The sequence below is a fragment of the Talpa europaea genome (assembly GCF_964194135.1).
Source record: "Talpa europaea genome assembly, chromosome: 4".
Classification (NCBI taxonomy): domain Eukaryota; kingdom Metazoa; phylum Chordata; class Mammalia; order Eulipotyphla; family Talpidae; genus Talpa; species Talpa europaea.
Genome location: NC_140070.1, coordinates 17164916 through 17309094, shown reverse-complemented (window position 1 = coordinate 17309094; position 144179 = coordinate 17164916). Strand labels below are relative to the sequence as shown.

Genomic DNA, 144179 nt, shown 5'->3' with positions numbered 1-144179 from the left:
TGGTCTGTGACACCTGGGCATTTTTTCAACCCAGCTATCAGTCAAACCAAGGCATTAACCTCCTCCGGGGAGCAGCCTTGGCATCTGTTACATTTAATCATTTTCTAGATCTTACTGAGCCGCGTTTTCTCACCCATAAAATGAGGATAACAGCCGGTCCCCTGATAGACAAGGGAGCGACCGCCGGGCTTCCAGGGGCCGCAGTGCCAAATGCACCTTCTCTGGGGAGGGGGCCTCGAGGGAGGCGGTCGGGGTGCGCGGACCCCAGGTCGGGACCCTAAACAGCGGACCCCTAAACAGCCTGACTTAGTGGTCAGCACGTCCACTCAGCCCAGAGTCATCCCTCCTATTTGCCGAGTGCACGTGGCCTTTGGAGTTTAAAGCGTGCGTAGTTTGCAGCCAGGCGGGGGCTCCTAGCGCTGGCGGCCGCCCCCGTGCTCCGCGGGTGCTGGCGTGGAATAAACACCCGCCGCTGCCTCCCGAAAGGACCAGACCGAGCCCCGCAAACCCGGGACGAGGCCCCGACCTCCTGCTCGCCGGAGGGGACCCCTGGACCAGTGAGTGTTGCACGCACCCGGGTTTCTTAAAGGATGCTCGGGCGGTGCGGATCGGGGCGCGGAACGTGGACGTCTTGGGGCGAGGAGGGCGGGGCGGTGAGCCCCGCAGATGGGGTGATTCCTTGCCGCTCTTCAGTCCTGGGTCTGGAGGCCCCGGGGGCGGGGGACGGGGTCCCTCTCGCAAGGCGCGGGCGGCGGCCGCCGAGCCCGCGCGGTACCGCCGTTGCCATGGCGACCCCCGCGGCGGCGCGCTGGACCCACCTCCCCCTCGTGCGGGACCCGCCCCGACGCTTCCCCGCGCCGCGGCGCCCGCCATTGGCCGGCCATCTCGGTCTCACGATCCTCACTTCATCCGCGCAGCCAATGGCTGGGGCGCTTGGGATTCTTGCGCGCGAGTCACATAAGGCGGGCCACAGCGCGGACCAATCACAGAGTCCGGGGGGAGGGGCGGGCGCCCTCGCCGGCCAATCACAAGCAAGAGGAACTCGCAGGCCCTTCCTCCCCAGGTCCGTCCCCACGCCCGGAGGGGCCCATTCAAAGGCTCCGCACCTGGCCGGGCTGGGTGCGGCCATTCCCGCGCGTCCGTCCAGGTGAGCACCCGGAAGCGAGGCTCCCGGGCGAGCGGGGGCGCAGGTGGGCTCCAGCCCGACGGCCCCGGGCTGGAGGGGAGCAGGACGCGGGTGCGCCGTCGGGGCGGGACACCGACCCCGACCCCGGGGCTGGGGCTGCGGGGCTGGGCGGGCGCAGAAACGGGAGAAAATGAGGGAAATTCTTGAATGACGGGGCTGGACGGGGGCGCGTTTCTGGTCCCTTAAGACTTCACGGTCGTCGGGAAACGGACGTATTAGAGACAGTTACGCCGCCGGGGGATGGTGGTGAAAGTTTTACAAAACCCAGCCTGGACGGGTTGGGGGGCGCTTTGTGGGGTCGGGACGGGCCTGGCGGGGGGGGGGGGTTACCGCGGGCTGCTTGGGAGTCGACCCCGAGAACACGACCTGGAGCGAACGCTTTCTTGCTTGGACTGAGAGGAGCGAAGCGCCGCAGCAGGAGGGGAGGGTAGCGACTTGGAGAAGACAAAGTGTAGCAAAGTCAGAGCGAGGTGGGGAGCGTAGACAGGTGTGCCCAGGCGTGTCTTGATCGCTGGGGGTTTTAATTTTTATCCACAGGGGTGAGGCACTGCCTTGGACTTTAAAGGTTTGAAGAACGGGGTTAGCCGAGTTAGGTTCCATCTTGGCATGATGTGGTGGGGGTACTTAGAAGGACAAGCTGGGAGGCAGGACACCTCCAGTCAAGGAGGGAACTGTTTTCCTCAGGGTTATCATCCAAGGCGCAGGGCCAAAGGATTGACTCTGGCTGATGTCAGAGACAGCTAATCTCCAGGGTTTCTCAGAATCCACAGATAATGAAATTTCTTAATTCTAAGAGATAGGCTTCTAGACAGCTTGCCCAAGAATGAGCAAAGAAAGAGAAAATTCAGTTTCTCTCCCCTCTTCTGTGTTTTCCTTTTGTTGGGTTGACAACCATGTATCCATCTCCCCCCTCCTTGTGTTTGGAGAGCATATTTCCAGATTTTCATTAAGCCAAGTGGTTCTAAATTGGGGGAAAGTTTAAACACTCAACCCAGGAGGCAAAATTAAGAAAGACTTAGAACTTTCTACCTGAGATGACTAACCTGGTGATGTAGCTCGTCAGGTTGGGATTTGCAGGAATGGGAGGCATTTGGGCAGAGATTTCCAACTAGAGTTCAGAACTTCAGTTCCTGAAGTTTTGGACATGTTGACTTTGTTGTATCTCTGTACTATCTAATGGGGGGGGGTGTGCCTGTGCACTTTTGAATAATCAGAATTTAGATTTCAGGGGGGTGGGTTGCGGATATCAGCAGACAAACGGGAAATCGGAAGATTGCCTAAGGTAATCTGCACTCCTTAGGAATAAAGAAAGCATCACCAGGAAATCTCAGCCACGGTTTTTGTGTTTCTCAAAAGTGTCCCCCAGGGCCCAAAAAACCAGAAGGTGCTGTGTCCTTTCTCAATTCCTAGTTGAAGCTGTATATCTGATGTTCTTCCGACTCAACACATCCCCTTGTTCACTGCCCCCCACAACCCTCTTCACTCTCTTTTAATATGGTCACACACACCCCACCCCATCCCTCTTTTGCAGGTCTCACTTCAAGTGGCAGCTTCCTCTGGAACTCTTTCCTGGTCCTCTTTGTTGTCTTAGCTCTGGTTCCAACCCTTCCTTTACTGTTCTTGTCAGATAATTTTACGATAGCCTCGTTACTTCTCTCTGTTCCTCACTAGGTGTTATGTTATGGAGTCAGGTGTGTGGGCAGCAGCTAGCACAGCACAAGTGCAAACTAAACTAGTGATTCACCTGTGAATCCTAAGCACCAAGGAAAGAACGAAGTATCAGATTTTCCAGATTGGTCACATGTTTGTTGGATTTGTCAGAGGAGAGATCCAGCGTGATCTCAGTAAGAGAGCGGGTTCAGTGCTGTGATGAGAATTGGAGGCAAGTGGTAACGGCTGAGAGTAAGTGGGAAATGTGAACAGGACACCTGCATAGAGACTCTTTCAGGAGACTTGGGTATATTTGCCTCATAATATTTATCATGTGCTTTATTATGTATGATCATAGTATAACAGTGTGGGAGAGTCAGGCTCCCCCATTTAGCATTTTGGTAAAAGTTGCTTAATCTTTTAAACTTCAGTTTTTCATTTATAAGATGATGGGTAGTAAAAGTACCTGCTTTATGGAAGTATGTTAAGGGAACACAGTTCTTGGCGTATAAGAAGGGCTCAGTAATTGTTAGCTTCTTGTAGCTGCCGTGTGCTGGGTCCCCTAAATATTTCACATGCCTCTGTTCTTGACTCATTAGAACTATTGTTATTCATTGCCCCCAAAATTATTGAGGTATAATTGACAAAAATGTTAAGTCTAGGTGATTTGGTATACTTCTACACCATCTAGTTACTTTTGTTATTCTTTACCTTTTGCAGATGATAAAACTGAAGGTCAGAGTGGTTGCAAGACTTGCTAAAAGGCACACTGCTTATCACATCATTGGCAATGATCTCATGAAAGATAAGGACAGTTTTGTTTGGATTTTGTAATATAGAAGCTCAGTGGCTGTCCGGAGCCGTCCGGAGTATGTGCCATGTTGCATATGCGTGCCATGAGTTCGCTTTACCGTTTCGCCTTTGGCCTTTGGAGAACCACAGGTTTTTCCTGTAAAGCACATGAGACTGGGAGGTGGGGGGGGGGGGAGGAGCTACGAGGGATAAGAAAGGAACTGCAAGAGAGGGGAAAGGGACTGCGAGGAGACTGTAAGGAGATATGGCAAGGGTTACTGCGAGAGGAGCAGAGAGAAGGCCAGGGAAGTAAGAAAGACAGGGAAAAGTAAAAGAGAAGGAAAAGGAAAAATAAAGACGCAAACGCTAGCGTCAAGTCGTCAAGCCCCTCATTTCAATCCTCAGCCCTTCTCTTTCCGTGCCTCCGAATCCCGCGGGTCAGGACAGGTGGCGCCCAGCGCGGGGCAGGAAAAGAACGAAGGAACCGCTGAAGGACCAGCTGTGGTGAGCCGGCAAGTAAAGTAAAGTAAGGTAGCTGGGATTCATGGGCAATTCAATGTCCAAGGGGCAGTTAGTTATTTCCCTGGAAGCTCTCCTAAAAGAGTTTGGGGTTCCTCTCAGTAGAAAAATTCTTAAAGGATTTGTAGAGACCCTTAGTATTACTAGTAAATGGTTTCTGAAGCAGGATCAGGTCGATAGTGACAATTGGAATAAGGTAAAAGGAGATATTGTCTTGCATCAGCAATTATATGGCCTTGAGTCTCTTCCTGGCACTACTTTGACGGTCTGGAGAGTGGTGGGAGATGCTTTTAATGCCGGTGGCACTGCTGCCACTCAGTTAGCCACTGAGGCCGTCAGGACAGCGAGACAAACGGAGGAAGAAGATAGAAGTTCCATTATGAGTTCTACATCGGATGCAGAAACACCCCGATGGGTTCCTGCTCGATTGGTTCGGTTTGTCAATATACCTGACCCTGCTAACATTGATGACACAAGCGTCCCAGATGTTAGTACGATGGGCGATTGTGCATCAGCTGCCGTTTTTGCTCCTCACTGATCGTCATGATTCCACTTTTCCACAAGTATTGGTCTGGTTTTTAAGCCATTGGATAGTGCCCCGTTGGGCCAGGGTGAGGTGAAATTATTTAATGACATTTATTCTGTAAATATTAGTTCTACCATTGAATAATTTGTTAGTATTCAGAATAATAGATTATAGAGTTTGTCTGTTGCTGTCTGTCTGTCCCCTCCTTTCTTTTTTGTCCTCCCCAATAATGCAGGAGATGCCACTGTGTTGAGTTGTTCAACAGAGACCTGCGTCCTCTTTGCCTCCTGGGCCCGGAGTGCGGAGAGAGCAGTGATCGTTCGTCTACCTCCTATTTTAGTCATGTCCGTGGATGTTTCTGCACACTTTCCCCTGTTCTACCTAGGAGGAGACGTGATTTTAGCATCACTGCAGCTATTGTCGCCGTTTCAATAGCAGTGGCCGCGGCTGCGGCTGCTGCCGCCATTGCTGTCACTCAAGCTGCTGTAAATACGGACACTATGGACAATTTAGCTGCCGGTGTTGCTTCTGCGTTGTCAACACAGTAATATATGAATGGACATTTGCAGAATGGACTTTTTATGTGTGGTCAGCAGTTAGCTAATGTAAAAAGGGATAGACACAATTTTGTTAATTGCTCACATACCTTGTAACCCTCTGTACAGTTTTATTTGTGTTACCCCTCTTACGGGTGAGGGTCTCATTGCCTGGTTTAGAGGACTCCTCTCTGAGTTGTAAGCTTGGGGCAGGGTGGTAGCCTTAGCTCTTGGCTTTTTGTGCATTCGGCTTGTGGTTTCTCCGTCGGCTACGGAAGTAAAACAAAGAACTATTGTGCTATTGCGATCAGGCAAGTACTTGGCACCATGATACTTGACCAGGACTCCCCAGTGGCATCTGGATGGGTCACCTTAGTCTTAGAGAACCTGTGAGCCAAAGACGGGTAAGGGTGTAGCCCGTCCAGACCAACCTAAGACAGCGGTCCGGACCAAGTGCGCCGGGTTAGCGATGACGGGTAAGGCTGGTTATGGGACGTGCCAACCTAAGACAGGCCAGGTGTCTCATTTAAAAGAAAAAATGGGGAGATGTCCGGAGCCGCCCGGAGTATGTGCCATGTTGCATATGCGTGCCATGAGTTCGCTTTACCGTTTCGCCTTTGGCCTTTGGAGAACCACAGGTTTTTCCTGTAAAGCACATGAGACTGGGAGGTACGGGGGGGAGGAGCTACGAGGGATAAGAAAGGAACTGCAAGAGAGGGGAAAGGGACTGCGAGGAGACTGTAAGGAGATATGGCAAGGGTTACTGCGAGAGGAGCAGAGAGAAGGCCAGGGAAGTAAGAAAGACAGGGAAAAGTAAAAGAGAAGGAAAAGGAAAAATAAAGAAGCAAACGCTAGCGTCAAGTCGTCAAGCCCTTCATTTCAATCCTCAGCCCTTCTCTTTCCGTGCCTCCGAATCCCGCGGGTCGGGACAAGTGGCAACCAGCTAGCATGAGTGGAAAGCTGGATGGCAAGGGGCTGAGCTGTGGGAGGAGAGCTTAACTGCCAGAGATGTCCTGTTGAGTTTTTCTTTGAGAAGGAATTAGGTTAGTTCAAAGGAAGAAACAGCACAGTTGCTTGAGGAAGAGATGACAGGTGTTTGGAAAACTTTTCTCAAGAAAGGAAGACATATTTAAACTTGAGAGGATGGACTCTAAGGAGGGAAAGATGAGAGAAAATGACAGATAAAGTCTTGATGAGTCAGATGAGAATACAATACCTCTCTTAGAGGAGAAGGTGAGTGAGCCAAGAGAGATTTTAAACTTGGGGTGGCACAGAATGTAACACTATGGTTGTCATGGTCTTAGTCATTTGAGAATGAGTAGAACAAAGAAAGTATGCACAGTGAATTTGGAGGCCCAAGGAGGTTGGCTACATTGCCAGTATCTTCTGTAAGAATGAAGTGTATTCATTTTGAGTTGTGGTAGCTACTGGAATAGTCTTCAAAGATAATACTCATGTCCCCATCAACAGTGTGTAATGATACCTGTCTCCCCAAATTGTCACCCTTAGCAATACCAAGGACTGGGCACTAGGAAACTTTAGAAGATTTTTTTGTTTGTGGGTACATTTCTTGAGTGAAACTGAACTGCTTATTTGTTCATGAGCATTTGCATTTATTTTTCTGTAAGTCACCTATGGGTGGCCTTTGTCATCTTTTCTGCTAGATTTTCAGTCATTTACTAGTGCACACTTTGCAGCCCTTTGTCATGTGTTGAAATATTTTTTCCAGTTTCTCATTTGTTCTTTGGCTTTATCATTTTCTTACTCCCCGTTGAGAAGTAATTAATTTTTATGTAACCTTGTTTGTCAGGCTTTTTCTCCATAGGCTCATTTGGTTTTAAGTTACAGTTTTAAATCCCACCATCACTCATTGAATTGAGAAGTTTTTACATGGAAACCACATTAAAAATAGCTCACAACTCTTTTTTTTTTTTTTTAAGATTTATTTATTTATGCATGCAAGAACTGGGTTATAGGCCAGAGATGAGAGGGGTGAGAGAATTCACCAGAGACAAAGCAGGGAACAGAACAGGCAGAAAGACTGAAATACACTGGTGAGGGGAGCAGTGGGTGAGACAGGAGAGGTCTGCTGTGCCATTTGGGTATCTCCCTGGCCAGCTGGAGATCGAACTTGCTGCTGCAAAGGCTGTGGATAGCTTCATAGTGCTGTGTTTAACTCCTTGCGCCACCAGGGGGGCCCTAAAAGTAGTTGACAACTCTTGATCCATTGTTGGTCTTTTAGATCCTGCTCTAGAAAGTTCACTTGTGGCTTTTCAATCCATAGTTTCAAGTGGCGGTGGGGATGACATCCAATAGACTGGACTTGTTAATCACACTGTTAGGGCCTGAGACATCGTGTTCCCTTAGTAATTGTTATTTGTAAAGACTGTTTTCTTAGAATTTTGTTTAACTTTGCTTGTTTATATCTTTATATTCACAGAATTGTAGGACGATCTGCAGAGATTTGGAAAATGGCAACAAATGAAAGTGTCAGCATCTTTAGTTCAGCATTCTTGGCTGTGGAATATGCAGATTCTCTTCTCCCTGAGAATCCTCTGCAAGAACCATTTAAAAATGCTTGGAACTACATGTTGAATAATTATACAAAGTTCCAGATTGCAACATGGGGGTCCCTGATCGTTCATGAGGCCCTTTATTTCTTATTCTGTTTACCTGGATTTTTGTTTCAGTTTATACCATACATGAAAAAGTACAAAATTCAAAAGGTGAGTGTGATGTCCTTGCAGTGCAATGTTGCCAGTAGTGTCACTGAATATTTTAAAAGCAAATATAACTTTTGAGAGACTCTAGACCAGGGCTGACCAATAGAATTATAATGAAGGTACATGTGTGATTTAAAACGTTCTAGTAAAACACATAAAAAGACATCAGGAAATTAATTTGTATAATCTATTTGACATAGTAAATCTGTTATTTCATATTCTCATTCTCATAACAACTCTTCAAAATCTGGAGTATATTTTGCACTAAGTTTAGTTCCCCTCCATTTAGACCAGAAATATTTAAATGCTCACTAGCCACTGTTGCTAGTTGCTACCATATTGGGCTGAGCAACCCTAGATCATTATTGATAATGTTTCCAGAATAATTTGTTAAATTGTGCTTCAAGTAGATATGATGACAATCTTCTTTGAGTTTTTAAATTTTACTTGGTAAACTAGCTCACAGGAAAGTTAGGGGGATTTGTGTGTATTATTTTACAGTTCACTCTAACCCCTGATATCTCAGTCTCTCAGTGTATGTTAATATTCTAAGACTTTGATCAGTATTACTAAAAGTGTTGTGTTTTCCCTAAATATATGGTGGTAGTTCTCTAACATTTGTGTCATCCTTAATAAGGAGGTGATGATGTTCTTTGTCCCTAGGTATTTGCTCTAAAGCACTAAACTCTTCTTGAGAGCCCACTATGCGTGCCAATGTGTTGAGATGTGCATGTGACTTTTCTCAGTGTTATGCAAAGCAGTGAACACTATTGACAAGTACATTAATGAGCTTGGCATGTTTCAGAAGGGAATCTGGACTAGCTTATTAGAGAAAGCAATGATTTATCAGCACTTGATAAGCCCATGATAGTTTCTACTGCTTTCTGTTCACTTGCCTAAAAAGTCATGCCAACTAGACCGTGAGGACACCCAGTCCTGTGGAAAGTACTGGTCTTTGGAGACTAATCTGCAGTCAAGGTCTGGTTGTGAGGCAGTTTCTCTGTTTTGCTCAGTCTGGAAGCTTCCTGGCTTCTCCCAGTGTCACTTTAAGCAAGTACCAATGTTGATGCTCCCTGGGGGGAGAGTGCAGAGGTCAGGTCACCAGACACCTAGCAAAAGGGGTAAGAACAGAGGGCTAAGGGGGAAGGAATTAAAGAGAATTGGCCCAAAGGAGAGCATCCTGTCACCTAAGGGACACATTGATTCCAAAGTGCTTCTTAGGGCCTCCCTGGTGGCGCAGTGGTTGAGCTCTGGGCTGCGAAGCTGCCCGCAGCCTCTGCAGCGCCGGTTTGATCCCCAGCCGCCAATAAGGGTCCCACATGGCGCAGCAGACCTCACATGTCTCACCCCTTGCTCCCCTCAGCAGTGTATTTCATCAGTCTGCCTGTTGTGTTCCCTGCTCTGGCTCTGGTGAATTCTCTCACCCTCCAGCTCTTCTGACTGTACCCGGTGCTTGTATGAATAAATAAATCTTTAAAAAAAAAAAAGTGCTTTTTAGATCAGGGCCTGCTTTTGAAAGGCAGAATCATTCTGGGAGTGAGTGCTGCCAGATGACTCGAAGCATCAATTTACCTGTGTAATAAAGGCATCCAGTACCGCATGAATGGCCGCTTCAACAATTGTGGGAGGTGGGGGGTTAGGGTTAGGGTCCCCAACCCTAATCTTAGCACATTTCTTCTCAGAAATTCCTCGTAAACGAATTGAATGACCTGTGGGCAGCAAAGACTGGCTGAGTTATTCCTTCTATATGTTTCTTGGTTTGTTTGAAATCATTATGAGTGTTAAACCTGGGTTTGTCTACAATTCCTTTACCTATTTTACGTAATGATAATAGTTGTCAGGAGTTTAGAAGGGGAGGATGTTGTGATTCACAGGCCTTAGTTACTTTAACACAGAAATTAATATAGAATTCATGTAACAGAACAAATGAATAGAATTAAGGTCTCATGGAAACATTAGAGGGAAAAATATCTTCACTTCTCGTCAGGCTGCCCTGATTGCAGAGGCTTGTGCTAAACACTGATTTTTTTTCCTCATAGGATAAACCGGAAACATGGGAAGGCCAATGGAAATGTTTAAAAGTTATTCTCTTCAATCATTTTTGTATCCAGCTCCCTTTGATTTGTGGAACCTATTATTTTACAGAATATTTCAGTATTCCTTATGAATGGGAAAGAATGCCAAGATGGTATGTAATAAATATGGGATGTTTATACTCAGTCATGAGTCTGTTACCTAGTTTAGATCTATTTAGTGTTTCTCTTTTTTCATTTGGTTAATATTTGTATAAATAAAATGCGGAATGTGAACCATTATAGAAAGTTAAAATGCTCCCATTTTTACAAGTATAATTTGATGTACTATTTGACTGCAGCTTCTTGCACCAAACGTTTCTGTAGCATGCTTTTTATGAAGGTGTACAGAAACGTGCTTATGCTAAGAAAAAGCACATTACATTTTAACTCTAAAATGAATTTTAAAAATGAGAGAAAAGTTCGTGAGATTTATATAAATTGTATCTATACAAACATGGTCTGAGCACAAGTCTTCAACTATCTGTTTCTGATATAACCTGAATATAGATATACCAGTATAGATAAACATTTTTTATATAATGTATATTCAACATGTAAGTGTCCATTTGTGTATAAAACACTTTTTGCCCATTTCACTTATGTCCTCATCTTTGGTGGGAATAAAAATGATGATTTGAGGGCCACCCCTGGTGGCACAGCGGTTGAGCGCTGGCCTGCGAGGCTGCCCGCAGCCTCTGCAGTGCCGGTTCGTTGCCTAGCTGCCGGCGAGGGTCCCACCAAAAAAAAAAAGAAAAGAAAAAAAATGATTTGACTATTATTAATCTTGCTGTAAGTCCTTCAGTAATAGTACTTTTATCTTGGAAACTTTGAAGTTGTTTCTTCACTCTGACTTTATCCATATATTACCTAGCATTGGTATAGTATCTGTCTCTTTAACCCTCAGGTGATATTGTAGTGCTACCTTCTAGCTCATAGTTTGAGAGAATTTGTTGCTCAAGCTCTCCAAGTAGGTCAGCCTGGTAAGTGGGTGTTTGGTTTCATGCAATGTCTCAAGCAGCAATCCCAAATACAAACCTAGATTGTTTCAGTAAAAGTTGTTTCATGACCATTTCATTTTTTTTCTCTTAAAGGTACATGCTTTTGGGACAGTGCTTTCTCTGTGCCGTGATCGAGGATACCTGGCATTATTTCCTGCATAGACTCTTACACCACAAAAAACTGTATAAGCATATTCATAAAATGCATCATGAATATCAGGTATGTTAGAATTAAATTTAATACACTTCTTTTTCTATTGGAGACACAAAGTCATAATTTTTACCTCCTGGGGCTTTAGAAAACTTGTCAGTGATATTTTTATTTACGTTGGCATAATTGTAAGGAATATCACATGCATACAAACACAAAGCCAGTTCTACAAGTGCTTTTTAGTATGTTAATTTCATGGTACATTGGGACATGATAGGAAAATGGTACACAGTCAGTCATCTAGATTCCCATCTTTGTGACCAGAGTTCTTTCCTGCCACAGTTGGATATCTGGCTACAGTCACATGAGGGTCATTTAAATGGGACAACAAAACTTCTAAAACAATTGCTGGCTTAGTTTTTGCCCATTCTCACTGCATGACTCACAAAAGGAGTGATTTTTTTTTTTTTTTCCACAACTGCTTTGATGTTGTGCTGTCAGCCTGGCTATGTCCTTATGTTCTGCATAATAGAATACCATTATATGATATTCTAAATCAGACTCCCCTTTCTTGGTAGAATAAATTTAGGTGTTTAAACCACAATCAGAGTTCAAGTCATTTGTTTAATGCCTCTACCTTAAACCATGCAAGACAGTTGTTAAGGTTGTTTTAAGAATATTCCTAGACTTTTTGATGTTTCGTAGGATCAGGAAGTTATTTTTATTGAAAAATTTCTGTTATTTTTATATTTAGACTGGATATATAATCATACATATAGAAACAGTATAACTTTATAAAACTACTTGCATAAATAAATTAGAATATATGTAGCAGTCAGGATTTTCCAGAGAAACAGAATTGATAGGACATACACACAAAAAAGAGATTTATTTTAAGGAATTGGCTCATGCAATTGTGGGTCCTGGCAGGAATTACAAGAGTCAGCGTTATGCACAATGTTATACTACTCAGCAATCAAAAAGATAAACTCATGCCATTTGCAGCAGCATGGATGGAGCTGGAGGGGATTATGCTCAGTGAAATAAGCCAGAAGGAAAAAGAAAAAATATCAGATGGTTTCACTTATAGGAGGAATATAGGGGAACCAAATAAAAGATCTGAAAAAAAAAATAATACTAATAGAAGAACAAAGTAACAGGCAACTATAAATCAGACAATCTACAGTGGTGAGGGAGGGAGAGGGATCAAAACAGGGGTGAGAAGAGCATAAGGAACTATGGGATGGTGCATGGGTAAATTGGTGGTAGGAATTTTACAGGGACTACACCTGAGAGGAGAAAGCATATACTGTACAAAAAGGAACAATGATGTAAAATAAATATAAACAAATTAATTAAAAAAAGAAAAAAATCAGTATTGTGGTCTTGCGCCTGAATTCCACAGGCAGCAGGCTGGATATATAGGAAACCTCAGTCTTTGCTTTCAAGATCTTTTTTTCTTTTTTTAAAGATTTATTTATTTATGCATACAAGAGCTAGGGTACAGGCCAGAGGTGTGGGGGGTGAGAGGATTCACCAGAGACACAGCGGGGAACAGAACAGAAGATCTACTGAAATACACTGCTTTGGGGAGCAGCGGGTAGAGGTCTGCTATGCCATGTGGGTAGCTCCCTGGCTGGCCGGGAGTTGATCTTGTGCTGCAGTGGCTGTGGATTGCTTCATAGGCTGCATCTTAACCCTTGCACCACCAGGTTTAAGATCTTAGCAAAATTGAATGAAGCCCACCTGCACTATGGAGGGTGATTCTCGTTTACTGAGTCTACTGAGGTAAATGTCAGTCACATCTAAAAAATACCTTCACAGCAACATCTAGACTAAGGATTTTGACCAAACAGTCAGGATTTTGACCAAACTAAGGATTTTGACCAAACAGCCTAGCCAAACTGATGCATATTAACCATCACAATGATTCAAGGTAGTCTGTTTATTTTAGGCTCCATTTGGGTTAGAAGCAGAATATGCACATCCCCTGGAAACCTTAATTCTTGGAACTGGATTTTTCATTGGAATCATGCTTTTATGTGATCATGTGATTTTACTCTGGGCCTGGGTGTCCGTTCGCCTCTTGGAAACCATTGATGTCCATAGGTAAGCTGTGGTTCTTACTCTAGTGTAAGGGGTCATGAAATTCTTATTACCATATTTCTAAGATTATCTTTAGTTCTAAGTAGGCCAAGAGGGGTAGTTAATCTTGTTAATACCGTTTTTAAAGAAATGAGCACAACCATTGCTTCGAGAAAATCATAAACGTTAAAATAATAGAGGTTTTTTTTTTTTTAAAGATTATTTATGCATACAAGAACTGGGGTACAGGCCAGAGGTGTGGAGGGTGAGAGGATTCACCAGAGACAGTGGGGAGCAGAACGGGCATACCGACTGAAATACACTGCTGCTGAGGGGAGCAGTGGGCAAGACAGAAGAGGTCTGATGCGCCATGTGGGTAGCTCCCTGGTCGGGGATCAAACTCGTGCTGCAGTGGCCACGGACAGCTTCCTAGGTTGTGTCTTGACCCCTTGCGCCACCAGGGAAGCCCGGTTCGGTTTTTTTTTTTAACATCGTGGGCTATGGCTACTATCATTTTTACAGTGAGGATATATATTCATGTATTATTTTGTCAAATGAAATAAAATTTTGATAGTTACTACAAAATGGTCCTCCCAAAGGATCCCTATTTAGTTAACAGTCATTTTCTTTATGGCTTAGGGCTTTCTGGAAATACTGTTCAGATGAAAATTTTTTGATGATCTTAACATTTTGGTTAATGAAATATCAATTCAGGACCAGCAATTTTATCCTGTGATGAACCTAAATGCAACTTTTAGGTGGAAAAAAGAGACTGAAATATTCTGCCTTCATTGGCTGACAACATTTCTACTGTGATGAAAGCACTGTTTGTAATATGTACATACTTCACTTGCTTTCTTTTGATTGGAATACATTTTGTGGTAAATTATTGCTATTGACTGCCTTTCATAATGCCTAATTGACCTGATTTTTCGTTATTTTAAATCCATTATATATTTGTTGCGTTTTGACTTGGGACTTACTACTGTATCAATGAAAGTAGAATAACAAATTCTAGGAATTAATTTGAAACCACTGAAGTAGCAAAATTAATGCTTCCAATCCTAGACAGAGATTGTCTAGATAAATTGTAAGTTAGGACCTTGTCATTGTTTCCTTTCATTTTTCTTTTCTCCCTTCTTCCTTCTAAGCCTCCTAAAGGGAGGGAGGAAGGAGGGTGATTTAGGCCAGTATTATTGTGGCAATCAGGTCTGAGATTTCTAGCTATAAATAAAGCAGAATACCTGGGACTCTTTGAAATCATGCCCCCGCCCCCACTATAGAAAGCATGCTGGTATTTAATTAATCACGAGACATTTAATTCCAACTTGTCATTGCCAAGAAAGTGCTAGAAGTTGCTACACAGTGATTCTCTTATGTAACCTCCTTCATGCTTGATACTAATTTCATATAACTTTTCCTGAAAGACATGTAGTATGAACATTATAGACTATGGTGAGAAAGCACTAAAATAGAAAAGTAATTCTTAAAAATCTGTGTCTTAAAGAGTCTTCACTCTAACCCCCAGTCCCTGAAGACTGATTGGTAGGTAGATATAAAATACGTAATATCCATAGACATTTCAAGATTAAAAAATTCTTAAAGTGGTTTCTTGAATATGTACCATTTTCCCTAAGTTTTTGTCTTGTAAACATGTCAGAAATGAAGTGACTTAGGTAAAGTGGAAAGTTACTTGAATTCATTAGGGAACATGCAACTATCAATGAAAACATCAGTTATTTGAAGTGTTTTTCTTTCTTTCCCTTAATGATCATGTGTATCATTTTCATTTCAGTGGTTACCATATTCCCATAAACCCTTTAAACCTCATCCCCTTCTACGCTGGTTCTCGGCATCATGATTTCCACCACATGAACTTCGTGGGGAACTATGCCTCGACATTTACGTGGTGGGATAGACTTCTTGGAACGGAATCTCAATATGCTGCCTACCAGGAAAAGATGAAGAAGCTCGAGAAAAAGACTGAGTAAATATTTCATATAAACCCTTCTGAAGATACACATTTTCCTGATTCAAAGCTAGTAGCTAACATTGCTTCTGGGGAACAGAAATAAGCGTGTGTTTTGGCTGCTAAGTGATTAGAAGAACATTAATTATCTTTAATTATCTTCCTAATGGGAACTTTTTCTACTTTACATACAAGTTCTGTATGTGTAGAAATAAGCAAATAAATATTTAAGTATAATTTTCATGAACCTTTTTTAAAGACTGTCGCTGATCTTACAAAAGGTTTTAAGTAATGGAAGAAGTATTAATCTGTGTCCTTCCCACCAGTAATACAATAGGCTTAGGTTGAAATTGGCCTTTAAATCTTAAATATATAGTGGTCAAAACATTGACCAATGTGTTAACCTCATATTGAACTTCAAATATTTTTTTGAATTTGCCTAAGAGCAAAATATCATGATTGAAGGACATCAGTTGTTACAGTATGAGTGAGGCTGCTGATTCAGGAAGAGCTGGCAACAAGAATTACCACTCTTGTCCGGCGCTGACCAAATTGGAACAATTCTCTTTCTTTGAGGAGTCCTTTTTTGATCACAGTGTGCTACTAGCATCTGTAAATTAAGGCATTCTGTGCCAGTGTGAGTGAAGTATTTTAAAAGTGTAATGGTTTTGGGGTTACTTGAATTTTTCAAAATATTGAGCTTTATTTACCCTTTCATTTATGTATATCAAATTTTCATTAATACTTAAAGCTGTGTCCTGAGCTTTTGTGAACTGACTTGGTATCTTTGCACTTTGAGCTGTTGAAATAAATGAGTTTTGTCTGATTATTTGGTTTCCAGTTTTGAACATCAGCTGTCACCTTTTAGTGTTATAAGGAAAATTATGGAAATCCTTGTAGTGATTAAGTTTTATTTAAAAAAAAAGGGGGGGTAATTCTATTTTTAAGTCTTTGTAGAAAATGTTTTTTGCAGCTTCATTTATTTTATTTTTCAATATTATGTTTTGGTATTGTGAGAAATTCCATTGACCTAATAAGGTGGAGGATATCGAAGTAGCTCTTTCCTCTGCTTAGAAAATAACTATTTTCTGTTCCAGATAGTAGAATAGAGCTAAAATATATAGGGCTGATTTGATCTCCAGTTTCTAGATTCTAACTTAAGAGTTTATAATTCTTAGTATATGGTGATAACAAATTGTTATTTTTTAAAATATGGAGCTAATTTCTGATAATTTTTTTTGAAAATTTAATTCAGTAAAGAAGTTCTGATTAGTATTCAAGAAGATAGAACTGACACTGTTTTGCCGACATGTGTTCTAATTTGTTCCTGATTCATATGGCCCTTTTTGCACTCCCTTTCACATGTGTGTCATATTAGTGCATGACTGAGGGGTGCCCAAACGTAAAGGGTGCACCCTTTGAAAGGGATCTGGCCACTCGCATGCACACAGGCAAAGGAAACAGACTTTTGTATGAGATTTTTATTAGAATTGGTGCGCATAGAAGAAAGGATTTCAAACAACAGCAGACTCCGAAGATGACATATCCTCTCCTGGGTAAGTACCCAACTAAAGAGGCTTACCCCAAAGCCAGACCTTGAAGCCTGAAAGTTTGCCACAAGTCTAAGGTACCTTTGACAAGGCACCACAAGAAAAGCGTAAGGCAGGTCCAGAGACCTGGGACAGAAGGAGAAAGAAAATGCAGACTCAGTCTCATAATCCACAATGTGATCAAGGTAATGGCTGTCTCTGTCAAGGACCAAGAATGGTCTCTTTGTGTGTCTCCCTCTCCTCCAAGTATCCACATATCTCTCTTCCATGTGTGTGTTTAGTAAACATGTTAGCTCTTCTCAAATAGCAGTTTCGGTGCTGTACTTAAAGTTGTCTGTTTAATTAAAAAATACCTGTAGGAATTCTTTTATTGTCTCCTTTTCTCTCTACCTGGTACTGATGGAATGCATAGAATCTTAATTAGTATTGAAAGGTGACTCCCTTTCAGCACATGGGGAGAGTGACATCTACTGGTAGAAATGGTGCTAAGCAACTTGGTACCTTCTAATTCACTATTTTCATGCTAGTTCATTTCACTGAACACTTGCTGTACAACCTGAGTTGTGCTGCGGGCTTTTTTTTTTTTTTTAAAAGATTTATTTATTTATGCATACAAGAGCTGGGGTGCAGGCCTGAGATGTGGGGGGTAAGAGGATTCACCACAGACAGTGAGGAGCATAACAGGCAGATCTACTGAAATTCACTGCTGAGGTGAGCAGTGAGCTAGACAGGAGAGGTCTGCTGTGCCATGTGGTTCACCTCCCTGGCTGGGAATTGAACTCAGTGACTGCAGATAGCTTCATAGTGCTGTGTCTCAACACCTTGCGTCACCAGCGAGGCCTCTTGCTATGGGCTTTTAATGCATGATCTTTTAAGCCTGAAGTAAATGTTTTCTTCAGTTATGGATGAAGGAATTGTCCAAAAGAGATTATGTTACCCAAGATCACAGGGCCAATCTTTCAACTTAGGAAGCCATTCTTATTGCTACTAGGATCACTGCAATGGAGACTTGTGTCTTCTCCATAAAAGCAGGCAATGTTTCACCTTCATGTATAATCTTTTAAGAGAAGAGATACTTGAGGGCCTCCCCTTGGGGCGCAGGCGGTTGAGCTCCGCGCTGTGAAACTGTCTGCAGCCTCTGCAGCGCCGGTTGGATCCCGGCTGGCCAGTGAGGGTCCCACATGGCACGGCAGACCTCTCCTGTCACACCCACTGCTCCCCTCAGCAGTGTATTTCGTCAGTCTGCCTGTTCTGTTCCCCACTCTAGCTCTGGTGAATCCTCTCACCTTCCCGCGCATCTGGCCTATACCCCGGTTCTTGTATAAATGAATAAATAAAATCTTTAAAAAAAAAAAGAGAGAGAGTAGAGATACTTGAAAGTGTTAGCCACCCAGAAAGTGGTAAAATTCATAAGCATTTTAAAGCAAATAGTTTTTTACAGAATTTACTGGCCAGACTTTTTAAATTACCTGAATTAAGGTTCTTTTAGCACTTGACTGTGAGATGAAGATTAATGAAAAGTACAAAAATACATAGAATTGAATATACTCTGGGGGAATAACAGAAGCGATTCCTTTGTTTTCTTCAATTATCTGGGATTTTACTAAAGTAGGAATTTGGATCCTTGACTTGAAAATGTAATGAGTAGTAACCTGTGCTGAAGAATTATCTGTAACGTCATGTTTACCTTTTTATTCTTTTGTACGTATTCTGGTTAAAGGCATTTGTTCCTTTAGAAAGGGATCAGTCTTATTAAATACCACAGAGCCAGCCAACACCTAAGTTGTGACTCTTACAAAATGCAGAGCTATGAATTCCACGTCTGAGTTCACATCCCTGTGGCTGACGGAAGGCGGTATCTAAGTTCTCCAGGAGTGAGCTGTCGGGTTGTATGTTCCACCTCTGAGGATTTGGTTCCTAATGAATATTTAGAAGTGTGGCAATGAAGGCTCTGGGAGGTGACGAGTGCACAAAATCACCAGGGGACTGTGACGAAATGTCTTTACGATATATACTTAAGAGTACCATTGGCTTCTGAATGCTGAAAAGAAGCCTGGTCTCCAGCATATGTAATCTTTAAACTATTAAGAAAATATAGGCAGGAGCCTCCCTGGAGGCACAAGGGGTTAAGTCTTAGCAATATGAAGCTGTCCGCAGCCACAGTAGCATGAGTTTCATCCCGGCCAGGGAGCTACCCACATGGCGCAGCAGACCTCTCCTGTCTTGCCCACTGCTCCCCTCAGCAGTGCATTTCAGTCCATCTGCCTGTTCTGTTCCCCACTCTGTCTCTGGTGAATCCTCTCATCCCCCGCACCTCTGGCCTACACCCCAGCTCTTCTATGCATAAATGAATGTCTTTTTTTAAAAAAAGAAAATATAAGCAGCACCTGGGGCAGATGCAGGCTCAGCGCGTCTACAGGAAAGGGCCTGTGGCAGAGAATGAGCCTGGATGACACGCAAGAGCTGCTCACAGGAGACAAAACCAACACTAGGGGTGGGGAGGGGATACGAAGGCACAGACCCAGGCTACAGGTTGCCCTCCTTTCCATTGCCAGACTCTTTTGCTTCAGACAACGGGAAAACCTCTTCCTCAACATTTCTTCTAGACAATGAGGATATGGATAGCTTCCATTTTTTGAAAGTTCTGCCTATATCACTCCACTTTTATGAAAGACGTGGGTACCTATTTTCACCAATAGGAGGAAAGCCAAAAAACAGATTTTCACTTTTACAACATATGGAAATGGAAATTGGCATCAACGTTGGTTTTCAGCACATGTTCCAGAGGCAGTGCACACCCTGCCCAGCAAGAGTGGCCGCCAAGTGCCTGCCCCGGAATGACTTTTTTTTTTTTAAAGATTTATTTATTCATACATACAAGAACCGGGGTACAGGCCAGACGCACGGGAGGGTGAGGATTCACCGGAGACAAAGCAGGGAACCGAACAGGCAGACTGACGAAATACACTGCTGAGGGGAGCAGCGGGCGTGACAGGAGAGGTCTGCCATGCTATGTGGGATTCTCACCAGCCGGCTGGGATCAAACCTGCACTGCAGAGGCCGTGGACAGCTTCACAGCGATGTGCTCAACTGACTGCGCCACCGGGGAGGCCCCCCCCTCCAATGGCTTTATACAGGTGCGTGTTTATCACATCACTACTGCTTTTACTATGTGTGAGTGCTATTTTAGGTTTTATGTATTATTTGGTATGATTTGGTAGGTTATTTGGGGGGTGTGGAAGGGCTCCAAATATTTCCATATAAATAAACGATAATTGTTTGCTTCTCACTTTAAGCCAGTTCTACTCAGGAAAGGTTTAGAGGAAAGTTCTAGTTTCCCATCGTGGGGGAAACCTGTAATACATTTCATAGAGTTTTATGAAGATAAAGTAAGGTGCTTCATGTGAAGTATGTTGTGCTACATGCAATACATGTTAGCTATAATTTCTATTAAAAGTTTCCTACTTTATGGACCTGGCTCAAGTCTGACTCTATCACCCAACCTTCTTACTGAGGCCTGGTTCCTACTGCAGGTGACAGTAACCTCTCACCCCTCCACCTTGCTCCAGGTTCTGTAACACTCAGCTCCGTCGGCCTCAGTGCACCCTACCTGATGGTTCCACCTCTTTTTAAGCCAAAGATTTCTACTTTGCCCCATGTTCTCTCATTCTTCTGTACCTTTGCCCATGCTAATCTCTCAGCCTGAAACAGGCTCAGTGGGGGTTATTCACATGGCCAAAGGCAGGCAGGTCGTGAGTGCCTCTGTGGTGGAGGCCTGGGACTCTACTACACTCTGTAACTCCCCTGTATTCTTTATATACCTGGCATGAAGTCTTGTGTGCCTTTGGACTTCAGGAAATGTCTATTTAAAAGTGGGGAGAGTGGCCTCCCAGGTGGTGCAGGGGTTAAAGTGTCAGCGCTATCAAGCTGTCGCCAGCCACTGTAAGTTCCGTAAGTTCCATCCCACATGGCACAGCAGACCTCTCCTGTCTCAGCCACTGCTCCCCTCAGCAGTGTCTTTCGGTCCTTCTGCCTGGTCTGCTCCCCACTCTGGTGAGTCCTCTCACCACCAGCACATCTGGCCCACACCCCAGTTTTTCTGTGCATAAAATAAATCTTTACAAAAATAAAAGTGGGAAGAATGTAGGATTTGGCCATTATGTAGGATTAATGTAGGATTTGGCCATTATACTACCATTTTAACAATCCAAAAAATTAATAGTAGTAAATAGCCTGGGGAGACTGTGCAAAGTGAGGTGACGTTTATGCCAAACCCAGAACCAGGGCAGGGATGGGGCTGCTGGGCTAAGCTGAAGGCTGTCTTATAATGCTTTGACTCCTTAAAGTGTCATTCATTAGTGCAGATTTTTCTGAAACATATGACCTGATCTTCTCTTGTAAGGAATAAATCACAGATTAGAGGGCCTGTGTGTCCATTTAACTTGAGAACAGACTGTGCCCATCTAATAAAAACAGTTGAAACTCTGCTTAGTCTTGTGGTAATTTGGAATCCGACTTCCTATATCCCACAAAGATTTTCTGAGGTTGCTTTTGTTATCAAATAATTGATCTGCTAGTAATACAAGGTAGGGAAGAAGTAATAGGGAATGGTCACTGCCCAGGCATGAATGATGACTGTTAGCATGTAAGAGAAGCATTCTGAACCCCTTAGCTCTTGCAAGTCTTTATCAAGAGGAAAGGAAGTGACAGCTTTATGAAAAGGGGACCGACTCCTGTAGAGGAAGAGCTATTTAATAAGTGCCTAGTGAGGAAGAGCTATTTAATAACTGCCTAGTGAACTTCGAAGTTACCCATGAATTACATTCCTGAGGAGGGAAAGAATTTGCAAATGTGAGTGTGAAACCAATTTAGAAGCTCGGGCACCAAGTCAGTCTTCTCAGAATTTTCTCTTTGTGTATGTTGGGTCCAGATTCTCTAGAGAAGATGCTTCCAGTCTCTGTTGAAGAAGAATATGTACAGACACCCTTAGTCTGGGGATGGAACCTGGTCCTTTACACTCACATGGTTTCTCACTGCATTTCTATCTCCGTGTCCACATTTCCCCACTTTTAATATAGACACCAGTCAAATTGGATTAGGACCCATCATCATGACCTTGTCTTAACTACATCTTTTTTTTTCCCCAAAGATTTACTTATTTATGCATACAAGAGCTGGGGCGCAGGCCAGAGGTGGGGGGTCAGGGGGTTGAGAAGATTCACCAGAGACAGAGTGGGGAGCAGAGCAGGCGGATCTACTGAAATACACTGCTGAGGGGAGCAGTGGGTGGTTGAAACAGGAGAGGTCTGCTGCGCCATGTGGGTCACCTCCCTGGCCGGGGATCGAACTCTTGCTGCAGTGGCTGCCAATAGCTTCATGGTGCTGACACTTAACCCCTTGTGCCACCAGGGAGGCCCTTAACTAGATCTACTGCAAAGAATTTATTACCAAATAAGTTCACAGTCACAGGTCCTAGTAGAGCTAGGACTTCAGTATATGGGGGGGGGGGGGGGGGCAGAGGCGGCACACAATTCAACATGTAAGAAACTGTGGCTATTGTTTCCCTTAATACTAAATAGAAGAGCAGACACACTATAATCTTGCTTATTTCTAAAGAACTCACCACATACTCTTCAAAACTATAATAATTTTATATATAAAATAACTATTATAACTGTAATACAGAGAAGGTTTTTTTTCTACTTCCTGTTAGGTTGAATACTTACCCGGGAGGAGTGGAGAATTCCTACAGTTGCTGAAGAAATGTCAGAAAGCTGTGTTCTTCGGTGACTTTAAAAGTCATTTAATCATCTATCTAGATTTGAATTTTTTTTTTAATAGACATGGAAAAGACTGGAGCTCCCAGGACAGCAAAACCTGTTCGGTAGCAGCTCCCTTGTCCTGTTTTTTTGTTTTTGTTTTTTGCTTGAAGCTCTGCAGCCCCAGGAAAAGGACAGGGACAGCTTTGACCTGGCTGGGTTTGGAGTCAGACTCTGCCATTTGTGGTTTGGGCTGTGCGTGGGGCTTGGACTTGTTGCTGAACAGAATCTTGATTTCCTTGTCTATAAAATGGGAATAATGTTTGCCTTGCAGGATTTTAAGAACTAAACAGGTATTTTAAAACTCAAAGGAAGTGTCCAACACATAATAGCAACAACAGTAACAAAATGTCGCAAATTCAAGAAGGTAACCAAGTTTGATTTTCTGAATTAAATGACTGTTTTCACAAGAACTGTCAACCAATTAGGGTCAAGGAACCAATATTTGAGAACAATTATTCATTTCACTGGAAACTATTGCTTTCCCATGTGCACACCAGTGGGCACAGCTTCTATTAACAAAAACAATTTTTTTTAAATCAAACTATTTTATTTTATTTTTTGCTTACTGAAGCTATTTATTTTATATATATATATATATATTTTACATCATTGTTCATTTTTAAGCAATATTTATTTCCCCCCACCCCCTCAGGTGTAGTCCCCATAGAGTTTCCTTCACCAATGCACCCGTGCACCATCACCTCAGTCCCCTGTGCGCCTCCCTCCCTTCCTCTGACCCCTCTCCCTCCTCCTCCCCTGCAGGATGTCTCTGATTTATAATTGTTTGTTTTTTTGCTTTGCAAAAACAAAATATTAATTGCAGTAACATTGGCTTACAACACTGTATATGATTTAGAAGTATATGATCATACCCATCAGGTGTATATTGCCACACCTCACCCACAAAGGCTCCCACAGTCCACCATAGACCATGGAACCCCTTTGCTCTCCCCTTAATGTACATAGATTTAACAAATGCTTTTCTATAAAATACAGTGGGTATGTATACTCAATAAATTAACATAAATTGCGCTACATCCAAATGCACTTTTAAACTTAAAACATCAATAACTATTATATACTATAACCTAGAAGATTTACTAAGAATAAAAACTTTAAAATTTTGCTTTCTATTTGATTGCAAATTTTATATTGAAATGGTGTTAATCTTTCATTTTATTCTTTGTTACATTGGTGCAAACAAATCATGTTTTATTTAGTAGCATCTTATATAATACCTCAAAAATGAAAATCATTTTCCTGCTGTGAGGGGCACCATGTTAGATTGAAACATGAAATAACTTTGTAACTAGTTGGTCCAGAGATAATTTAACCCCCTGCCAATTTAGCTTACCAAAGTGAATGGTATTCTTAAGTTTTGTTCACTCTATTCCTGTTTATTTTACTGTTTGGTCCAAGGATCTTCTCCAGCCATCCTTGGTTGCTGCCTAAAGCTTGCATATTAGCAAGGATTTCTTAGACAAGACTGTGAGGATTGACCAACAACTGCTCTCTAAAACACTAACTCGGTATAGTGAGGGCTAGTAAAAGGATGGCAACAGTATTCTGAGATTTTGTTACAGGACAGGGAGAAGGGCAGCCCAAACCCGGCAAACCTGCCTATTCTAAATGGGTTCTGCCATCCGCCACATCAACACAAAACACATGAGACTTTAATGGGTAGGAACTTTAATAAAATAGGAAACAATACAGGAAAGGCAAAGAGTCTAGTTTCTAAGTGAAGCACCCAGAGTTACCCGTCCCCTTATGGGTAAAAGTCCATCCATATGGGATCGGCCCAGAGCAAGGCCCCAAAGCCTGCCACAAGTCTAAAGCATCTTCCAGTGGGGACCCACAGAAAAGGATCAGAAACAACCAGACAAGCCCGGAAGGAAAAGAGCAAAATCAACATCAAGATAAAAGCTGCCATTGTCACCTCCCCACGGGTCTCACCCACATCTGTGTCACCCAGAGCACGAACCAAAAGACAAGCACAGTTTCTTCACGTGTCTCTAGGCTCCATGCGCTTCTTCCAGGTCTCCTTCTGGCTCCATCCTGCTTCCTTCTTTCCTCAGTCTCCTCTGCAGCCTCTTTTCTCCCTGCTCAGCTCCACCCTCCCTTTGGTGGGGCAGGGAACCTGGAACTTCCCCCTTTCCTGCGGACCACCCTGTTACAATTTCACAATTAAGAATTATTCCCTTTTAATATGGCAACACACCTGCTCTCCAGCTTTTATTAGTTACAGCCCAAAGAGTCCCACATTAGAATCTGGCAGTGATTAACATCTAATTTTGGCCAAGGAATGACTGGGGAAAGGGTTTTCTTCCAGAAACAATGACCAAGAGAGAATTAAGGCAAAAAATCGGAAAAACAAAAAACAAACCCATAGCTTTTACTTAAATAATGAGCATTGCTTAAAAGCACAGCTCTAAGAAATTGTACTAAATCTATACAGTCTGGAAACATAATAATAATTTATTTTTCTTCTAGATTGAATGACAGATTATGAACCTGATGACGTATCTTTACTTTTCTTTTTAGTCTTGATAGATACCCTATTTTATGTGTTCTTATCCTTTAAAATCTCAAATTTTAGGTTTAGTTTAACACAATACTCCATTTTCTTACCTCCAGTGATTAGCCTGAGAATAGGCACTTTGACCTGAGTCTGCTGGGCCCATCCCAGAATATTTCTTTGGGTTTTTTTTTTTTTTCTTTAAAGATTTATTTATTTATTTGTTTATTTATACAAGCACTGGGTACAGTCAGAAGTGCAGGAGGGTGAGAGAATTCACCAGAGCAAGAGCGGGGAACAGAATAGGCAGACTGACGAAGAAGCACACTGCTGAGGGGAGCAGCAGGCCTGGCAGGAGAGGTCTGCGTGCCATGTCAGGCCCTAACCGGCAGCAGGGGGATCAAACTGGCGCTACAGAGGCTGCAGGCAGCTTCACAGCCCAGCGCTCAACTGCTGTGCCACCAGGGAAGGCCCGCTTTGGGGTTTTTTGCATGCACATTGAGAGAGAGCTCAAAGTGTCTACAGAAATCCCTGCAGAAGTTTCATGGACTGGGATGAAGTTAACACAAAGGTTAAGGTAATAAAAGGAACCTCTTAGGTGGATGGATAGATAAATAGATTCCTGATGCTGGCTGAGTCCTTGAAGAAGCTGGGAAGGAATCAGCTCTGTTTATGTAAATTAGTAAGTTCCCTCCCTTCCTTTCTTTCCTCACATCTTCTTTCCCTCCCTCCCTCTTTTCTTTTTTGCCTTCTTTCCTTCCCTTCTTTCTATTTATGCCATTTTGAATTCAATTTATTTTAGTTGCAACAAAGCAAGTCCTAACTAGTTCACCTATTCAGGATGCCAAACTCAGTGGAGCTACATTCCAGATTCCCTGTGATTGCAACATGTATCTGCATCAGAATAATAATTCCCTCCATCTGCACACATCGAGGGCTTTCAGCTACTTCCTGTAGTTAGAGAAGTGGGTGCAGCTTAATGAATGTAAATTCTGAGCAGACTATTTTGCATTGTTGAGGCCCAACCTAGTGGCTAAGTATCTGATGTCCACAGAAGAACACAGTTTGATCTCTTTTAAAATATAGGCCTTGAGCCTTGGGCCTTCCTGGTGGTGCAAGTGGTTAAGAGCCTCACTATGAGGCAGTCCGCAGCCCCTGCAGCCCCAAGTTCCATCCCCGGCCTGCCAGGGAGCAGCCCACATGGGGCAGGCTCCTCAGCAGTGTATTTCAGTCAGTCTGCCTGTTCTGCTCCCCACTCTGTCTCTGGTGAGTCCTCTCACCACCCCTCATCTCTGACCTGTACCCCAGCTATTGTATGCATAAAAAATTATTAAATCTTTAAAAATAACTAAATAAATAAAAATGTAGGCCTTATTCAGTCAATAAAGATTTACTAAGTTTCAATTATGTATCAAACTCTGCTAGGCACTAGGATACTCTAGAGGGCATGATTCCGGTCCTCACACAATTTATAGGGACATGACTGTCAAATAAATAAGGAATTATTTATAAGCCCTGAGTAGAGAGAGAGGCAAAAGGAATCACCTAGCTGTGGGCTATTTTTCGCTTGATGGAGGTTATTAGGGAAGGTTCTCTCACAGGAAGTTCTGTTAAATCTAGACCTGAGTGAGAACAAAGGTTACACAGAAATGGAATAGGGGTGAGGGGGTGGGACAGAAGGGGAAGAATCATCCAAGTAAAAGGAACACCACGTGTTAAGATGTGGAGTTTTGAAGGTATGGATATGACTGAGAGAAGGATGGGCGCATGGGGGCAAAGGGGAAAGAAGTTGGAGAAATAAAGCTAGGTCCTCGTGTGCTTTGGAGTTTGGTTCTGCAGTTGTCATTTTTTTTTAAAGATTTATTTATGCATACAAGAACTGGGGTACAGGCCAGAGGTGCAGGGGGTGAGAAGATTCACCAGAGACAGAGTGGGGAACAGAACAGGCAGACTGACCGAAGTACACTGCTGAGGGGAGCAGCGGGCGAGTCAGGAGAGGTCTGCTGTGCCATGTGGGTTGCTCCCTGGTGGGCTGGGGATTGAACTTGTGCTGCAGAGGCTGCGGATAGCTTCATAGCTTAACCCCTGGCGCCACCAGGGAGGCCCTAAAGTTGTCATTTTTTTCCATCCATCCATCCATCCATCCATCCATCCATCCATCCATCCATCCATCATCTATCTGGCAGTTTCTTGACTTTATTGGCCTGGAATGCTTCCTATCAGTCCCCAGGGCTGGTCCCCAAGCACAGTGAATAGGATTAAAGTAGACAGGTTTGCCCCGGCCCCTGGACATCTGTGACAAAGGGTCAGCAGGTACAAAAGTAGAAATGCTGACACTCGAGTGTGACATATACACAGCCAGGCCAGGGTGAAGCAGGGCCTTCCACAGCAGGTGGGCACTGTGGTCCTGTTTGAGCAGAGGAACAGGGGAGACCCTGTTCAGGCAGTGCTTTCCTTCTAGACAGCAGCGTGGGAGCACCTTGTGAGTCTAGTCAGGAACGGCCGTGCCCATTACCCGCCCAGGTCAAAGCGCAGAAAGTTAGAAATATTTTAGATAAGGGAGCTTGCCCTGTGCTGAAGCCAACACAAGGGGCAAACTGAGGCATAAAGATGGCCATGGGGACTTATTACTCATTTTCTGCCAGAGCACCTGTGACTAACTCTCACTGTATTTCTGTCCCAGCTAATTCCATCAGTGCAAGGTAGCATTTGAGGCCCTGTGCTCTGTGGTGCTGTTGCCCTGTCTCCCTGTTGGCTGTCCAGTCAAGTATGGCTAGTCATAGGCATCCAGAGGTAGTGAGCAAAATAGCAGAGACGTTAAGCCTGTAAGGAGCATGGGATATTCAGGCTCTTTTTTTGCCTCCCGCCACCAGTCTCTATAGCTGACATCAGCGGCTTTGCTTTTCTCCCAGGGTTCATGGTGTAATTGCAAAAGGTGCTTGGGAGCATGAGCACAGGGCCACACACACCTGTAATTGTGGATACCTGGCCTGAGAACCAGAGAGCATGGGGTATGCACATATGTAAATATGGACACCTGGGCCAAGAAGCGAGGGATAAAGGGGGAAATTCGCCTAGGCTGGGGGCTCAGTTGCTGCCTGTCTGCTACTTCTCTGCCTACCGGTCTGCCTGAGTCCAGTCCCCTGATTCAGCATTAAAGGCTTATTAGAGGGCCTCCCGGGTGGCGCAGCAGTTGAGTGCTGGGTTGCGATGCTGCCCGCAGCCTCTGTAGCACCGGTTCGATCCCTGGCCCCTGGGCGAGGGTCCCACATGGCGCGCAGACCTCTCCTGCCACCCGCTGCTCCCCTCAGCAGTGTACTTCGGTCCTTGTGCCTGCTCTGCTCCCCGCTTTGGCTCTGGTGAATTCTCTCACCCTCCCGCGCTTTTGACTGTACCCAGTGCTTGTATAAATAAATAAATAAATCTTAAAAAAAAAAGGCTTATTAGAGATACCAAAGGTTCCAAAATTCTCTTCTTGTCTGCCCGAATCAGCAAAGAACCTTCCCAGCCTGGGATGGTTGCACAGCACAGCCTGAACCAGATAAGAAGATAAAATGTGAAACCAGAATAAAAAAGACACAGTCGCTGGGATGTTAGGGTTTCTGGAAGCGTTCAATAAAATAGAAGCAAAATCAAGGAGTCCAAATAATAATTTCCTGAGGCAGAGAGTGAGGCTTAGAAGAATGCTTCGTGAGATCATTTTGAACAATATGGCAGTTGAACATAATTTCTCTACCCCATCAGGAAGAATTAATGACTCAGTATGTTGGGTAACATTCCTGCCACAAGAGGATTCCCAGGTGCTAGAGGATGCTATGTGCTGAATCTGTGAGTTTAACCAACCTAGTGACTAGTTATTTATTGTATATTGTTTACAAAATGCTTAAAATGCTCAACAAATCACTTATTAAATAGCACCTGTTTTTCCTAGACTTCAATTCTGCTAAATCCCAATTGCAATAAATTCCCCTATGCATGGTGATTGGTTCTCGCAAGACAACACACATTGCTGGACCAGGCAATCTTGTGGGTCTAGACTGGAGGATGAGCTAGTAGCTCTCAGGCAAGAACCACAGGTTGGTCAATTGCATATTCCTCACCAGCACATCCCACCAAGTAACTACCAAGGCCATGGCATTCAGCAGGTGCTAAGTAAAAGTTTGAAGGAATGACTGTATTGAAAGCATTATGTCCAAAAAATACTGTGGTGCTTTCATTGTAAAATGTGGTAACAAGGTAGATTAAAGCCAATAATTAGTACACGTGTACTTCAAAGATTTTAGATATTAAGGCTTTTGGGAATGATATTCTTTTAAATGTAGGTGGGATGTTTCAAAGCTATTTCTTGAAATCGTTAAAGGCATAAAGACCCGTGTTTCCAACAGGTATATATTGAGACTCTTTTCTGGGTTAGACTTGTGGTGGGAAGCTAGCCTCCCGGCATTCACCTTCTAGAGGGAAAAGAAAGCAACAAGTAAAGAAACATTGTTTTGTGATGAGTATGGTAAAGGAAAAGAGTGGGAAGGTAAGACAGGCAGTGCCTGGGAGTGCCTATGACACAAGGAGCACCTCAGAGAACTCTGGAGAACATGAGAGAGGCAGGCTGGAGACAGATTCCACAAGACTGTGCATTGTGAGAAGTTGGGAATTTATTCCAAGTATATTGGAAAGCTGCGAGAAATTTTTCAGTAAGGGAGTGATATAATCTGATATAAATTTTGAAAATGGGTTGCTATGTAAATAATAAATTCTAGGTGGACAGGTGTAGGAGTATTTGAAGGAGATTGCAATGACCCTTGTATGAAAAGTTGCTGACTTAAATTAGGGTACTGACAGTGGCTATGGCCAGAAGAGGCAGATTCTATATAAATGCATATATGTTGAAAATAGGACTGATAGAAATTGCTAATGTGGGGCATGGGGTAAAGGGGAAAATTTAATGGATAAATTGGAATTGTATTGAATGAATAGATAATGAAGCCATTTCTGTGATGAAGTATATTGGGTGAAAAACAGGGGGTTTTTTTGGGGGGGGAGAGAGAAGCCAGAATCAAGACTTTTACAAGTGTGTTAAAGTTCCAAGTAAATATGAATATTGATTATAATAGAAAAGTTAGAATTTGAAGACAGTATAAAACATATTTCATTATATATTAGAAGGAGGGATAAAAGTTTTGGTATATTTGAAGAGCTTGTACCTGGATTTTTTTTTAAAAAAAGACTTATTTATGCATACAAGAACTGGGGTGTAGGCCAAGGGTACATTGGTGAGAAGATTCACCAGAGACAGAGTGGGGAGCAGAACATATATATATATATATATATATATATATATATATATTTTTTTTTTTTTTTTTTTGTGGGACCCTCTCCGGTGGCCGGGGATCGAACTGGTGCTGCAGAGGCTGCTGGCAGCCTCACAACCCAGCGCTCAACTGCTGAGCCACACAGAACAGGTATATTTACTGAAATACACTGCTAAGGGGAGCAGCAGGCAAGACAGGAGAGGTCTTCTGTGCCATGTGGGTCATCTTCCTGGCTGAGGATTGAGCTCCTGCCTCAGTGGCTGGCTATAATTTGATAGCACTGAGACGTTAACCCCTGCTACCAGGGAGGCACCTCATACCTGGATTTGAAAACAGTAGAGGCAAAGCTGAAAGTGGAAGTTGGAGAGCATAAATATGTCCATACAGGAGTTCAGATGTGACAGGATAAAAAGACCACTCTCTTCTATCTCTCTTTTTTGCTTGCAGGTGCATCCACATGCACAGTTTAAAATGTGGGTTATGTGGGCCTCCCCTGGTGGCGCAGAGGTTGAGCACTGGGTTGCGAGGCTGCCTGTAGCCTCTGCAGCACCAGTTCGATCCCCGGTCCCACAAATAATAAATACATAAATACATAAATAAAGGAAAATAAAATGTGGGTTATGTACTAGATGTAACTATGATTACACACAGCTAAACACATTAACATCTTGGCATGCAAGATTGTCTGTTTATCAATGAAGATGGCATAACTTTTTCCATGGTTACCTATAAAGTCACAAACAAGTAATTTATGCTCCAGTCCAGCTGACTTATATCTCAAATAGGCCAGAAATTCAAGGCCAAGTTTCACTTCCTTTGAACTGATTCCTTGACGGGTGTGGTTTGTCCAATAACAGAGGAGGAGCTCTACCATCCAAGATTTTTTTAATGAAGAAAATTTCCAGAACTATAACATTTTAGATCTGAAGGAGATCCAGGAAAACATGGGACAGTAGTTCTCAAAGGATGTTTGTCCATAAATGTCAAAATCTGAAATACCCCGAATTCTTGTTAAGACCTGGAATCTTGTTAAAACCTGGGACCCATCTCAGACAAATCTGGTGGGATTTGGGGATTGGCACATTCTACAAACTTCCAGATGATTCTGCTATATTTGAATGAGTAGTCTTACCCAAACCCTTTCTTTTGTTTTATAGATGAGGAAGACAGACATTGAGGGTGCAAAGAGGCCCCCCACCCCAAGTGAGACCACATAGGTGGGAGAATTTCACCCATTAGAAAAGATAGTAAAAACAACCAGTAAAACTGAGATTTGCGAGAAAATAGAAGACATCCTTTGTTTAAAGAGACAGATAAAAGTCAGCACAGGATTGCAATGAATAACATGTTGTCCATGTGTGTAGTTCCTAGTATATATGCCCCACCTAACCACAAATTAGTGTGGTTATCTGAAATTGCTAACATGAAGACCTTAGCCTTCCACTTCTGAAGTTATTGGTTTTAGCTACTCTGTTTTCTTTTTCTAGGCTTCCAAGGTTGCTCTTTTGGGGATGATTTTAGAAATGTAATTATAACTCTGGTTTCAAACTACTGGGCCATGTAATCAAACACAGATTGGACGTAGTGAAAAATAGACAGTTCTTAACTTTGCTTACTCTGACAAGGACTATGGCTGAATCCAAACTCAATTGCGTGGCATGTCTTTATAGTGGCAGTTTTCCCTAAAAACCCCAAAGAGAAGATTCATGCAGCTGTAGGAAGTGTAGACAGTTGGAAAATTTTGGAGCCAGCCTCTCTAGAAGCATTTTTTAAAGTCCAACACATCATTTAAATATCTGGATCTGTTTCCAGAAGAGTTTTTATTCAGTGCCATGTATTGTTAAGTGAAGAAAGAGCAAGTTTAGGAAAAAAAAAATGCCTAACATGAAAAATTACCCAGATGGTGTCCAGTTTTTCTGTTTGGTTGGAATACTCAGTGGGTTATGTATTTAGATTTATTATTTACTCAGATTTATTTAGTGTGATTCTTGAATCCAAAAGGCAACCTCTACAGAATAGCATCTGCTCCAGAGTTTCTCCAGAAATATAAATTCCATCTAAATCATCTGCGTATTTAAAGCTGTACCTGATTTAAATTTTTACCTAACTTTGTGTGGGGACAAAGTAGATGTTCTTTGTCATGATCAGAGTTTTTGTTCAATAGCAGGATTTAATCTTCTTTCTTTTTTTCTCTTGGAAGCAGTCTCCAGCCTCAGCCAAGTTTTCAGATGTCTATAGTGGTGGCCAATACCTCAGTTGCAATCTCATAAGAGACTCTGAGCCAAAATCACCCGCGTAAATTCCTGCAAGAGTTCATCTTAGTGCCAAACTAGATCCTTTGTCTAATGCATCCCTAAAATTGTACTTGGTTTTCCCTACAGGCCTTCCAAAAGGGGGTTGAAATAATACTACCATATGGCATCGCCTTACCTTTTCTTTTTCCCTCCCTGGAATACAGGCATGTGCATAAGTACAATGAAAGAGAGTGTCTGTGAAATGATTACATTTTTATTCTCGCAAACCTACATCACAGTGCACCAGCCAGCCTCGTCAATAGATGGAAATGTCACCTTTTGCTTTGTGTTCGGACTAGCAGTACAGTTAGGCAAGTGGTCGCTAAATTTCCTTTCTTTCCTGGACTCTTCTCCAATTCTTGGCGCATCAAGATGGAAACCGGGGTGAGCTTGGTATAGATGTCACTGTAAAAGGCTCCACTAGCAACCCAAGAATATGTTTTTCCATAGGCAGGGGTCATGGGTCTCTCAATGACAACCGCGTTCCCCAACCCAGACCTGCGCTGTCCTTCCACCTGCGCGCCCCGGGCGTCACCTGGCTTTTGACGAGGTTCTGAGCTCACAAATAACACCCGCCGTGCGGGCGGCTGCCCCGGGGCTGGCGCTCGCCTCCGGCGCCCGCCCCTGCTCGCAGTGGTTTCTCCTGCAGCTCCCCTGGGCTCGGCGGCCAGTAGTGCAGCCCGCGCCGCCGCTGCGCCCCTGTCCTCTGGGCGGCCCCCGCGCGCAGGCTGCCACTCGCTCCTCGGGAAGGTGAGGCGCGCGGGCTGCTGCGGACCTCGCCGCCCCCCAGTCGCGCCCCAGCTCGGCCCCGGAGCCGGGAAGACAAAAGAGGCCGCCGGCGCGATGGCCGGGCGCGGAGGCCGGGCGCTGCTGGCGCTGTGCGGGGCGCTGGCCGCCTGCGGGTGGCTGCTGGGCGCCGGGGCGCAGGAGCCCGGGGCGCCCGCGGCGGGCCTGAGGCGGCGCCGGCGGCTGCAGCAGGAGGACGGCATCTCCTTCGAGTACCACCGCTACCCGGAGCTGCGCGAGGCGCTGGTGTCCGTGTGGCTGCAGTGCACCGCCATCAGCAGGATCTACACGGTGGGGCGCAGCTTCGAGGGCCGGGAGCTCCTGGTCATCGAGCTGTCGGACAACCCCGGCGTCCACGAGCCTGGTAAGGGCGCTGCACCCCGCTCTCCCGGGGGGCGGCCCGCGGGGCCGCGGGGCTTGGACAGGCGCGCCAGGGAGGCCGGAGAGTGGGCCCTGGGGTGCCTTCCGAAAAGGGCGTCTGGGGTGAGAGGTGGAAAGTGGACGGAGGGATGGAGATTGGCTTGAACCAGACCTAGGGCGCCGTGGTGGGCCGGGTCCCCAGATCTACCGCCTCTTCGCCCCCTGCCCCAATCCCTGTCCCAGTCTTACACCACCCGTGGGTGGGCAAAGGCCGGAGAGGCTGGAGGGGGCGCGGGTGGGCGCATCCTGCAAGCCAGCCGCGCGCGCCCGGCCCGCGGTCTCTCGACTTTGCTGTAGCAGAGACCCGAGGGGATGATTGGGAGCCAGGCGGGAGGCCCCTCTTGCTGGCAGACTGGATAGAAACACAAGGTGCAGTTAGGGATTTAGAGGCGACGAGGGAGAGTCATTCATTATTTGCTGCCTAATTTCCGGAGGGCCGGCTTGCGGGGTGCCCAGGCTCTGCGTGCTCGTGTCTCCCCTGTGTGTGCGCGTTGGGTGCTCGCGCCGCTGTGGCTGTTGAGGGACCATGAAGCATGTTGGCTGCACCGGGCGGGGGTGTGTGGGGACACGGCCCGAGGGTGGGACAGTGGCCTTCGGCATTCCCATTTAGGAACAGCCGAGAGGCCTCTCCAAGGAAAAAGGAATATTCCGTTTTCTCTCCTTTAGCCACTTGGGATGATGAGTGGTCTGAAACCAGCTTTTCATTCCAGCTGTTTCCATGTGGTCATTTTGTGCACCTTCCTCCTGAGAATGTCAAGGCACTCTTTATGTTAAATGTGATACCTTTATTACGAATAAAGAGGTATTTTTAAAAAACGTTCCTGGAACTTTTCTTTTTTTTTTCTTTTTGGACATGATGTGAGTCTAAAGCCCTGTTTTCTGATAGCAAGGTTTTGTTAAAGTAATCTCTTCTAATAATATCAGTAAGGGGTGCTTCATTTTTTTTTTTTTTTGACAAAGAAAGCAAAAAAATTGGCTAAAAATTTTCAATGCAGGCAGGGCCAGAATAGGTTTATAATGATCTTTAAGAGTCAAGCATAGAAGGGATTAAAATGGGTGATCAATAGAGACACTTGGATACTCAAAAGTATAGTGTATGGGGTTAATTAATAATAAATCTTCAAACAGGAAATATTTCTTGCTTTCAGGTATAGAAGCAAAGAGATTTATATATATATTTACTGTCAAACTCCTAAAATCAGATCCTAGAAAGCATTTTATACCACGTGGCTTAGCAGGATTCGGAATGTCGAATCTGAAAATTATACAGAGATAAAGAAAAATTCAAGTGTGATGACTCATTTTCAATTGTTTCCAAAAACCAGTCTTGATATCCTAGGAACAGATTAAAGCTGATGTAAATATTTGTGATTTGCTTACTCCCTACTTAATTAGAAACTTTGGTTAGTCTGCTCTATAGATGTTCCTCAGAATTTGTTACTTTTAAGAGTTTATGTGAAAGCTAATGTTAACTTTTTGTTGTCTTGTTTCAAATTAAAAAATTCTAAATAATATTCTTAGAATACAATATGCTCTTGAAAATGAAAACAATAATGGTTTTGCTTGAATGTCTAGAGTGCATAGTCCAGCAGGCTTCATATCCCTCTCAGATTGCAAGCTATGTGAGGGAAGGATGTGTCCCCAGCTCCAGCCAGTATCTGGCACACAGCCTGCTCTCTCTATACACATTATGGAAAAAATGAGTTATCACTAGCTGAATAGCATAGTGTTTTGAAATAAAATCTATTATTCCTCATAAACACAAAATACACAAATTTAATTCATTTTATAAAGGCAAACTCTTGTTAACTGTGTGCTTTATAAACCCTTGTTAAATGACGGAAAGATTAAGTTCATGGTTTTAATAGAATATAAAAAATATCTATTCTTGTATTTTTAAAGGTAGAAATAAATTATGAACCGGCACTAAAAGAACACATAGGTAAGTGCCTCTTCCACCACCTTTTGTAAGGAGATAACTAGGTTAGAAATCTTCAGGGAACTAGTGTTAGAAAACAAAATTCAACAGAGTAAAATCTGAAGATCTCATTGACTTTGTTCAGTGATTTATGAATCGGGTGGCCCCCAATCTACCAGAGAGAAAGGAGTTCTGAGAAACTGGGTAAAAGGAAACTGGGGCATGGAGATTCTGTGAGGCAAAAAGCAGATTGGTTATTGCAAGGTCTTTTTCCTTTAAGGGAAGGCTGGGGTCTACCAAGCAGGTAACCTCACTCGGGCTCATGGGGTGATTCCTGATTGACTGGTTTAATATTTCATTTCTTGGAGAACCGAAACTATAATTCTCGCTTGGTGACATGAGACTAATGGATCCCCCATTCCATTAGTGCCTCTTCTCTTTTTTCACACTAGTTCATGAAGAGGTCTGATCAGTATATATGTTTGATAGCACTTGTGTGAATTACCTTTTTAGGCCGTTTTGGAGAAATAAAGTGTTCACCATTCTTAAGCAACCTTCAAATTCCTTTAGATAAAGTTATTTTGAGAAATGACAAAGGAACATCCATAACTTTATTCTGAGGTAGGAATGGATGCATCTGGTGTATTTTGAGAGCCCAGATAGTCTACTAGGTCAAGTGCTCTGGGTTATGCAGGGATATAGGAGGGTCTTTGACTTTTGGGGAATGGAGAATCAGGAGTTGGAAGGACAGCATCAAAGTGCATAATGGTGCACAGAAGGTGCGGGAGAACTGGAGAAAGGAGTTAGAGACATTAGGTCAGAGGATTTGGTTATTGAAGAATGGATGATAAGAAGGCCGGAGATGCAAAAATTATGAAAATTCACCAACTCAATATAGTTCATATACCTATATATTTTAACAGAACCCCCTACTTTTACCTTTTTGGGGGGACTTGAAATAAATTTTCTTATTAAGCTTTTAGGAAATAATATTTCTTTTAAATTAGTTTAACAATTTCATTTGTTTGTCTACAACTTTGAAGTTACTGATACTCATTTTATTTTGCAGGAAAAGGGAGGTGTCATGTTTGATTGTTTTCTTAATATAAATTTTTTCTGAACTTAAAGAAATATAGCTGATGTTTGATGATAGAGTTATCATCATAGAAAGACTCTACTAAAACAAAACAACATATCCACATAAAGCCTATGCCTATGTAAAACCAGACAGAGGTTTACTTATTTAGATGAGCAGGTGATGGACAGGGATTGTGATCATCCTTGTCTGGTACCACGCCATGGGCTGAACTTGGACTTATTGTCTGAAAATGACTCATTTGCTTAGATGATTAGTATTTGAATTCATCAAAAAAGAAAGAAAATTCCATTTTAAATTGATCAGCAAGGACTGTGTCTGTTCTGTAATGACACCGTAGAAATCAATGTGATTCTTGACTAGTTGTTTGCTGTGTGTCAGTTAATCATTTTATATCACCTTGGCAACCTGCAAAATCTACTGGAGGAGGGTTGTGGGTATCAGTTACCTCAAAAGACATGCAAATGGTCTTGGCACTGATTCTTCTCACACATCATAAATCTGGACCCCAGATGTGGGACAAACAAGACTGGGCTCATGCTGAATCTCTGTGTTGAGGTTGCACCCTTGGAAGATTCTATGTGCTCAGCTATGTTCACATTACACATGATATCTGCCAGGCATGATCATCTCCCCCAGATTTCTTCCTTTTGCTTATATTTTATGTTTTAAAATATTTCTACATATAGAGACTCCTGTGCTCAAACTCAAACATATGGCCTCTTAGGGCACTGTAGGTGCATATCCATCATTGCTGTACTTATAAAAGAAACCTTTATTAATGTGTGTCTAAGTGATGGAATTTGTATTCCCAGACCACTCTTTCCAGAATTAAACATGCGCTAAGATTAGTTTGTTTAAAATGTGAATTCTTTTACGTGTAGCTCAAGATTGTTTTTTGGGACTAAATCTGATTTATAGCTAAAATGCTATCTTGGAAACATTCTTTAGAGCATAGAGTTTTCTTTTTCAAAGGCTGGAATGATTATTTTGGACCTATTCTCCTCCCCCCACCAAATCTGTTAGAATTTAAAGTGTATGAATGCCAGTGTACATTTGCCAAAGATTGTGATGGAACGTTTAATGCTGGCAGAATTTCTACACAACTTAAAAAAAAAGGGGAGTTTGGATTATTTTGTCTCTCTTTTTTCATGACAGATGAGTATGTATTTATTAGTGGGAAACAATTACAATTCCTAGCACTATAATTGGTGAAGATAGGTGAATTACATATTTGTTGTATCACATATGGTCAAGAATTATTTTTAGACCCAAGTGAGTCAATGCAGTTTTTGCCAGAAATAATGTATTTGATTGACTTGAGATTAGCTAATGGCAGAGAGGAAGTTGGGCTGACCTCTAATGTTATATCCTGTACACAGACAAAACAGGTAGCTTTTGATGGATACCGATTTGACAGGTTACAAAGGAATCGTCTTCCAGCATCTCCCTTATTGAGGGAAATAGGAGGGAGATTCCCACTTTTATAGTCATTTCCTTGGGAAGTTATTTTTGACAAATGCAGACATAGTCTCTGTAAGAGGTGACACATAACCCAGGTTTCCCAAAAATGTATTCAATGGAATATTCCTTAGTTCAGCTTGGTTTGACAAGTATTAGGTAATAAACAGGTTTGCATATTGCAAGACTTATCAGAGTTCTTTACTAATTTAGGCTTCAAATCCAATTTAGTTGTACAAGAAACAGGATTTTCCAATCTTTCATGACAGAACCCCCTTTTTCTTGGAGGAGTTGGTCTTGGAACTAATGTTGCCCCCGTTCAAGAAACTACTCATTATCATATTAAGGATAATTTGGTAATTCTCTGGAGGAACTCAAACAGGGAGTTCTTCAGGGATAGAGAGCTTATGTTTCCTTCTCCCTCCCCACCCTCTGTGAATAGCTAGCAGAGTGAGTTATGTAGAGTAAGCTCTTAAAGATGTGTTTATTGAATGGAGGATGTGATTCTGGGAGAATGAGGCATAGAACAGATAAACGGAACTGAAAGATTAAACTTACAAACTTATTTCAATTCTTTTATTGTTCAGTAACTTCATGCTTTTGACTTCTGTTTGCCTCTTTTTCTTGTCTATAAAATAGGAATGCTTAAAAAACTTGAGGCTCAAAGACTTGCTGTGAGGCCAAAGTAGTTTTGTGTACAAGAAAACTGGTGAAGTTCCTTGCATCGAGTTATCAAGAAGATGGCTCATTTGCCAGCATTTTCCTTCACTTTCAGTGGGTCTGGAAAAAGTGCTCCATTGACTGTCCATTTCCTTGGTGAGCCCGCCCCACACTGACCTGTCACATTGGTGTTGCACGAGACAGGTTAAAGGTCCAGAAGGACTATCCCTCTCACCACTTTTCTTGTTCACAAATGTTTATCTTCTATCACTTTTTAAAAGGCAGGGCATTCCTGCTTTTCTGCAGCTTGACATCTTACTTTGCTTCGTGCAGTAGGAACAGTGAGAGTGTTCGCTATTATTTAAAAATGTCTTTAAAGGTTGTTTCTTCAAATAGCTAAATAAATCTAGGACGATCCCAACATTTACCTTGGCTAAGTAACATACTCTCCTAAGGAATTTATAGGGAAACTGCTTGGGGCCTAATTTATTCTTTTACAGACTCAGTGTAAGGAAAAGATCTTTGAAACTTCCTCTCTTACTCCTCTCTGACTTTCTCACCCACCCTGACCTCCTCTCTTCATGTTTCCATCACTCTCTATAGAGCTGTAATATAAAGGTTTATAGTATATACTTTGATATCAGGACCTGAGTTCAAACTCTGTCTCTTCCTATTTTAACTAAATACTCTTGGACAAGTCAGTTAGCTTCTCTCTGAGCCCCCAAGTCATCACCTATGAAATGACAACTATGCTATGATTAAGTGAGATAATACATAGAGTTTTAATTCACTCTATGTCAACAATTATTATGACCTCTATTATGGCATTTTCCATTGTTGACCTGAGTGTTCCCCCCAGAAGCTTCTTGGGGTCAGGGCTTATAGTTTGTTCGTTTGTTTATCCTAAATGTCACTTTGTATAGGACACTCAGTGTTTGTAGACTAAATTAAATTTCTCAAATGGGCAAAGATGTATATCATGAAACAAAGTGGTATTGAAGGTCATTGTTGATGTGATGCACATTAGCATGTTAGCATGTTAGCATGCCGGATGATGATGATGTTACCAGCCAGTGGGGGTGTGTTCTTGAGTTCCTCACTCAAGAAGGAAATGAGGACTCTCACCATGGAAGATGACTTTGAAGCTGAAATTTATTGAGTGATAATGTTACAGGGCAGGGAGAGGGACACCTCAGAGTCCCCAAACCTGCCTGCTCTAAATAGGTTCTGCCATCTGCTGCATCAACACAAAACATGTAAGACTTTAGTGGGAAGGGACTTTAATACAATTAGGAAACAACACAGGAAAAGCAAAAAATATAGTTTTCAAATCAAGCACCCAAAGTTACCCGTGTCCCCGCGTGGGTGAAATTCCACTCAAGCAGGATTGGCCCAGAACAAGGCCTCAAAGCCTGCCACAAGTCTAAAGCATCTTCCAGTGAGGACCCACAGAAAAGGATCAGAAAAAACCAGACAAGTCTGGGAGGAAAAGAGCAAAATCAAAATCAAGATAAAAGCTGCCATTGTGACCTCCCCACGGGTCTCTCACCCATATCTGTTTCAGGGCCAAAAGGCAAATGTAGTTTCTTCACATGTCTCCTGGCTCCATGTGCCTCTTCCAGGTCGCCTTCTTGCTCTCCATCCTGTTTCCTTCCTTCCTCAGTCCCCTCTGCAGCTTCTTCTCTTTAACTCCACCCTCCTTTGGGTGGGACAGGGAACCTGGATCTTCCCCTTTTCCTGGGGACCACCCTGTTGCAATAGTACAACAGCAAGCCCCAGGGAGACCTCTAGGGCGAGAGTCTCCCCAAGGGACAGCAGCCTCTCCCTTATATAGGCCACAAGGAACATAACACAGGGATGAGGTTATTCTACATGGGGCAGAGGGGGAAGGAAGGAGACTTTGGAGCAGCTTTGCACAGCCGTGGTTGGAGAACATTCTCCTTCACACATAGCTGGTCAGAAAATGTAGAACAAATCCTACCCAGGGGTGGAGATCTTAGTATTATAGTGACTACAGAGTAAGGGCCGGGATCTTCTCAAGATGCACGTACACCCAACTGCTTCCTCCTGGTCTGTCCTCAGGTCAGCTTTCTAGTTACTGCACTGATGGCTAAAGCGAAGAAGTTACTAGGGACAGGGAGGTAAGTAATGACTTCTAGGTACTGGTGTTATTGTCCTTGTTTCCAAGGCTACGTGCAAGGGGGAGAGAAGGAAGCACATCTAAGAGACCCCCATCACACTCCCCCTGAGAGGAAGCTCAGTGCTCATTCTGGAGGGGAGAGCTGGTTGGAGCCTCTTCCATGGCTTCTCCGGAGGGTCAGGGCAAAGGTTCTGCTTACCCAGGGAAGAGTGGAAATAATGGAGAACCCCACCAACTAATCGTTTCAAGTTTCATCAATGTGCTTACTGTGTTTGTTGTCTGAACTCATTACTGGGGTAGAAAGAGACTCTTCCTCTGGACCTCTTTCCTCTTGAGGCATTTTAGAAAGTTAAACTGCTGTTCAAGTATTAAATAAAAGTGCTAAAGATGATCAGGAAGAATTTACGTAGTAAAATTTTGGTCTTTTAAAAATCTGGGTGGGCCCTTGGTGTGGGTACTAAGAATTACATGCTGTTTTGAACAGAGAAGTCATAGTCTTGGTTTTCTTTTTCTTTTTTTTTTTTGGTGGGACCCTCGCCGGCGGCCAGGGAACGAACTGGGCCTCACAGTCCAGCGCTCAACCGCTGCGCCACCAGGGGAGGCCCTTCTTTTTCTTTTTTAAAGATTTATTTATTTATTTATGCATACAAGAACTGAGCACAGGCCAGAGGTGTGGGGGTGAGAGGATTCACCAGAGAAGAGGGTGGGGTGGGGAACAGAACAGGCAGATCTACTGTATACACTGCTGAGGGGAGCAGTGGGCGAGACAGGAGATGTCTGCTGCGCCATGTGGGTTAGTTCCCTGGCTGGGCGTCGAACTCGTGCTGCAGAGGCTGCAGATGGCTTCATACAACCCTTGTGCCACCAGGGAGGCCCCATCTCAGGTTTTAATTTCCCTTCCCTCATGAAATGGCTTTCCACTCTTGCACTTGAAGATGCCATAAAGGAGGAGTTTTATCTGAAAACTAGCTGATGGGTCAGATGAGCTCACATTTGAAACATGTTTAAATTTGCTCTTTCCTTCCCTTTTCACTAATTATTGGAATGACTGCCAGTTCTTTACTCTGAGTGTTTTTCTTTCTTTAAAAATTCAGGATATGGTGTTTTGTAAGCGATCCAGCAGCCAGCTCTTTCTAATAAAATGTAGCCTGTGAGAAGAGCCTGTTTGTTACCAGTAACTTTCATTATTTTCAAAAGATTTCCCTACATCTTACCCATCCCCGTTAGTAATCTTTGAAGGATAAGATGTCTCATGTAGAGCATTACAGGGTTTAATCTTTTAAAACATGAATTAATTATGATAATAATCCTTGGACCAAGTTTCTTTCTTATTTTTCTTTGAAGGAGAATTTTTATTTTTATGCAAAGCAGATGCAACAGCATATACTTAGCCCAGATTGGTGTCACCTTCTTTAATCTTCACCTTCTCCAGCTTGGCCATTAGAGCCACAGACTTTTGGACCCAGGACAGTGCCTCCTCAGTGACGACAGATCTCATTGTATCTGTCATTGTCATTGGTCCTGATAGCTCCCACTAGCTTGACTCCCACTGGACTCCTTTGTCTTCTGAATTAACTGGTGTGCAGTTGATAGAGGAATGAGACACCCCAGCCTGATCTTCCTCTTGACAATGCAGTAGGGAACCCCCATATTCCCACACAGGGCTGGCAGGAAAACAGTCAACTCGATGGGATCCAGGTCACATGCCATTACCACCAGCTGAGCCTTCTTGTTCTCCACCAGGGTGGTGACAGTATTAACCTCTGCTTGACGGACAATTGGCCTGTTGATGGGACATCTCCTGTGCCAGCAGCTTCTCAGCCTGGGCCAAGCATCTGCTTCTTCTCTTCCTTGGTCTCTGGTCTGTATTTGTGGGCCAGTATAAGCAGTTGAGTAGCTGTTTGGGGTCCAAGGTCTGGGTGAACTCGCTCACAGCAGGAGGCAATCTCAGTCACTTACAGAGAATCAGCCTTGAGGAGGAAGTGGATGCTATTTATCTTAACTGGCACTTGAAGATGCAGGAAGAGTCTGGCTCTTGATGAAAAGCAGATTAAAAGATTAAAAGAAAAATTAAAAATGTAAATTTTCATTTTTTAATATCATGTCATTATGATCTTAGTTGATTCCCAGTATGTATTAAAAGAATCTTAGTGAATGCATTTAGAAGAGTTACACTATTAAAAGACAGGTAACTTGAATTTCATTTTTAAGGTTGTTATTTTTAGAAGGCTGGATGGAGCTGTGGAAGGAACAATAAGAGCCTTATTAACATAGTGCATTTTGGCTAAATCTCTATTGCCTTTTTTATCAAATAGCGACATCCCACTATGAGTTACTAAAAGACCCTGATTCTGCACTTTCTTGTGACTAAAATCAGAGTTGTCAAAGGAGGCTGCAAAAATATATTTGGAAATTCAGTTGCAAGTTAATAGTTTAAAGCATTGCCTGTACTAGAGTGTTCCTTCTTTCTAGAAGATAATCCTTGCTAATTTTCTTCATTTATTTGCCAAACATATTAAAACTGTTAGAAGGTTTTGGTGGCTTTTAACCACTTCTATATTTAAAAAGTTTATAAAGTTTTTGGCATGTAGACATTATTAAAATGTGACTAAAATTATACATGAAAAAGTTCTAATGTCAAATGAAAATAATAATTTCAATTAAATTTATAATGTCAGTGCTTACTTTTCAGCTGCCAAGTCATAAAATTATGGGTCTTCCCATTTCTTAAAGGGAGATAGCCAAACTTATCTGTCCTCTCCTAATAAGTTGAATATTGATTCTCAAAGACTAAGTTAATATCCAAATATTCTCTAGTCACATAAGCCACCTCCTGGCACGTCAAAAGGTCTACACTTAATATTAGTCTGTGCATGCAGTGCCTCGAGAACAGTCCTTGACATCGGGACCCTTGCCCTCTGAAAGAATTTTTGCTTCCAAATGCATGAACTGCTGGAGACTATGGAGCTGTTGAACATGTGCAAAACACCTGATTAAGAAAATTCCTTCATCTGTGTGTTAATGCAAGGTAGGATTCCATAAGCTTTTCTCAAATTAACTTTCTTTTCCTTAGAACAACCTCTGTTGGGTCCACTGTTCATTATAGCACTGGGATTAATGGAATATCATGTTTTTTTGTTTTTTAAAGATTTATTTATTTATGCATACAAGAGCTGTCATACAGGTCAGAGGCATGGGAGGGTGAGACAGAGTGGGGAACAGAACAGGCAGACTGACTGAAATGCACTGCTGAGGGGAGCAGCAGGCAAGACAGGAAAGGTCTGCTGCTCCATGTGGTAGCTCCCTGGCAGGCCGGGGATCAAAGTCATGCTGCAATGGCTGCGGATAACTTCCTAGTGCTGCGTCCTACCCCTTGCGCCACCAGGGAAGCCCTGGAATGTCATGTTTTTACGTGTGAATTATGCACAATTTTATTGTACCTCTTAAACCCATTTCAGCTCCTAATTTGATCTCCAGTGGTAACTGAAGTGAGCTGAGAATCTTCATTAAGACAGTGTATTCATTTTACTTATGTAAACTTATGTAAGTTACTCACATAACTAAGTTGGCGGGTTGTATGTTGAGGACAACTCTAGGCCTCGCACATGCAGCAAAACCACCCACTGTGTGATACTTATTTTTAATATTTTTGAGACTGTTTCCCCCTTATTTCTAAACTTCTAGATTTCTAGATTTCTGGGCATGCTCCATATAGGAGATTCAGGTGGTTGGTTAGGTAGGAACTGGGGGCACCTCACACTGTTATAGCAAACATGCCCCCTTTTCCTTTGACTCTTTCAGTTCTTGCAACTGTATCCTTGAAAATTAAATGTAACATTCAGAAACAGCAAGTATCTTTCCTGAAAAGTTTTAAAATTCTTGTTGCTATTTTTATTTTAACACTGAACCTGAATCTATTGATTGCTGTAATTCGGAGTCCTGTGTACATGGAGAGGGCGTGAATGAGAATGTGTTTCTTAAATGAATGTTCAGAAGGGTAAGATTGGTCAGTTATTACCCCCAAAATTCCGAGAATCAAGGTATTTATAGACTCTGTAAAGACAGCAGCATAAGCAACATATTCATACCTCTTCCAACATTTCTAAGACGTGAGAAGGCTCTCATTTGCAGACCATACCACACTTTCCATGATTCTCTCAATCCTACACCAAGGTACTATGAATGCTTCATTATCCAAAAAGTCCTACTAAAAGCTTGATATGTAAATGACCCTAACTGGATGAATTACCAAAAAAATTAGAGACATTCATTCATAAGCACTTGTAACTATCAGATATAAATGCCTTTAAACCAGTTCATGGGCCTCCCCGGTGGCGCAGCGGTTGAGCGCTGGGTTGCGAAGCTGTGCGCGGCCTCTGCGGCGCCGGTTCGATCCCCGGCTGCTCCCTGGCCACCAGAGGAGGGTCCCACATGGCGCGCAGACCTCTCCTGCCGCCCGCTGCTCCCCTCAGCAGTGTACTTCGGTCCTTCTGCCTGCTCTGCTCCCCGCTCTGGCTCTGGTGAATTCTCTCACCCTCCCGTGCTTCTGACTGTACCCAGTGCATGTATAAACAAAACAAACAAACAAACCAGCAAACAAATAAATAAAGCATGCCTCTATAAAAAAAAAAAAAAATAAACCAGTTCATGATCAGAAATCAAAAACTCTGAGTAGTAGAGGGCAGCAAATGAGGTATCTTTCATTCTGAATATGTCTTATATTTGCAGTTCTACTTTACTTATTTAATAGTAATAATCAAGTGACTGATATATGAGTGACACCCTGAAATGTGAAGAGACAGTTATGAAAGGGATCACCAAACAACAGTATTTCAACAAGTTCTTAATGTGAAGGTTTTGACCCATATTCTATAGGGGAGAGATGGGTCATCCATTGGAGGGATTTCAGGAGATGGGGATTGAGTACATTTTAAAGAATGAATTTGCATCTGGAAAGTAAAAGAAAGACTTCATTCTATGCCAGTATAAGATCATGCATGCTAATTATGGCCTTTTCTCATTGTCCCCAATAGTGTGACATAGAAATATGCAATAAATATTGTGACAGAGGATAATGTTCCGTTAACATATGAAATTTCCACCCAATTAGCTAGAATATAGTTTTTCGGGTATTGTCTTTTGTGGTTGAACTTATTATGAAGTCTTCAGGTGAGACTTGATGGCTGGTGGCATAAGAGGAACTTTGGGGATAACAGAAATGTTGGATGGCAGTGTCAGATTCTACTGCTCCTGACTGCTTTGTTGAGTAGGTTACTCAATCTTACTTAATCTTACTTGAGGATAAGCACTGGCAAAACCAGGTTGTCCAAGGAAGAACAGGTGCATGTAAGTTACAATACAATTACCAGACCTTATTAACAACCATCAGGTTTGCTCTATACCACAGTACTCCCAGGCAGGTTTTGGGGAATGGAAACCAGCTATCTCGCAGCTCACTGAGTTACTGGATAGTCTTAGATTCCAGAACTGTGATTTCCAAGTTGGAATCCCAGGAGAACATAAATACTGGGAGAAGGTCTTTGGGAGGGTGTTGCGATCTATTAGGCCAGCTTGAGGTGTGTGTAAAGCGTGCAAAAAGAACCAGGTTGTGTTGTTGGAGGTTATGGGGGCCAGAATATAAATAATTGAAATTGGGTGCAATTTCCTCTTAAAAATAGTACTTGTGTTGATGTGTTCATGTGTCTCCATTAAATTTTAATGTGAACATAAATAAAATTATATTTATTTTTTAAAGATTTATTTATTTATGCATATAAGAACTGGGGTATAAGCCAGAGTGGGGGAGGTGAGAGGATTTACCAGAGAGAGTGGGGAGCAGAACAGGCAGATCTACTGAAATACACTGCTTAGGGGAGCAGCGGGTGAGACAGGAGAGGTCTGCTATGCCATGTGGGTAGCTCCCTGGCTGGGTGGGGATGTAACTTGTATTGCAGTGGCTGGCAGTAGCTTGATCGCACTGTCTTTAACCCCTGTGCCACCAGGGAGGCCCCTAAATACAATTTTAATGAAACAATTATTTGTGCTAAAGAGGATGACATACTTGTTGAGAGTTTTTCCAAACCAGCACATAGATTCTTAAAGAACTTGATTTCCATATTAGGAGATGTTTATAAAACATTGTGATGGTATTAGAATTATTGGCATTATATTGTTTATCTAACAAATTGCCTTAAAAACAATAAATATGTATAAGAACTCTACCTGAAAGGAGCCTAGTTAAATTGTGATAGAGAAAATAGTATATATTATTGTAAGAATGTAAGAATATATATGAAATATGTATGGGCGGAAATTTCTGTGAAATGAATTTCCAAGCTAAAATAGGTAGAAATAATATGAAACTGGGCCCTCCTGTCTCTATTCTAACCCATGTGTGTAACAGAATGTGGAAAACAATCCTACAAAATCACTTTTCATTATCTTAGCAAAGAAATGGCCGCTATTAAAACTGCCTATCAAATCACTGCTAGTATTCGTTCTTGACGCTGACACATAAAACTCTCTCCCCAAAAGAATCAGAGGATACATTTTGATGGTAATTTATAATCAGGATATGGGCAAGCCAAAAAAAAAAAAAAGCCCAAATCTCCAGACTACTGTTTTTGTGAGAGGGTGTGTACCAAGAGCAGGAAATGGGATCATAATGTAGTGGAAAGACTTGAGAATTTTACAGTTAACTTGGGATAAGATATCTTTCCTTTTGATTGTCCTATTATTTCAGGTGAAAGTATTTAGTGTGAATTATTCAGACAATTGCTTTAATTCTCCATTTGATCTGTGCATAGCCATAAATAACCTTTGTGCTAGTGTCCATGGAGTCCAGAGCCTCCTCAGGTGTGAGGTTAGGAAGGAGGCCTGGGGGAGAGAGTTTTATGTGTCAGGGTCAAGAATGAATACTAGCAGTGATTTGATAGGCAGTTTTAATAGCGGCCATTTCTTTGCTAAGATAATGAAAAGTGATTTTGTAGGATTGTTTACCACGTTCTCTTACATACATGGGTTAGAATAGAATAGGGCTCAGTTTCATATTATTTCTTGCTTTTTATTACCTATTTTAGCTTGGAAACTCAAGAGACAGCACAGCAAAATACGTGGAATTACAAATGTGGTGAATTCTGTTGAGTTCAAGGGTATTACATGTGCCTTTACAGATAGAAAATTGTGCAGGACTCTTGGGGAAAGTGTGTAAGCCTCAGAGAATGCGAACCCAGCAATGGGAACCCTGCAGGTCCTGATGTATTCCAGAAGTAGAATGACTAAAAAAAAACTTAGAGTGAAAGATTTGTGACAGCTTCATCTTGCCTGTGCGGTCCAGATGACTGGGCTAATTTGATAGGAAGACACCGCCATCGTCTTAAGCGAAAAGAAAGCTAGACAGACTTTTGTGTACCATTTATTCTAGGATCTGAAAAAAAAAAACAAAAGAATATTTTTTCTTCACAAAAGGCAGTACTTCAGTGATGTTAAATTTATTTTACTCTTGTCTCTCTTCCCTTTCAAGGAAAAAAAAAGTGTGTGCACCATGTGTATGTTAACCTTTCAAATAGAGCAGTTTCCATGGAAAACTACTTTTCAGATAGTCAGATGTGTTCCTTGCACAGTGGGGTTTTGGTTCCTGGGCTAAATATTACTTCCCACCCCTGAATTAGTCCCTAGAGTCGCTTTAGCTGGAATGAGGGATGTATTAGGTTTGTGGCCTGTGGTCTCTGTTTCATCACCTACAAACTGGCTTTGAGGTAGCTCTTTGAAAGCAAGCTGTCGAATGTAGGGAATATCAGAGAAGAAGGGAAGAGGATAAAAATGGCTAAAAAAGGTGGACAGGCTGAAACATAACTTTAAAATAAAAGAAGAAAATGAGGCAAACGTAAAAGCAAAAAACATCAAGGACAGTGTTATAAGTAGAAAATAAAGCGTAAAAGATGAAAGAGGCTAAGCAAAAAATTTAATTTTTTTGACAAATTAAATTTGTCAAAAGAATACAAATTTCCTTTTTTCCCTCACACATATAATATTCAGTATATGCCAAGCACTGTTTAAAGGTTTTAGCTCATCTAATCCTCAACTTTTAGTTGGAACTATTATCCATCTTCATCTGCAAATTAGGAAACCGAGGCACAGAAATTAAGGGACTTGTTTACTATCACAGGTTTGTAAGTGGCAAAATCAGGATCAGAATATATATACCTACATTGGGGTATGTGTGCGTGTGTGTGTGTGTGTGTACATAGCTATATAGCTACACTGTTAAATGTCAAATAAATAAACAAAATCACTCTACTGATCAGTATACCTATGGGACACTTATTTGTGTTTAACTTCTTTCTAGACTAGCTTTTCTCTTCTTGTCACTCTTTTCTTTTGTAGGAATTCTCCTTTCTTATGAAATTTGGTGGGAGCTGCTGCTGTGTACTTAAATACTCTCTCCCTGCTTCCCAAGGAAGCATCCTGTCCACAGCTCTATATAAATAAAAGGCTGAAAAGAACATGTACCAGTGGAAATTTTCCAAAACATTAACATTTGTCTTTGTATTCAGAACTACTCGCCTACAAGTGCATTCACATATTCACACCTTTGAGTAGAGTATGTTCATCTAGGAAATCAAGGAAATCAGGAACTGCGTATAAATAAATATTAAAAAATGGAAAGACAAATGACTTTTCATAGATAGATCTGATTTGAGGTGAGTGAAAAGACGCAGGGTGTCTTTAGCCATGGTACCTGAGCAGCACAGTTCAAAGGATACTAGAGTTTTAAGATGGGTGGCTTATTGGACTTGAAAATCCATATTTTTTTTTCCTGAAGTAGGTGTTACCATGGTGACAGAATGGCCTAGCAACTGAATTCTGATTTCATTGGTTGAGTGTCTCCAGACTTGCTTGTTGAATAGCATTAATATGTTGCCTCCTGCTGCTTTTTATTGAGGAGACCATCTGGCATTAGCTGTATTTAAAGGTACAGGTTTGTTAGACAAAGAATCCCGGATGACATAATCAGAGGTGTTAAAAATAGGTTTTGCGGGCCTTCCCGGTGGTGCAGCGGGTAAAGCGCAGTGCTGTGTAGCTCTCCACAGCCTCTGCAGCGCGGGTTCGATTCCCGGCCAGCCAGGGAGATTCCCACATGGCACGGCAGACCTCTCCTGTTTTGCCCGCTGCTCCCCTCAGCAGTGTATTTCAGTCTTTCTGCCTGTTCTGTTCCCTGCTCTGTCTCTGGTGAATTCTCTCACCCTCCTGCACCTCTGGCCTGTAACCTAGTGCTTGTATCAATAAATAAATCTTTAAAAAAATAGTTTTTTCAAGCATTTGTAGTTTAATAAGTGATAAACCAGTTCCATGTCATATCACTGCCTGTTATAACCAAATACTTCATGATTCTAGGCTCTGACACTTGGAATTAAGGGGGTTTCCTTTTTGAACTTCCTTATGTTATGTACATGGAGTGATCTAAATATACATCTTTGTATCTTCACGTGCCTAAAGATGAACCCAGGTGATAACATCTTCTCTCACATTATGTGTCCATAAGCTATAGAGTTAGAAATATATTTTAAAAATATTAATTATTGAGGATATTTAATATATTAGCACATGAATAATTTTTTCTTTTGCATTTTGGGCCAGTAAACATAAAGGGTTTTTCAAGTAAAGTGAAAAAAGTACAAAGTGTACTTATTACATATAAATGATAACTATCCTTTCTAAAGAATATCTATTGTGTATCTGCTAAGAGACTTACCCTGTTTCTAAAGCACTTCCAATAGAATAGGGAGGGAAGGGTGCATGTGTATTTATCATCATCAGGACAGTCTATGCTATATATCTTAACAGAAATACAAAGTAAAGTTTGAGGTTAAAGAAATGGAAGAGGATACATTTAATGAGGATACCATTAAATTTCCTGCTAGGAACACTTGTTCCAAAAGATAGTTATTAGGATTCCATTAAATAAAAACTAATTTTTGCATACTGATGGGGAAGCAACGTGAAATGATATGGAAAGTATTTGAGAAGTCTATTTTTGTAAATCTGGGAGTTGGAAGAGGCAATCTCTAGGGTTCCAGCTCCAAATCCTGCCACTACTATTAATGTGGCAGTGGTTTATTATTGAACAAAATTTTAAATTACAACATATGCCACAGGGAATGTGTTGTCTGGCTCCCTAGTAACATAAAAGAGGACGTCCAAAGTCTCTTGTAATTAATTCATATTTCTAATCTCATTTTTATCTTTTTATTTCTTTTGATACATTATAATCAAGGAGAATATAATTGAACTGACTTCACAGTTTTTGTCTTGAGACTTCAGAGTGATGCTATTCTCAAGCTTGATCCTGAAACTTGCCTCTTTTAAGACTTGAAAATCTTGCTGTTATTATTTACTGATACAGTTTTATTGAGATAGCATACCTGCACCATACAGTTCACACTTTAAGGGATCAAATTCACTGTTTTTAGGTATATTCATGGGGTTACACAACCATCACCACAATTAATTTTTGAATATCTTCATGACCCTGGAAAAGAAGCTTTGTGCCCACTAGCACCTGCTCCTGTGCTCTGTTTCCTCCTAGTCTCCCCCAGCAGCTCTAGGCAGTGGCTAATATGCTTCTGTCTCTTCAATTTTGCTTGTTCTAGACATTTTATGTAAATAGAATCTTACAACATGTGGGCTTTTGTGAAGACTTCATTCAGTGAGCTCATGGCCTTTGCAAGTTTCATCCAAGTTGTAGCATGTATCAGTACTTTGTTCATTCTATTGCCAAATAATATTCCATTATATGGATATTCTGTATTTTGTTTATCTATTCACCAATTGATGGACATTTAGGTCATTTATACTTTTTGGTTATGTGACTAATGTTGCTATAAACATTTGTGCAAAAGTTTTTATGTGGGTATTTATTTTTATTTCTTTTGGATATAGAGATCTAGTAGGGAAGTTACTAGGTCATACCATAACTCTCTGTTAACACTTCTAGAAACTGCCAGACTGTTTTCCAAAGTGGTTTCACCATTTAAAATTCCTGCCATCAGTGTATGAAGTTTCCAATTTTTCCACATCCTCCCAAACTTGTTATTTTCTGTCATTTTGATGATGGCCATACTACTTGGTGTGAAGTGGTATCTCATTTTGATTTGATTTGCATTTCTCTAATGCTTATGATACTGAGCATTTTTACATATGCCTACTGACTGACCATATGTATATCTTCTTTGGAGAAATGTTTTTTTTTCCCCAAATCTCTTTGATTTGGGGTTTTTGATTGGGCTATTGCCTGTTTATTGTTGAGTTTTAAGAGTTTGGTTTGTTTTTCAGTATGTCCTAAAATTAAGTCCCTTATCATATATGTGACTTGGAAACTTTTTCTCCTTTTCTGCAGGATGTCACTGGTATTTTGCATTTTTAGCATGTTTCTGAGGATGTTAATGCTTTTGGTCCAGGAACCACACTTTTGAGAGCCTTTGTAATATACTGTGATCATTCCCTGTGTATACTTATCAATACTCAAAGAGCTTTCAGTTAGGGTAGAGGAAGATTCAAGAGAAAATAATATAAAATCAGTAATAGTTACACAGGGCTAAGAGTGCATAGAGAAGGAAAACATTGATTCTGGTTAGAGGGTTGGGAAATATTTCTGTAAGACAAATGGGGATGGGATTGTTTATGGACAGTCTAAGTTTGTTTATGGATAGATAAAGTCTACTGCTTTATCTCTGAACAGTGAAATCACAGAGCTGCAACTATTCCTTACATTTATTTCATTACAACATGCCTGGAAGAGCTAAGCTTTTGAGCACTTGAGCAAGGTCATTGTGGAGGGCATGGTGTTTCTGGAGTGCCTGATTGTCTGAGCAGACAGAACAGTCAGATGATGAAATGGAATGCAGGAAAGTCATATAAATGAGGCTGTCTAGAGTCTTCCGGCAGTTCTGTGTCCTGTAGTTAGGTTCTGTGAATTGATAACCTTTTGTATAAGAGATTAAAATAAATAATGGACTTAATTTGATGATAATTTTTGACTCTAATACTTTCAATGTATAAATGCAACCTTGATAAAGAAAATAAAAAACATCAGTATATCAAAGTTTTTAAATAGTTTTCTTCTTCTAGAAACTGTAAAATAACATGGTGGTCTAATTCTGGTGTAAACGTGGATGGACCAGTGTTAATAAATTTGTGTTATACTATAGTTAATTTAGGTTTTATGCTCACCCAATAACCTTTGGTATTGCTGAATTCTGTAAATTTCATTGTAGACTCATTTTAATGGTATTTATAGTATCTCAGGGTTGTGTACCAGTTGCCACTCTTTTCAAAGTGGTTTTGTCTTAATTGATTGATAATTTAAAATGAATTCGTTAATTAATTGACTAAATTAAAACTCAGATATCTTAGTGAGTTAATCTTGAACTATATAAACAATTCACTCAGAAGAAAATTTCATTTTGTAACAGGTCAAAAAAAAAAGTCCTTGAAGCCCAGGGCTAGGGACTGATCCCTTTTTGGTGTAGCCTAGTTTGTAACGGTCCTTTTCACAGCTGTGCCCAAAGTAGATCTCACACCCACACTGGTGAGAAGAGAGAGACTCTGACTCTCTCAGCTGCCAAAGACCCAGATATTAATGGAGGTTTATTTTTATTATACATTGGAATCCTGTCATTGCAGAAGGTTCTGGAAGAAAATCTCAGCAATACTGGAATTAAGAGAGAAAGTTTATAAGGTTGTAGCTATGAGAAATGAAAAGATAACAATGAGGAGGGGGTTCTGTGTTTTGTATTTGTTCCTTTCTCAAAATAGAAGATGACACTACTTACTAAAAGATATTTCAAAGACCAAACTGAAAACCCGGGATTAGTTTAGAAAATGAGAAAATCTTGTTTAAAATTAGTTTTCATTTGTGAAAAGAAGTGCCTCTAGGTATGTGTGTGTGTTTGTGTGTGTGTGTTGTGTTCCCTTTCTGTGCATGCTGCGGAATCTGCCGCTAAAGGACTCGGATGAGATGTCAGAGGAAATAGGGAGGTGGTTATTTCAATATTACCTTTGGGGATCTTGACCACAGTATCACTTAAGGTAAAGATCTAGCTCATTATTTCTGAGAGTTGGCCTCTTCTCTCTGGAGGAAATAAATATTTCCCCCTATTTATCACCTCTGTGGGAAGATGTTATTAAAACAAAAAGGTGTCATGAGATGCTACCAGACCTTGTTTAAAAATAGGCATTTTTGTTAGCATTTCCCTTCATTCTTCCCTCCTTTCTTTACTTCCCTCTCTCCCCTGCTTTTCCCATCATCCCTCGCCCTCCCTTCCCCTTCCCCTTGATTAATTGTTTTATTTACTTTATGGACCAGACAGTCAACCACCAGGTGTAGTATAGTGACTCACTGAACAGTTGGCTTGGAACAGCCTCGATCAGTGCATGCCCTGCGTTCTCCATTGAGTAAAGAAGGAAACTAGCTTTCTCCTCTCTCTTCTGGCTGTGGCCACTTGAATTCTACTGCTTCTATACACAAGAGGAACCTTGTGATGTGCTGATGTGGGTTTATCATGGTGTAGGAAAGATGGCAACTACATTCTGTCCGTGTGATCGAAAGATCAGAGCAATAATTTTATTCAAAGTAAGGAGTATGTTCTTATCACAGTTCTTGGTAAGTTTTCCTGTGGATTCTGCTGGATGAAATGCTACACCTGCCACTGAAAATTTGAGAAAGAAACTTTTTTTTAGTGGAAGGAGAGGGGAGAAGAGCAATGTGGAAAAGAGCGTTGAGGCTGTCTCTAAATTCCTCCACGAGATGAAAGCATTCCTTTCTGTTCTCAAGGGAACCATCTTTTCATAATCAGTCCTGTTTCGGTGCAGCAATGACTGAATGTGAGGAGACAGGATCTGCGCAGCCTCCACTGGCTGAGCTCCTCTGTCTATCAAAGGTGTTGAGCCTACACCTAACGGACCACTTTTCTAACATAGCAGGTTTAGGTGATTTTTTTTTTTAATAGAGGCATGTTTTTATTTATTTATTTGTTTGCTTGTCTTTGCTTATACAGTCAGAAGCGCGGGAGAGTGAGAGAACTCGCCAGAGCGGGGAGCAGAGCAGGCAGAAGGACCGAAGTACACTGCTGAGGGGAGCAGCGGGCGGCAGGAAAGGTCTGCGCGCCATGTGGGACCCTCCTCCGGTGGCCGGGGAGCAGCCGGGGATCGAACCGGTGCCGCAGAGGCCGCGGGCAGCCTCGCAACCCAGCGCTCAACCGCTGCGCCACCGGGGAGGCCCAGGTTTAGGTGATTTTAGGGAGCTTTTGGGCCCCAGTCAGTGTGAAAGTGAGGGCTTATAAATACATTCAGCTGATGCGGATTTGTTTAAAAGAGTGAGGCACATTATGGAAAAGTTGAGGAGGAAACAAAACAGAAGGATGTAAACTTTCCATGATGTGTGGTCATTGTCTGTTCCCACTTCCTTCCCTGAACTGGGAATCTGGTGAGGCAGAGCTGGAGGGATAAAGGATGGGGTTTTGGTCCATACACATCTGTCCGGCCCCCCAACATGGCATCTCAGAATGTGATGTATTAATCCATTTACTAAATTAATGGACATCTCTTTATTTAATTAATTTATTTATTTAATGAATTTTTTTGTGGGACTCTCGCCGGTGGCCGGGGATTGAACTGGCGCTGCAGAGGCTGCAGGCAGCCTCACAACCCAGCACTCAACCGCTGCGCCACCAGGGGAGGCCCGACATCTCTTTTTTTAAAAGAGATGCATACAAGAACTGGGGTGTAGGCCAGAGGTGCAGGGCGTGAGAGAAATCACCAGAGACAGAGTGGGGAACAGAACAGGCAGACTGACTGAAATACACTGCTGAGGGGAGCAGCGGGCGAGTCAGGAGAGGTCTGCTGCGCCATGTGGGTCACTCCCTGGCTGGCCAGGGATGGATCTCCTGCTGCAGAGGCTGCGGATAGCTTCACAGTGTTGTGCTTAACCCCTTGCACCATCAGGGAGGCCCATGGACATCTTTTGAACACCGCCTTTGGCAGGTGTGTTGCTAGTTTCAGCAGCTTTGAAATCAGATAGGTCTTATTTGATTTCTAGTTTTATCACTTAGCACTTTTGAGACTTTAAGCCAGTTACTCGATCTTAATGAGCTTGTCTCGCAAATGAAAAGAGAAGATCACTAAAATGGCTTGGAATTTCTTTTGTGGAAAACTGACTTGTGTATAGATAAGTATGGCATGTACTGCATGTTGTGATGTGAACTCGCTGAGCTCCGTGGCAGCACAGAGGTAGGGCAACCAGTGCCGCCCAATGCGTCAGGGAAGAAGCGGCTGGAACCTTTTCTTCTCTTCCTCACACCTTCTGGCATAAAAGGTACCTGGGGCTACCTGAACACTAAGCACCTGTTCATCTTTCTGGAAAAGTGTAGTCCAAGGTCTTTCTGAGCGTGGGGATCGATCTAGCCAAGTGATCTTGCACTCATGCATATTTATGATACTGTTCTACATTAAATTATTAATAGCTTTTGGAGGAATAGTCTATTTTTAATATGGACAAGGAGAATGTTCAGTTTGAAACATTTCCTGAGCTTGCTGTTGCATTCAGGAAAAAAAAAAGCCTTCACTTTTTTATTTTCACAGAAGATTTATGTCTTTTTCCTGCAGTAAAGTAACAAAATATAATCCATACGGGATTTAGAACTTTGAAAGTTATATAATTCACATTTTATACTTTTATTTTTGTCATTAATTTTCCTAAAATAACTTGAGGATCTACTGGACCAGGGCATTCATTTATCAAATCAATCAGATGACTATATTTTGAAAATAGTTCTGCATCTTTGGGTGAAATCCATTTTATTCCAAAGAAAGATTTTGGTGGTAAATAAAAGCAAAACTACATATTATAAGCATTTTATAATGAATGGGATGAATTGCTTTAAAAAAAGGAATGAGCTCAAATAATCTGAATATATTTATATGCAATTAAAAGCAAGGTATTTTTATTTGAAAAACGAAATTTGTTATGCTACTAAGAATAGTTTTTATTTAAGAAAATAGTGATGTAATCAGGAAGTTAAGATCATTTTCTTGGATAAACTGTGTGTGCGTGTGTGTTAACAGCTTGAACAGTATTCCATTGTAGGCTACCTGGCTCCATCATTACTGTTCTGTGATGAAAAGCAGCTGGGTTGCACAATTAGTCCAAAAATATTGAACAAAAATAGCCTAGATCTATCAAGTAAGGTAATTCAGAAGAATACATCCAGAAATAAAATGGAGCTTGAAAAGTACCACCTAACATAATTGCAGGGGCAACGTGTTATTTGCTCAGGGTAATCTTTGCATTTTGAAGTGACTTTGCAAAGTATCAGATGCAAAGAGCAGGAAGCCAGTTATTATAAACAAAGTATAATCAACATGGGGATAATGGATTTACCTATAATTGCCTCGTTATTATAAACTGATTCCAAATGAATATGTTTGAATAAGATATTGATCTAGGGTCTTTGTTTCATTCTGGGCTGCTCACAAGTCACATGTTGGTAAAATGAATGAATGAATGAATGAGATTCTAGAAAAAGAGTCAGAATTATGACATTCAGCTTTCTTGACCATATGTATATTTCCTTCACTATAATCTTGTAGCACTGGGGTTGGGTTTTATTTAGAAAGGTGGTGGGTTTTCTCACAAAGGTGCACATCAGCCACTGAATTTAAGAGGCGGAGAAGGGCCATGTTCTTAGACTAGGAAATAATGAGGAATAGAATAGGTAGTGACAAGTGTGGTGTTGGTGGTTATAGAAATTGGAAAGCTGTCCAATTTTTCATAGTTGGGACTTGTAAAGAATGAGTGAATTTCGTAAGCGTCAGATGTAGCTATATAAAAAAATTGGGGCTAGTTAATGTGATTCCCTTGAGACAGAGCTACCCATTATTGGGCAATATCTATGGGTCAGATCTTTCTTTATACAACAGTCTAATAAAGTAGGAATGGGCCTTCCATTTCCAAATATGGAAACAAGCACAAAGGGATTAATTAACGCTAAGCTTGTAAAACTAATGAACAGTAGAACTGGGAGCTCTTTGTACATTCATTCATCAACAAATATTTATTGGCAGTAAATATTTTTCATTATTGGTTTTGTCTTTTTCAATGGTAACAATTATGCTTCATTTACAAGGATGATTTTAATCCAGAGAAAGCCATGTGGAAAAGAACCCGGTAGAATAAATGTGAAATCTCACATTTTACCATCCCAAAGTGTCTAGGCTTTTAAGTTTAGTTCCTTTTATTATAATTTGTACATCCTGTTATTCTTTTTTTTTTTTTTAAACCACCGAATCCCCAGTCTCTGAAATAGTGTCTGGAACATGGTGAGCACTTAATAAATAATTTATAGTGGATGAGAGAAATCAGAAGCACAGATTATTTTCTGTTCAGTATTAATTAAGTCTGACTGTCCCCCTCTGGTTCCTTGTGAAGGGCATTCTACTGATTTCATTATGAAGGACTTCAAATTCACCTGTGTTTCTTTCTTTCTTTTTTAAAAATATTTTATTTATGCTTCCAAGAAATGGTGTATAGGCAGCAGTGGTTGGGGGGGGGTGAGAGGATTCACCAGAGACAGAGTGGGGAGCAGAATAGGTGGATTGACTAAAATTCACTGTGCCATGTGGGTCAGCACCCTGGCCAGGGATTGATCTCGTGCTGCAGTGGCTGCCAATAGCTTCATTGTGCTGAGACATAAACCCCGCACCACTAGGGAGGCCCTCACATGTGATTCTTCGACTTATTGATGGGACAAAATTCTGAGGGTGACAGAGTTTTTTTTTTAATCCTGTCTTTAAGGTAGAGGACACCCTTGCAGGTGGTTGTGAGGATAATGGAGGCAGGAATTTAACAAGTGTGTTGATTAAAAATACAAATATCATCAGCCAGCAGTAATTCAAACACATTTTGTGTGGATAAGAACTTTACTCAGTGACTGACATTCAAGACCATTGGAAAAATCAGGAAACACAAGAGTGGGAAGGACCCAGAATTGATCAAATTGGAGCCGCACTCCAAAAATACAGAAGGCCAGAAGGTGGTGAGAAAAATGCCAGACAACAAACTGTGGAGAAAAATAAACAAGCCAAGAAAAGTCCTATTTAGCCTTAAAAGAGGCAGATGGTGACAGGAAGTATTCAGCGAGGGGTGATTGTGCCAAAAATCACAGAGGCTATAAAATTATCCATCTGTAGTTTGGGAATTGGGGGAAAAATTAAAACTCTTTGCTAGTATTACAAGAAAGAGAGATAGCACAGAAACAGAATATTAAGTAAGTGTGGATTTGTGTTAGCGTGATAGAAATGTGAGATGCATCCTACCACTAGAATAGAAGTTTTGTTGAGTTAGTGATTGTGACCGAAATTATAAAAAGGGTTTTGTTTTGCATAAAAGGAGTTGGATTTGTATTAAATCTGTTCTTTTCACATTATTGACCCAAGAAGAATTCTCCAAAGAATGTTAACAGGTTGCTAAGGTAGCGATCATCGTTTTCTAAGTGAAAGAAAGTACAAATCATTCCTATTCTTTTTTCTCCCTTAGAAAGGTCTTTGGAATGGGAGGTAGAAAATGAGAAATTACAATGTTAGGTTTATGGTAAAGAATTTTAATCTGAAAGTTGAGAAAAAGAAGGGAAAAACCAATCATTTGGAATTGTAATGCAAAAATTTGCAAAAAGTCATTGTAGGTATTTTAAGATAGAGTTAGGATTGGGAATAGTTTTAAAATAAAGAATCTAGGAACTGGAACTGAGCATGGCAGCACACCCAGTTTAGGATGTGAGACCCAGGGAACCTTCCTAAAGAGTGTCTTTTGAGGAAATCTGGAAGCGGTCCTGAACATGCACCTGGGGCAGCTACTGGAAAGCACTGGAAGCATCCACAAAGAAAACAAACTGTTCACTGAAAAACAACGGACAGATTTGAAGCTCTTGTTTATGAGAACCCACAGCCCACTTCTGGGGTTTGGAGAGAAAGGGAGATACATCCAGCTGTCCTGCAGGTTTGGCTCCGGGGTCACAGAACAAAAGACACGAAAGCCAAATATAAGCCTGTTCAACCAAAACAGCAGGAGTTGAACCACAGCAACTAGCTCAAGGACAAGTGAAGACCCCTTTTTCCAGGAGAAATATGGACACACCTTCCAGATTCCCCAGCAATGCCTATCCTGTACCCCTAGTTTATATAAATCATCCAGTGCCTTCATTCCCACTCACCATATGCCCCAGTCTGGAGTCCCTGCAGACCACTCCACTGGCCACCAATGGTGGGCTCTGGCTGCTGCCGAGATCTTAATATTTACTACCTGCCTCTCACATTTTGGAATCCCAAGTTATTTCCACAAGCTTTGATTTTAATTCTTTTGGCTCTTCATCTCCACAAAGAACTTGTCAATGAGAGAAGCTGGATGCAGATCCACAATAATGATTTATAATGATTCCCTTATAAGGGAAAACTTTTCAGCAACAAAAAGGAAGAAATACCATCCTCATACAGCATATACAGATGGCAAATTATATGCTGTGCACCTGAAATGTGCATATTGTTGTAAACTAATGCTACTGCAATGCAGGTTTTTTAAAAAGGAACAAGCACAAGGTATACATGACATGGATGCATTTCAAAAACATATTGAGTGAGAAAAAAAAAAAACCCAAATGACTGCAAGTTGTAGAATTCCATTTATATGAATTCCTAGAGCTGCAAAGATAATCTGTAGTGGCAAAAGCATATTAGAATTACAGAGCATGTGTCAGAAGGAGTTGAGTGGAAAGAAGAATTGAACAAATTTTGGGGATGATGGAAGTGTTTTATATCTTAATTAGGATGCCAGTTATTTGGGTATATAATTAAAATTCATAGAACTGTAGCACTGTATTATTTATACCTGAAATTTGCTAAGAGAACAGATCTTAACTGTTCTCTTCACAAAAAAGAAGTGATAACTATCTAGTGGAATTAGTTAATGCTATAGTAATCATTTTACAGTATATAAATGTATCAAATCATGGTATTATGCACTTGAAACTTACACAATGTTATATGTCAATTGTGTCTCAATAAAGCTGGCGATAGAAAAAAGAACCCAATTTCTGTGCTGAAATTTTTATTTAGAACTACTTATTCCAATTTCTTATGGCCCAACTTAAGGAATCAAATAAGACTGGGTTTTTATAATCTTCTTCTAGATCACTGAAGCATTTCTGCTACGTGCTTGAATATGTCTTTGATTTCATGCATGGATAACTTCACTCTCCTTCTGTAAAGGAAGTTAATAATGTAATGTCTTGGATTCTTACCTATTTTTGTTTTTGGATTTTTAATCATACTTGTATTTTAATGAATAAGGTAAAAGGGTGGGAAGTGGATGGTGTGGTGGAAACTTCTGCCTTTTCCTTGAGAACAGAAAGCAAAGAATTAAATCTATTATGAAATTTTACTTTCTGTTTAAAAACCATAGTTTCCAGACAGAGAAACAAGTATTGGGATATTTTTAAATTAACTAGAATCACAAAGTCTAGATACTTTATGAAAATTATTTAACCCTCAAAGTAACATTTTAACATAGTACTTTCTTCCTCATTTTATAATTTGGGGAATAAGGTCGCATGAACCAAACTAATATCCTAAAGTCACACATATAATAAGTACTGGCATGAGAATTTGCACTCAGTTCTTTCTGTTTCCCAGCTCTTCCCATTTTGCCAGTGCTTCTTAACAGGGGAAGTAGTTTTGCATTGGACTATTGAATCGCATTGTCCATTAGTCTAATTGGCCTTTGCACTTTACAAGGGGGGTTGTGCAAGCTTATGCATATTGAAAAAATTCTAGAAAGGCTCTGATTCCAAACATTTAGCTGGAACTGCTGAACTAAAGTTTCAAAAGGCAATCAGCCAATCAACCAAACCACCAGCCAAAAAGCACACCCACCTACCCACCCCAAACCCACATGATCTATAATGTAGGTAGTAGAGAAGGATCTAAATATTATTTTCTGCAAGTTGCTAGTCAATTAATCCAGCTTCCTTCATTGAATATTTTAAACCACATATTTAGAATGCTTTTTATCAGATTAAGAAATATAATTTCAGAATTTCTAGTATATTGTTTCATAATAATGCAATGGCTGTCTCTTCCCTTTGACTTAGTGGGAATGACTCTTCTGTGTTACTACAGAGTGATGGTCCATGTGTTTACTAGAGCATGAAAATAACTATGCCTCTGTACTTGCTGGTCAGATATGTTAAACATCTGTAATAATTAGTTTTATCAAATGTCATTTTGATATGAAATAAATGTTAATTTAAAGGCTACTAGGAATAAACTATGCTTGGGGACGTTTACTCAATCTATTTTTCTTTTCTGATGTTTCATTTATATATTCATAACTATGATCATAAAGGAAGTTTCCCTGGACTTTTTAATTTTATATAATCTTGGTCAGATTTGGAATTAGAGTTCTGATTTATTTCCAGAAAATCATGTCATTTAGGCCTGCATATTTATTAATGTGATGGAATATGACTATTTAGGTCTGCATCTTACAGAAAAATTACAGTTTTTCACATTTTGTCTTATCAGCTATTTTTCCATAATTGCCTAAAATTGGTCAAAAGAAGCAGGATCTTAAGGCAGAAACAGTGGGTATGTAGGAGTAAAGTACAGGAGATGTTTGGCAATCCCACTTTGCTTTTTTTCTAGTCTCCCTGCACTAGGATTTAGTCTTTTACTTGCTATGTTTTGCGGGTTGATGGTTTCTTCAAGGCAGAAAAAAATAGATGTTCCAAAAGATACTCTTTTAGGACCTACACACCTGGTGATGGATGGCTCCTTCTCTGTCAGTGGGCCGAGGAGGAGTTGAATCTTGACTCTGATGTCCCTTGTGTTGGTGACCAGCCTCTGCACTGTTCTATCTCCTAGGCCTGACCACTTAGGCTCCAGTCTCTGTGTCTTACTGTGAGTGACAAGGCCCATCCTGAGATTTTTCAATTTCTTACTCTTGTCCAAGTTTGCCCAACATGTGCCTAATACTCCCTCGATCCCTCCTACTTTTCCATTAGGGACCCTTGAAGTTTCTTTGTCTTCCCTCAAAAGTGCTTTTTCCCCCAGGCAAGGAGTTATTACAGAATGCTCACTTAAAGTTTGATTAAAGCTAAATATTTTGCTCACATTTTCATTCAGTTTATAATCCTAATTAAGAACACATCCTGATTTAAAACAAAAGTTACATAAACAAGAAGGCTTATCTGGACAATGGGTGCTTTCTGAATCATGGTTCCCTTTGTTAATGAATGTGTAATCATACATGATTTTCCATTTTTAACACGTTTTTCTTGATTTGCTATTATTTCCATTTTTTATTCCTAATCTGTTTTTTTTTTTTCCTGCCTTTTTTCATGAATAGTTTTTGCTAGAGGTTTGTCTAGTTCTGAATTTTGTGAGCTGTTCTCTCAGAATACTAAAAAAGGGCAAATGAGCTTGGGAAATTGTACCAAATACCACTCTCGAGAATTCAAAGTACATATTAACATAAGAAAAGATCTGAGGAGTTTTAAAATAAAAGGAAAAACTTGTGAAGTCTATTTAATGTTTTAAAGATCTTAGAAATAAAGAACTTATTTGTGTAGTGAAAGACTTTTTCTTGGCACAGTTATTAATTTTTTCCTTAACCCCAATTTGAGAAATCTTAGTCTTTTTCATCATTATTATTCCCTTAAATAAGGAGTTTGGGAGTTTATTTTTTGAAATCATTGTTTTTCTCCTTTTTTACTTTTTAAAGGAATCTTTAATTTTTTGGCAACTTAAAAATGATTTAGCTCACTCATCTTAATATTTAAACATGAAAAAAATTAAAACCATGGCAAAATCTGAGTGCACCTCTGAACATTACTAAATATTTACTATTCGGCAACTAATTACTGCTATTTTAAAAATTAATTATTTAATATTTAATTTTTTCTTTGATCACTTTTTTAAGAAAAAGTTAAAAAATTTTAGTTGTATGCCTATTTTCAATATTTTATGAATTTCCAGCTTCATTATATGATTACTGGAGAATATGACTTTTTTTATTGTAAAATTTTATTTTTTAAAATTTTTCACGTTTCTCTCTGACCAATTATGTGATTAGCCATTATGTAATTAGCTCCAGAGACACAGTGGGGAACAGAACAGGCAGATTGACCGAAGTACTCTGCTGAGGGGAGCAGCGGGCGAGTCAGGAGAGGTCTGCTGCACCATGTGGGATGCTCCCTGGCCGGACGGGGATTGAACTCGTGCTGCAGAGACTTCGGATTGCTCCATCGTGCAGTGCTTAACCCCTTGTGCCACCAGGGAGGCCCTGTGCTTTTATTTTTTATTACTATCTGTTCTTTATCCTGCAGTCTGCAATATGGTCATCTTTATTCTTAATTTCTGTAATGATTTAAAAGTAGACACTTTTTAATTCCACTGATGCTTACCGTAAAGATAATATAAATTTATAATCTCTTTATTATGAAAATATAAACCCTCTTTCAATATTTGTTAGTTTTTTATAGTTAACTTTGGAGATGTTAATCTGGTTTGAAGACCTCTATATTTTTATCTTGCTACAAAACTATTTTAGATCCTTCTTTACTACATCTTGTCAGTCTTGAATTAATCTCTTGGATCCAAGGAATTTATAAACTCTGCTCAACTTTCCTTTTCCGTGCCTGCAAATAGAATAAGCCCAGGTTTGTCTAAATGCTGTTTGGGAAAACAGAAAATTTGACCTATTTCTTGGTTGGATTATAACCAGAAGGAAGTGGAAAAAAAAAAAGCAACAAACCTGTCCTATCGAAATAAAAACTATTCATATAAAAATAGTATACCAGAGTTACTAAGCTACTTGCAATTCAGTTATATCATGCAAAGATTGCTTGATTGCAAAGATCTATTTAAAAGCAAAACATTTCCTCAAAAAAAAAAAAATCACTGAATGCCAACAAAATCAAGAAGAACTTAGTTGGGGGAGGATTCAGCTTCCCCAGGAATATTTGGCAGTGACTAGAGACATTTTTGATTGTTACACCTGGAGAGTTGCTGTTGGCAACTGTGGGGTAGAGGCCAGAGAACTGCTAAGCATCCTGCAGTTTGCAGGACAGCTCCTTGCAAAAATGAATGATCTGATCTCCACTGTCAGTATCTCTATGGTTATGTCTACTTTAGCTTAGGTGATACCTTACATTTAGTGGTTTTGTACAATAATAATATAATGTTGATGTGTTTTGTGTAAGTTTTCCAGGAGAGAAGCAGAAATCCAGATATCTGTTGATGTCTCAGTGACTTCAGCAATACATTTTTCTATCTTGTTCTCTATATTTTAATTTTTATTTTTCAAACATCCTTGTTTATTTTTTCACAATATAGGATTTCTCCCCTCAGGTGTGGTCACCATAGTTTCCCTACCACAGTCCTCTGCCACACTCTCCTCTCATCTCCCCCTCTTCTCTCTCTTACTGAGTTCTCAGATCTACGGTCTACTTTCAAGGGTCAGTCTTACAGTTTGTTTTTGTCTGAGCCTTTGTTTGGTTTTGCTTGATTCCACATATAAATGAAACCATCTGGTATTTGTCTTTCTCCTTTTGGCTCACTGCACTTAGAATAATCCCTTCCGGCTCCATTCATGTTGCCGCAAATGGCATGAGTTTATCTTTTTTGATGGCTGAGTAGTAGTCCACTGTGTATACACCACATCTTTTTTTTTTTTATATATTTTTTTTTATTTATACAAGAGCTGGGGTACAGGGCAGATTTGTGGGAGGGCAAGAGGATTCACCAGAGCGAGTGGGGAGCAGAACAAGCTGACTGACTAAATACACTGCTGAGGGGAGCAGTGGGCGCAACAGGAGAGGTCTGATCGCTGTGTTGGTTCCTCTGAGACTGGCAGGGATCGAACCGGCACTGCAGAGGCTGCAGACAGCTTCACAGCACTGCGCTCAACTGCCTGCACCACCAGGGAGGCCCCCTACACCACATTTTCTTGATCCACTCATCTGTTCTGGGCAGTAGGTTGTTTCCATGACTTGGCAACCTAAATAGTGCTGCAATAAAGACAGCTGTGCAGGCTTCCTTTTGCATTAGTATTTTTGTGCTATTTGGATAGATATCTACAAGTAGAAGTCTGTATTTTGGACTTGAGGATTCCTCCTACTTATGTAGACTCTAAAGTCTTTAGTCTGACTGGGGCATGTTTTTGTTTTTTTTAAAGATCTATTTATGCATAGCAGAACTGGGATGTAGGTTAGAGGTGGGAGGATGAGAGGATTCACCAGAGACAGAGTGGGGAGCAGAACAGGTGGGCCTACTGAAATACACTGCTGAGGGGAGCAGCGGGTGAGACAGGAGAGGTCTGCCGTGCCATGTGGGTCATTTTCCTGGCTGGGGATTGAACTCAGGTGGTTATGGTGATAGCGCTGACTCTACCCCAGGCCACCAGGGAGGGCCCGGGAATGTCTTTCAAATCCCAAATCGTTAGACTCTATCCTGAGAGGGTTCTTCACCTTGTGTAGGTCTATGAATATCATTCCTTCAGAAGGACACATAGCATCTATTTCTGTTCTGACTTTTGCAAAGCAAAATTGAAGGCTAGGTTATTGGAATGATTCTTTTTACTGAATTAGAGTGTAAGGATCACCTTTGTTACATTGAGTGACTTACTCTGTTTAAACAGGAAAAAGGCTAAATCCAGCATCAGATGTAGTGATTGAGTTATCTCAGATGCTCAATGTCACCCTCCCTGTGTTTCTTCCCTTGTTCCTCAAATGTGGTGCCCACCCCTGACCCTTTCCAGCCATATCAGCAACACCTGGATCTTGTTAGAAATGCAGGCTGTGGGCCCGGGACCAGAGTCACCTAATCTGCTTGGTAATGAGGTGATTTCTGTGCACAATAAAGTTTCAGAATAAGCCTCTTTTATTGACTTTGGTTTAATTTTCAATTTTAATGGTGTAGTTTATATAATGTTCAATTGTGTAAATCATTTTATTTGAAAGTAGGAAGAAATAAAAATCTTTTATCTGAGGTGGATCATTTCCCATTTGTAAAAGAAATACATGCACACACATCCATGGGAAAATTTAAAAAAGTATAAATCATCTAACCAAAATATTTCACCTTTTTGTCTTCTTTCTATGTGTAGGTGTCTCTCTCTCTATTAGTTTTGTCCTCCATTTAAAAAATATCATGCCATAAACATTTTCTCAAGCATTTTCTGTAGTCATTTATAGGACATATTGTTATTCTACTTATTATGCTGTGCATAATGCCCTATTTTGTGAATGTAACATGATTATTTTGTGGAGAATGATTTCCAATTTAAAAAGAAGAGATTAATATGGGTGTCAGGTAATAACTTACAAAAGTTTTAAATTAATTTCTTTCTGAATATTAGACCCTCTAAAGGAGGCCATGTCTTCTGTAGATAATGTGGCTAGAATTCTCTGTGATTCTTTTATTCCCCTAAGACTCCATTGTCCCAGTCACACAAAATAGAAGTGGATATAATACTTTTCAATATTCTTCATGGAATTTCCTCTAGCAACAGAGGGTAGTATTTAGGACCTCCAACAATCTCTGGGTATAGTCCAAAGCACCTGCAATTTTACATTTGCTTTTTGTAGATGTGATTTCTTCTTTAAAAAATCATATGAGTTTGCATTGCATTCTATAATATAAAAATATTGTTGTTACTAGTGAAATGGACACTTAAGTTTTCCTTAAGATTATGCCTGCTTTTCTATATTTTCTTCAACCCCTTGATAAGATTTAACTGTTCCAATGTGGGAGCAAAGAATGACCAATTGATTAAATAAAAAGATTGATCTTTTTCTTTGTAATGGGAGATAATTTTCCCTTGACATAAAAACAGAGACATCCTGGGCTCCTATACACATGTGTTACACATGGTATTCGGCTCCTGTGGGCACTAGAACAAATTACCACAAACTTGGTTGTTTAAAATAACAGAAATTTGTCCTTTAGCGTTTTGGAGATATTGAGTAAATTAACTAGAGGCCTGAATTTTGATATTAGTTATCATTGTTTTGAAATCAAGGTGTTGTGGGTTCAGCTGCTCCCTCCAGAGGCCCTAAGGGACAACCCCTTCCTTCCTACTTCCTCCTTCTGGTGGCTGCTGGCTGTGGGCTTTTGGCTACCATCACTGGTCTCCGCACTGAGGATCCACCCAGATAATCCAGGATAATCCTTCATGTCAAGATTATTAATTGAATCAATAACTGCAAAGACCCTTCCTTTTTTAAGGTAACAGTCACAGGTGCCAGGAACTAGGCACAGGGGACATTTTAAAACCTGCCATGCCAATCTTTCCTCTTTCTTGTAAACAATTTTGTCATCTTCTGTACTATTTATCTATTACTATAATAAAACCTAGTGTCTTTTTTTTTAATAATGTTTATTGAGGTTGTATGGATTCAGAACACTGTATATGTTTCAAGTGTATAGTTTCATGCCTCTGCAAATGTACGTTACCCCAGGGGGCCCATTACCAAAGCCCCAATAATAATCATCAATAATAGTCCATTGAGCACCCTCCCCTGTGGTTTCATCCCACTCCCCACTTCTGAGAGCCTCAATTTTGTTGTCAGATTTCGAGGGTTCATTTTGCTCTGCTCCACTGCTTTGTTTTTTATATTCCACATACGAGTAAAATCATCTGGTGTTTGTCTTTCTCCTTCTGAGTTATATTGCTTAACATAATCCCCTCGAGTTCCATACATGTTTTCACAAATGGCAGTATTTCACTTTTTTTTTTTTTATAGCTGAATGGTATTTCATTGTGTATACATACCACATCTTCTTAATCCCCTCATCTGTCATTGGGCACTTTCGTTGTTTCCATAGTTTGACTGTTAACAGTGGTTGTTTCCATAGTTTGACTGTTGTAAACAGTGCTGTAATTAACATAGATGTGAATATATCTCTCCCAGTTAGTGTTGTTATGCTTTTTGGGTAGCTATCTAGAAGTGGAATTGTTGACTCATAAGGAAGATCTATTTTTAATTTTTTGAAAAAACATACTGTTTTCCATAGGGACTAGACCAGTCTACATTTCCACCAATGATGGACAAGGGTTCCTCTTTCTCCACATCTTCACCAACACTTCTTGTTTCTGTCCTTAGGGATATGAGCCATCCTCACAATTGTGTTACCTCATTGTGGTTTTGATTTGCATTTCCCTGATGATAAGGGATGATGAGCATTTTTTTCATGTGCCTGTTGGCCATCTGTATGTCTTCTTTGGAGAAGTATCTACTCTTCTCTACACTTTTTGATTGATTTATTTATTTTCTTTTTGTTGAGCTTTATGAGCTTTTTGTAGACTTGGATATTAGTGCTTTGTCAGATGAATGGTGTGCAAATATCTCCTTCCATTTATCAGGGTGCTTTTTTGTTTTAATGATAGTTTCTTTCACTCTGTGACTTTGTAATTTGATGTAGTCCCATTTATTTTTTCTTTTATTTCCCTTGCCACTGTAGTTGGGTCTCCAAAGACATTCCTTGAAACTAATATCATAGGGAAAACTCTGACGTTGAAACAGCAATCATTTGAATTTTTAAATTTGTGGGTCAGCAATTTGGACTGACGTCAGTTGAGTGATTCTTCTGTTAGTCTTTCCTGAATTCTCTAGGAAGCTGACTGTTTCCTGTATTCACTAATGTCTGACTATCCAGGCTGTGAATTACCTGCAAGCTAGAGAAGATTCCACAGAGATGTGGGCTCAGGGATTTGTGATTTTTTTTATTTAACAAGATAAAAAATTTTGATTTTGCATTTTTTTAAATAAAAAAAATTAACATTTTCTAGTAGTTTCCGGCATCTCCCATTTTAAGTAATGGGATTTAATTATTTGATAATTAAATAATAGAGTAAGGATATTGGGGGAATATCCTTTGGTCTTTTATACAAACTTAAAAAAATTATTAAGCTTTTCTCATGTTACCAACACTTCAAGTTTCTAGGTAAGTTTAAATAGAGATATACATAGTGTAAAAACCAAGACAAACCATAAGAAATTATAAGACTTTATTTATGCTGTGCTTATGTTTTGGGGTTATTTTTTCATGATGTATATATGACAAACAGTAAGAAAAATTTTACACTTAGCATCTAATCCTTGGAAAGTCAGCTGGCTTGAGGTCAACCACAATTGTGTTGGGAGTTATTCTGCAGGTCATTTTCATGTACCTGGATGATTTCTGCTTGCTTGAAAACTAAGTGGAAATATCAAAGAAAAATAGGAATGTTCTTGCTATTGCTACTGTGTATTTAATAATGGATTGATTCTAGTCATTTTTATTTTTCTACCAGTTTTTAATAGCTACAGAAATCACATAACCCAGAGGTAATTTTCATTAAAAAATATTACTGTTTGCAATAACCATATGTGGCCAAATGGATTGCATGTGTTGACTCAATTTTTGGAAGAAGTAACCTTAGTCATACTTAATACAAGACCTTCTTGTTCTCTGTGGAAAATGTGTCTTTGGGAAGTTTGTTCAAAAAAATATTTTGAAGTAGTGCAAAACAACATGTGACAAAATAACATTAAAATTTTTTTTTTTGGGGGGGCTGGTTTTCCAGATCTGAGTGCTTGTATAGGATTTCAGAATGTTTATAGATATATTCTAAAGCATACTTTTCAGTGACATTTTGAAGATGGGAGAACAGAAATGTTGTCAATTAATATTTAAGCTGCCTCATTTCTAGCTCAAATTGCCAAAGATAATAAGGACTTTCTGAAAATCCTATTATGATTGATGGGTAAAACTATATGATATGATAGTAAAACATACAGTTTTATGGAGTTTGAAAAAATACAGATATGTATGAAAGTGATTTTTATTTATATGTAGTATCTTCCATACAAAAGCAATGAAAAGGAAAATTTTTTTTACCCTTTTTAGGTTTATTTTTTTAATAATTAAATTTTTTTTTACATCATTGTTCATTTTTAAACATTTGCTTCCCCCCACCCCCTCAGATCTAGTCCCCATAGAGTTTCCTTCCCCAATGCACCTGTGCACCATCACCTCAGTCCCCTGTGCTCCTCCCTCCCTCCCTCTGATCTCTCCCCCTCCTCCTCCCCTGCAGGATGTCTCTGATTGATAATTGTCTGTTTTTGCTTTGTTGTGTTTTGTACTGTTACTATTTTTTTACACTGATGTCTTATTGAGTTCCCCTATATTCTTGCTATAAGTGAAACCATCCGATATTTTTCTGAAAAAGAAAAATTTTAAAGGATATATACCTCAGGCCTACTAAGATGTAGAATTTTGAGTGAGGAAATTGTATTTCAAAAAAAAGCAATGAGAAAATTCACAAAATGATTTAGGGTGAATATTTGGATTTAGTCTGAAGACATGAAGGTTGAAAAATGTTGGCTCAGTCCCAAGGAAACAAGGCTGAAGGGACGATGCACAGGCCTGAGCCACCATCTTGTTATTACTAATGCAACCTTATCTCCCTAGAAGAAGCTGGCTGTGATGGTCGCCTATGGTCAGGCTTGTGCTCTGGTCTTCTTTAATAAATAACCTTACCTCACCTGGACACTTTGTGCTTGTTCCAAAGATAGCTCTTCAGTGAACTGGTCCCAGCTACCTGCAGAGCCCGACCACTCTGGGATGAATCCTGACCTTCATCCTTAGTGAATTTCCAGTGAGTCCCCTGCTTTCCACCAGCCTCCTGGTTTTCTTGTCTTGGATCTCCTTTCGTGACCCAGTGAGCTGGATTTCGACTATGCTTTAGGGGCTGTGTTAACTCTCTATCTAGCAATTCCTGTTCTGGTGGGACGTCCTTGTTTTCCTCTGTCCACACTCATGCTATACCACCCAGATTAACTTTGGTATTGTTTTTGAGTCTGCTGCATGCCAGTCTGGCTATAGTGTAGGCACATTATTATTACAAATCTTCCTTGCAAAAAAAGGGCTAGCAGAACTGACTATCTTTCTGTATTAAGAGAGGGAAAAAGAGGGATTGAGAGCTCTGGGCCAGATACTTCCCACTTACTCTATATTTAACGGCACAGCTCTCTATGAAGCAAGTGTTAATATCCCCATTAATTAAGGACATATAATTAATAACAGAGAGGGGTTTTCTCACAAACACCACACTGTTCCCACTACATCATGCTGTTTCCTCACCAGTTTGAGACATCTGAAATGGAAAGATTCCACTTTTTCTGTATAACATTACACTATGTGGGTAACTGAAATGAAGGTCAGCAGAGCTTGGAATTTGGGGCAGAGCTATGTGAAAGGCGATCAGATTTTGCTTAGCATACAAAGACATTAAGTTATAATATGAGAGTGATAAAGATCACAGAGAGTAATAGAATGGTTCAATGTATGAGGAAAGATCTGAAGGGAAGGAAGTATGTTGAAGGCTTTACAGAGTCAAGTACAGAGTCAAATACAGTCCTTCCATTGCTGTGGCTAATACAGAACACAGATAACAAAGGTGATGTTACAGGGCAGGGAGAGAGGCACCCCAGAGCCCCCAAACCTGCCTGCTCCAAACAGGTTCTGCCATCTGCCACATCAACAAAAAACATGGAAGACTTTAATACAATCAGGAAACAACACAGAAAAGACAAAGAATATGGTTTCTAAACCAAGCACCCAAAGTGACCCATCCCCTTGTGGGTAAAAGTCCACCCAAACATGATTAGCCCAGAGCAAGGCCCCAAAGCCTGCCACAAGTCTAAAGCACCTTCCAGTGGGGACCCACAGAAAAGGATCAGAAACAACCAGACAAGTCTGGGCAGAAAAGAGCAAAATCAAAATCAAGATAAAAGCTGCCATTGTCACCTCCCCACGGGTCTCTCACCCACATCTGTGTCACGCAGTCCAGGTCCAAGAAGCATGTGCAGCTTCTTCACGTGTCTCTGCTCCACACGCCTCCTCCAGGTCTCCTTCTTGCTCTTCCGTCCTGCTTGTCTCCTCCCCAGCTTCTCCTCCCTGCTCACCTCCACCCTTCTCTGGGTGGGGCAGGGGACATGAAACTTCCCCTTTTCCAGAGGACCACCCTGTTAGGTGAGAGAGATGAATCTAGTAGATAGGAAACCGAAGCAAAAGCATCCCCTGGATCAGGATGGGCTGCAAGGAGATATGCTATCCAGGATTTGAGTTGCCTGATCCGAAGGAGAAATCCTGTATGGTTTTCCTTAGCTCTTATCTTTAGCTGGTCAATAATGGCTGACCTAATGCTGGTCAAGGGCTGACCTTCTGCTCCCTATGCCACCCACTCTCACCTTATCCACCACCTGAGTGTTCTTCTAAAATGGTATTTTTGCTGTTAGCCTTGCCTAGCTAGCTTCAAGCATCTTGACTTCTGCATACGTGTCATCCCTTCCCAGTGTGGCGCCTGTGTCTGCTGCAACTTGTGGAGTTCACCAATTGTTAAGAAGTCCAGCTATATCCCGGAGAGCCATGGAATATTATTGCCATTCGCTGTATCCTTGCAGCTTCTGGCTTCTTCCCCTTTCATAGACTCAGATTTTGCAGGATCCTTTTGAGTTATGTCATATTATTGTTGTAACACTTTAAAAAACAAACAAAAACATCCTTTCTCCCCGGATTACCACCCCTCCAAAAAGAAAAGAAAAACCAAAGCAAACATGTCAGGCAAACAATGTGACTGTCCGGGTGTTGCCAGAGAAAAATAAGGCCAGAGAAGATAAAGGCACTTCCAGAACATATTTTATGGGCTCAAAGAATATGCCCGTCTTCCTTCCTACAGTGTTGGGTGAGCACAGCTATCTTCTAGTGTTTGGACTTGGCATGGAAGATAGACATGCTGGCGATGAAGACACAGCATGAGGACCTGAAAATAATTGCAGATTTTTAAAATAAAAGCCTTTTCCTTAGAAAAATCTCAGAGAAGGGAATAAAATGAGTGTTTGTCCCCCACCCCAGTGGTTCACATGTTCCAGATGATTTTTCTAATTTATCTCTATAAAGTTCATAACATGTTTTTGATTTGCCTCTACCCCCCCTAAATCTTACATTTATTCTTTGTTTCCTAATTGCCTAAGTGGCACCAGCCTCTGACCTCCCCCAACTCTGTCTACCGTACCCCATGACCTCCATCACCATCCACATACAAGGTAACGGCATCTCTGATGTGAAGAACTACTGTGTCTCCTGATTTCTTTCCTTATTTCCTTCTTTGTCCCTCCAATTCATCTTCCAGACAGGGGCCATCACACTTTTTTTTTTCTGTTAATTAATATTTCTGGCTTTGTATCTGTCTCAAGCTCTCAACTCTGTCATGTAAGAAGAATCCAGGGCCAGTATATAAACAGAGGGGCGTGTATTCCATTCCAGCTCATCTTTATTTACAAAGCAGACAGCAGCAGGATTTGGTGTTCTGGCCAAAGCTTGCTGAGGAGCCCTGCTCCACACAGCAGCTAATCATCCTTCTTATATGTAAATGGAATCACCTCAGACTCCAGCTAAAAGCTATTTAATTGCTTCAGGCAAGCGCTTGCTTACAAGAATCAATTAGGTAGGCCTTGCTTCTTTCTTCTGCTTATTTTGAGCCCCTTCCTTCTTAATCATTTGAGTCAGTCCTTTTGACCTGACTTCTTTCAGATCCTGGAAAGCTCCAAGTTGTTACCCTGATGCAGGCTGTTAAATGGGTTGGTTTCCTTTCCCTGGAGAACAACGCTCCTAACTCCCACTCAGCCTTCTGTTCTCAGCTTAAATGTCACTTTCTCGGGAACCATCCCCAGCCTCTCATATTAACTTAAGTTCGTTCTGCTGTATCTGTACTTTTGTCAAAACTTTTATCTCAATTTAAATGAAATACTTGTGTGATTGTCTATCATTTAGACATTAACTTTCAGATGAAAAAACCATAGTCTCAAATAATTTATACAGCCTCAACGAAGTAAAATGGGGACATGATTTTGATTAAATGACTTTCTGGGAGAATTGAAATGGTGATGCTTTTCTGACCATGGAGAAACTACCTTGGAAAATAATACCAATAAGCAAAGGAAGAAAAGATGAAATCTTGAGCCCAAACTCGAATATTTGGAATAGTCTATGACTTGGTCTTTGAACTGTAACAGGGTGGTCCCCAGGAAAGGGGGAGGTTCCAGGTTCCCTGCCCCACCCAAAAGAAGGGTGGAGCTGAGCAGAGAGAAGAAACTGCAGAGAAGACTGAGGAAAGAAGGAAGCAGGATGGAGCCAGAAGGAGACCTGGAGGAGGCGCATGGAGCCTAGAGACACGTGAAGAAACTGTGCTTGTCTTTTGGTCGTGGACTGGGTGACACAGATGTGAGTGAGACCCTTGCGGAGGTGACAATGGCAGCTTTTATCTTGATGTTGATTTTGCTCTTCTCCTTCTGGGCTTGTCTGGTGGTTTCTGACCCTTTTCTGTGGTTCCCCACTGGAAGATGCTTTAGGCTTGTGGTAGGCTTTGGGGCCTTGCTCTGGGCTGATCCCATATGGATGGATTTTTACCCACGAGGTGACGGGTCACTTTGGGTGCTTCATTTAGAAACTAGACTCTTTGCCTTTCCTGTATTGTTTCCTAGTTTTATTAAAGTTCCTTCCCATTAAAGTCTCATATGTTTTGTGTTGATGCAGCGGATGGCAGAACCCTATATAGAATAGGCAGGTTTGCGGGGTTTGGGCTGCCCCTCTCCCTGTCCTGTAACAGATTCTCTTCTACACACATTTCCTATATCTGTGGTTTTCAAATCCTAATTGTAACAGCCCCATGATTATCTTCATTTCTAACATGGATCCTGCGAATATGGTATGAACCAGTTTCCATTTACCACCTTTCAGTGGGCCCAGAAAAAATCTGGTTCTTAACCTTTGTTTAATATTTCCTCACATTGTAATGAGTATTATGAAGTCAGACTCCTGGCTTTTGTTCATGTGTTCTTGTTTTGTTATAACATCTTTTTTCCCCCTAAATTAACATACATTTTTGTGATGTTTTCTGAATTCCATCTAAGTTCCCACAATGTTCTTTGGTTTTGTAAGTGTCCTTTGGTGAAGTAGCTATCTTAGTGGTAATGACCAGTATCTGCATATCAAAGACGAAAGGATCACTTTTGAATGGAGCCAGAATAAACACTTTTTGTTGTTGATGTGGGGAGATTTGGTGTTTTTCAGGGCAATGGCATGGTACTGGGAGGGCATCTACTTTTGGGATAGGAGGATCCAAATCTGGATTTTCCAGTATTGCCACTTGGTGGCAAAGTCATCTTGAGCAAATCACTTTACTTGGTTTAAGTTCTCTCACCTATTAAGTCAAATGATTAATACCAGCTCTGCACAATCTCTGAGGCTTATATAAGGTAAAGTGATGATCAACTAGGATGATAATAATTTAGAAAGCATCCCATAAATTGAAGAACATTATATGAATTATAAGAAACTTTTTTTCCTCAGTTGCTTCCCTTCATCTATGCATACTGGTGGTTTGGCGTACAAGAATGATTCACAATCTATATTTCTTTGTAGTTCACCATTATTTCTAATAAGAATAATCTTGCATTCTGAGTAAAGCCAATTCAACTGGCTTGATCAATGTGAACAGCATTTGGGGGAGAGGTGTTGTGGCCCCAGCTGTTGTCTGTGGGCAGTCCTTTGTGCCATGTTGAATGATGACATGGTCACAACATAAGACTTTAGACCCTGAATTGTCACTTGCCCCTAGGGTTCACCTCATCCCTGCTCCCTTCTCTGACTTACTCCTTTTCTTGGCTGTTGACCAGTCCAGGTATAACACCTGGCTGGTGATGAGATCCTTAGGATGGCTTGGCTCCTAAGCTGAGGGTCAGAGGGTCTGCTTTGCTTTCTCCGCGCCTCTGCCCATCTGGATGGAGGTCAGAGGTGAAGGATGTCACCCTGTTAGGGGGAAAAGGATGTCCCAAAGCAAATTCCATATAGGCTTTGTGGACTCCACCCCCACCCCAGGTCAAAGCCAAAGACACTGGGAACTCCAAATCCCATCACCACCAAAGGGAAGGTGGCTGGGACCTGAGGGTGGGGTTAAGCAGCCAGGTGGATACAAAAGGCAGACACGTGGGCTTTGGGGGGCTCTCTCTCCATTTTGGGCTCTCGGCCAGCTTGCAGCGTCCGGTCAGCTCTGAGAGTGACTTTGGGTTTCCAGGTCATCGGATCGGGTAGGACGCATTAAAGACTTTATTTCCCTATTTTCTCCCTGAGTTGTACCTTTTCCTTATTTTCTTTTTCTCTTGTAAATAAACCTTTTATTAACCCTTTTGTGTGTGTCTGTAGTAGAGTATTCATAAGTCTCTTTAAAGCGTGCGGGTGAGGACCCACAGCCAGGAACCCGTTTAATATCGGGGCTGCTCTATAACAACCCCAGTGACTTCTGCATCCCCATGACTGCAGGTACCTCTCATTCTAGGCACCACAAAAGACTACACCTTTTATTTGGAGTTTTGTATCACTATGTGACTTCACCTTTAAAGCTTTGCCATGAAGTGGTTTTTCTTCAGGTTAGTGTAGAGTGCTTTTACTCTGCTTAAAATGCCCCTAGATGTTTGTCTGTTTCCCATCAAAACACACTTAGAGAATAGCACTACATTATTGGGCCCGAGTTTTCAAGCCGAGCCAATTTTCTGTTTGGTCTATTTTAGAGACAGCCTGATGTAAAATAGATTTTAATAATTTATGTAATGGTCTTTTTTTGTACTGAGTAGTTTTATAGAAGAATTCAGGGATATAAAAAACTAAATTTTAATGTATAGGGAAATTATAACCTTTACTAGTTACTATTCTCTACTATTTATATTCCAATTTTTTCTGGTTTTGGAACTTAATATTTCAAGTGATTTTTTTAAGTTTAACACAGTATTGAAATTCTTGTGGCAAGGGACAGACAGCCCAACTCTAGGGAAAAGGGGATATATTAGTTATTAGAAATGACAAGCTCTGGGATTCATCCTGTTTCAGGCATGGCTGGGTTAAGTGAAAGTGAGACCCCCAAGGGCTTGGACATGAGGACTGCTGTGCTCTGCATTGTGTCCTTCTTCTGATAGGCACCTTTCTAGAAGTCACATTTCCACAAAGGTGCTTAGTTAGGCTTTATTGGTCTGACTTGGTCACATACTTATATCTGAAACAGCTGTTGTGGTCTAGAGAGATGGAGTTTGCTGACCAGCTTAGGCCTGGATTATATGAACTGAGAATGGAGGAAATTGCGGTCCTTTTACTCAACAAAAATGTTATCAATTCTGGACTGGTGAAAGCATCCGATGTCTATTTTATACACCATTAAAGTGCTATTTTCAGGCTTCTTTATATAGCACCTGGATCTTGTATAAATCCATTAGTCTGTTTTTAAGGTATTCTGGATGGAGGGAAGATTAAACTGAAAACTTCCTGCTGATTATTTGTTAAATAATAATTCAGGCTGTCCGCTAGATCCTGGAGTTATAATGACAAGAAGACAAGGTACTGTTGTGGCTCTTGAAGTCATTGTGTGTAATTGAAGATATGTAGACATATAAATTCAGGCAATGTAATATCTACTCTGATGCCACTTGCCTTGGGTATTATGGGAGGAGAGGTAAACAGCCAATCTGGGATCAGGGAGTGGGGAACAGGAAAAATACAGGCCAGGTTGTCTGGAGGTGCAAACATCTGTGCTGAATCTTAAAACATGAGTAAGAATTTCAGGATGAAGAAGGTGAAACAGGTGTCTGGACAGAAGGACCATGAAGTGTACGTGGAGTTGTGACAGCATGACTTGACAGCCACCCTTGACTTAGCGCTGCTTGAGGATGAAGTATGAGTCCTGGAGAGGCTGGAGGGGTAGATATTGGAAGCCAGCCTCAGCTTTCTGGAGCTTAGATAAAGTCCAACTATAAAAGAATTTAGACTTTGTCCTGTGAGAAGTAAGGAGATTGTGAGGGAGCTCGCTTAGGAGAAGGGCAAAGTCTGATATGATTTCAGAAAACTTGTTCTGGAGACCTGTGGCCCATAGTTAAGGGGGTCAGTTCTGGAGGATGGAAGAGACTTTAGGAGGCTATTTTAGATATGAGAATAGAAGAATGTTGAGAAATATTGTGATACTGCTAATATAAGAAAGAAATATTGGCAACATTTGGTATTGCATCTGTTTGAGAGGGTTGTTGTACAGTATAGGACTCTGCCAGCTACTAGTCTTCAGGTTGGGGAGATCATTTTGGTCTAGACAAAGCAATAGGTATATTTGAAAGTACAGAAAAGCCTCCGGGCAAAGAACAGGGGCATCTGTCTTCTTGTTTGAGACACAGTTCTGCTGCATCCATCTTCTCCTCTATCATCTCATCCTCCTAGATCCATTGAGCATCTTCCATATAACAGTGTTGGGATCCTAATAATTAACCAAACAATCGCAATTACAGATGGAGCATTTGAACTGGTCATTTCAAACATGCTTAGTGTTACAAAGTCTCTAAGATAAAAACGGTTTTAAAAAGAAAACCATCCTAAACATTCTGGCTTGAAGACTGGTGTGTATCAACTGTAGAGGTTACTGGCGGTAGCTGTTACTGGAGAGTGACTAGAGCAGAGTCTGGGTTTCCTGGAACTCAGTGGTGGTAGAGTTTGTAAGAGTTTCAAGGATGCTTGCTTAAAAAATGAGCACCGGGGGCCTCCCCTCGTGGCGCAGCGATTGAGCGCTGGGCTGTGGGGCTGCCCGCAGCCTCTGCAGCACCGGTTCGATCCCCGGCCACCGGCGAGGGTCCCACATGGCGCAACAGACCTCTCCTGCCGCGCCCGCTGCTCCCCTCAGCAGTGTATTTCATCAGTCTGCCTGTTCTGTTCCCCACTCTCTTCTGACTGTACCTAGTGCTTGTATAAATAAATAAATAAGTCTTTAAAAAAAAAAAAAAAAATGAGCACCAATGGCCAGAAACAGAGAAGGAGATTCTTAGATTTACCCCCAGTGCAAAGACTGGTCCCTTAATGTAGGACTGCCTGACACAAATGCAGATTTGGTGCAGGGCACTCTTGACTAATAAGCATCCTGACATTATAAAAGAGTAAAGGTACTTTTCAAAAGTACCTGATTTGTAGTCAGGAAGAGGCTTAAGCCTTCAGAGAATTAGGCTCCTAGAATTCTTACTTAGAAAAAAGAGAATAATGAGAACACTTTATTTGCCTGGTTCATTAAAAATGCTTCTAGATAAATAGTTTCGCTTCCTGTTCGAAAAAATCAACCAACTAACCAACCTGATATTAACAACAATGAAATCACCAGCCAAATAATGACATACAACCAATTGTTTGATAATTGCCAAAGGGTGTCTTTAAAGTTTAAAGACACTTTAAACACTTCAGAGTTTGGCAAACAACAAAAAGACTATGTGAAAAGGGAAATAGATATTAGGAAAAGTGAAAAAAAAAAACAAAACAACCCATGGAATTAACTGGAAGAAGGAAAGTGAACTGCGTCTTGTTTATCATCCTGATTTATAAGTCAAGGGAAATTCATTTCCTAGTTAAAAATTGTTAGAGATAAATTATTCATGGATGCGCCATCTGTGTTCCCTATTGCCAATTTATCCACAAAGAAGGGACAATATGCTGGTGTAGAAGTCTGCTGAAGCATTTTTTTTTTTTTTTTTGGTGTGACTCATCACTTTGAAGATTTACTTTAGTTTCAGACTTAAATGTAATATATCAGAGTGACAGGAGGTGCAGTCTGCTTTTTTTACTCATAAAAAATTCAGAGAGACCAACAACAAAAGGTTGCTGTTACTGATAAGGAGATAAATGTTTGCAGTTGATGCTAGAAATTTCTATATACAAAGGGATAGGGGCAGCCATCTGATTTGACAAGGACAGCAGTTTTCTTAAATTGAGAACATGTCAGTGTTCTAGATAAAAGCATGTTGAAGTGATGGGTGAGCTGATGGAGTTATGAGACAGCTAAGCTACACCCCCAGATTGACTCATCAACATGTTGAATGAATGAATTGCAGCTCACTTCTCTGTTGAGTTTGCTTCTCTGATTTCTACAAGTCGTGGCTACTACCTGTCATTAACCAAAGTGTTGGGAAGCGCTAGATGACTAATTTCACATAAGATTTCCACATCAACCTTTCTCGATTTCTTTAGTTTTTCCTCTCCAAAACACTGTGTGTGTATGTGTTTTTCTATGTTCTTGATACAGGGCAGCAAGGGGCACTAAAGCTGGCCAAGGACACTGCCCAAATAGTTTACCTGTCACTGTCTGAGTTCTTCACCTGTATGCATAATTGCAAGACTACTCAGGTTCAGGGCACAACAACAATGGGATTTATTTAACAAACCAGGGAAAAACAAAGTTACTGAAGCCAAAAATGTCTGTTTAACTCACCTGAGTCAGTGTCCAGTGTTTTTCAGTCCCAAACAAAAGCAGGTAAGATGGTGTCTTTCTGCCACTGCGGACATGCAGCAGCTATACTCTAGGTCAGGTTCCAACTCATGAAGACAACAGAAGACACAGCAGGAGATGCTGCTGGAGCTGCTGAGATGCCCCAGTGCAGCACCAGACAAGCGACACTCAAAACAGCAGCTGCAGTGACTGAACGGCCCTACAAACAGCCCCCGCTCACACAGCTCAGTGAGGAGCCTGGCTCCGGGTCTTTGCCTTCTCTGCTAGGCTGTAACAGCAGCAAAACTGGGAAAAGTTTCAGTGGTTCAGCTACTTGCAAAGCCTCCAAACTTCCTCTCTGAGGTTGACTGCTGGAGGCCTTTCCATGTTCAGAGGCCCACAACAACCTTCTGGAAGATCGGCCGCAGTGGGGGCCAAAATCTGCTAATCCCAAATGCTGAAGATCCGAAAACGCTGAATCCTGAAGATGGAATGAATCGGTGCTCCCTTCTGCAGTCACTTATATTTCCTTTCAGTTTTAGCATTTTCCCTGGGGCTATCTGTCCTCACCAGCAACCCCATCCAGGGGGCACCACCTGTAACAGTCTATGGCTTCAGTGTATGCTCTCTAGGTTTCCAGCATACCTCTCATCCTGTGATGGCTTTAACCAAAAAGACTATTATTTTACTGTTAGTGCTGAGTCACCAGAAGGCAGGAAGAATAGTGGTTTTAAAGTGAATCTTCATCAACATCTTTAAGAACTGTATCTCATTACTTATCCAGGAGGCAGATCTGTTTGAGCTCAGGCCTCATCATGCAGAGGCTGGCAAATGGAAGCATTAGCAAGGCGTTCCATCGTCGCAGAGATGTACCCAGCATTACCTAAGTTTCAGAATCCTCCAGCTACTTTTATGCTGCCTCCCAAACTGTGGTTTCTGGGACAGTGGTGTAATTTATAGGCTTTTGCGAAATGTCAATGATTTCATGATTCATAGGAGCGCTGTGGCAATAAATCACTTTATTTAATGATTTATATTCTCTAAGCCTAATCCACTACATAGGATATCCTCTTTCTCCCTTTCCCAACGAGTGTCGAGACAACCCACAGCTTTTAACAAACGTGAGCATCATTGCTGGGAGAACTCCAAGGAGGGAGCCAGACAACACACCTCTGTCAGTGTCTCACCAGTTGGGAAATAAATGTCCTGAGGAGATTTCCTCAGTGACTTTTGAGTCCTTGCTAAGTGCTGGCCAATTAGTGCTTGAAAATTCTCCTCTGAGAGAATGGACTTTTTAAAAATTTATTTCTAACTTTTAATTATTTTTTATGTTTTTTATTTTTTACATCATTGTTCATTTTTTAAACAGTATTTACTTCCCCCACCCCCTCAGGTGTAGTCCCCTTAGAGTTTCCTTCCCCAGTGCACCCGTGCACCATCACCTCAGTCCCCTGTGCTCCTCCCTCCCTCCCTCTGACCCCTCTCCCGCCTCCTCCCCTGCAGGATGTCTCTGATTTATAACTGTCTGTTTTTGCTTTGTTGTGTTTTGTACTGTTATTATTTTTTTACACTCATGTCTTATTTGTTTCCCCTATATTCCTGCTATGAGTGAGACCATCCGGTATTTTTCTTTTTCTTTTTGGCTTATTTCGCTGAGCATGATCCCTTCCAGCGCCATCCATGTTGCTGCATTTTGCATGTGTTTATCTTTTTTGAATGCTGAGTAATATTCCATGGTGTATATGTACCACATCTTCTTGATCCAGTCATCTATTTTTGGGCATTCGGGTTGTTTCCAAAGCTTAGCTATTGTAAATAGTGCTGCTATAAACATAGGGGTGCAGGTGCCCGTTGGAATTGATGTTTCTGTGTCCTTTGGGTAGAATGGGTCATATGGTAGCTCCATTTTTAGTAGACTGAGGAACCTCCAGACAGCTTTCCATAGTAGTTGGACCAGTTTGCACTCCCACCATCAGTGCAGGAGAGTTCCTTTTTCACCACATCCTCACCAACATTTATTGTTGCTTGTTTTTTTGATATGTGCCATTCTTACTGGTGTAAGATGGTATCTCAGTGTGTTTTTGATTTTTGCATTTCCCTGATGATAAGGGATGTTGAATATTTTTTCATATGCCTGTTGGCCATTTGCATTTCCTCTTTGGAGAAATGTCTTTTGAGTTCTTCTGCCCATTTCTTGACTGGATTGTTTATTTTGTTTTTGTTGAGACATGTGAGTTCTTTGTATATCTTTGTGATCAGTCCCTTATCAGTTGACTGGAGTGCAAAGATTTTTTCCTAATCAGTGGGGTGTCTCTCTGTTTTGTTTAATGTCTCTTGCTGTGCAAAAGCAAGCTTTTCAGTTTGATGTAATCCCAGGTGTTTTTCTTTTCTTGACTTTCTTTGCTTTGGGTGATGAGTCTTTAAAGATGTTATTGTGATGTATGTCTTGTAGTGTTTTACCTATATTTTCTTCTATATATTTTATGGTTTCAGGTCTTATGTCCAGTTCTTTTATCTAGAGACTGGACTTCTTGGTGGTTAGAGAGGCTGGTGTGGGTCTTCTCACGGATGCCAGTAGACATACATCTTAAAAATTTATACCTGAAAGAATATATTAAAGCAACTGCTGGATGTCACTTGATGGAAAACCCATCAGACAGAGGCACATCCAAAGGGAAACAGTGAGGGAAATGCAGGTGCAGAAACAGTTCCTGCCTGCTCACCGCTCTGACACCAATTGCTCAGTTATTGTTAGGGTGCCCTGGATAGCTTTGGAGGGCCAGGTTCATGACTGTTTGCCTTGCTAATCCTCGAAGCCCCTGCACTCTCAAGCTTCCTGATTTGGTTGGTAATTTGATAAATAGTGCAATTTTTTTAAATGCCCAAAGAAACTTTCGAGTTTTGTGTGCCTGGGGAATAGAGAATAGGTAGCTCAGACATATCCTAAGCTCCTGAAGAAGCCTGGTGGACAATTCTTGGTGGGTCAGTTTTCCCAGGACACAGGACTTCATGATGACTCAGTCATTTTGCTGAGGAATGATGCCAACATTGGAACGTCCTGCTGTTGGCTGGCCCTGGAGCAAACCAGGGCAGTACTTGAGTTTTGAGGATATACTCATGTCACTGAGATGTGATTTCTATAGAACATTCTAGAACCAACAATGGAACTTTCAGGGTGGATATTTTTCATGAGATTCTAAGCTTCCGTAACTTTCAGTTACGTCTCCTGTCACGTTTGGGATTTCATTACAGATCTTTTTTGTTTTCCTTCGGCTGCATTCCAAGTTCACCAAAATTTTGGGTTTGGCTTTCTTCCCCAGTTGTTGGGTATGGACTGTGGTTGAGGACCTATAGTTGTTTTGGTAAAACTAAAATGACCATATTCCTCCAACCTGTGCTCCTGCCCCATTTTGTGTGTGGAGGTGCATTCAGAGTCACTTTTGTAAATGGTTCTAATCATGATCGATTATCTCTGCTAGTAAAACTGGGAGTATGGAATGCATTCCTCCTTTTGTATGAAAGATAGCTTTCTTTTTGTAAACACTTATTATTTAAATAGCACTTGGGTTTGGCAGAGCCGCCTAAAATTTTCCTGCTAAGAAAAGTCTCTTCCTAGAGCAAAATAATGTTTTTATTCAGGAGCATAACTATAGCTTTCACTAGGATATTCACTGTACTGCTTCCAGATTTCCTTCCGATTTTCCTCCAACTTATCTTCCTTGGATGTAAATAAAGTCAACATACAGGAAATTCATGCAAAATTCCAAATGCAGTATCCACATTAAAACAATAAAAGATAAGGTGTTAGAACCATGCTGCTGAACTACCATTCAATATGGTAACCTCATACTATTTAAATTCAAATTAATTAAAATAAGCATAATTAAAAATTCAGCTCTTAGTTGCCCTCACCCCATTTCAAGTGCTCTAGAGGTACTCTGCAGGACAGGAAAGATACAGAAAACACAGAAGAAAATTCTGTGTGCCTTTGGATGGGAAGGTGGTCAAGTTGATTGAAATGAGCCAACAATAAGGAAAAAAAAACACTCAAGTTCCTAAAGAGTTCTTTTATTACAAAAGTCAGTCTTTCTTTCTCCTTCTCTCCCCCACTCTGATTTTAGCAGTTGCAAATATTCTTTCTGCACTCAGTGGTCCACAGCCTAGCAGCCTGGCACCCTCGGGAACTTGCTAGAACTTCTGGCTCAGGCTGAGCTCCAGACCTCCTGAATTGGAATCTGCATTGTAACAGGACTGTCAGGGGATTCCCAGGGGCGTCCACATTTGAAGAGTTCTGCCAAATGGGAGAGATTGATACCAGCTATATTGTTGTCTTGCTGGAAAGATGGATTAATTTTCCAGACCCACTTAAGTGCCACAGTTATTTTTATTGCTCTTAGTAAAAACTTTTTATTTTTATTTTATTTTATTTTTTAAAGATTTTTTTAAAAGATTATTTATTTATTTATACAAGCACTGGGCACAGTCAGAAGCGCGGGAGGGTGAGAGAATTCACCAGAGCCAGAGTGGGGAGCAGAGCAGGCAGAAGGACCGAAGTACACTGCTGAGGGGAGCAGCGGGTGGCAGGAGAGGTCTGCGCGCCATGCAGGACCCTCCTCCGGTGGCCGGGGAGCAGCCGGGGATCGAACCGGCACCGCAGAGGCTGCGGGCAGCTTCGCAACCCAGCGCTCAACCGCTGCGCCACCGGGGAGGCCCAGTAAAAACTTTTTAATTGACTTGTGTAGCTTTTAGGTGTTCAGTATAATAATTCAATGCCTGCATATAGTGAAGTGATCACCGCAATCAGTCTAGTTAACATCCATCACTGTATATAGCTAACATTTTCTCTCTTGTGATAAGGACTTTTAAGATCTAGTCTTAGCAACTTTCAAATATGCATTCTGGTATTATTAACTATAGTTGTCATGCTGTACATTGCATTTCCGCCATTTATTTTATAACTGAAAGTTTGTACCTTTTGATCCATTTCATCCATTTCATGTCCCTCTTTTTTTTTTTTTTTTCCAGTTCAATATACTTTTATTACAACTTCAGTATAGTTGAAGTTTACAGATTGTTTTATACTGAGTGCCTTTCAGGTAAGCTGTTACTTGTTGAAATAGGGGGAAGCAGGATAATCACATGGATACATTGCCTCCAAATCCAAGTTTTGCCTTTGTGCTAAAATATCACTAGGGCACTTTAGACACTAATGGCCTTGAATTCAGTAGGGTCTGGGTATCCTTGACCTTATATTCTTCCATGATCACATTTGACTTGTCTTATTGGGATCTGCAACACTGTCAAAAAAACACAAAGCTAGGCATGAACATTTATTTTAACTAAAATAAATGCTTTATATGCCCAGGACAGAGTCTGATGCAGTAGGTGGTTAAGTATTTACTAAAAGGAAGTGGATTTTAAAATACATATATTTTATTTGGAAAAAAAGTTTCATTTTATAAGAAACAAGAAAAGAAAATAGAAAAAAAAATGAATGAAATTATATATAAGGAGCTTATAGAAATAGCCTCTATATAGTTGACTTGTTCAGACACTCACAAGGATCTCAGGTTATAATATATCTGGTAAGTTCTCCGGCAGTGTTGTAAAATATTTGGTATCACACAGACCTCTTGTAAACTTTCTAAGCTGTGAAGTCTTTTATGGCAGCTACCATCGTAAAACAATGATGTTTGGAATCCTTCATCTCTCTATCAGTAAATATTTGAAAGAGAATTTGGACACAGAATTCACAGGCTTTTTTGGTTGATGTAGAACCTTGTATTTACTAACTACTGCCTTACTGATTTCTTTAGTACTGTCATTAACTAGACAATAAGTTACGAGGGGTTTCATATATTCTGGAATGCCATTAAACTCATCAGGAGTTATAAATGGCATTTGTTTAATTTGTTTTGGGGGGAGTTTCTTTGTCGGTCTAGGATCCTCAGTTTTGCTTATTATTCTGGTAAAGACCTGAAGTATATACCAAAGATCTGGCTACTGCATCTTAAGGCAATTGGGGTGGCATGTCTTCTTTGTTCAATGTTCCATATCTTTATACTCTTCATCAAGGGGTTCATAGAGTTCTTTTTATAAATATTTATTTATTTATACATACAAGAACTGGGGTACAGGCCAGAGATGTGGGGGTGAGAAGATTCCCCAGAGAGAGAACATGGGGGAACAGAACAGGCAGATCTACTGAAATACACTGCTGAGGGGAGCAGCAGGTGAGACAGGAGAGGTCTGCTGCTTCACGTGGATTATCTCCCTGGCTGGAGATCGAACTCATGTTGTAGCGGCAGGTGACTGCATAATAGCACTGTGTCTTTAACCCCTGCACCACCAGGGAGGTCTGGTTCATAGAGTTCTTTTAGTGAATTGTTGGTTTGTTTCTGAGACCAAATTTTCCAATTTATTTAGAAGCTCACGTACTATTATGAGCTCATTTTCTGTTTTAAAAACACAATCTTCAAGGTATGCTCTTGACTTTGACCCAGAATCTTAACTGTGACTCTGGGTTGAAATTCAAACTGCCCCCAAGGAACCACATCTCCATAGCCCTTTGGAAGATTCAGGGGCCCCAGCTATTCCTGTTGGAGTTTCTATGGTCTCAAATCGGGAAGATGGTTTCTATTATGCTAACAGTGGGACTCGTGGGCAATATTTCCATTTATTGGTTGCCTACTAGTTAGTTGTTGGACATGGTGTGCAATGTCTTATTTATATACTTATTTAATCCTTTCAGTAACTCATAATTGAATTAGTAAGCCAATTTACAGAAAAGAATACGGAGTCTAAGGTAAGGGGTTAGTTGTTCAAGCTTAGGTATACAATCTTAGAGCTGAAATTCAAGTCCAAGTCCATGCTCCACACTCCCTCAAATTTTTTTTTTTAAGAGTGCTTTATTGTCACGCTGCTGTGTTCCATTTTCACTAAGGATGGACAAGTGAGTGTACTTGGGATCAGAAAAGAAATCTGTGTACACACATGAGGTATGCTTATATTTATGGTGGTTGTGATTTCCCTTTTCCCTCATTCTGACTTATTAGTGCTAGTTATAATATTTCTTAAGTTTTGTAAAGTCTTTGCATACTTTCATGGTTTTTTTTTCAAGTGTGAGGGGAGAAAATTCGTAGTTTTATTGAGATCAAATTTTTAAAAAGTCCATAACCCATACATTGTCAAAAGTCATTATTCTACTCAGTGTACGATCAGAATTCCTGGAGGCCCCTGAAAGTCCCACCTACACACTGGCATCATTGAACTGCTCCCCATAACTAGATTTTCCCTGTGCTTACCTCTTAATCTTTCCTTCTTAGTCCTGGAAGGACATCAGAATCACCTCTAGATCCTTTAGAGAATACAGATGTTCAGGCTGCCATCCCTTTTGGAATATGATCTTTTAGAATGAAGCTCAGAAATCTGTGTGTATAAGAAATCCACAAATGACCCTGAGCTATGGTGTTATAAGCCAGTGCAATTTTTTTAAAAAATTTTTGAACAAAAGAGGATGTTCAAGCCTGCTGTGGGGTGTAATCTCTTGGAAGGAGACCTAGAGTCAACTCAATGCTCCCATGGGAGAATCTTCACAAGCTCAATCCTGGCTTTCTATAATGCTGAGACCTGCAGAAAGATCCAGAGAGCTCCATTTGGCTCCCTTATCTCCTTTAAAAGATTCTATTGCATTGCCTACTGCTTCTGAGACTGGCATGTGTTCAGCGTTGCAAGTCTTTAGTTATGATGTTGAAAAAATAACATCCTGAAGATATTTTGCAAATCAATTTGACTTGAGAGAGAGCAGCTTCCTCAGAGGAATTTTTTGGAGTTCACGTTGGTTCTGGGAAGAGATTGTTCAAGTAAGCTTTTATATTGCTGTTTTTGTTTTAGGTGGTTAATGTTGCTGTCACTTTATCTGTTCATTAGCAAACTGAAGTTTCTCCAGATTTGCTGCCATTGTTTGACATTGTCCACCCACACTGATTCTGATGACATCACGTTTACTCATCCTCTCATTCATTTGAAACTGGCTGTGCTGTTCATTTATGGGCATAAAGAGATGAGTTGTGGAATAGAGTTGTGTTTTTCCATTCCTTTTTGTAATCATGTCTTAGTTCTACCATTTTCTCTTTGCTTCAGATTACTACCAGTGTTGTCAACTAATATTTCTTGAGAACTGTAGCTACATAGGATAAGCTTAGAAGCTCGAATACCCAATCCTTTTTCAAAGAAAGGATATTAGTTAAACCTTTTTTTACTGTGAAATTGTAGGGTGTTTAGAAGATCATTTAGTCCAACCTCTACAGCATATCGCTGAAATGCTTTTTTGCCTTTTGGGAGATTAATAACTGCTAGAAGCTGTTCAGTCTCCTGACAGCTTTAACTGAAAGCAAGTTTGTTTTTCAGCTGTTTCTCTCTGTGCCTTCTAGTCACGATTCTACTTTTGTCCTTTGGAGTTTTGCAGAATGAATCAAATCTTTCTCCACTTAACAACCTTCAGAAACTTGGAACAACATCCCCCAAAATGAAAATAAAAAGAAAAAAGAAAAACTTGAATAACCTTCAACCTTCAGAAATGTGATGTTGAATCTGAACTTCTGATGTCATGAAATGAACTTTTTTTTTAATTGAAGTAATGCATTTTCAACATTGTTTTATTTTAGAGGTATGGGGTCTCCTCCTGAATTTCTTATGGACATTATTTTCCAAAACAGACATACAAAGCACAGCCAAGTACACTAATGAGCGTGTCAGCAAAGGCCCAAATAAATCATGATCACTTGTCATAAGCCAGGTCCATTCGTATTTTCTCTCTCCCTATTCTTAGTGCCAGATTGTGTGACTGTTTTGTTCTTATCCCCGTAGATTAATTTATATAAATTTTTTTAATAAGATTACTAGTGAAAGATGGTAGACTCTTCCAAGAAGTTTATTCAAAATAACTAGAAATGAATACTTTTGAAAGAGGTTTTACTGTCACCAAACCATCTATCTTCAGTAAATAAATCCACAAATGCATTCTGGTAAGCACTTGATATAGCCCATAACTTTTGTACTTAAAAAATGATCCTTTGTCTATCTTGATAATTAATATCTACAGAAAAATTACAGATCAGTCTCTGTTTTTTGGATTTATGGATTGAAATTTCTTGATAATTAATATCTACAGAAAAATTACAGATCAGTCTCTGTTTTTTGGATTTATGGATTGAAATTTCTGTGTTCATGATGGTCTTTTTATTTCATTGAGGTGCCATTGGTTTACAGCACTGTATATGATTTAGAGATATGGGTTTATACCTCTTTAGATACATGTTGCCACACCACACCCACCACCAAAGCACCCGTAATCCTCTCCATCGTCCACTGAACCCTTCCCCACTTTACTCCTGCCTTCACCCGACCCCTCATGATGTTTTTTAAATAAGTCAGAGATTTCCCTGAAACTAAGACTTTTGTTGACACTATCTCCTGAGATGATAATAATAATAAAGAACTTCACATTACTAGTTTTAAATAACTAATTTCTGTGATTTTTAAAATTGTGACTTTCTATGAGCATGCACAGAAGGTATATTGATTTTTTTTAAATTTTTTAATTTTTTTTAAAAGATTTATCTATCTATGCACACAAGAACTAGGGTACAGGCCAGAGGTGTGTGTGGGGGGTGAGAGCACCCACCATTGACATAGCGGGGAACAGAACAGGCAGACTGACTGAAACACACTGCTGAGGGGAGCAGCGGGCAAGCCAGGAGAGGTCCGCTGCTGCCATGTGGGTAGCTCCCTGGCCAGGGATTGAACCCATGCTGCAGCAGCTGTGACCAGCTTCACAGGCTGCGTCCCAACCCCCTGTGCCACCAGGGAGGCCCAAGTACATTGCGTTTCTGATTGGTAAGATAATCTTGTAGGTCAAGACTATAAGAACAGCAGTTTTGTTCTTCTTTTTTTTATAGAGGCATGTTTTATTTATTTATTTGGTTGTTTGTTTGTTTTGTTTATACAAGCACTGGGTACAGTCAGAAGCGCGGGAGGGTGAGAGAATTCACCAGAGCCAGAGCGGGGAGCAGAGTAGGCAGAAGGACCGAAGTACACTGCTGAGGGGAGCAGCGGGCGGCAGGAGAGGTCTGCGCGCCATGTGGGACCCTCCTCCGGTGGCCGGGGAGCAGCTGGGGATCGAACCGGCACCGCAGAGGCCGCAGGCAGCTTCGCAACCCAGGGCTCAACCGCTGCGCCACCGGGGAGGCCCTAAGAACAGCAGTTTTGAATACCTGTTAACAATGGTTGATAAGCGTTTTAGAAAAACTATTTAATAGGCTAAAGTACAATTTTTTTATTGATTTATTATGACTAATTTTAGAGCAAAGCCTGCATATAATCCAGTGAACCAGTAAGCTGCTAGAATAATCAATTATAGCAAAAAAAATACCCTTACTCATCTTTACTTTCCTAAATTTCCCCCTGACTTAACGAATAATGGTATAGTGCTTTGGAAAATAGCCTTCTCTTAATGCAAGAAAGCACCCAAACTAATTATTTTAATTTTTCCTGCATAATATTAAATATAAGGAAAGTGGTAGGGTAGAGGATAGTCTGATTATATTTCTTATAATGTGTTTGAAAGCCTTCAGATTTCTTAGATTCTAGCTTCCCTTCCTGGAGAACACGTGAGGAAACTGGAAACTATCGCCAATAATTGCTCTCCATATGCAGTGCTTGCTGGGCTGGCTTATGAGGCCTATTTTTCATTTTCAGGGAATTTGTGAGTCAGTTGACCTCATAGTGCTAGTTCCATATTGGCCATGGTGAAATATTTACACCATGAAAATTTGCAAATGCTATAGACCAGAGCTGGTTGTTAACAGAACATCATATTATGGATATTTCTAAAAAGTTTCTAGCATACTTGTGTGAAAATAAATATTTTAATTTTCGAAAATTGTATGTACTTGTTAATAATGGGAGCTGTGACATTGTTTAATGGACTTGTAAGACTATAAATGTCTTCTGATCTTTTGTTTACCTCTCTTTCTTCAATTAGGATCTTATTTTTTTTAAAGATTTTATTTATTTATGCATCCAAGAGCTGGGGTGCAGGCCAGAGATGCAGGGGGTGAGAGGATTCACCAGAGACAGAGTGGGGAACAGAACAGGCAGATGGAACAAAGTACACTGCTGAGGGGAGCAGTGGGCGAGTCAGGAAAGGTCTGCTGCGCCATGTGGGTTGCTCCCTGGCCTGCTGGGGATCAAACTCATGCTGCAGAGGCTGCGGATTGCTTCATAGTTTGGTGCTTAACCCCTTGCGCCACCAGGGAGGCCCAAATAAGATCTTAATAGAAACATCCTTGATATTATATATAGTAGAACTTTAAAATTATATGTAATGGCTAATACATAATTAATATTTTCAAAAGTAGTTCTGTAATGCAGCTCTGCAGAATAATTCTTTAATGTAGTCTATTATAGTTGCCTATTAAAAATCAAGTGAAGTAAGATTTTATTTTCAGTATGTTATTTTTAAAATATGACTGAAGGAAGAAGTAAGGGGAAATAACATACTCTTTAATATTCTGTTATTTCTTTTGCAACTTTTTAAAATTGTTTTGCCTCTTCTTGATTTCTTTTCCTCCCTTCTTTTCTTTTCTTTTCATCTCTTCCGTAGAAATCTGTTTTTATAACATACCCACCCTCTTGCATTGTTAATTTGATCCCTAGAGATTTTCATTTCTTTTAGGAAAATGCTCAGCATTTTAAACTGCTAAAGTGTGCAAAAACACAAGCCAATTAATGATGCTCTTACTGACAAGTTCTAGGAAACTTTCAGGGTTTGGTTTCTGCAAGAATGATTTACTGGCTATAATAGGTTAGAATGTCAAGCAAGTGGAAACAATTAGTCGCACTAATGTCTTAACCCCTGGTTTACCACTGAGGGAGGAAGAACATTGATTATAAGGCCTATCTGTTCCAAAGATGTTTCCAGCTTGTTTGTGCAGCCATTTGTAAGTCAAATCAGTGCAGTGATGGTGCTGTGTGTATAGTTGTTTGTGATCTTCTTAAGGTCATTGATCATATACATATTTTACCAAATCTTTGAGAAATGGAGCTTTATTTGGGATGATTTCAGTTACTCAGCAATGAGTGTAAAATGTTACTGTTACACTCCCTGACCCAAAAGCGTGGGTCTTTTGCTGTCTAGGGAGGGATTTCACAGAGAGCCCTAGGTATAGTTGATTCAGGCAAGATTTGATTAATGGCTCATGCTAGAGGGGACCAGTGCTGGAAAGGAACATTTGCCTGGAGAAGGGACTTAGACGGAGAGATTTAAAGGGTAAACCCATGAGAAGAGGAGGAGAGCAGTATCATAGATTGATCTGAGTTGGGCAACGCCTGGACACACTGCCCTTGCAGGTCTTTGGTGTTTTTTTTTTCTTTTTTTTCAGGAAATTGTGAGACAATCACTAGTCATGACCTAATGCCTTTTGTCTAACATGGCACCGATGCCCACATTGTTTGGACATGATGTTGGGACAGAGCTTGCCAGTCTAGGATTTCATCCACTTGTTCAAACAGCACTTTGGAGGATTTGCAATACCAACTTGCTGTTGCTTTACATTTGCCAGAAACGTGTATTTTGAAATTGTCACTGACTCTAAGAGTTATGACATCAGGTAATGTATGTCTTTCAGATGCATGAGTGGACTTATATATTTTTTTAAAGATTTATTTTTATTTATACAAGAGCTGGGGTTCAGGCCAGAGTCACGGGAGGGTGAGCGGATTCACCAGAGACAGAGAGGGGAGCAGAACAGGCAGACGGACTGAGGGCACTGCTGAGGGGAGCAGCGGGCGAGACAGAAGAAGTCTGCCTCACCATGTGGTATTCTCCCTGGTAGGCCGGGATCGAACCGGTGCTGCGGAGGCTGTGGACAGCATGGCACTCAACCCGTTGTACCACCGGGGAGGCCCATGTACTTATATTTTGACAATAATTTGAGGCTGGAGTAAGAACAGCTTCATCTCAGTGCTACACTTCTTAACATAGATTTTCATGCTTTACAAACTGCTTTCACATTTGTTTTTTTTTTTTCATTTCCATTATATATTTTCCCTTTGCTGCTTCCTTCTGTATCGGTCATTGAATAATTACTTCTAAGATATGAAGAAGGTCTTAAAAGTTAACTGATCAATACAAGAACTGGGGCACAGGCCAGAGGTGCAGTGGGTGAGAGAATTCACCAGAGACAGAGTGGGGAACAGAACAGGCCAATCCGCTGAAATACACTGTTGAGGGGAGCAGCGGGTGAGACAGGAGAGGTCTGCTGTGCCATGTGGGTCAGCAACCTGGCCTTCGATCGAACTTGAGCTGCAGAGGCTGCAGATAGCTTCAAAGTGCAGTACTAAACCCCTTGCACCACCAGAGAGGACCCTGGCAGCTATTTCTAAGAGCCAAAAGTATTAGATGCAGGAAGACTCACCAGTGGGTCAAATTCAAAGGGTGAAAATAAATGTTCTTATGTGGGTAAGGAGCTCTCTAGTCACTTTGAGACCATTAATTCTTACCCATTTGGGAGCTTTACCAGTCTCCCACAACTTCATCCTTCACCAGCTTGATAAACCTAGGGGCTGGGGGCTTCTGGAGTGTAAAATACTTACCTTTTATTTTTGAAGCAATGGAAATTTCTCCTTTCCCTTTTATTTTCCTAACCCCCTTCCCTCCCTTGATACTGATACATATACAGTTGGAACAAATTCAGGATTACAAATTTGGAGTTAAAAATCATTTGCTGGGCCTCCCTGGTGGCGCAGCAGTTGAGCGCTGGGTTGCAAAGCTGCCCGCAGCCTCTGCAGCACTGGTTCCATCCCCGGTTGCTCCCCGGCCACCGGAAGAGGGTCCCGCATGGCGCGCAGACCTCTCCTGCTCCCCTCAGCAGTGTACTTCGTCAGTCTGCTTGTTCTGCTCCCCACTCTGGCTCTGGTGAATTCTCTCACCCTCCCGTGCTTCTAACTGTACCCAGTGCTTGTATAAACAAAACAAACAAACAAACAAATAAATAAATAAATAAAACATGCCTAAAAAAAAAAAAATCATTTGCTGTTCTTGTTTGGAATTTGTTTATTTCTGATTCCAGTAGAACCCTGGATCCTATTATTATTTTTTTTTAAATATAAGTTATTGTTTTGTTCTGATGAGCACACAGACTCATTCAGGTACATGAACTGTATTAGGATACAGGTGACAGGACAGGAACTCAGCCCCTGAGGAGGAGGCTGGTTTGTTTCGTGAGCTAATTCTTTTTAAGTGATGGCTTCGTAGATGATGCTGTGCCTTGTGAGGTAACTGGAAAACAGCTAGTGACATGAAATTGTGGAAAAAATGGATGTAACTTTCTGAGCTGATACCATCCAGTCTTGCAAATACAATAATTCTCCGGTTGCAGAATTAGGAACTTGAGAGTCAATGCTGAGAAAAATGGAAAATGAATTAGTGAGTGAATGAGCAACATAAGATGAATGTAAAAACAACCATCCCTAAGTGCACTGAGAATTGTTCTTGCTGCCTTTTCTCCCCGTTGCTAGGAGAGAGATGAGCTAAGGTCAGGCTAATACGTACATTACCAACTGAATCCACAAGGAGTGACGTACTAGTTAAGCCTGGAATATGTTCTCTGCAGACACGGTAAACAGAAATGCGTATGTCATCCATTTAATAGCCTGTGGTAAACTCCTCTAGAATCAGAGAAAAGAAACTAAGTGATGGTGAAAATCTATCCCGTCTTTAAATAAATAGAAGTTGCACTTGACACAGAGGGTTATCCTAGTTTCTAGTTTTATCCCTCTTTCTGGATTAAGGATTCTGAATACAAGGTTTCTTCAGAAGCCTTTGTTAAGACTTTAAAACAAAAATAGCCTTAGGGAGCTGCTTGCTGGAGAGGTTTTGTGGTTCTCAAGTGACCAAGGACATTAATCTTCTTCTTGGGAAGTCAGCTGTCAGCTGTTCACAACACTGCGCCTTCATTCCCAAAGAAGTGTTTCTTTTCCTGCCGAATTGGCTACAGCAGCAAGCCCGGAGGCCTCTAAATGTTCCTTGGACTGCTTGCCATTGATGTGCCTTTCAGCTATTCATTCATTCATTCATTCATTCCATTCACTGCTTCAGGAAGGCCTTCTGGGTGCTGCTGCACTGCCATGTCCTGGACATGCTTTGTTGTCAGTTATCTGCTGGGAGGAGATTTTATTATTATTTTTATTTTTTTAAGATTTATTTATTTATGCATACAAGAACTGGGGTACAGGCCAGAGATACAGGGAGTGAGAGGATTCCACAGAGACAGAGTGGGGAACAGAACAGGCAGATTGACTGAAGACACTGCTGATGGGAGCAGTGGGCGAGACAGGAGAGGTCTGCTGCACCATGTGGGTTGCTCCCTGGCCGGCTGGGGATTGAACTCCTGCTGCAGAGGCTGCAGATTGCTTCATAGCATGGTGCTTCACCCCTTGTGCCACCAGGGAGGGCCTGGGAGGAGATTTTGAAGGAAGACCATTCATCTATTCATTTATTCATGAATTTATTTAATTTCTATTTGTTGTGTGCTTACCGTGTCTCTTTATGCTGGGCAGAGGGTGATAACCTAGTGAGCTAAAATCAGTACCATCATAGGTATTAAAAGTAACAAAGGAACTAGACTTAGGCTAAGGATACACTAGGAAAACCATATTCATTCAGTATCAGAAGGATGTGAGGCAAAAATGTGTTAGTAGATTGCATCATGTGCAAGAGTCCTGTGGTAGAAGGAAGTATAGTTGAAAGATGGGGGTGGATGGAGGATGGCGCCTCAGGAGACTAGAGACGGGTTAGCGAGACCACACAGGGGTTAAAGATCTTGTAGAGAATTTGGTCTTTATGGTGAAAACAAATTGAAAGCTAGCTGATGGATTTTTAGGGAGAGCCCAGATGAGTATGGGGTTTAGAAAGATCACTCTGGTTTTGGAAGGGAAGAGGGCCAGGATGAGACCAGAGAGGCCATGGAAGTATCCACATTAGACCTTGGAGCTGCTTGGTTATGGATTCAACATTCCTTTGTCATTACTTCACTCCTGAACACTGTTCTGTGCACATCTGTGTCCTCTTCCAGACCTTCATTCCTTGATTTATTTGCTTTTGGGTCCGTATAGTGTCTAATGCCAAGGTTTGCATATATATATATATATATATATATATATATATATATATATATATATATGTATGTATTCTACAAATGCTGTGCTTAAACTGTGGCTCTTCTTTGTCTCACAAGACATGTCAGTAGGTTTAAAAGAACACAGCCACTTGCATTCTGGTGATAGCACTATCGTGATCTAATTTGTTCTTGAAAACTGCTTTGGATTTCATTTCCATACATAATGTCATTATTACTACTATCTCCTTACATATATAATAGACATATTGAGGAATGTTTGTTCCTAAGAAAGAGAATGCCTACATAATTGAAGAAGTGAAACCATATTGGAAGTTTTCTGACTTTGGTAATCATGATTTGCAAACATAAATAAATAAAGCAGCAATAGGGAGTGGTGCAGACTGTGGCAGAACTAGGAAATAATTCCCAGCCCAGAACATTTAAATAACAAAATATAATGTGGTATCCAAACAACATAGTGGAGGGTGAGCAAATTTGGCTAAGTGACTATGAATTTGCTATTTAAACTTTAAATGATTAAAGACTTTTTTTTTTTAATTCAGAGGAGTAATAGAAAATTTCACAGTGCTTACTTTATTCTTTGGGCTGTGACTCAAGCTCTTTTAAGTGATTGGAGACTCAAAGCTATGTTGGGGTGAGGGAACAGGACAGGGTGCATCCAACAGTGCAAACTTCTCAAATAACTTTGGGAGGCAGGCATCTAGTACCCTCTGGCTACGTGGTCTCTATTTCCTTTTGGAATGGAATGCTACCATTTCTCCTGCCTCAACCAAATGAATACATCCTGTAAAAGGCATGGAAACACATTAGTTTGACAGAAAGGAAAAAAGGCCATGATGATGTTTGAAATCAGAAGCAAAGAAAATACTTCTTATCTTCTGGGCAGGTCCCTAGGGGTAGTTTTATTAGAGACTTTCACTCAAAGCAAAAAGTGAGGGAGTATAAATAGCACTGGTCCTGTTCCCATCTGATCCTTAGATTAAGATTAGTTTAAACTCAGGCTGAGAGGTCACACAAGGACATGGTTTTCTCTGGTTGACAGTCTTTTAAATCACACACACACAGGAATCTCATGCAAAGGGTATTTAGATAACATATTTCCAGGAGAAAAGTAATTTCAACTTCTGTTCTTTTACCAGGGAAGAGCTGTGCTAGTGATTTAAAAATATGGGAGAATCCTTTCCAGGAGAAATTGGGCCTATGGGATGGGTGAAATAGAAAGGAACAGAACAACAGGATTCATTAACATCACAGCTGCTGTTCTCTGCAAATTTATTACTCCTTCTATAATTCAATGAAAAGCAGCAGAAATGGGCAGTGTGATTTATGTTTGGGTTCTGAGCCCTTCAGCAAAATTTAATTTTCTTTCGGTTGTACTTATAGAATAAAAATAAAAATATCTGTCTTTCACATTTTAGTGAACTGTTGTAAAGAAAAAATTAGAATAGATATGTGATAAGTCACAATGACAGGATAATGGGATATATTATTATTATTACTAGTATTTAGAGCAAGAACATAGCACTTGTTATCTGCCTTGTACCGTTCTAAGCGTTTATACTCAATATTTCCATTAGCTCATATAATAAGCTAATGAGGTAAAATCGGTGGTATCATTTGATAGATGAGGAAGCAGAGTCCCAGAGACATGAATTTGCTTGCTCAAGGCCAGCCAGTGAAAACTGGGGCTAGGCTTTGAACTTATGCAGTCTGGCCTTGAAGCCAATGCTTTAGGGCATAGACTTCTAACTAAATGAAATCAGCGTTTGTATCCTGGCTTCATGGGCTGTGCAGCTGTAGCCAGGCCTCTTCAGCAGTCTGGACCTCAGTTTGTTCATTGGCAATTAGAGATGGATAAAATCTACTTGTAGACATTTGGTGAGGACTAAATAAGAGAACAGCCCAAGTTCAGTGACTGACGGATAGGAGGCCCACAGTGTGTTATTACTATTAGTTATTGAGGGTGGAGTGGGTGTTTTTCTGCCCTGCGTGCCATAACCCAACTCCACTGGTTGGGTCATTTTAAACAATAGAAATGGGCCTCCCCGGTGGCGCAGTGGTTGAGCGCTGGGTTGCGAAGCTGCCCGCGGCCTCTGCGGCGCCGGTTCGATCCCCGGCTGCTCCCCAGCCACAGGAGGAGGATCCCACATGGCGCGCAGACCTCTCCTGCCGCCCGCTGCTCCCCTCAGCAGTGTCCTTCGGTCCTTCTGCCTGCTCTGCTCCCCGCTCTGGCTCTGGTGAATTCTCTCACCCTCCCGTGCTTCTGACTGTACCCAGTGCTTGTATAAACACACACACACACACACAAAAAAAAAAACAATAGAAATGAATTTGCTCGCAGTCTGAAACCTGAAAATCCAAGATCAAGGTGCTAGCAGGGCTGGTTTCCGATGACATTTCTCCTGGTTGGTGGGCCTTCTTCCTGGGTTCTTCCATGAAGGTCAAAAGGTGAGGGTGGGGAGAGAGGGAGAGGGTATGTCTTTTCTTTTCTTATAAGGGCACCAGTTCTATTGGATTAGACCGCGCACTTATGAATTCATTTAACCATAATTACCTTTTCTAAGATCCCAGCCCTAAATACAGACAACTTTAGGAGTTAAGGCTTCAATGTATGAATGGCCGGGGGCAGGTACATTTTAGTCAATAGCAAGTGGGTAATTAGGGAGAGAGACAGGGAAATAGAAGGGGCATTTAGAGTGTTTTGATGATTAAGGCAGATTATCTTAGATATCACCTCTGGAAGGAAAAGAAGCCGTCAACTATGGGTAATTAATTAGAAGATGCACAATCTATTTGACACTACCTCATTTGCCTTCTCTCTGAAGCTAGAAAAGTCTCCACACTCTCTCTTTGGGATTTTCCAGGTGAGCCGGAATTTAAATACATCGGGAACATGCATGGCAATGAGGCTGTTGGCCGGGAACTGCTCATTTTCTTGGCCCAGTATCTGTGCAACGAATACCAAAAGGGGAACGAGACAATTGTCAAGCTGATCCACAACACCCGGATCCACATCATGCCCTCCCTGAACCCGGATGGCTTCGAGAAGGCTGCATCTCAGGTGCGTGGAGCACTTTCTCCATTTGGTGTGTTTGCACATTTTTTGTGTGTGTTTGCTCATTTATAAGTAGTGCACTCACATGAATTTTACAGACAGGTCAGGGGAAAATATGAGTGATGTTCAACTCGATGGTAAGAAAAAAGTTCAAAAGGTAAGGGCGAGTTTCTTCAGCAGAGATTACATGTGAGAACTTTTGTTAATAATTCAATTTTTAATTGAATTAATTAAATGAATGTTAATTTATTTTAATGAATGTTTTTGTGGTTAAACAAATCATATTCATTCATCCACATTTATGAACAGGTCCATTTCGTTCTGAAAATCTATAACTATGAAAAATTATCTACTGCCATGTATTGAGGAGGATTTAATGCTTTTCCAGCCGCTGAATGAGGTGATGTCATAGCGCCCTCTACTGGGACTAAGGAAGTTTTTATTTTTTGCCTGATAAATGGTTTCACTGATGTTTAAGCCTTGTCATGCGTGATGAATAAAATTAAAAACAAAACCCAAAAAACCCAACCCTCCTACCTCTAAACTAAAATTAATTTTTTACTTTTTTATGAGGCAAAATAGATTCACAACACTGTATGATTTAGGCCACCACGTCACACCCACCATCAAAGCACCCAGTCTTTTACCTTAGACCATTGGTCTCCCCGCTCACTTTCTTCCCACCCCAACATCCCCTCCCCTAGTAGGCTCAAACTTGAAGTCATAATTTCTAGGGTTTTTTGTAAACTAAATTTAATACATTTTAGCTGCTAGAGAAGTTGGACAGTAGTGTCATTTTAAGCAAAGATATATGGTACATCTCTTCTTGTTTGGGGTGGAGGGCATTGTTGCTGTGTTGTACAGTTTGAAATAATTTTCTTATTTTATGGGAATACATTAAAGTATATGCCTATATACTTTAAAAAGTCCATTTTTACCTTAAAAATAAAAGATCTAATTACCAGGTGGTTTGACAGTGTAAGAAACAGTGAATTTCTGTAAATAAGTCTAATTTGATCTTCAGTTATGAGAGAAAAAACACTAGTACTGGAATTATTTAATTTTAAAGATGATATTTATATTTGCAACATAGATCGGACAAAAGATTATCATGCTATTTTCTGTCGTAGACTTTTTGACTGTAATTTAAGTTAAAAAAATTTTTTTACTCATGTAGTAGTGGCTTACTACATTGTATATGATTCAGAGGTATAGCATCAGTTCTCTTCAGGTGTGTCACCACCCCACACCCACCACCAAGGTACCCATAGTACTCCACCACAGTCCACCATGTCCCTACCCCGTGTTCTCCATCCTAGCCTCCCCCTCTAGATGCCTCCATTTTAGTATTCAACAGTCATATACCTCATAATTTAAGGTTCTTGCGCTGTCATAACCTCAAAAATATGGGATTTATCTATATGTCAAAAATTTGATGTTATTTAATAGTCAAGAAAATCTTCATTATGGAATAATAGCTGAGTATCTTGGAAATTTGTTAAATTACCCTTTGTGAAATGAAGGGTTTAAAATTCAACAGAATTTCCTCAACTTGAAAAGCTCTAGAACTTTTCTTATAGTGCTTATGTTTTTTATGAAGACTATAAGGATATGTATATATACATTATATATATTACCATGATTCATGCTAAGCTCATTTGCAGTTTCTAATTGTTTTTTAGTGATTTGTTCTGGATATATAAAAAATGGATTACTGTGATTTACAGAGGCAATGGATATTTTAATAGTGACTTGCTTTGAAACACATTATCTATGACTACTTAATATACATGGACTTTTTAGTCATTTGATGACAAGTATCTTTTAAATATTATTAACATTTAAAATACTACTCTTTGAAAATATATTTTTTAATATCTATTAAAAATATCTAACTACTTCATGCTTATTTCAGTAAAATAGTGAAAATACCATTATGGGAGGTTATTGTTAAAATAAGTAATCTCAATAAATGATCTTAAAAATCATTAATGAAAATCTTAAGTAGTTAACACAACAATCATGAATAACTGATGATTTTTCTCTTTGATTTGTTTAGCCTGGCGAGCTGAAGGACTGGTTTGTGGGTCGAAGCAATGCCCAGGGAATAGACCTGAATCGGAACTTCCCTGATCTGGATAGGATCGTTTATGTTAATGAGAAAGAAGGTGGACCAAATAATCATCTGTTGAAAAACCTGAAGAAAATTGTGGACCAAAACACAAAGGTAGAGAACACATGTAATTTTCTTGGGTTCTGTCCTCTAGCCTATGGAATTAAGTTCTAATATTGTCATCACAGTGGCGGTCATAGACGGCAAGGATTGTGTGGGATCCATAACTGTGGCTGTACAAGTCCAGGCTGAAAAGGCTGGAGCCTTAAAGTTAGTCCTGTTCCCTAGAACAGGGCAGGTACATTGGGGAGTGAGTTAGAAGTTGGGGATGAGGAAAGAACCCAGCTGTGGGTGTCTCAGTCTTCACAAGGACTTTCCCAAGGCCCTTGTCAGCATGTCTGATCTGCTTCTCCTACAGCACTTCCCAAAGTTGATCTTTTTTTCTTCTTTTCCAGTATTTTCTCCTCCCTTGCTTTGTAGAACTCCACTTTCTCCTACCTCTTCTCCTGCCTTTCAAATCTCTGCTAAGTTTCTTTCCCTGCTTCTCCTGCCCTGCCTTAAATGTTCACCTTTAGGATCCCCTGTGAAACCCTATCTCTTTCCCTAGGTTTCCATCCTGACCTGTGCCTTCAATGCCATTTATTATATGAGGTCTTCCAGGTTCACATCTTCAACTCCAGATTTTCTTTTCTGTATCTCCCTTTCTCATTTTCCTTGGTTGTTGAGTCCCTTTATCTGGGCACCCAGGATCCGAAGCTTACCATGACCAAGACTAGGTAGTCTCCCTAAAACAACATTCATTAACCCCATCATTAAAGCCTTGCTTTTTCTTTGTCACCACTCGCCAGTGATTAGTTATTGAATCTCAGTGATTTGACCTCCTTAGCTTAGCTCCAGTCTTTATCTCTCCTGCAAAGTAATTTTACTGCTTTAGTTCAGTCCCCTTATCAGCCTCTGCCAATATACAATGGTTCCTGATTCTTGTTTTGTTGTTAGCTTCTCCCAACTCTATTCAGTCTTCTCAAATTCCTCCAGAGTAACCTTTGCACACAAATTATTGCTCTTTTGCTTTCCTTAGTTCAAGACCTGACTCCCTACTTGCCATGTCAGTGTTGGAAAGTTATTTTAATCACAGTCTACTTCCATTTCTTCATCTGCGATTTGGAGGTGACAATAGTGTTCACCTCAGAGGGGGATTCTAGAGATTGAACGAATTGATGGACATGAAGTATTTGAGGTCAGGACCTTGAACTCTTACTGTCATTTCAGCATGATTTTCAGTACTCTCTGTTTTGTACCCCCAGTTGGGTGGACACGTTTACACATCCACTAGACATTTGGTATTCTTTCAGACCAATATTGTCTGAACATTGTTTTCAATTACTTGGAGGGGAAGAGAAGCCCATCATGAAGGAAGGGTGGAGAAGAGCTCTTTTGGCAGCTCTCAGTTCCTCCTCTATTGTTCCAGAAATTTCCAGCTGGACTTATCAACGACTTCTAATACTGTTCCTAAGTGAGAACTTGGAAAGTACAATTTCCTCATTTTATTATAGTTCCAGGGTCATTCAAGTTTCCCTTGGCCTCTGTCAGCTGCTGGCTGGCCCATACCTTGTTCTGACTGTGATATCCCTTGTTCTCTAATCTACCAACTATGAAAATGGAATAAATATGGCTTTCATATATTTAAAAAACCAAAGGCAAATACTTATAGAATGTACTATTAGCTGGTCTCTAATAGAGGCTTTTAAATTTCCAAGTTAGTTTATATTTGCTATGCTGGGAAGTAGGGGTTAAAAGTGCAGATTCTCATGGGTGCTGACTGGGGAGGTACGGGGTATGTGTGCTCAGAATGTAGATGATGGAGAGGAGCTACATTTTACCATGTCTTCCCCGTGTTTTCCTTGCTCTTCCAAACCTCTCTGAAGAAAAACTCTCCTGATCTTCCAAAATTTTCTTTTTTTCAAAAAAGATTTATTTTTATTTATGTATACAGAACTGGGGTATAGGCCAGAGGTGCAGGGGGTGAGAGGATTCACCAGAGACAGAGTGGGGAGCAGATCATACAGATCTACTGAAATACACTGCTGAGGGGAGCAGTGGATGAGACAGGAAAGGTCTGCTGTGCCATGTGGGTTAGCTTCCTGGTGGGGATCTAACTCATGCTGCAGTGGCGCATTCATTTGATAGTGCTGAGACTTTAATCCCTGCGCCATAAGTGAGGCCCCCAAATTTTCTTGCTAAGTCATTTCTCTCATTTTTCTTTAGCCTGGTCACCTATGCTGTTTTCTGGGATCATATAGGAGTCCGCCTAGATTGCTTGCATTAAAATCAATCAAATAGGGCCTCCCCTAGTGGCACAGGTGGTTGAGCGCAGTGCTGTGAAGCTGTCTGCAACTTCTGCAGTGCCCGTTCCATCCCGGCCGGCTGGCGAGGGTCCCACATGGCACAGCAGACCTCTCCTGTCCCACCCGCTGCTCCCCTCAGCAGTGTATTTCGTCAGTCTGCCTGTTCTGTTTCCCACTCTGTCTCCAGTGAATCCTTTCATCCTCCTGCCCATCTGGCCTTTACCACGGTTCTTGTATAAATAAATAAATAAATAGGTAAGTAAGTGAATAAATCTTAAAAAAAATAAAATCAATCAAATAATTGTATTAAGTTTATGCTCACCTTTAATAACTAGAATTGTGACTAAAATGGAATAAATATAACTTTAATATACTTTAAGAGCAAAAGTCATCAAATTATAGAGCATAATGTTTGAGCTACATTTGCAGCCTTTAAATGGAAGCTTTAAGAATAGGTCATAATTGGCTGTAGATAGGGTAACCAAAATTGGCTCGATCTTAGGAATGCTCCAGAAGTCTCTCTATGGATTACTTAAATTTAAGTAATTAAAGTACCCAGGATACTCTCAACTGAGTGATTTCATGTTCCCTAACTTATCTGTGTCTCAGTTTACTCATCTGTAAAATGGGGGAACATACAGTCCCTTATCTCATAGGGTGGGTGTAAGGACTCAGTGGGTTATACAGAACATATTTACTAAGTATTAGCTATCATTTTGTTCAGGTTTGAGAATGATATATCCATACATTGAAATATCTCAGCCATTAAAGTAATAATATAGAAGGGTATTCAGTGACATGGATAAGTGTTTTCTGTTGTCAATTAAAAATACTACAGTACCAAATGGTTGTTAAGTATCCTCTTTAAAAAAATTTAAGTGTTTTGGAAAAATACTGAAAATGATACATAAAAATGATAGCGGTGGGTATCTTTAAAGGGTAAAATTTTGAGTAATGATGATTTTTTCTTTTCTTTATCTTCTCTACATCTTCTATTATGAATGTGTTCCTTTTTAATGAGAATAAGTAAAATAACAAAAACAATACCCTGTTGTTTTTCCACAATTATAAGTCACACTTTTCCACAATTTTAAGTAGTCTCTGAAAAATAGATTAATTTTGGTACATTTTTTGACTGGTTATTTACTTTGTTTTTGTTGAGTCTCATCAGCTCTTTGTAGATTTTTATGATCAGTCCTTTATCATTAGTGTTGTGTGCAAAAATTTTCTCCCAATCGGTGGGGTGTCTCTGTTTTGATTACTGTCTCTTTTGCTATACAGAAGCTCTTTAATTTGATGTAGTCCCAGCTGTTTATCTTTGCCTTCACTATCACTGCTTTGGGTGATGTGTCTTTAAAGACGTTACTGAGGTGTAGAGACATGGACATGTTATTAATGGACCTGATCTTCAGATTCCTCCCTGTGAAATGGAGATGAAAATCTTTACTTATATAATGAGAATGTTATGAAGCTCAATAAAATAGTACATGTGCAGGCTTTTCATAAACTGAACAGAGATATCTAAATACAAGATCTTATTATAACCATCAGACCCTACTGAGGTTCTTGGAAGTTTGAGGCTCTCCCTAGTTGCTGTTAAAAACTCATCAACACTTTTGGGGGGGTGGGTGGAGGGAGGGGAGGGATTGGGGTCAAAATTGGGGGGGGTTGAAATTGTATGGGGAATATAAAAATAAAATTTATTATAAAAAAAAACCTCATCAACATAAAGAAATTAAGGTTTTGGCTCCAAATTAATTCTTTGGTATAAATTTCTTTCATCCTTTGTTTTTCTTCCAAGATACCAGGGACTATGAATCATTCAAAAGACAACATGAATTCCTGAAACTTTTGTCTTTGTTTTACAATTTGAGATGATCATCCCAAAGAAAACTGATGTTTTAAAGTAAACTCTGAAAGGGACCCAATATTTTTTTTTTTAGAGGGATAATGTTTGAATCCGGGAATTAGAAAAATAGCAAGCAAACATTGGAAATAAAATCTACCACGTTTCTAGAGTTGAATCATCACAGACAAAAGAACGCTGCTCAGCAGTTCAAGTCTTTTCTTCTCTCCTTGTCTTATCCTCAGCCATTATTTTTTTTTAAAGAATTATTTATTTATACAAGAACTGGGGTACAGGCCAACGGCACAGGAGGGTGAGAGAATTCACCAGAGACAGAGTGGGGAGCAGAACAAGCAGACGGACCAAAAACACTACTGAGGGGAGCAGTGGGCAAGACAGGAGAGGTCTGCCGCACCATGTGGGTATCTCCGTGGCCAGCTGGGAATTGAACCCATGCTGCAGAGGCTGTGGATATCTTCACAGCGCTGCGCTCAACCAGCTGAGCCACCGGGGAGGCCCATCCTCAGCCATTATAAACAAACATCCCCAAATTTGTAAGTGATGTGTATGCTGGTTTTCAAGTTACAAAGAGAGAAGAGGCTGGCGACCCACAAAAGTAGAACTTTAAAGGAAATGTAAGCACTGTTGAAATATCTGAATGAGACAGGAGCCTTTTATTTCCTGTGAGAATCACAAGTTGCTTGAAATATGAACAGCTTTCAGTCATGTTGTTTTTGTTTTTTGCATATCTTTTATATCAACCAATTCCACCAATGAATATCAAATTTATAACCCTTTGGCCTCTCCTTTTTAATACAGCTTGCACCTGAGACTAAGGCTGTCATTCACTGGATCATGGATATCCCGTTCGTGCTGTCTGCCAATCTCCATGGTGGCGACCTGGTGGCCAATTACCCATATGATGAGACACGGACTGGTGCGTATTCTTCCTGCTTCTCTCACTAGTTGCATCTGGAAAAGACTTTCGAGGGCTTGTAGGATGATTTCTGTAACATTAAAGAAACTGGCAATGAAGTGATTTTGCCTATAGAGATTTTGCCTATAGAGATTTTGCCTATAGAGATACCTAAGCTTCACAGGATCATCTACCTAACTATTTCATGGGGCACAGGCATATTTTTGGCAGGAAAAGCCTGTAACTTAAAAATAAAAAGTTTAGGTGAGAGAACTATGAACTTGAAAGAATATTTAGACAAAGGTTATGACAGAAGTCATAAAGGTGTCACTCCTGGCCTATGTGGAAAGGAGAGAATGAAATCTGTGTAGATTTGTGTAGAAGAGGGCTTAAAATGGAGGCCTCTTCTTAGTGCTTAATCAGGATCCATGTGGGTCTCTCTCTGCATGAGGTTAATTGTGCTCTCACGTCTTTGTATTTGGAACTATTTCCAGTGGTGCTCGGAGGTGCTTTGGTTTTCTTTAACTACTTTTAGTTATACTTTAGGCATAGCATCTGTAGCCAGATAGAGAGGTTCAGTTTAATTTTTGTGGTTCCAAATTTTCTGCCTTAGATCAATCCTCAGGGGCTTTTGAGGAATTTGTAAACATGGAGTGATGATTTTAGATACTGAAAACTTTGAGTTTTGAAGAAAGTCTTTGGCAAAACATCATTAAACTTTCAAGATTTTTGTGGTTCATCAATAGCTGAGAAATTTAATAACCTGTCAACTATCTGAATAAGGATACAGTGTCTCAAAATATGAAACATTTCTTTCCATATTAAACATAGGGGATTTTTTTTTAAACTTTTTTTTTTTGTGGTTTCTAATTCATAAGTAGAATGTCCCTTTTACCCAGTTTCCTATTTATTCTATTAGGAATGGAAGGCATATAACCTGAAAACTAAGTGTAACTGTTGAGTACTTAAACTTTGGCTCCATTCCCATAGAGATGTAACTTAAAAAAGGCATCATAGCAGGGATTTAGAAAACCTAAATAAGAGATCAGGAAAATGACTAATCAATGCAAAGTAATCAAAATCAACAAGCAACTATAAACCAGAGACACTCTGAGGGGGTGCGGGGGCTGGAAGAGGAAGAACTAGAGTCAAAATAAGGGGGGGTGCAATTGCATGGGGAATATAACCAAAATGAAAATGCATGCATTGTACAAAGATGAAAAATGCTGTAAGAATTATATAAAATAAAATATTTAAAAAAAAAAAGGCATCAGCAAGAGGTCCACAGCAAGTCACTCTCCGGAAGCATGCAGTGCTTCTTGAGTTATGTCAGTTTCTTCAAACTTGTGGCTTTGTTTTTAGGTACTGCACATGAGTATAGCTCCTGCCCAGATGATGCCATCTTCCAGAGCCTGGCTAGGGCTTACTCCTCTTTCAACGCCCCCATGTCAGACCCCAATCGGCCACCGTGTCGCAAGAATGATGATGATAGCAGCTTTGTAGATGGAACGACCAATGGTGCAGCCTGGTACAGCGTGCCTGGTGGTGAGGTCCCACTTTGGTCTTTAATTATGTGATAGTAGTTTGCTTGTATTTGAAATTGAGGTGTAGAGAGGGAATGAGATGTGGTGAATCTCCAGTCCTCTTCAGTCATTAAGTCATTAAGTGGTATGCTTTCCTTCGTTTAATTCACTGAACCTATAGTTCATCTATTAAAATGAGTCCATTTTCTGCATGAATGATCTCTATGTATAGTTTTGTTGATTTTTAAAAATCAAGATGCTAATTGAAGAAATCTTGGAAGTGAACTAGCACAGCCATTGGGAAAATACTAATTGAATGTTTTCACTATCCTCCTTTTCAAACTCTGGCCTTAGGGAATAAGATAGCATCTTTATTAGTTAGTAATGCTTTGACAAATAACTGTAGAAGGCAGGCTTTGACCTTTTGCTTATCTTGGTCCACACACCATTTTGCATTTCTTGAATGCTAGAATAACAATGGCAGGCAGAGCCTGAGGAGGCATCTTCACCAAGATTATGTAGCTCTCCTGGCTCTTTGCTCTCACAAGAACTTCCCAGAGCTCTATTTTTTTTATGGTTACCTGTACCTATAAGAGTGGTATAATATTCACCTCCTGAGATTGAAAAGTGAAATGTAAGATATTGATATTTTTCCCCTGTCTTTGTCTATGAATAATTTTCTGTGGTCCCCCTGGAAATGAAAAAAGAGAATTAGGGCAGTAGGATCAGTAGCTAATCATGGGTTTTATATGCTTTTTGGGGGGTTAAATTTGGTTAAAGTATTCTCAAAGACTACTTTGAGAAAAGTATTCTTCCTGAGGTACGTTTATTGTTTTAACTTATATTTTGCATCAAATCAGATTTAGCCCCAACAGCTTGTAAAATAATGTCTATGTCATACTTGTATTTACACAATGTCAAACAGATCACACAGGAAGTAATTTTATACTTCACTTTTTATAAAGCGTTAGTATTCCCTTGGGATTACCAGCACATTGTAGAATACCAAATACTCTAAGGTAGTAATAATAATAATATTAATCTGGGTCAATGATTTGTCTCACAATAATCAAGCAAAGAAAACTTTCACTTTCGTTAATTCTCTACCTACTAAATAAAGTCAGTATCTTAGGTCAGACTTTCTAGAAGAGGTGAGGACTCAGATGCTCAGTTTGTTGAGGGGGTGCTTTTTAGGGAAAACCTGTGTGGAATGAAAGCAGCAGGGTCAGTATGGGGATGGAGCTGAGCAAGGATGTGGCTCAGGGGAGGTCTAGCCTTTCTTAGCCTGAGCCATTGAGATGAGGCTTCAAGCCTTAATCACAGGCCTGTAGAATTGTCCTATTCTGAGGCAAGGGGACAAACTCTTGGTGGCGCTTATCAATTAGTTATTGTTATGGGCTGCTGTGGAGGGGTTTGGTCTGGAGATGATGGGTGGGTATAACCTCCCAAGTGACTTGCTCCTATCAGCATTCCGCCAGAAAACAGAAGCAGCTGTGAGCTCTTGTTAGCCAACACTTAACCAAAATTTGGGGATGGGGTTACTGCCCTCAGAAAAGCATTTGGGGGTGGGGGTGGGACAGCAACAGCATCCATTATTAATTTGAATCCGGTTCAAATTAAAGATGTTCTGGATGCAGAATCATATTTTTGGTGAAGATTGGTTTTAATTTTCAAAATATTTTCATTTTATTTATTTTAATGAAGTGCTGTTGTTTTACATCCTTGTTAAAATTCTAATCCTATTAGGATTTCTCCCCTCAGGTTGGTTACCGTAGCTGCCTTGCCACTTTGGTGAAATTTTAAATATTACCATTTGGTTTTATACACAGTGGATACCGAGTGACCATTGAATTCATACTGGGTCTTTTTTAAAGACTATTAAAATCTATTCAGCCACTTTGTACCTTTTGATTGGAGAATTGAATCATGTATATTTAAGTCATTATTGATAGTTAAGGATTTACTAATGCCGGATTAATTATTGTTTTCTGTTTCATAATTTTTTCTTCCTTTCCTCCTCTCTTGCTCTTTTCCTTTGTGAGTGGAGGATTTTCTATGGTGGGGTGCTTTGATTCACTTTAAGTCTTTGAATCCACATTGCTTTGTGGCTACCATGAGGTTTATATAAAATATCTTATCCACCCCACAGCCCACTTTAAGCTGATCACAAGCTAACTTTGATAGCTGATCACAAGCTAACTTTGATCACAAGCTAACTTTGATAGCCACTCTTGCCCCACTTTTTGATTTCACAATTCATATTTTTTTCATATTGTGTATCCATCAATACATTTTTGTAGCCATTATATTTCTTAATGTTTTTGTTTGAATAACCTTTATGCAAGTAGTAAGTGACTTACACACCACCATATTACAGCATGAAAGTATTCTGAGCCTGGCTATATACTTACCTTTGCAATGTAAAGCTGTGCCACTTTAGGACAGCAAAGGCTCAGGTTAAGTGATACAGTTCCTCTTACCTCTTCAAGGTGTCCAATCCTGGATTTTTTTCCTCTAGTGCTGTGGTGGAGCCTCTCCACTGGACTCATGGACTTCCACAAAGGTCTTCTTTTCGTCTTAATTGTCATAATTGTGCCCTTTGTGGAGAAAGATGTGGAAACTCCTATTTCACCACTTTGACGACATCACTCCTGTTTCTTCTTTGAGGCTTTTCCAGCCATGTGGACTGTAGCTGACACCCACATTAGCACCCCGCAGCAGCCGTGCATTAAGTCATATGATTGCTTAAGACCCTTGGGAGTTTGCACTGTTGAAGTAATACCAGTCTCCTAAGTATGTTGTTCTATTGCTAACAGTAGGTGATTTCTTTTGTGGAACCCATAGGCTTCCCAAAATGCACTGGTTGGTGGATCTTTTATTTAGCTGTCCATTCAGCATAATGGCCTATACAGAATTTTGGTTGCCACATGCATATTTTAACTTTCCATTTGGTGTTTTGGCAGGAATGCAAGACTTCAATTACCTCAGCAGCAATTGTTTTGAGATCACCGTGGAGCTTAGCTGTGAAAAGTTTCCACCTGAGGAGTCTCTGAAGAGCTACTGGGAGGATAACAAAAACTCCCTTGTTAGTTACCTTGAGCAGGTAAATACAATCTCCTGTATTAAATGAGAGATTCATGAACATTTAAGCCTGGTGTACAGTAGTCTCCTGAGAGGAGTCCAGTCCAGGGGAATCCATGTGACCCAGGGTGAAGACGCTGCATTTGGAAAATGTGTCAGCTGTGGTTAAAATAGGCTTTCGTTTGTCATGAGGTTTGTGATTCATGAATATTCACTGAGAGCTGATTAAATTGGAGATTTGTGTAGAAGTCCGATGAAGCCTGTTTTTATTTCTAGAACTCTAAGGGCAGTTCTGGGACCCTCCTCTGTCCTGGTTACCATGGGGATGTCAAGTGTCTCAGGCAGATCAGGGCTGGTGGAAGCTAAGCAAAGGAGCAAACTCACACAGTTTCAGAAGGTGTGCACTCTGGGGTCATGGAGGTATAGGGTTGGCTCCTGAGTGTGTTTTCTTAAATTTTGTGCCCCACACGCCTCATTAGTCTCACCCTAGGCTCAGCTGGACCGAGGTGATAATAATCACGGCAAACACTTTTTGGGCATTTCCTGTTTCCCAGGTACTATTCCCAAGTACATGTAATAATTGATGCATTTAATTCTTAGAATAACCCTATGAGGGAAGTTATTCCTTCTCCACTTTCCCCTCTTCTCTCTCACCCATCTCTTTCCCTCCTCAGTCTCTCTCCTTTTCCTCCTTTATCATCATCATCGAACTATAAGTGGAGAATCAGAAACGAAAAATTGCATAACGTCACTCATCCAGAATTTGCATCCAGTTGTCTAGTCCCAGAGTCACCATGTGATAGGGCCTCTCATGACATAGCCTAGAACATTATCAGGTGGCCATTTCGTGGCCTTTCCAGTGGGGCTTGCGCAGACCCTCATCACCTGTCAGAAAAAAATAACCTTACCTACTCAGACTCATTCCAGGCCTGTCCCCTGCCAGCTCCACTCCTCTGTAGCAAGCAGACATTGGCTGCAGGGGCAGTGGGTAAAAAAGACCTAGTCTCTGTTCCTTGCCTGCAGTGCCTTGACAGCCTTCAAATTCCATTGTGTATGTATTTATGCATATATGAATGTAGTTATGCATATATGCATAAATAATATATAATAAATATATGTACATATTGTAGGGTAAAGAAAATGTCAGGCTTTTCTGCCCTCCTGCCATCAGGATAGATGATGGATCCTTGCGGTCCTGAATGCATGCCTGATGGCAGGCACCTGGAGTAGGGTGTGGGCAGATGTAGATAGGATTCACCTGGGCTGAGACTGGGCTTTTAAGGGTGGCGTCATGAGGACGCCAGGAGAAGCTGAGAGAGAAGCAGAAGCAGAAGCAGAGATCACCAGAGAGCTCAGATAGAGTGAAGACTTGCTGGGGGCTGGGAGGCCTGCTAGCCTCCCAGCCCCCCAACCCCCCAGCCAGCACCCTGCCTGCCATATGCCTGGTGAACCCCAATAAAAAACCTGCAAAACCACTGAGGACTCTGACTCCTCCTTTACCCGGTCTGCATGGGATCAGAAAACCTGCTCAGTGGCCATTCCTGACCCTACAATATGCATATAAATAAATGCCTGTATTTATACATATATAAATACATAAATAAACATGCATACAGGAAACCAATTGTAAGGCAGGAAAGGACACAGGGCAGTTTTCTGATCCAGCAGACATGGTAAAGGAGGAATCCTGGAGCCCTCAGTGGCTTTTGCAGGCTTTTATTGGGATTTACCAAGTACACAGCAGGCAGGGGTGCTGGGGGGCCAGGAGGCTGGCAGGCCTCCCAGCCCCCTGCAAGTCTTCACTCTGTCTGGCTCTCTGGCCTTCTCTCTGCTCCTCTCGTGGTTCTTTATGCTTCTGCTTCTCTTTCAGCTTCTGCTGGCGTCCCCGTGACGCTACCCTTATAAACTCAGTCTCTCAGTCCAGGTGTACACACTTCAGGTGCCCGCCATCAGGCATGCATTCGAGACCACAGGGTTCCCTCATCTGTCCTAATGGTGGGAGGGCAGAAAAGCCTAATACTTTTTACCTCACCCTACACCAATGCACTTAAAAAACTCCAAAATCGAGCTTAAAAATTCCTTTACACGTGTGAGCTATCCAAAGGAGACTATTAAGGAATAGACCCACTGATTAAAAAACACCCATCCTGCAGGAGGTTGTTCAATCAAGGGAGCCTGCTGTATGTTAACATTAAAAGGTGTTTTTAAACAATGAACACTAATGATACTTAGCTGTTTTGATCCTCAGCAACCTTGATGGGAACTATTGTAAAGTCTCCTTTGTATTGGGACAAATCTTCCAAAAGCAGTTAGCCGAAAAATGTATTTTGGGAGTAGAGGAGTTAAGATAGTGATATTGGTGTGTTCTCTGTTTAGACATCAAAGAATATCTCCTTAAAACAATGCTTTTCATTTTATTTGCATATTTTCCCAACAGCATTTATTGAACTGTTTTTGTTTCTCAGGCACCCTGTAAGGCACATGGGCATAGTGACTGCACTCAAGGGACTTTCTTTTATCGGGGTTCAGAAATATAAATTCCCAACTACAAGAGAACACCATAAATGCTAAAATAAAGGTTAACTATGAAGAACAATGACAGTACACAGAACTCCCCAACCCAGTCCTGGGAGTTTGTAGAGTCAGGAAGGACCACTGAGCAGGTTTTCGATGACCCAGCAGACCGGGTAAAGGAGGAGTCAGAGTCCTCAGTGGCTTTTGCAGGCTTTTATTAGGATTTACCGGGTACACAGCAGGCAAGGGTGCTGGGGCGCCGGGAGGCTGGCAGGCCTCCCAGCCCCCAGCAAGTCTTCATTCTATCTGGGCTCTCCGGCCTTCTCTTGCTGTTCTCTTACTTCTCTCTCGGCTTCTCTTTCGGATTCTGCTGGCGTCCCCGTGACGCCGCCCTTAAAAGCCCAGTCTCAGCCCAGGTGAATCCCATCTACCTCTGCCCACACCCTACTCCAGGTGCCCGCCATCAGGCATGCATTCAGGACCGCAAGGATCCATCATCTATCCTCATGGTGGGAGGGCAGAAAAGCCTGACATTTTTCCTTACCCTACAGAGTTCATGAAAGACTTCTTGGAGTTATACTGTAATGTTTACTGTAGTTGTTCCCAATAAGGCATTACTACTCTGATTGACAACTAAATAGCAGGTTTATCTACTGCTTAAATCTTCTTAGTTTGTAACATAAAGGTGCAATACAAAACAATTAATTGTAACATTAATTAGAGTAAATAGTTGGCTAAGGAGGAGTGTTTTATTTAAACACAAAGTGTGCCTTCAGGAGAGAGGAGAGCATTTGTCATATTTATGGTGGCAGTTGGGCATGCATTAATTCATCAGATGGTATAGTGATATCTAGAAACAAGCTGAAAAGAAGTCATGCAGTTCTGTTTTAGGACACTTGGAATGGAACGTTTGGTCTACCCACAGCTCCAGGTGACCTGCTCTGATATGCCAATAATATTATGGTGCCAACTGGAAAAGTGAAGTTAGGCACTTACCTTGAGCCCATCTAGCTTGCCTCACAGGACACTCCGATTTCGGAATCAAAGGCTGACAAAAGATCAGTGATGGCTGCTAGCATTTCTCTGTTGTAATTGTTTTCCTGATAATGAAACAGTATAGTGGTGATTAGTAATTGAGCACCTGGGCCTAAATTCTAAGTAGGACTAGTTTACAATTCATGGAAAATAGGTGGTTAGGAGACCTAATTGTGTAATTGGTTGAGAAGAAATCTCTTGTAGAGTTTTAAGGGGAAGTTTGCAGAAACTGAAATTGTAACATTAATTAGGATATATAAATTGGCTAAGAAGGAGAGTCTCCCACTCAATAGCATTGTAACTGTCTGTTTCTCAAAATTCCCAAAGATTTTTTTGAAGAATCATTCAAGGGTACCTTTCTTAGAATCAACTAGATTCTTGTTAAAAGAGTTTCATGTCTCATCACTGAATCACACTCCCTGCAGGATCTCCATTTCAGTAAATTTTCTGGGTGACCCTTAAGTACATGAAGATTTAAGGGCTACTACTGTAAGTAGTCCTAGCAACAGTGCAGAATTTTCTGGATGCTTTTTTTTTTTTTTTCTTTTTTTGCCTTGGTTGATTGATATGGACTCTGAAGAGAAAACATAACAGGAGGGGCAGGTTAAAAAGTGAGATTAGAACTTTTATGATTCCCTTCAAGAAATCAGATTCAGCAACATCCTGGTTCTCTGAGACTGAAAAGTAAAGAAATGAATATTGATGGGTGTATTTGTGCTTAATACCAGCACACATGAATTGCATGAAGTTATGTGTCAGAGTTTGACATTTTCCAGTGATGAGGAGATTTAAAACTTCATTTCTCTGAGATTTATAATATTGGAAATAGCAGACTATAGCACTTAAAGGAGAGTAAAATACATGTGGGTAAAAACTTTCTCTTTTATGAGTTTTCTAATTTCTTTGAAGAGCCCTCCTGCTAACAATTTAAAATGTGTTTTTCTCTGGTTTTATGCTCGATGCCATCACGATGTGCATCACTCCTCCTTTTCTCCATAATTTTTCTGATCCCCATTGGCATTTCCACCTGTGAATTTCACTCAGAAATCTGACATTTCATGTTTCCAGTGACTGCTTTTTGATCTCTTGCAGTTTTGGTTGGCCAGGCATAGGTAATTCTTGGGGAAAGGTCAAAGATTCACTAAGTCCTCAATCTATTTTTGTTTTTTAAAATGTATGTGCCCTTTGCATTCTACATGTGAATACAATCATCAGTCATTACTACTGACAACATATATAGCTTTTTACCATTTGTAAATTGCTTTGCAGAAAGAATTATTTTTATTGTTCTAGAGGTTCTGCTTTTTAAAAAAATTAGCAAATGCAAAAAGATTTGCTGATAGCCAATGGCATCTCTTTGATGAAACATCTCTGATGACAAAGGCATACATGAGACTCATTCTTCCTTCTGCAGGGAATATTCAAATATCATCAGTTGAAAAGAAAATTCATTTTATGGGGGAGTGAGGAGCAATCTGAGCTTTTGAGAGGCCCAGGGTATATTTTGCTATGTTATCAAATTTAATAAGTTTCCATTTGATAGTCCAGAAGCAGTACTTTCTCAAAGACCTGAAGTGATTCTCTGTCACTTCAAGCACATATTGACTTGGTTGAATCATCATATAAAAATAAAGAGAAAAGCTGTGTTTATAATTTACATTGCAGTAGTCAGTTGTGTGATGACTGCAACTAAATTCAGGGGAATTATTCTCAATAGCAACTCTTCCATTTCCCTTTGAAACCCAACTTTCAGCTTTGATATTTCCTAGGCTTTAATGCCATTTATTTTCAACCAAAATAATAATCCTAATGGATTTATTGCAAAACTAGCCCTGTATATATATTTACATATGTACATACACTATATACTATGTATATAGTGTATATTACATACAGAATATCGTGTGTTATAATACATACTGTATAGAATATATACTGTGTGCTACATAATATACGATATATGCACACAATACAATCTATAATACTATACATAGATCTATATATTATATATACTGTGTATACAATAAATATTAAGTCTTTATGTTCAGCATGAACAAATATTGGAGGAATGTAATATAATATCCTTGTTAGCTAACCGGACATATAAGGTATACACCAAAGTGACCAAATTAAAAAGAAAATAATGAAATATGCTAAGACCAGAACTACTTTACAGATATGACAGATTTTATTTATGTTTGTTTTGGTGGTTCAGAAGGTCCCTCAAAGTCTTCCCTTGTCTCAGAATAGGACATCAGTTTTCAGGGGGTTACTTCTCACTAGTCCACCTGAGAATAAGCAGAATAGAGAGAGCTTAAAAATTCAGTGCCCTTTTGAACACGTTTTGGTTCTTGAACGGTGAGGATCTATAATATTTTGTTAGAAAATAAGGAGATTATTGATATGATATGTGTTTTTAGTTTTTTTTCCTAACATGAATATTTTTTGTCATTCTTGTCCTCCATAGATACACCGAGGAGTTAAGGGATTTGTTCGAGACCTTCAGGGTAACCCGATTGCTAATGCCAGCATCTCTGTGGAAGGAATAGAGCATGATGTGACTTCTGGTGGGTATTCTTTGCTATGATCTTAAGGTGTTACCCTTATACACAAGCACATGGCTACTTGCTATCAGAGTTACAAATTCTGCTATTCTAAGCAAAACAATTAAATGCCTCAGATGTCTTTTCCTCATCTCTCCCCCGACTTTGATCTAATCAAATTTCATTTGTGGGAGCAGGTCAGGCAGGTACTCAGGGAGACTACTGTGTTAGAAATTGGGGTGCAGCAGGTGGCGCCCTCTCCACAGCCATGACACCCCAGAGTTGTGAGATAGTGCCCTTCTACTGAAGTTCCTGAGGAAAAAGAAAATGAGCTCGTTGCACTTAAAATATCTGTCTTTCTGATCTCTCTTAAGAAGTGCTAATGAGCTGTTAATTGGTAAGCCTCAGGAGTAAGTGAAAAGTGGAGAATGAGGTAAATGCCAGCTTGCTATGTGTCTGCTAGGATTTTCATACATTTCTTCATTTGATCGGTTGAGTAAGTCCAGACTTCCTCAAGGTTAAATAGGATATTTTGGGATTAAAGTTGATGTTAGTTACTTTCAGCTTAAAGCTTCACTTCCATTTTCCTGGAAATTTTTCATGAAAAATCTTCTTGCTCCTGTGGTAAACATCTGCGAACTCATTTTTATTTAACTCTCATCGGTTAGGTTTTTCCCAGGAACAACATCTTTTTAGGTCTAAACTCTACATATTTTTAGATCTTTTAACTTATTAAAAGGTCTTGATACCCTCTGGCCACAAGAATTCTTTTATCTGTTAACACTAGCAAATATTATTCTATACAAGTATTTTCTCTGCATTCCATGATGTGGAAATTTTAGGAAACTCTAACATAGAGAGTGAATACAGGTAGGAAGGCATGGGATCTGAGAAGTGGGATTCGGGAGACTCCAGTATTTCAAGGACAGTATGGTAAGGAGACACAATGGTTGCCCTGGAAACCTGCAAGTGTTTCAAGGAGGAGGTGTTAAGTGTCGAATAAAGATGAACATTGTGAATGAACCAGTGGTGAGAATCTTGACAAAATCTGTTTCAGTGGAGGATGGCAGCCTGCTGGGGAGGGTCCAGGGGACAGTAGAACAGGGGACATTAGGGAGAGAAAGTATTAAGGAATCGCCCCAGAAATTTTGTGGTAACGAAGTGGGGCACTGACTAAAAAGAGATGGGGAGACTACAGCTAGGTTGGAAACGAGTGAGGAAGTCTTTTTTTCCTGATTGTTTCTGTTTTCACAGTGAATTAAGATGCAAAGCATCAGCTGAGAATGAGGATAAAGAGAATATGTAAGAGATGGTAGGAAAGAGGAGAAAGTGTGAATTGTCCATAGGACCTTGCCACTCAAAGTATGGCCCTCAACCAGTAGCTGAATTAGAAATGCAGAATCACCCCAGAGCTAGTGCATTAGAATTTGCATTTTACCCTGTTACCCAGGTGATTTATAAGCACTGATTCAGAAAATAGGAGCGTGCAAAGACAAGGGAGAAAGGGACTAGAAGGGCAGGACAGTACCACGACCTGTGTGAGGCTGGTGTTTATGAATCCGAGATGGACCAGCTTGGTCGGGGTTGGGGCGGGGTGTGTTCCCAGCTTTTTGTAGCCACATGGGGGCAGGCGTAGAGGAGAGTTGAGAATCATCCAGGATTGGGGGTTTGCCAGGCTCTTGTAATTAAGGGGGCAAAGCAGTTGGTTAAAGGCATGTGCCTGAGAGTGATTATGATAGTGGACCTTGGAACTGTCAGTATGTGGAGAGCACAAGTGTATGAAACATAACTCCACTTAAGAATTCTCTGGAGAACTGGTTGGCAATGCAGTTCCTAGAAGGCACTCCAGACAACATAGTCTGATTCTTTTGAAATCCATATTTATAGTAAGTGCTTTGGGGATTCTGGTGAAGCTGTCTTTCGGCCACTGTTTGTGAAACACTGATACTCTCAGAACATCAGGTCCTTGGCAAGAATCAAAGCAGTAGGGGCTCTGACCCACAGTTTGGGAACTTTACATATCTTCTTCCTTGTGGTTCTCTTGATATATTTATGAAGCCCATTATTGCAGAAGATGTGTCAGACAGTTTAACATTTATATCTGTATAATTGCTATGAGAAAGGACTCCTTCGAGAGAATTTCACTCTTTTCAATGGAATTTCATCACATTACATAAACATCTACGTTGGAAATAGGGAATCGAAGAAATTGAACCGAGGTTTACTGGGTATTCCTTAGATGGTATCATTATGCATTTCACATAAATGCCTTGTGATTTGGTATTTTCTTTCCCTTCAGCAAAGGATGGTGATTACTGGAGATTGCTTGTACCTGGAAACTATAAACTTACAGCCTCAGCCCCAGGCTATCTGGCAATAACAAAGAAAGTGGCAGTTCCTTATAGTCCTGCGGTTGGGGTAAGTGATCACTATGATAGTGTGGATTCATCAAGCACCTACTGTGTGCCAGGAATATTTAAGTGACTTACATTTAATCTTCATAATAATGCTATGAGGTAGGTACCATTATTTCCCCCAATGAACAGATGAGAAAACTGAGACTAGTAAAGTGATACCCAACAGCTCACTAGATGATTTACTACCTCCCCATATGAAGCTCTGTTGTTTTTTTCTTTGATTTTTGAAGCAATTCATAAGAAAATCAAATAGAACTTTAAGAATTCAAACTTTTATTTGCCAACCTTGATTATAATCTCAAAGCAATTCTGTTCTGTTTATCTTTTTATCTCTAGCACTCAGCAATGTTCAAACATTTATTAAGCTCACACTGTAAGCAAGACCTTCTGTAGTAAGCACTTTTAAAGACAGCATCTTATTTAAATAGATGCCACTTATTTTGCCAGGAAGGTGATGGTGAAGAGAAGAAAACTCTTAGAGAAGGGTTTGCTATGGTCTTTGGAATTACATTACTGGGACGTGAAATGGCTTCAGGATTTCCAATCAGAAGTCTTACCTGTCAAGGATTTATTGTATTTTTACTTAGGCATTCCAAGTTTGGAGTATAAATGCTTGGTTTTTGCAAGTAAAATATTTTGAGTTTTTAACTGATGCTTTGGTTTTGATTGCATGTGTGTGTACATTAGGCTGTATATATGTACTAAAATCAGGTGGTAAATTTGGGCAAATGAAACCTGGAGAAAGGTAGCTCCAGAAGCAAGTAAAATGTTCCGCTGTCTTGTCCATTAGCCTTTCTAGTGTGAGGTAGTAGTAGGAGAGAGCCCCAATCCCTTTCCTATATATCTAGGAGGTTTTGTGGTCGAATCAAGGGAATCTTAGTTCCACCTGCAGTATGGTGCAGCTATCTGGAGGTCTCCAGGAGGGCCAGGATTGGGGCTGCATATATTAAAAAGCCCTTTCTGCTGAAGTCTATGGATTCTCTACACATCTGATGGGGACTCCCTGTTCTCAAGGGGAGTTGAGTTCCCAGACCACTGGTCCTTGTGGTGGTTTGGAAATGTGTGTGTTCCCATTAGTTTCTTTAACAGAATTAATATTCCGGAAAGCAGAACCTTGTGGTTTGGGACACCAGGAAACTTAAGGTATTCATATTTCCCCAGCTTTTAGGAGAAAATTTAGGATTAACACATGAAGTTTACTGAAAAGGTAAAAAATTAGTTATAAACACCTAAGATTATGGAGGGGTGGGGGGAAACGCCTGCCTTTGAATAGCCTGCCTTTAGATATTCTGCTTTTAAATAATCCTGCAAAGCTGTTTGATCAAAGCACATTTCAAATGTAGTGATTTTTGGTGTTTTTTTCCTGACAGTGTCTTTTGTTTATCATCAGTTTTTTTTAGGATATACTTTAATTCAGGGGACTGGATTAAGCTATTCTATAAGCTCTAAAATTAGTCTTTTTAAATTTCAGTTTTTAAAAATATATATTTAAGTGCAATATATTGATGATAATATATCCTTATCTTCTCGTTTAGGTTGATTTTGAACTGGAGTCATTTTCTGAAAGGAAAGAAGAGGAGAAGGAAGAATTGATGGAATGGTGGAAAATGATGTCAGAAACTTTGAATTTTTAAAAGGCTTCTAATTAGCTGCTTTTACTCTACCTATATAATGTAGTAGGATGTAATGTGGCCATTTTCTTTTAGATTTTGTGCAGTTAATATTGAACATTGATTTACTTTTTAATCATTGGAATATTAATAGACGTTACTTAAATAATTAAAATGTTAGGTAAGAATATAAGAGCTTGATCTATTTCTCCTCTTATACAATATTCGTTTTGCTACATATATTACACAGAGGACTATAGAAAAGATATATGTGATCTAGCCATCTTAGACTTAAATGCAATATTCCACGTTATGTACGATACAGAATTTTTGGAGTAATTCTAGCTTTTAAAAAGTAGTGAAGTCCTTTAACATTATTGATGACAGTGTCACATAATGGATGCCACTGAAAAGGCCAACAGCTACATCTTGGGTTTGTGAGCACTATATATACTGCAAGACTTAAATAGTTCAGTATAAATTGTCATTTGTCTCCTGTGCTGACTAGCTATATAAGCATGATCTTCTTAATGCATTTTTTGATGGAATAAAATCTAATGTTTAGCAAGAGCTTTTATGAAAGGAATGGAAATGGATTTCTTGTTTGCACATACAAGGGCAATACCGTTATCATATTCAGCCTGTTTGTTAACAGAGTTTAAGGTTTTTTCTTGGTTGTGGATTGGCCCAGACTTGCATTTTAAATGAATAAAGGTAAAAGAAAAATCTCCGTGGTCTATATTTTAATTCTCTATGATTTTTGGTCTAGAGTTGTAGTTTCATAATAAAACAGCATTCCCTTGATAGTGACTTCTCATTTGTTCATCCTCTAAAATATTAAAAATAACATATTTAAATTAAGTGACTGCTGTCTGTCAAACACAGTGCAAGCTCTGTGCATTATTACGGTGGACAAAAGGTTCTGATTCCATGGAGCTTATGGATCAGTTGTAGACATGGACTTTTAAGTAAATATATACACAAAGAAAATATAATTTACACTCTGATGAGTAAAATGATAGGAAGGACTAGGGGGTGAAAGGAATGACAGAGTAACTTGATTGGATGAGGGGACTCAGGGATGACCTTTCAGTGCCTATAAGCTGACACCTAAAATATAAGGAGGGATGAACAATGAGAATGACTAAATGTAGGGGTGTGTATGTGTGTTGTGTATGTGTGTCTTGTGTGATCCCATGCACACGTAGGTGTACGGTGGTGGTATGGCTAATCAGTGCTCTAGGTATAGATTTTTGTTAAATCAACCTACAAATATGTAATAGCTTAAGCACAATGGAAGTGTATTTCCTACTCAGGTACCTGTAACTGGGCCAAAGACAGAATGATGTGACTTATCTCCACATAGCCATTCTGGCACGCATTTTGACAGATCTTCTGTCTCCTACATGTGTCTGCTGAAGCTATACTGGTGGTTATCTCCATGGCAACCAATGGAAAAGAACATGTAAGAGCATATGGGATATGACTTTATGGCCATACCTGGCAGTGATATACATTGCTTCTGCTCATGTCACATTGCCTAGAATTGTATTTACTGAAAATATAGCTGCAAAGGAGTCTGGAAAATGTAATCTAGCAGCACACCTAGGTATGTGAGAAGACTAGATACAAAGGACAGGAGTTGCAGTGGCATTGGGGTAGGAAATCATGGGGTAAGTGAAGGGCAGAGTGACAGAGAAGAGAGATGTGTGACATGGAAATAAAGGCCTGGAACAGGGACATGATCATGGAGGGCCTCAGGGGCCAGAGCTGAGGATTTAAGGTATTGCTTTAGAAGTACTGAATTTTTTTAAGTTAGGAAGGAACTGAGTCTAATTTAGGTTCTAAAAGTCATTCTGGCTGCTGTATCGAGAGTAGAAACAAGAGGGAAGCCTAGTTAGGAAGCTATTGCAGGGTCTGCTGGAGAGGTGACTTGGATCATGTCATGGCAGTAGAGGTGAGAGGTAGGTAGGTTTGTAATACAGTTTAGAAGTAGAATTAGCAGGTCTTGGTGAAAGATTGTGGGTGATGAGGGAAAGGCAGGTGTCAAAGATGACATCATGTTTGTACCTTGAGCAAATGGGTTCATGGCATGTGTATATTAGAGGAGCAGCAGATTGGAAATGATGAGAAGAAAATCAACATAGGAAATGTTAAGCTTGAGATGCCTATGCATGTGGATGTACAAATGGATGTGTTGAGGGTTTGGATGGTGTGTGAAACTCTAAAAGGATGTTTGGGATTGAAATGGAAATGTGGTAATATGGTTGTAATAGGCATGTAGATAAGGTGGCCATGTTATTTAATCTTCCAAAGCAGGGACTTTTGAGCATGAAAGGGTGCAACTAATTTGATCAGGACAGCAGGAATAATCCAGGATTATCTAAGGAAAGATTGAGAGTTGGATAACCTTCATAAAGATAGTATGTAAAGTCATGGGAATATATAAAATCCCTTCGGAGGAGCCCACAGAGTTAGAAGAACAGTAAGATTAGGATTAAATGTAAGGAACTTTGAAATTTTGCTCCTTGTGGTTTATATAAAACAGGATTAAAGCTAGGTATGTTATAATAAGAAGGAACCCTAACATCAGTGGTTTAATTAAAAAGTAATCTCTTTTTCACTTTGCTTCTGTAGGTCTGTGTAACCCTGCAGGAAATTTATTCTGCATGTAGTGACTCAACAATGAAGCAATTTTCAAACTTGTAGCTCTGTTGTCTCAACACAAGGTGTCCTCAGTCTCTTGTCTTGGAGTCACATCTGGCCACAGCTCACCGACCACAAATAGTCACAGCTTTGTTTAACCTGGATGTCTGGTGAGCAGCCCTGTCACTGTCACAGTCTACCCTCTGCTGCCAATGTAGCTTTACTCCTCTGTTCCCAATCCCCCCAAATACAGGATTCACCTAACCCCTCCACAGGGGAGGCAACTTTAAGTCACATCAAACCAGATGTGACTTCAAGTTTGGAGTATTTGAGTGGTCCCGCAGTAGTCTCTCTATCAGGTTTGCATGTGGTCATTCTTGCTCCAGAAACGTATGGAGCAAGGTCATATGCATCCCTTAAGCCCAGCATATAGTGGTAGCATAGACTCAAGATAATATCAGTAAACACTCCCTATGGGATGGTGAGGAATGAGAAGTATGCAACGCTTGCTGGTTTGCAGAAATATCTTGAGCAGATATTTTATAGGTCTCGCCATAAAGGGTGAGAGAATGTCCTTGTTTCTGAATCAATTTTATGCTCTAGAAAGTACCTCCTTCTATCACTGTTCTCCATGGCTATGGTATTGCCTTCTTGACTCTTACCCCATTCACTCTAGGACTTAGGCTGACAGACACTGCATAGCTGGAATGAGGGACCTCCCCAGTCACTGCAGTAGAGGGGAAGCAACACTGAAGAGCCAAGCATGGACTTTTCATTGCTTTATCTTGGAGGTGACACATGTCAGGTCAGCTCACAATTCATTGTGACCAAAGTCACATGGCCCTGCCTAGCTGACAGTCTGCAGGAAATATTGGGGTTGGGGGTGTGTGCAAGTAGATTGCATATCTCTGCCATAGGGTCATACAGAGCAAATGACTACCCACTCAGCTTTTGGAAGAAAGGTGTGAATTCCATGTGGACTTACCTGGCAACCATTTGTCATGATACAGGATTCAAAAGTTCCCACTATCCTGGTCATATTCTCATCATGCTCCGATATTGTCCATGGAGGGGTCTAGAAATGAGTGCTGTTGGGAGGGAAACTCCTTTTGTTTGTTCGTTGACTGTGTGGAGAACCTCCATGGGAATATGACTCCTAGCCCCTCGTTCCCACCCCTCATTCACCCCTCATGGAAAAGCCAGTCATTTAATTGTTAATTGTTAGGTGATGACAGATGAACTAATTGGACAGATTGGAGCAAATCTATCCAAGGACTGTAAGCTTCCCAATTCCCACCCTTCTCTGCCCCAGGCACAGGCATCTCCAAACTCTCCTGTGGGTGCCAAGGTAGGATTTGGGTGTGTGTGCTAGGATGAAGGAAGGGCTTGTACACATAGAATATTAATAGGCATTTTGGCCCCCAATCTAAAGTCACCTTTTCCAATTAGTTTATCAATAATAAAGCTGACAGTTTAATCTCTGTTGATCTCCAGTGTCTTATTTTTCAACTGGTTCTGAACTCAGGAATGAAAGAGAGAGATCTTAAATGTTGGGACTCTAGAATCATTAAGAGCTGTATTAGGTGGTGTTTTTTTTGTTTTGTTTTGGCAAAAGTAAATTGGGGCAAGCACTTCTCTCCATTTGGATACAGAACTTCTCTGGGTATAGTCCAGGATGACACTGACCTTTTTGGAGGTCATGTCACATTGTTGCCTCATATAAATTTAGGTTAAATGAAAGCTGTGAATTAATACTTCTGATTAGTACTAAAGGTTAGAGCAGGCAAGAAAGGAGAGGATAAGAGAGCTAAGACTCAAGCAAATCTGGATTATGAACCATGGGGCCAAATTGTTTTAGGTAAGAGAAAACAGGGAGGGATCTGGGAGTTGATTTTAATGAAATAATGCACACATTTGAATCTTGCTTTTTCATTTTCCTCGTTGACAATGAAATCAGACACATTCCTATGGAAGGAATAGCTCATCTCAGCTGACATTTTGATTTTCAATCCTTTTCATAAATATTACTTGCTGAAAGGGAACTGTGAACTTTGATATTCATGTTTTATTTATACAAGCTCTGAAGTCTTTCCATGATTTGGTGTTGTGGGAGGCTAAAAAATCATCATTTGTTCCAATATGAGTCAGCTTTTCTTTTCAAAATTCTCATGAGGATTGTCTTCTGTGGTGAGAATTGGATGACATTTGGAGTTTCTGCCTCAGAAATGTCAAGATAGAATATTCTTGGACTTTTAGGTATCACTTAGTAAATACACTAAGTCCTAGTTTTGTTGTTCTTAGGTAAACATCTTTCTAGGTATATGCAAATGTTCGGAGTCTACACTTTATTTCTTTCTGCTAGATAGTCTGTGAATCAACTCAATTATAATATAGGTGTTTAATCAGCACCTTTTTAATATGAAGGCCAGAATGAGAAAATGAAAAATAGAAATAAAAGCACAATGAATATATACTTCAATATTTGTGAGGTTATGTCCAATCTGCATTGTGACAACCGGGTGTTTCTGAAATGTCATCACTGAAGCATCCATGTTGCGGTGACAGTGATTGCAGATGACAGTGATAGAAGATGGAGGGTCACTGCTTAGAAGTTTTGGATAACTGGATGTGAATGTCTAGCCAAAGATGTTTGTTGAAAGACTCCATCTTGAGTGTAGGGAGAACATAGTAGCTGGTGAACAGCATAGATGTTAATAAAGATATCCCAATATTCAGCTATAAATAAAATTGGTGTTATCAATAGGAAGTAATCTGACACATTTAGAAAACTTACTAGAAAGGAAATACTAAAGAAATAGACAAAGTACCCTTGCCTTTTTCACTTTATAAACACTTAAAAATGAACCTACTGCAATTGCTATAAAAACTGGGGAAAATGTAGTCTTGTATTTCCTTTCTAGGTAATTTTTCACAATTAAACTGTTACTAACTATATGATAAAACTGATCTGAGTAAAATCCTGTTCATGGACTAGCAAATGGACTAGTAGGAAATTTAAAGACTTATAAGAAATCACTAGTTGATGATCATAAAACAAAACGACATGAAAATATGTAAAGCAGAAAGGAAGAAGACTTTTTCAAATCACTAAATTAGTGATCGAGTTAGTGAAGTTTCAAGAGTTTGAATATCATAATGTTGCATTTTTCTTCCTGTCCCGATTACATGACTTACCAATTTCCCAGTGAACCTTGTGGCTAAAGCTGCTGTTTCTTTTTATCCACATTTACCCTAATATTTATTCTAGAAATTCCTGAAAAATCAGCCCTGACACTACCAGGCCCACTTCCATTCCCTGCCCTTGCAAAGAAATAATCTCCAAGCAGCTGGCTGGCTATAGTCATTTGCTTACAGCTATGCTTTGCCCAAGAAATTTCATTGCAGTCTTGACTCTGTGTTTATTTTAACCTTGAATTTGAAGAGCAAGATGGTGAGAAAACAGTACTGAGTCTAACCAGGGCTTCGTACATGGGTTGCCAGGGTTTATCTGGCTACATGTATACTGCTGTGGGATTTGGAGTCTGGCTAGGGAAGATTAGGCAGTTGGGTGGTGCAGCATTCTTCACTTTAAACCTTAAATATATTTCCTTGTGCATTAAATACACAGAGGTGTTTCAAAGCCAAGTATGTATGTAATTAAAGTAAGAAAGCTCCAGCTTTATGTGCACACCTCAAGGTCCAGACACCACACGTGCTCTTTGTCAATGCATGGAAGATGGCAACAAACATGCTGAACTGACAGGTACATGTGGATTAGTTGGGTTCTTTGCCAAGTGAATGGTCTTGTAGGCTTCTGCCCGCATAGACTTGGTTTTGTTATTTCTTCCTCCTATTACTCACTCCTGCAGAAGTGGGAATATGGCCCCCAGCAAACACGGCATAAGTCTCCATGATCTAACGTCTTAGCTGGGAAACACCTGCCATGGCCTACTTAGGTGAATGGAAACCATGCCCAGTATTGACAGATTCCTTGGGATTGTACTGAAAGTAATGGAAAAGCAAGCAGGAAGTTAGTTTTTCCCTTCTTAGAAATCACTTTTAAACCCAGTAGCATTATTTTTGAATTTTAGTAATAGAAAAACATGGTGCCAATTTCTCTCGCATTTCTACTTCTGTTTTCCTGATCACCTGTCTCTCAGATACCAACGTTCATAACTTGCCCTTGCCTGTCTTCTTCCCATCTCTTCTGCCTCCTCTGTCTTTACACTTTTTCATTCTCCTCTTCTTCTCTGAGTGAAGACTGCATTTGGGCAGCAAAGTGGCTGAGGTCAAGTAGCCTGGCTTTCCTTCTTCCTCCTTCTACGGGCCCTCCCTCTGGTAGGGCCTTACTCAGAAAGCATCTTCCTTAGACCAGTCTTCCTCTGGGCAGCTTGCTCTTTACAGAGCTCAGAGCCCTCTTGACCTTCCCTATCACTCTTTTTTTGGCCTCCCTGATGGTGCAAGGGATTAAGTATCGCATCATGAAGCAATCCGCAGCCTCTGCAGCATGAGTTCGATCCTCCGGCGGCCAGGGAGCTACCCACATGGGGCAGCAGACCTCTCCTGTCTTGCCCGCTGCTCTCCTCAGCAGTGTATTTCAGTCAGTCTGCCTGTTCTGTTCCCCACTCTGTCTCTGGTGAATCCTCTCACCCCCCAGATCTCTGGCCTGTACCCCAGCTGTTGTACACATAAATAAATGAACCTTAAAAAAAATGAAATTACTTTTAAAAAATATTTATTTATTTATGCATACAAGAACTGGGGTACAGGCCAGAAGTGTGGGGAGGGGGTGAGAGGATTCACCAGAGACGGAATGCAGAGCAGAACAGGTGGATCTACTGAAAAACACTGCTGAGGGGTGTAGCGGGTGAGACAGGAGAGGTCTGTTGTGCTATTAGGGTCACCTCCCTGGCCGGGGATCAAACTCACGCTGCAGTGACTGCACATAGTTTCATAGTGCTGCGTCTTATTCCCTTGCACCACCAGGGAGGCCACCTCTTGCCCCCATCACTCTTAAAACTCCCTGACCCTGGCTCTGACCCCAAGATCTCAGATCCTAATTCTGGAGTCTGCCTGGGCTTATCTGAAATCAGGTCTCCTGAGTGAAACAAATTTTGTAAAACTAATAAAAAACTAATAAAACATTGGAAGAATGAACTCAGAAGATCAGGTGGTGTGGGAGAGTAGACAGAGGCCTGGACGTGGCCCAGATGACCCGAACGGCAGCTGTAGCTGGGTGAAAACCAGTGGGCTTGGTGGGCTCCAAACCTTTGGAATCTCAGTCTCCTCATATTTCGTTAGAAGACAGAAGAGTTATTATTAAGATATTAGCTTTCTCCTGCTGATCTACTGTGTTCACACATGGGAAATTTTCTATAGAATGGAAGGGGAAGTCAAAATGGAAGGCATATTAAAATTTTCAGGTTATATTGCTGTGTGCATTTTGGTGAACATGTACCAAATAGCTCAGAAATACCTTTGTAATGACCAGTAAAATCTGGCCTTCAAAAAACTTCTAACTCTTAAATAATAGTAATGTTGACAGCAATTTTTTATGTTGCAAAAATTCCCTAAGACAAGCAATCAAGTCATTAGACACACTCCCTCCACTGCCACACCCTTTAGGGTGAATCTCAGGAATGCAAAGAAGATGATGAGACAGCTTTAGGGGGGTGAGGAGTTGGCAAGAGTTCCTGAAAGCTGATAATGGAGAGCAGGAGCAAGAGCAGAAGGGAGCAGGCATTGGGGGCAGGGAGGAGACGGACAGGGATGCTGCAGGTGGTGTCAAATCCAAATGAGAGGATGAAGCTCCGAGTCCAACAGTATTCTTCTGATGTAGGACATCTTCATCTCTGTTTCTATAGCAAGCTCTGGCCAGGAGCTGTCACCACCCCATTCAGTATCAACCACAACCACCAGCTTGGATGGGTGGGGGGAATACCAGAACCCCGGGGCATGTCAGGATCAACCACATCCACCAGCTTGGGGCTGCGGGGGGAATACCAGAACCTCAGGGCATGCTGTCCTGGATCCAGAGATGTGACAAAGAGGGCTGGGGGGCAGATGGCGCCACTTCTGCATCCATCTATTATCTGCTTTACATGGACACACTTCCTTTTCATTTTTTAAGAAGCTCATGTTAAGGAGCCTCCAATTCCCAGATTTGAAATAAGCTGTCTTTAAACTTCTCATGGCTGTCAGGGTATTCTGAAATCACATCTGGCTTATCAGGATAGTGTCGGAGAATGCAGGCGAGAGGAGGCTGAAGACCTGCTGTGTGGTATGAGCTGTCGGTCTGAACTGTGGCCGTTAAAATCAGCCTCCACCACTTTTCTCACCTGCCATGACACATGATGGAGGGTAGGCAGAGGGAGCATCAGGGGATGCTAAGAAAAGATGACAGAGAAGAAAGAGCTGCAGGCCTGCTTCCAGGGCATGAAGAAATTGGCCAAGAGCTGCAAAAGAGAAGAAAGCAGTTGCTTTCTAGACATGGGTCTCTGAGCGTTTTCCTGACAACAGCAACCTCGATTCGGTCCTGTCACTCAAGATCTGGCCAAGAGGATCTGATTCCCTGCGTCTCGAGCCTATAGAGAATCAGGGTGTCCCTGGAGAGCGCGCCAGGGGGCTTGGGCCAGGCAGCCAAGGCCCACAGGCCCGATTACAGCCCCACGCAGAGGAGAAGCAGCTCCTGCCATCCTGGGCCGAGAGCCTGTCAAAGAAGAAATCAGGCCACGATCTGGCCACTGCCTGGGCCATGCCACTTAAGTCCAGGGGCGTCCCTCCAGGGGGTGGGGAGCCTGCAGGTGCAGCAGCCAGGTGCTCCTCAGAAGCACACCCACCACTTCCTGGCCTCCCTGTGTGCCTTTCTGGAAAGTTCTGCAGCCTTCAGCTCTGGCTCTGTTTGTGGGGTGGGGGAGGCCTGCTTGCCTTGAGGGCGGTTGCTGGCACTGCAGACCCACCTGAGGCCAGCTTGGCTGACAGCCCCCCTCGCCCTGTCATCTCCAGGACATAGGGAAGCCGAGCCCTCCTCGCGCCACCACAGCTGCAGCTCAGTGGCTCCTTCAGGCCGAAAGGCACCTCAAAGGCCCCGTCACCATGCCCTGTCTCCTCAGTAGGCATCATTTACTTCTTTTGGTTTTCTTTTTTTTTCTTATACTAACATTCAACCCCCACTCCTGTCTCCCCAGCGACCCTCGCCCTACCTTTCCTGACCTACCTTGCCATTCCATCCTACTTTACTTTCTTGTGGGGTTCAAGGCATGGGGTGAGCACCAAATACCTTGTACGAACTGTCTTGTACTAACTACTTATACTAACTACTGCCTTGTACTAACTACTCCAGGGGAGTAGTGTGATAATTCTAACCACTTCTTGCCATCTCACCGATGAGAATTGATCAAGTTGCACATAACTTTGGGGTAAAAAATGGCAACTTAATTGATACATACTAAACTTGGGGAAAATCATTTTCAATGGGACTCTTGAGATTGAGATGGTCCCATGAGTATATTTATTGAATCACCTAGAGGAAACTGGAGTTTCTGTGATGGAAATGCTGTAGAACAAAGGCAATTACGTAAACCTACTGTGCTATTGATATGCGTATTTCCATATATTTATGTATTCCGGGTGCAAAGCAGTTAAGATGTTATTGGGGAAATCGTGCATAATTACTTAGAAAAAAAGTGTTTCTGAATTTTAAAAGGCATATTAATTTTTCTACCAGTATGTCATTTTAAGACAAAAATGAGTGTGCAAGAGTCTCAAAGTGAGTAAAAGACACCCTGTGTCAGGCTGCTTTTTTAATGACATGTATCGATACCCACAAATATTCTCCTTAATAATGCTCTGTGTAGGGCCTCCCCGGTGGCGCAGCGGTTGAGCGCTGGGTTGCGAAGCTGCCCGCAGCCTCTGCAGCGCCGGTTCAATTCCCGGCTGCTCCCCGGCCACCAGAGGAGGGTCCCACATGGTGCGCAGACCTCTCCTGCCGCCCGCTGCTCCCCTCGGCAGTGTACTTCGGTCCTTCTGCCTGCTCTGCTCCCTGCTCTGGCTCTGGTGAATTCTCTCACCCTCCCACGCTTCTGACTGTACCCAGTGCATGTATAAACGAAACAGACGAACAAACAAATAAATAAATAAAACATGCCTCTATAAAAAGAAAAAAAAAAAATTTAAAAAAAAAAAAAAAATAATGCTCTGTGTAGCTTTCAGGTCACGCAGCTTTTTGCTTTAAAAAATTGCCATTATGAGAACTTCTGATCGTTTGTGAATGTCAGACTTGACCCTGGTCTTGCAGGTCTTTTTGTTTTTTCTTTCCTTTAAACACCATCTCTTAGGCTAGTGACTGAAAACTGCAGGTCGCCAATATCAACCTAAACCAACTCCTCTCCATATATTAGGTGCCCTTTGGTGCTTCACATTTGCTGAAGCCAGCCTTCAGAGGGAGTTTCTTTCATTGTTCTTTTTCTCCATATGTATGTGCCGTTGATGATCCACAGAAGGTGCTTACTTAGCACAGCGCCTGTGACATCATGAGTGCTGAACAAATGCTACCTGTTAAGTCTGCGTCAGGTTGACTTTGGCATCCCTTTAACGGTGAATAACAACATGTGTCAAAGAAAGTATTATGGTATCTGGCAGGAAAATGAGCCTTGGTGGTGTAACAGAGCTCTAGATGAAATTAAGACGGGACAGAATGAACTCAGGTCGCAGCCATCTGAGAGCATGAGGAAGAGAAGATGAACATTCCCTTACGCTTTCCTCATCATCCTGTTTGGGTTTCATTTGGCCTGGCTTTTTTTGGAATCTTGTAGAGAACCAGAGTCCATCTGCCTCAACATCTATACTCTGGGGTCTCCAAGAACAATAGTCATCGAATGGGTGGATGTGGGAAGCAAATAGCATGTGAAATAAAGGGGCAAATATTTGTAAATTTGGTGACAAAACAAGGGCCGCAGTTGTTTCAAAGTTACTTTTAAAGCTGTCGGGAGAGAAACTTTGATGAGAACTTGGCCCAGTGAAGAACATTCACTGATGACCTTTTTAGTGCCGGTGTGATCTTCAGTTGCTCTTCTCTGCGTCAGGAGTAAGTGCCCAGTGTGCAGACTGCTGGTTGGGAGCACAGTGTCGTCGAAAGGGCTCTGAGCAGGCCGCCTCTGGGTTCATGCTAGACTCAATCCCTTAGAAACCATGTTTGGTATGTAGGGTAAGGTAAAAGGTTGTCAGGCTTTTCTGCCCTCCCGCCATCAGGATAGATGATGGATCCTTGTGGTCCTGAATGCATGCCTGATGGCGGGCACCTGGAGTAGGGTGTGGGTAGAGGTAGATGGGATTCACCTGGGCTGAGACGGTGTTTTTCAAGGGCAGCATCACGGGGATGCCAGGAGAAGCTGAAAGAGAAGCCTAGAGAGAAGCAAGAGAAGCAGAAGGTGAGAGAAGGCCGGAGAACCCAGATAGAGTGAAGACTTGCTGGGGGCTGGGAGGCCTGCCAGCCTCCCGGCCCCCCAGCACCCCTGCCTGCTGTGTACCGGGGTAAATCCCAATACAAAGACCTGCAAAAAGCCACTAAAGATTCTGACTCCTCCTTTACCGGGTCTGCTGGATCAGAAAACCTGCTCAGTGGCCCATTCCTGCCCCTACAGGTGAGTTATTTAATCTCTTAGATTTAATTTCAGAATCCGAAAAACAAAACTAAATGCACCTCCTTTGCCTAGTTTTTATGAGAATTACTTGAGATAAAGTTTCTAAACCTCTGCTTAGATTCAGTGTCTTTTTCTACACAGATTCATGATCTAGGGAAAGCAGCCTTCTGCCTTTTAAATAGATCTATGATAATTTAAAATACTTCATTATGTTTACAGAACCAGCTTAATTTCCATGAAATGATAGAAACATTTTTTAGCACATAATTGAGTAGTGAAAAATTCAGGATTGTTTTTGCCAAACCAAGAAAAACCAAATACAGAGTAGGGTTTTTTATTTTTTTTTTAATTATAAAATAAGGAAATAGAGAACTTTTGGTAATGATGTTTGGTAATTCAGGAAAAATAAGACTTTCATCTAGCATTTCATTGTAGTTTAATAGTTTTTGTGGCAGTGGATTTTTGGTTGGTTTCAGACTTTGTCTAAGAGAAGCAGTTCATTTTGCAGAGATCTCTTCGAGTCAGGTGATATTAAACAGAAAGCTGAGAATGAAGATGGGAGTTTACTATGGGATAAAGTAGTGATGGGATGCGTTGCCCCTGACACTCAGAGGGTAGTAATTGTAGGAATAATTGTGGTGTTAATAGTGGTGATGATAATAATAGCAGCATTATTGGAGACGGTACTATATGGCAAGGATTATGTTAGGCACATTTCTTATGTTTTCTCTTTTACTCTAACTAATCTGTGTACTATTTTTGATCCCATATCACAGATGGGGAAAGCAAAGCTTAGCTAAAAATGCTGTTAACGAGGGAGAGGTGGATGAAGGAGCCTATGTTTGTAGTTTGTAGTGAGAATTAGTCTCTTAGCCTCCCTGAGATGTGCCCTTATGTAAGCACCCTATGAAGAAATGTCTTAGAGTAAAAATGGGTTCTTGCTAAAGCAATTATAAATCATTTTCCCATCTTAGATTCCTAGAATATTCCTATAAGTAAGGGTTTCTCAACCTCAGTGCTATTGACATTTTGCAGTGGAGAATTCTTTGTTTTGGAGGCTGCCTTTGTATTGTAGGATGGTTAACAGTATCCTTGGCCTCTATGCTGTAGCTACAAATAACACCCTCTTCATTTTGACAGCAAAAAATGTCCTCAGACATTGCCAAATGACAATATAGTTCCTCAGTGGCTGAGAACCACTGTTTGGAACCACTGTTGTTATGGAAGCTTCTAAGATGTCACAAAAATGTCACACTCCTGGTAGTTAGAGGAACGTTTGTATTGCCTGAGTGATCAACAGCATACAATTCACAAATAGCAGTGAATAATAGAAACTCTGCCCTTTCCATTTTAAAAGGATGATTTATCCCTCTTGAAATCACTTGTAGGGTAAGGTAAAAGGTTGTCAGGCTTTTCTGCCCTCCCACCATCAGGATAAATGATGGATCCTTGTGGCCCTGAATGCATGCCTGATGGCGGCACCTGGAGCAGGGTGTGGGCAGAGGTAGATGGGATTCACCTGGGCTGAGACTGGGCTTTTAAGGGGAGCATCACAGGGACGCCAGCAGATGCAGAGGAGCAGAAGCAGAATGAATGGTCAAAGGAGACCTGCGAGAGAAGCAGAGAGAAAGTGAGAGAACGTCAGAAAGCCCAGACAGAGGGAAGACTTGCTGGGGGCTGGGAGGCCTGCCAGCCTCCCAGCCCCCCAGTGCCCCTGCCTGCTGTGTACCTGGTAAATCCCAATAAAAGCCTGCAAAAGCCACCGAGGGCTCCAGGACTCTCTCCTTTATCCTGTCTGCTTGGGATCATAGAAAACCTGCTCAGTGTCCTTCCGCCCGTTACATCACTGCTTTGGGAAGTTCTTTTTCATTTGTCTTATTTGTGTGAAGCGTAGTAACACCTTCAAGTTGATGCTGATCCAGGCTCCTTTGTGCATTATATACAAGGACACTTAGTTTTCTAGGGCTACTGTTGTTAAGTTGCCACAAATTTGGGTGGCTTAAAACAATAGAAATTTAATGGGACCTAGAAGTCCAAGGGACAGGCAGGACCATGCTCTCTTTGAAGCTTCTAGGCAAGGATCCTTATTTGCTTCTTCCTAGTTCTGGTGGTTGCTGACAACCCTTTTTATATCTTGGTCGGTGGATGCGTCACAACTTAAAGCTTGAACATCCTATTTTGGATGAGACAATTCAACCTATAACACTTGGCATATCCCTACAGAATATAGACCATCTAGGGAATCTTTGTGCTAATTATTTTTTGTTTATCCTTCCAGATAGACTTTGTTCTGGACTGTACCCCGGGCTCCTTTGTCCTCAGACTTGTGATGAGGTGACACCAGAGGAAAGCTCAGCAAGACACTGGAGGCTAGGAGGAGGGTTTATTTCCTGGGCTATCTCCTTGGCTGGCATGGGTTTGGCTGTGTTCCACCAAATCTTACAGCTCCGTCCTGGTGACGCTTGCCTTAACAACTGCCTTTTCTCTTTCCCTAGCCCCAGATCATAGCTGGTGGCTCTGCTGGTGCTGGCCCTCATGCAGCACCATCACTGTTGCTTTCCCTCAAGCTGTTAACCCTTTATGACACTCTCCCCCTGAGCCAGCCGAGCATGCCCTTTGTTCTCTGCCAGACCCTGACTGATCGCAACACCAAATACAGCGAGTTTGTTTAGAGATAATGTCTGTTTCCGTCTCTTTAAATTACAGACCAAACTCTCTTCCAAATTTGTATTTTCCCTACCTCTTACATGAGCAGATGAAGTTTCTGACAGGTTGGCCCTGGGCCACATCAGATGAAGACATGTAGCCTGTTCCTGTTTATTCTTTTGGACTGATTGTAGTCAAGTGGCATTGGCCTTTGCAGGGGAACAGTCTTTTCTTTTAGGAATGATTCACGTTTGCATTTATCCCCTTCTTTTTGCTTATGAAATTGCATTTGCCCTTGGCCGAGGTAGGGCACAGGTGAGACATATTGGTCTTTTTGTAATTTGGAACCAAACCATTCATTGCTTACATACCGTTCATCAAAATGGACAGGAATGGCGTGTCTGGCTTGGCCCTTAGTGACCTGGACCAAGTTAGGAGCCATTTCGCAGCTTTCCATGGAGGTAACGTCATGTCAGAGCTGGGCTCTGCGCCTTCCTCCTCTGTGAGTGGACGGAGCTCTCTGGACACCAGGTGTAGGTTGTATCTGACTCCACTCACCAGAGTCTTTGCATCGTGGCCATTAAAGGATGAACATGCGGTTAATGGTTAAGGCAGCAGATGCTAAATATTCACTTTCTTTTCTCATTTGCCTAATTTTAAAGGCAAGTAGGGGAGCTCAGGCGGATGCTGCGAGAGGGGGACTTTAGCAGGAGGAGACGAACAGTCAAGGTCTGGAGAATGGAAGGAAGAGTGGTGAGGTTTGGAGTTTTTGCAGCTTTTGTTGGTTCGTGGAGTGTTTGATCATAGACTTCTCGTTTGATTGAGTTTCTGGGGGACCTTGAGAACAACCCCCTAACCTCTCTCCCTTCCCATGTCTACTTGAGGCTGGAGGAATGAAGTGCCAGACAGGGCCTGGTGGAAACAAAGCAAGAGCTGGCTGCAGGGCTTGAGGGAAATCCCTCCTTCCTGGGTGTCCAGACCTTGGCTCACCAGTACAGGAAGGGAAGCAGAGCTTGACCATGTTGGCCAGGGCTGGAGCTGGGCCATTTCTCTAGGACTCCAAGGAGGGAGGATGAGTGTCCACACAGCGCCAGGAGTCGAAAACAGAGGAGTCATTGAGTTACTGAAAGTACAAAAGACTTTAAGGGGGATGGGATCTCATCCTGCTCTGTCAAGTATTGTGTATTCTAAAAATTCTTTGATGCTTTTACCTTCCAGTTGGGTTTTTATGACTGAATAAGTGCTAGTGAGAAAGTATAGATGTAAAATAAATGATACCTAAAAGAGAAATGGAGAACACATTAAATTACTGTGTGGACATAGAGGAGAAAATTCACTGATCCACTTATAGACTGTTCTGGGACCTAAAGGACATTCAACCTGACCTATCAACTACTTTCTTCAGCTCTTTACAAAGGTCCAATCTCCTAGGGGGTAGAAATTCAATCATCTACAAAGCTTTTTCATATATTCTTTCTCACATATACCCACATATACACATACATATTTATAAAATTCATTTTATTTTACAATCCTGTGAAATGAAACAGGCAGGTATGATAGTTATAATTTTAGATGAGGAAATTGAGGCTTAGAGAAGGTAAATGGCTCACTTAGAGAAAGTAAATAAGTCAAGCTAACGCCTGGTAAGTAAACTGTCAAAGTAAACTATTAAATGTCACCAGAAGCAGAGCTAGAAATGGAACTCAGATGCTTTTAACACATGTAACTATATACAAAACATAAAATGCTTTTAGTTACCTTATAGTGTATCCTGCCAGGAATATCCCAACTAGGGCAGAAATTGCCAAAGCATTTTGCAGTAAAAACAATGACAAGCAGACCATCTAGGGAGTAGGGAGGAAATCCAGAGAAATCAGCCCACCAGGGGGCTGAAATAGCAGGACTCAGAGTGATTGGGCAATCTTAGGAGCTGGATCAGTAGATTTGTGGCAGGAGATGGGGTGTTGACTCATAAATCTTATCTGTTCCATATCTTTAGGCAGCCCTTACCTGTACTGAGGTAGGGCTTTCATCCATCAAAAGACGAGATGGCTAAGCCCTCTCTAGCATTTTAGTGTTCGTGGGTCCAGATAGGACAGTCAAAGACTCCAGCTTTGGGGTTTAAGTCCCATTTTCAAAGGCTTCTTGTCTATATTTTATTAACCCAGTGAGTGGGGTGAGTGATAAGATTAAAATATCACACTTACCTTTCCTCTACATTGTTGCTGTTGCATTGTTGCTCCTGAAATTTCAAAATGTTATAACAGAACAGCTGCAATAAAAACTTCAGTTTGGAGTTGGTGTTTGATGTATTATAGTCCAGTGAAGCAATCACCCTCAACAAGTTTCATATTGCACAGTGCCCAGGAGCGCTGAGAGGATTTGTGCTCAGTCACGCCATCCTTTCTCTTCAAAGGGAACAACAGATGCAATCGTAATCCTCCAGAAAATCTGCAATCATATTCTGCTTTACTTGAAGACTTTTTCAGATAGCCTAAAGTTTAACCATTTTGAGTAACTTGAAGAGACAGTTTTGCCAGCAGCTTGGCCTTGTTGAAAGCAAACATTTGAACTGCATGGCCAGATAAAAGGTATATCAGCTGTCAGGGTAGCAGAGCATGTTGTCATGGGGGTCAGGAGATGGGGGAGGAAAATGGATCACTGGCTGCTCATGACATGCCAGTCACTTTTCCTACTTTTACCTCATAACAGCTTGCTGTGGTATGTATTAATATTCCTACTTTACACTTGACAAACTGAGACTAAGGGAGATTAAGTAACTAGCTAAAGGGTATACAAATGATAGCACTAGGACTGCTACCAAGTCTTGATCTTATCACTATTCCACACTGCCTGTTAGAAATATAATTTAGAAATATATCACACCATTGCATCATCTCAGGGGACTCTTCATTTAGGAATTTAAGTAAGACATTTTGAGTTATGATCTAAATTTTTTGATTTGTGGTATACATCTTTTTTCCCAGACCTTGACCAAATGTGTAGAATTCAAGTAAGTTCAGCATATACTTACTAAATCTAATTTGCCCAACTGTTCCTCCATTTTATGGAAAGATTGATTTCAAATTACAAACAGCAACAAAGTATCATTAGTTTAATTATATTTCCTTTGTTATATAGTGTACACCCCAAATTGTTTTGCACTGTCTTGAGTATATGTGTATTCTAATACACTTGGTGTTTTACTTGGAAAGGGTCTATGCCTTGTGGTGTTTGTTGTGTATTGATAGTTGGAAGCCTCGAGTGGCATGCTAGATTTGGCCAATTCTATCTAGACCTTAAGTTAGATTCTACCCTTCTGTATTCATTTCTGGATCTCACTAGCCCTTCCTCTTACCTTACGTACCTGAAGTATCTCATGCTAGCCTTTGGCTACAGAGGGATGTCCTTCCCTTGAGCGACGAAGACTTTGGTCTCACACTCTTTTATTGTGTGTCCCAGAAACTGTTCCAGGTGCTGGAGGCACCTTTTCCCATCAAATGTTTTATTACTGAATATCTTAGCTGGGTGTGAAGCAATTTGATTATCAAATTATAGTATACCAAGGTAGGATGTGAGTGATTTATAGGGAGTCTTTGTCTTAAAAAAAAAAAATTTAAATATTCCTCTGAGGAATGGATGGCTTGTAAGAGAGATGTATCTCTAGTTCCCCTCCCCTTTTAATTTATAAGTAAAATATTATAGAAAATATCGTTTTTTACAGGAGTATTTATTTATTTTTTAAAGATTTATTTATTTTTATACAAGAATTGGGGTACAGGCCAGAGATGCGGGGGGTGAGAGGATCCACCAGAGACAGAGTGGGGGACAGAACAGGCAGACAGACCAAAGTACACTGCTGAGGGGAGCAGCGGGCAAGACAGGAGAGGGCTGTCCTGCCATATGGGTTTCTCCCTGGCCGGCTGGGAATCGAACTCGTGCTGCAGTGACTGCAGATTTCTTCATAGGTTGCGTCTTAACCCCTGTGCCACCAGGGAGGCCCCAGGAGTATTTATTTTTTATTTATATATATGTTACATCATTGTTCATTTTTAAACAATGTTTGCTTCCCCCCCCCCAGGTGTATTTAAAATTAAATGACCACATTGTAAATTCTAAAAGGCTATTTTAATATGTTTTCCATTTTTGTATGTATACTATATGCTTCATGTAAATATAGTTAAGTTCACAAAGGCAGCAAAATGAGAGGGTAGAAACTCAGACTTAACCTAATTTGGTTGACTTTTCAGTTCTCTGATCTTTGGCTGTCTTTCTACACAACTATTGATGGAAAATCTGAAATTTAGTGCTGTCCTGTTTTGAAACTTGGGAATACAAGAAAAGTGTCTACAAGATAGATTTCACTGTTGCTTTCAGTCTAAAATGTAGACAGTGTGAAGGTTTATATACATTCAAAATATATCTCTTGTGGTTCACATTAGGACTTTTTTATCCTTGCTGCTAGGCAGATATCAGCAGTTCACAAGTGAAATAGTAAGTCAGATAGGCCGGACACGGCTGCTTAGACTAGAGAGTCCCCTTTGGAGATAATTTTTTTCTGGTTATGTTAGTATTTGGCATAAATAAATCTCTGCTACTTTGACTGTTCAGCTATCCAGAGGTAGTTGGCATGTAGATCTTATGAAGCCAAATGCAAATCTTTGCATAGCTGTAAGATTTCAAAAGGAAGAGCTAAGGGCTTTGGGATAACTTAATAAATTACTGTCAATTTGTTTTTATATGTATCTTGTCTAATCTTAAAAATTAAACAATTTCTTTAAAATTGCTCTAGGTAAATTTAAAATTAACCAACAGTACAGACTGACTGTAGGTATTTTTTCCTCTTATGAAGTGGTATTAGAATTTATCACTGTCTTTTTATTGAGTTTGGATGTGTTAGCAGATCATTATCAACTCAATCATAGGATTTGTTTCTAAACCGTTTAACTGAGGAAACACTGTCTTGACTTGCCTAAAAAAATTACACTTGAAAAACAAATTGTGGCAACATATCCCATTATTCTCAGGTGGAAATTACTCATGTCAGTGTTCAGGTAAAGGATATTTGGCATGGTTATCAACTGGCCATGGATGAAACAAACCAGAATTCCAATTGGAATCCAGAACATGCAGCCTACATTACTGCTTTTCCATTGATGAAAAATGCTCTTTTCCTTTTTAGTACCATTATGGACCTAATTGGGCAAACCCAGATTTTGAGATGTGAACAAAATTATATAGTTATATATATATATATATATATATAGTTTATATAATTACAGTTTTTATAGTTTTTAAAATTATAGTTTTATATAGTTTTATAATTTGCATGTACTTACTGAGACAAATTCCATTTCCACTGTTTCTGTGCATTGTTTTTAGATTTACCTTATTAATAGTGTCCTATTTCCTATATTAGTAGATATAATATTTTAGCATCATCTTAACCATAATGTTCATCCTTATCATATACCAACACGTATGAAAAAAAGGATGCTAGAGCTTATGTATGGAAAGGCGGGGGAATTGGTTGGTGTTATACAGTGGAGATAACCACTCTCTGGAACTCAGCATTTTTCTGGGGTGCTTCTTAGTATTTCCATAGCCATTTGTAAATATTAATGGAAAACTGTAGCAACTGAAGCAGGCTACTGAGGATTCAGACCTCTCAGGCATATGATTGAGAACTCTAATGTCCATGAAATCCCAGTACATAGTACACAAATAGCATCTCGATGGTGGAATTGCAAATTATTTTTATAAATCCTCAAGTCCAAATTCACACTTTAATCCCCCCCCAAACTGTGAAAACCAATAAAAGCCATAAATACCAAGAATAAGAGAACTTTTGCCCTATATAATGTGAAACTGAAATAACAATGTATTGGCATCCATCACCACAGAAAGTACCAACTTAGATAATATTTTGTTTAAATTGTTATAAACACAATTTTAAAAATAGTTCTGTACTTACTTCCATTTGAAAACAAAGAATAATTAAATATTTGTATGATTAAAAAAAAAAGAACTCTACTGAGGACATCTTGGAATTAGAGGACATTCATGGAATTAGAAATGGAAGAAAGAAGTTGTAATTATCAACCATTCAGTCATCCTCCAGGTTTCTCAGTTTTAATGATTTTAGCCTCTTCTGTTTGTTCCCTTGGCCCTAGGGATGGTTACTGCACCCTGCAGCTTGCCTCCATTATATCTCTTCTTACCCTTCTAGCTATTTGGTTAACAATTTGAGTAGAGGGTTTCCATCTTCCCAGGTATTGCAGCACTGTTCCTAGATTGGCCTGTCTTTGTTTCTGTCTTAAATGTCAGCCTGTCACACAGAGAGCTACTGAAGTTCCTTGCACAGAGGGTGGCAAGAGGAGAGCAGCACTCCTGAAAGACTGATGACGGGAGTAGGAAGGGAGAGATCACAAACAGGCAG

The 144179-nt window shown here is 40.8% G+C and overlaps 2 protein-coding genes across 2 annotated transcripts; both read left to right on the top strand.

The window, feature by feature from the left end:
* Positions 1–7670: 7670 nt before the first annotated feature.
* On the top strand, positions 7671–15232 carry MSMO1 (methylsterol monooxygenase 1; the record flags this gene model as incomplete). Its single annotated transcript, XM_084232444.1, has 5 exons — positions 7671–7935; positions 9972–10120; positions 11099–11225; positions 13111–13265; positions 15037–15232. The coding sequence occupies exons 1-5, from the start codon at positions 7681–7683 to the stop codon at positions 15230–15232; spliced, it is 882 nt and encodes a 293-aa protein (XP_084088570.1). The 5' UTR covers positions 7671–7680.
* Positions 15233–33540: 18308 nt separating this feature from the next.
* CPE (carboxypeptidase E) lies at positions 33541–122828 on the top strand (the record flags this gene model as incomplete). The annotated part of the gene is made up of 9 exons (XM_084232811.1): positions 33541–33847; positions 100671–100867; positions 102921–103088; positions 107985–108102; positions 109444–109626; positions 112568–112707; positions 118702–118801; positions 121077–121195; positions 122730–122828. 9 exons carry the CDS (start codon positions 33541–33543, stop codon positions 122826–122828), a joined length of 1431 nt encoding a protein of 476 aa, XP_084088937.1.
* Between the last annotated feature and the right edge of the window lie 21351 nt (positions 122829–144179).